Consider the following 142,062-nt stretch of genomic DNA (forward strand, 5'->3'; position numbering starts at 1 on the left):
TTTGGTCGGCACTGCTCATCGCCAGGTGCAAGCCGGGAGTCCTCGCGCCACTTCTCAGCATGGTGCCGCCAGAGCCGGCTCCCCAACGGGCAACACCCGCACGGGCCGAGGGGTCTCCAGGCGGAGCGCCGTCCCCCTGGCCGTGTCTAAAGCCCGGGACCTTCGTTTACACCTTGACGAGCGAAGGGGCCACGAGGATGCCCGAGTTACTCTCGAACGTCAGCGGGAGACCCGGCAGGGGGTTGGGGCAGAGGACCAGGCTTCCTCTCTCCCGACCCGCGGCCACCGGGGATCCCCGGCTCGCCGCTTCTCGCCACCGAGGACCCCCACTCGCGCTGCGGGGTACGGCACCGGTTGCCGTGCCTTCACCACCGAGCTCCACCGGGTTAGGTGGCCTTCCAAGTTCCGCCCCGAGCTGCCGGAGAAGTACGATGGGTCCATCGACCCCGTCGAGTTCCTCCAGATCTACACGACGACCGTCCAAGCGGCCGGAGGCAGCGAAAAGGTGATGGTAAACTATTTTCATGTTGCCTTGAGGGGTTCCGCCCGCTCTTGGCTTATGAACTTACCCCTAGGGTCTATCGGCTCCTGGGATGACCTGTGCCACCAGTTCGTGGCCAACTTTCAGGGCACGTTTACGCGTCCCGGTTTGGAGTGCGACCTCCACGCCGTCCAGCAGCAGGAAGGGGAGACGCTACGGCGATTTATACAGCGTTTCAGCCAGGTTCGCAACACTATTCCGCGAGTGGCCCCCATGCTGTTATTGTTGTTTTCCGGCAGGGCGTCCGTGATGAGCGGATGCTCGAGAAGCTAGGTACGCACGAGATCGAGACCACTGCGGAACTCTTCGCACTGGCCGATAAGTGCGCCAAGACTGCGGAGGCCAGGGCGTGGCATGCTCCTCGCCCCGCTCCCGACCAGCCAAGTTCTTCCCGCTCTGATAAGCGGGAAAAGAAAAAGAGAAGGAAGCGCGAGGCCGCTCCCGTCGAGCCAGCCCAAGTCCCCGCTCACAGGGTGCCGCAAGAGCCCGATCACCGGCAAGAGCGTCGGCCGGGTGTCGATCGGTGCCCCGTCAGGGCCCCTGCTCGGGCTCCTCCTCGGGCCTCTGTGCCCGCGAGGGCCCCGGCACCGGCTAGGGTGCCAGCTCCAGCAAGAGCCCCGGCCCCTGGCCGAGCTCCTGTTCCAGCAAGGGCCCCCGCTCCCGCGGGGCCTGAGCCAGGAAAATGGTGTCCCATACACCTGACCAGATGGCACGACCTCACGGAGTGTCGTACGGTCAAAGGACTCGTGGAGCAGCGCCAGAGGGAGCGTGACGAGTCCCGCGGAGGAGGCGATACCGAGGTCGTCCCCAACAACGCCGAGCTCGGCTTCCAGGAGCCCGAGCATGCGGTCGCCTTCATCGACGGGGGCGCTTACACACCCTGCTCGCGCCGTGGCATCAAGGTCATGCGGCGCGAAGTGTGCTCGGCAACCCCGAGCGAGGAGGCCACAAGACCCCTGAGGTGGTCGGATGCTCCGATCACGTTCAGCATGGCTGATCACCCCGCTAGTACTGCAGCCGTGGGACGGCTACCTCTGGTAGTGTCTCCCACTATCTGCAATGTTAAGGTCGGCAGAGTGCTGATCGACGGTGGTGCCGGCCTCAACCTCCTTTCCAAAGAGGCTTTTGAGAAGCTACAAGTATCTTTCCGACGCCTAAAGCCGTCACTCCCCTTCTGTGGAGTAACTCCCGGGCACTCCCTGCCCCTCGGGCAGGTTGAGTTGCCTGTCACGTTCGGGAGCCGGGACAACTTTCGCACGGAGTGCGTCCTCTTCGATGTTGCGGAGCTCCCTCTCCCCTACAACGCCATCCTCGGGCGTCCGGCGCTTGCCAAGTTTATGATAGCCGTGCATTATGCATACCTTACGGTTAAGATGCCCGGCCCCGCAGGCTCTATCTCCGTGATCGCCGACTCCGGCGGCGCCGTCTCCTGCGCTGAACAATCATACATGGCTCTGGTCTCAACGTAGGCCGAGGTTGATGGCTCTACAGGGGGCCCGGGACCCTCTTCATCCAGACCCCGACTCACCGCCGACACCTCTGTTCCAACGAAGGAGGTCGAGGTGGGCGAAGACGCTACCCAGGTTGTCCGTATCGGCAGCGACCTGGGCAGCAAATAGGAAAGCGCGCTCATCGCCTTACTCCGGGCTAACGTAGACGTGTTTGCCTGGCAACCGTCCGACATGCCCGGGATCCCTAGGGAGGTGATCGAGCATCATTTGGCCGTGTGTCCGGACGCCCGCCCAGTGAAGCAGAAGGTCCGGCGGCAGGCGCCAGAGCGCCAGGAGTTTATCCGCGAGCAAGTCCGCAAGCTCCTCGACGCCGGATTCATCCGAGAAGTCCTCCACCCCGACTGGATAGCAAACCCAGTCATCGTCCCGAAGGCCAACGGCAAGCTTCGCATGTGCGTGGACTACACCGACCTTAACAAGGCTTGTCCTAAAGATCCTTTCCCCTTACCTCGCATTGATCAAATTATAGATTCAACTGCGGGATGTGATCTTTTATGCTTCCTAGATGCAAACTCTGGGTATCACCAGATTCGCATGGCCGTGGGGGACGAGGAAAAAACTGCTTTTACTACCCCGGTGGGGACTTATTGCTATATGTCAATGCCTTTCGGCCTGCGCAACGCTGGATCCTCTTTCCAGCGCGCTATTCGTATCACTCTTAACTCGCAAGTTGGCCGCAACGTCGAGGCTTACATCGACGATCTCGTGGTCAAAACCCGAGACCGCGCCACCCTGCTCGAGGACCTTGCCGAGACTTTCAACAGTCTCCGCTCTACCCGCCTCAAGCTCAACCCGGAGAAATGTGTCTTCGGGGTGCCGGCGGGCAAGCTCCTTGGTTTCTTGGTCTCTGGCCGAGGGATCGAGGTCAATCCAGAGAAGATCCGGGCCATCGAGCAGATGTGACCCCCGGTTCGACTCAAGGAAGTCCAGCGCCTCGCCGGCTGCATGGCAGCTCTCGGGCGCTTCATCTCCAAGCTCGGGGAGCGAGGGCTCCCCCTCTTCAAGCTTCTGAAGAAATCCGGTCATTTTGACTGGACGCCGGAGGCCGAGCAGGCCTTCCGCGATTTAAAGAAGTACCTCACTTCGCCACCCGTGTTGGTGGCTCCCTCTCAAGGTGAGCCCCTACTGCTCTACGTTTCGGCCACTCCTCAGGTTGTGAGCGTAGTACTGGTGGTGGAGCGCGACGAGTGTTCGGGGCCGGGTGCTGGGTCCCAGCTCCCAGAGGCCCCCGACCACTCACTTGTCCTCATGGCTCCCCCTGGGCAAGGGGTCGAACCCGAGCACACTGCTCTTCCCAGCCAAGGAATCGAGCCCGAGTACCCGGCCAGCCCCGACCATACCGCCGACCCTGGGGGCTGTGGCAGCCCCCCGGGTGGGGCCACCATCCGGGCTCGCCGGGTACAGCGACCGGTGTACTTCGTCAGCGAGGTCCTCCGGGAGGCCAAGACAAGGTATCCCCAGGCGCAGGAGCTACTCTATGCCGTGCTCGTCGCCTCCCGGAAGCTGCGCCACTACTTCCAGGCGCACAAGATTTCGGTGGTTACCACTTATCCACTGGGACCCATTCTCCGGAACCGGGAGGGCACCGGGCGCGTTGTCAAATGGGCGGTCGAGCTGGCGGAGTTCGACTTACACTTCGTCTGTCGCCAGGCAATCAAAAGCCAGGCACTCTCCGACTTCTTGGCAGAGTGGACGCACGTCCCCTGCGTCATCCCAGAAGAGATCTCTACCTATCCCGGGCGCGACGCGCCCGGGTACTGGGTTATGCACTTCGATGGCTCCCTCTCGCTGAAAGGCGCAGGGGCCAGAGTGGTTCTCACCTCCCCAACGGGTGAAGAGCTCCGGTACGTCGTACAGTTGCAGTTCCGCGCATCCAACAACATGGCGGAGTATGAAGGTCTCATCGCCGGCCTTCGGGCTGCGGTGGGGCTCGGGATTCGTCGCCTCCTGGTCAAAGGGGACTCCCAACTGGTCATCAACCAGGTATCCAAGGAGTACCAGTGCACGGATCCTCAAATGGCGGCGTACGTAGCTGCAGTCAGGAAGCTCGAGAGACACTTCGACGGCCTCGAATTGCGGTATATCCCTCGCCGCGACAATGCTCCGGCCGACGAGCTCTCTCGCCTGGCCTCCTCACATGCGCGCGTCCCTGCCAGAGTCTTTGAAGAAAGGCTCGCACGGCCTTCCGTCCTGCCTGCCGAACAGGATGAAGGGGAAACCTCGAACTCAATTCAGGGGACCCCGGCGGTGTCCTCAGTGGGAAGCCCCGTCAGGGTGCCGCCGTCCGGCGAGTGCGCTGTGCTCGCCGAATGTTCTCAAGATGCCTCGTGGATGTCTGACATCCGAGGGTACTTGAAAGAAAAGTTCCTACCCGAGGATGAGGCGTCTGCCGAAAGGGTTGCTCGGCAGTCCAAACGCTATACCATAGTAGATGGGGATCTCTACCGATGTAGCGCAGGAGGTGTCCTCCTGAAATGCATCTCTCGGGCAGAAGGCGGCGATCTTCTCGCTGAGGTCCACGAGGGCGAGTGCGGTGGCCATTCATCGTTCCGCACGCTGGTCGGGAAAGCCTTCCGGCAAGGTTTCTACTGGCCTACAGCCCTCCAGGATGCTTCCGAGCTGGTTCGACGCTGCAGGGCGTGCCAGTTCCATGCAAAGCAGATTCACCAGCCAGCTCAGGCTCTCCATACCATTCCCCTGTCATGGCCCTTCGCGGTCTGGGGTTTGGACATTCTGGGTCCATTCCCCCGAGCAGTCGGGGGCTATGCATACCTATATGTCGCTATCGACAAATTCACCAAGTGGCCGGAGGCGGTCCCAGTCGTCAAGGTAACCAAAAACACGGCGCTCCAGTTTATCCGTGGCATCACCAGCCGCTTCGGCGTCCCGAACCGGATCATCACCGACAACGGCACCCAGTTCACGAGTGCCTTGTTCGGGGACTATTGCGAAGATCTCGGCATCAAGCTTTGCTTCGCTTCCGTCGCTCATCCTCGGAGTAACGGGCAGGTCGAGCGCGCCAATGCGGAGATTCTGAAGGGCCTCAAAACCCGGACCTATAACGTGCTCGCTAAGCATGGGAAGGGATGGGTAGACGAGCTACCAGCCGTGCTGTGGGCCAATCGGACTACGCCAAGCCGCGCCACCGGGGAGGCTCCTTTCTTCCTAGTCTACGGCGCCGAAGCAGTCCTCCCCTCCGAGCTCACTCTGGGCTCCCCTCGAGTGCATGCATACTCCGAGGGTGAGCAGGAGCATCAAAGGCGCGACGACGTGGACTACCTGGAAGAGTGCCGACGGCGTGCTGCTGTCCGGGCGGCTCGCTACCAGCAGAGTCTGCGGCGTTATCATCTGCGCCATGTCCGGGCCCGGTCTCTCGAGGTGGGGGACCTAGTTCTCCGACGCATCCAGTCGCGCGAAGGAATGAATAAGTTGTCCCCTGTGTGGGAAGGTCCCTTCACCGTGATCGCGGTCCCCCGGGCAGGTTCTTTCAGGTTGGCGACAGAGGAAGGACAGCCACTCCCGAATCCGTGGAACATCGAGCATCTCCGACGCTTCTACCCGTAGATGGTCGTGCTCGCGGCTCAGGTCAGCAAGGCCAGGGGCTTCTCCCCGCCCGGGCAGTCTGAAGGCTTCGCCCCGTGGGGTAAGTCGCTGTCGCCCAACCTTGTAAATATTGCACATTAAGTATTTCGATAAACAATCGCTATGTCAAAATACTTTTTCTGGATTTCGTATGTTTAATCTGTCTGGTGAGGAGCTCGGTTGTGCGAGAAAAAGTTCGCTCTCTCTTTTTCCCCGCTGACAAAAGAATCCCGATCGGTATGCATGCGAGCAGTCGCCGCTGACTTACGTCCGCCATGGTAGGCTGTGGTGTTCGGTGTCGTGACAGGCTCCCGGGCACTACCGAGTTTCGGGGTGCTCCGGGTAATCCCATCGCTCGAGCTGCTCGAGTAGTCCGGAGCTCGGGCCCCCGGAGCGGGCTGTCGGTGCTCGGTCTGGTCTATCATACCCGGGCGCCACCAAACCATAGGACCTCTGGGTTATGCCTCTGCCCGCTCTTGTCCGCCGGTTTGGGTATTCGAGAGGTCTCGGGTCGAAAACGAGAGCAGTCTATAGCAAGTACCGCACTGGCAGAGCGCACCAGATAAAGAAATCCTATTTTTTCTCTTAAGTCACAGGCTGGCGATCGCGAGCAGCTCGGCCGCGAGGGCTTCAATGCCCCGGTCTCTGGTCGGCTCCAAGGGTCCTTGGGTGGTCGAGATCACCCGACCCTAGGAGCCTCGTATGCCTCTGGGCACTCGGGCGCTCCGTTGAAAGAATCGAGTCCCCGGGCACCCGAGCTCGGAAGCACATCCCTCCTGGATCGATGAGCCGGAAGGCCGACAGCTGTCCGGTGAGTGGTTATATTCAGACAAGTCTGCTTTAAGTAAATTTATGTCCTCGAGTCACTCTCGGGGGCTCTCGCGGTTTAATCTGTTCGGCGAGGTGGCCTCCTCGCACGCAAAACCCTGCCACGTGACTACTTTTTCCCAGAACGACAGAACGGTTTGCAGAAAAGAGTAGCGTGCTTGCGATAACGTCTGACCGAAGCCCTTCGTGGTGGTCGTGGTGTTCGGTCCGCTTTTAAGGACCCCGAGCACTACCGAGTCCTCGGGTGCCCTGGGTAATCCTATCGCTCGAGCTACTCGGGTAGTCCGGAGCTCAGGTCTCGGGGGCGGGCTGTCAGTGCTCGGCCTGGCCCGTTTTAAGCCCGGGCACCACCGGACCGCGAGGACTCTTGGTCACATTCTCGCCCGCACGCGTCTCCCTTCTACTAACTGAGTGGTCGCAAAGTGAAAAAGTGTTCATCAGGCACGGCGTGTTCCGAGCGGGATCGATCCATCTCCCGGGCAAGGAAGTCTGTGTCTTTGTTCTTAACTTAGGCGATGCGGATTCGCGAGAGCTTGAAGGCCGACTGTGCCAGCAACAGCGATCAAGACAACTTCATCCTCGGGGACGGGAAGGTCGGGAACGGCCCGACTGAGTACTCCCCGGGACTTCGAAGTAAAACATCGGAAGAAGCATCGAACACACAAAGGAACTGGAGTTGCGAGCCCAGGGAAAAACAGTCATTTAATATTCACAGGATATTTCCAAGGCATTTTCTAAGGGTTCACTCCTACATCTATAACAAAAGAAAAGAGGCTACAAAAGATCTAGTCGGCGGCAGAGGCGTCGGCTGAATCCTCTGAGTCATCCCCGGGGGCTGGCGGTGGCGGCACCTCTCGCCTGAAGTCGGCCGCCACCTCAGCGGCGGTACTCCGGACCGCTGCCCGGGCGGCCTCCCCCTCAGCCTCGACCACTCCCTCCCGCGCCGGCTCCAGTGGGAAGTTCGGGTCCCTGCTTCGGTAGCAGGCCAGGACGTGCTCGGCCACGGCACGTTCCAAGCCACGTCCCTCCCGGGCAGCGAGTTCCTGGACTGCCCAAGGCAGGGTCTCGAGGCGCTCGCAGACCTGCTGCAACCCCAACACTTGTCGTGCGGGGCCGTCGCCCTTCTTGTCGTCGACAAGCCGTCCGAGACCACCCTTCTCCACGGCCCGTCGCATCCGCCGGAGTATGTCCTCCAGCATATGCTCGAGGTTGACCCGCGAGACAAAGGAGGTCTCGAGCTTCTCCTTGGCGGCCCGCAGCTGTGCCTCGAGTCCCTGGTCCCCGGCCGGACCGGAAGAACCGCCAGCCGCGGTGGTGGCGGCAGTCTGCTTCGTCTTGGCCACCATCTCGGACAAGGCGCGTTCGCGCTCGGCCAGTTCCGCCTCGTGCTTCGCATTCTCCTCCGCCCTGGTAGCCGCGGCGGCCGCCGCAGCAGCAGCTTCGCCCTCTCGGCGACTCAGTTCGCCTTCTCGGCGACTCAGCTCATTCTCCCGCCGGGCCAACACATCCTCCTGCTGGGCCACCGAATCCTCCCGGGCACCGAGATCCGACGCCGATAGCTCATTATCCACTTCCCGGATGGAGACGTCCTCTTCCCAGCGCTTGAATTCTTCTCTGATCTTCCGGAGATCGTCTTCCCAGCGCTGGAGGTCGGCGCGCATCTTCTCGGCCGCGCCCTCCCGGCGGGCCAGCTCGGCTTGCCGCTCCTCCGCAGCCTGCTCCCAGGCTGCGACTGCCGCCTCCCTCTCCTGCACCTGCCCCATCCTGACGAGGGCCTCGGCAGCTTGCTGCCTCGACGCCTCGGCCAAGCGGGCGGCGTCTTCTCGTTCCCGCGCGGCTTCTGCCCGCGCGGTCTTCAGAGTTTCTCGTTCCCGCGCGGCTTCCGCGCGGATGTCTTCAAGGAGTTTCTGCTCCCGCGCGGCTGCCGCACGGGCCTCCTCCTGGGCGCCCGCCAGCTGCGCCTTCTCCAGTGCCAGGCGGGTGCGCTCGGCCTCGAGCTCCCCCTCCTTGGCGTTCACCACTGCGCCCAGCCGCCCAACCGCTACTTGGACGCCTTCAATGGCGGCCAGGAAAGGATCGGCGGGCTGACCGGGCACCGGTGGGGCCCAGGCTTCTCCGCAGAGTGCCTCCAGGGGGACCGAGCTCTCCGCAGGGCCTTGCACCGCCATCCGCCCCGGGCTCTGCCTGCCCGGGGTAGGCTCCGCCGGAGCCAAGGTCTCGGACGGCGGCCGCATTCCCGCATCGGCCGCCCTGTCCACCGGCCCCGGCAGAACATCCACCTCCACCGTTATCCGCCCCGGGCTCTCCGCGCCCGGGGTAGGTTCCGCCGGCGCCCTTCTCTTGGCCGCCGCCTCCGCCTCTCTTCCAGGGGCCGCCACGTCAATTGGCGCCTCCGCCGTTCCTATGCCGGCCTTCGTCGGCGCAGCGGGCGGGCTCGGCTCTGGCCCCGGCGCCTGTTCTCTCTCCGTCGCAGCAGCGCCTGCGGCCGGCCTACGGGAGACAAGTGAAAATTGTCAAAACTTAGTTCGGGCCGAAAATGCCCATGGAAAAGCCAGAAAGAAGACTCACCGATACCGCAATTTGGCCGCTGGGAGCCTGATGTCCGGGTCCGGCGCCGTCGGTCCGGACTCCTCCCACCGCCTCTTCCGCTGGGGGCTCGGCTGAGCCACTACGCGGACCACGGGCGCCGTCGTGCGGGCCTCGGGTGCCGCCGCACGGGTCTCGGTCTCCGCCGTGCAGGTCGCGGGCGCCGATGCAGGCCCCATCCGCACCAGGCGCGGCTCCAGCACCGGAAATGCCGCCGCTGCCGTCGGCGACGGCGGAGAATCCGGCACTAGGATCAAGGCCCGGGGACGCTTTCCCCGATCTCCCGGCGCCAACTCCTCAACAACTTCAGTGGCGCCCTCCTCTCTAGCACGGCGACTGCCGCCTGCGGCGACCCCTTCGCCAGCCTGCGCCGAACTGCCAGCAACCTCATCGCCAAGTAGTTCCTCCAGCCCGGGGAGTTCGGAGGCCTCAGGACTCCGGCTTCTTGGCCGGTCCATGGGCCCCTGGGCATCGAACTCCGGTAGCCCCGCCATAATGGCCACCCGGCTGGGGTTGGCGCAGAGCGCCATCTCCGGCCACGGGAGCTCCGTTCGGCTCATGTCCTCCGTTCCGGTGATCACTCGGGTCATCCCCCGCAGCTCCGCCTGCCCCAGATCCCAGCTCGCGCCAATCTGGGTCCTGGTGATGTCCTCCGGCCCGGTGTAGAACCAGCTTGGCCGGGCCCGCTCTCGCAAGGGCGCCAACCGACGGCGCAGAAAGTCCACAACCACCATGACTGAGGTCAGCCCGCCCTCGCGCAGTTCCAGAATGCGCTCCAGCACCGGCTTCAGTCTCGCATCTTCTGGTGGCGGCGCCTCCCACGTCGATCGCCGAGGTTCCGCCGCCTTCTCTGGCAATTCGAGGCGCTCGTGGGGGTCGATGTCGACGAAGAACCAGTCCCGTCGCCATTCCTCCCACTTGCTGCGCATCACCTGGGGAATGTAATGGTCCCCCAGGCCTTCCCGGAGCCGAAGGTTGCAGCACCCCGCGACGTCCGCCGTGGAGTGCCCCCTCTTCTTCCCCACCGGCCGAAGGACGAAGAAGTGGCGAAGCAGCGTCGCCGACGGCATCACCCCCACGAACATTTCGCAGAGATGCGCGAAGACCGCCAATGCCACGACGGAATTGGGGCTTAGGTGCACCATTTGAATGCCGTACGTCTCCAGCACTTGCAGAAAGAAGGCGGAGAATGGCGGCACTAGCCCCGCTGCCACGAAGGATGTGAAGAGGACGGTCCGCCCAGGGACGGTCGTCGCCGGCGTCAGAGTCGCCGGCCTCACCGCCACAGCACCCTCCTGACCCTCCGGCACCAGCAGCTTCCTAATCTTGTCCGCCGCCTCCTCGTTCCTCAGACGAGACTCCGGCAAAATGCTGTCCGAAGTCTTGTCCCGGCGACCTCCTCCAACCCTCGTCATCTCGACAGGATGGAAGGTGTTTTTTGGTGGTGAAGAAAGAGAGAAGGAAGAATGCTCCGGTTGCCTGAGAATCCCCTAAAGGCTTCGGAGCACGAAGAAGGCAAGAGCACAAGTGCAAGAGAGCGTAAAAAGGGGAACGGACCGATCCGTTCCCCCTTTTATATCTCAAAATTCGAAAATTGCCGCCCGAACGGTTCGCTCGGTGAAGCGTCGCCTCGATCGGCGCAACTGCCAGGCGAATCTCCCGCCGATCGCGCGATGTCAGCGGCTGCCAGGCGTATTTTTCTCGATCTGCGCGGCGACCGCGCGTACCGCCCGTATGGTCATCATACCCTTCGGAAGTTGTGTGGACACGCGTCCACTCATTTTCCCGTTGGAGCGTACTTGAGGTTTAAGTCCGCAAGGGCCACCTCTCGAAAGCTTGCCACATGGCGTCCGCGCCGGCCTCGGCCTCGGTCGCGACGAATGGCCCATTCGCAGTCTCCGTCCCATCGGCTACCAACGGGCCCGGGGGCTACTGTCGGTGTATTCAGAACCAGGGGTTCCTAAGTCCCGAGACCAGGCCGGCCATCCACCACATGTCACCACCCTGCAAGGTAAGAAGAAGCTAAGTCCCGGGAGAAGGTGCTCGGGGCCGCCGCCTCTGGTTCCCGAGCACCCTAGTTCCCCGATGATCCGCAGAGCCCAAATACCAAGAAGGAAGTGCTCGGGAGAGAGTACTCGGGGCTGCACGTGGCAGCCCCCGAGGACTCGGTGCCCTGAAGGTCCCACCGAAGTGCTCGGGAGAGAGTACTCGGGGCTGCACGTGGCAGCCCCCGAGGACTCGGTGCCCCGAAGGTCCCATCGAAGTGCTCGGGAGAGAGTGCTCGGGGCTGCACGTGGCAGCCCCCGAGGACTCGGTGCCCCGAAGGTCCCACCGAAGTGCTCGGGAGAGAGTACTCGGGGCTGCACGTGGCAGCCCCCGAGGACTCGGTGCCCCGAAGGTCCCACCGAAGTGCTCGGGAGAGAGTGCTCGGGGCTGCACGTGGCAGCCCCCGAGGACTCGGTGCCCCGAAGGTCCCACCGAAGTGCTCGGGAGAGAGTGCTCGGGGCTGCACGTGGCAGCCCCCGAGGACTCGGTTCCCCGAAGGTCTCACTCAAGTGCTCGGGGGAGAGTGCTCGGGGCTGCACGTGGCAGCCCCCGAGGACTCGGTTCCCCGAAGGTTCGCGCAAGATCATTCGACGACCCAAAGAGTCCCGTCGTCAGGGTGTCATCCAGTCAAAGGCCCAATGCCGCATTTAATAGGCACGCGCGGCCTGACATCCTGACATTCTCAGCTGCCCACGCCCCAGTGTCAGATCCTGCCATGCACTGGCAGGGGGGGGCATGGGTCCATTAAATGCACGGGTCCCGTCCCGTTTCATCCGGGTGCCTCGGGATAACGTTGCCAGAATCGAAGCGCTCCGCCTGCCATCCTGCCCTGGCAGAAGAACAAGACAGGGTGGGCGCACCGGGCACCTCTGAGGCTGCCCGGTGGGCCCCCTTTATGGCGCCCGAGGGCTTCCACAGTGGCGGGTGGTCGGATGCGCGCCGCATTTCTCCACCACCCCTGTCACTTCGTCAAGACGAAATGATTACGCCTTTCTCCGTGGCACCTTGGCATTCGCATCCCCTCTTTCCCATCCAGGATATGTTGAGGTCGGCGCGCCTATAAAAGGAAAGGATGGAGAACACTAAAGAAAGAGAGGACCCCCCGACGAACAAGACCGAAGGAACCGAAGGTGTGTGAAGAAGAGGACGCAGACGCTCGAACCAGCTGAAGCCAAGCTAGAACACGAGAGCCTCAAGCTCTTTGTAAACGGCTCTCCCCTTAGAACCAGATGCATCCTTGAAGAATTCCCTTCAAGGATAAATATAGCGCTCACACAGGAGTAGGGTGTTACGCCTCCGTGCGGCCCGAACCTGTCTAAACCCCGGTGCACCCATTTTTCTCGCATTAAGGCGATCATCCCCCACCAGCCATCGCATTTGTTTTCCGTTCCCGCTTATTTCCCAAACAAGCTTTTCCAGGATCATCCCCCCGGCCGAATCTCTAAAAAGGGGTCTCTCGGGATCCCTGCGACAGGAGTTCACCCTCCGACACATACATTGATTAAAGTACGATATTATGATATAATACATAGTTCATTACAATAAGGGCCCATAGGCATAATTAAACAAAGCCTTACAGCACAACAGAAACAACGCAAAAGCGACCCAAGTCCTACAGGCAACTTGAGTGCAGACAAAACCAAAATTTTCTATTCTTCATCTTCACCTTTGACGAAGTCGGCCTCTGGATCATCTAAACTCACATATAGCAAGAGTGAGTACATAAGGTACTCAGCAAGTTGTACCTCAAAGGGAGACAATAGATGCATAAAGGTAGATCAAGGATAAGATTGTAGAGTCTTTAGTTTTTGTAGAAAGCTAATTTTTGGTGCAAGGTTCAATTTGCAAAGACTATCTTAAAATATTTTTTGACACATAAGTTGAGTTTATGGAGTTGTTGGCCCTGGGGGAGATATTTCCATCCCGCCAGTTCCCACACTTCTTTTGCCGATGGACACACATTCCAGGATAATCTAGGCACATAGTCAACATTTTTTGAAAACACGGGCACACTGCCTACTCACACACCAAGGAGATACATAGGCCGAAAAACTAATCATTGTGACCGAACCATAGCATGTCCTTGACCGAGGATATGGCTATCTGGATAGGTTTAACACTCTGCAGAGGTTGTACAATTTACCCACAAGATATGCGCAGACTCCAACCTTAGCAACTGGTGGAACTGTCATAACGAAACACAACGTCCTCACAACATAGCCACAATATCCACTTATGGGGCACTAAGACAACAGGGGCCTTAGAATATTCACGGAAAGGACCACTTAGCAATCTCAAGGCTTTGACATAGCCTTAACAACATCACCAGCCGGACCTTGGGTTATGTACTGCCGAAGTTTTCTCCTGGCCTCCGTTGCCACAGCTGGCCTCCGAGTGGGTACCGAACTAAGTTGAGGGGATTGGGTCAAGTCCTACCATTCAGGTCATGCCATTGTACGGTTTAATACTAGGTAGGATGTCACAGCGAACCGATCCTTATACGACCAAGGCAAGTGTCTTCTAACAAGAACACCATAAAGGCGAACCTTGCTTTAAAGTAATTCCCACCTTTGTGGGATACCTTACTCACCCTCATCAAAAATACACTAGAGTTTCCATGAACATATCTTATACACACACCATGCACACAACACTTCACACTATTTGAAAAGGCATGATTAACATATGTAATTATCCTGGTTCTTTCATTTGAGCAAATCAATCGTAAGCATGCTAGTAAACAAACATTCATCCAGACAATCATTATAGTTGATGTCAGATACCTTCTAGGGTTTCAACGGAATAAAAGTGACAATATCAAGGTATGGTATAAACAAGCTAGGTCATAACTACATTAGCATATTTTTAAAATTACAGTTATTAGCTTAAGCATGCATATCCCTATAATTTCAAACAATGGCTCTACGGGTTGTGTTTGAAAACATAGGATCGACATGATCAACGGAGTAGGACTTGTCTTCGTTGAAGTCCTCGTCTGCTCCTTCTTCAAACTCGGGATCCTCTGGGTCTTCCTCGAACGCGCCTTCCTATAACAAACACAACAAATGGCAAAAGCACACGCAGAAACAATCAATCAAAAGATTATATTAAAAATTAATTAAATTACAAAAATTATGAAATTGAGATGAATATCGGTGGAAGAACCGTCGAAAATAGAGTTAGAAAGGAGGAGAAACAGGCTTCAGAAGTTTTGTCAGCAGAGAAAATTAGAAAAATAAAAAGGAATTTTAAGAGAATATTTTTAGGCTTGGCTTTGATGAAACGGCTTAGCTCATAGCTCGGCTTAGGACGGCTCGGCTTGGCTAAAAGGGTGGCTCAGTGGCTCAGTGTCGGAGGATTAACTCCAGTCGTAGGGATCCCGAGAGACCCCTTTTTAGAGATTCGGCCGGGGGGTGATCCTGAATATGTTCGTCGTAGAAATAAATGGAAATGAATGCAACTGCCGGTGGTGGTGGAATGACCTAGCGCAAGAAGAAGTAAATGCACCGGAATTTAGACAGGTTCGGGCCGCACGGGGGCGTAACACCCTACTCCTGTATGGATACTATAAATGCCCTGAGGAAGTCCCTCAAGGATGTTGCTGGTTACAAGAATGTTGGTCTATCTCAAAGCCTGGGGCTCTAAGTTCTTCGGTCTGTCTTGTGCTGCTCACTTCTCAGATCTCAGATGTTCTCTGATCTCCGTTTTCTGGGTGTTCTTTGATCTCAGATCTCTCTCCCAGGATGCATTTAGCTCTCTCTGCTTCTGTGCCGCCGGCTGCTTTAAATACCCGCCGGCAGCAACGTGCCCTGAACGGGAGGGGGGCACGAGTTCCGAGATGCCATAAATGAAAAGGGTGTCATCATTTCCTCTGGGTGACGTGACCGGGGGTGGAAAATGCGTCGCACGCCCGGTCGCCCGTCACAATAAATGTCTTGGCAACGAGCGCCGTGGAGTGGGCCCACCGGGCAGCCGCAGAGCGGCCCGGCGTGCCCGCCCTGTCTTGTTCCCCTGCCACAGCAGCGCAGCAGACGGAACGCCTCGGCCCTCACGACGTTATCCTGAGACGGGCCGGATGGCACGGGACGGGACCTGTGCAATTAATAACCCCACGCCTCTCTGCCAGAACGTGGCAGGAACTGACGCTGAGCGCGGCAGGAGCAGTTGGAGGGGACAGGCCACGCATGCTCTTTAAATGCGGTCTCGGGCCTTTGACCGGCTGACACCTCATCGGTGGGCCCCTCGGGGGCCTTTCTGGGTCGTCGGGGTACCGAGTGCTCGGGGGCACTGTTCGTCTCCCCGAGCACTCTCTCCCGAGAATGCCCTTTCTTGTCCTCGGGGAACCGAGTGCTCGGGGGCACTATTCACCTCCTCGAGCACTCTCTCCCGGGCACTCTTGTACAGATCCTCAGGAAACCGAGTGCTCAGGGGCTGCTGCACGCAACCCCGAGCACTCTCTCCCGGAACTTCCTTCGGTGGGTCCTCGGGATACTTGGGTGCCCAAGGGCCACCGCTAGCGGCCCCGGGCACGTTTCTCCCGGTACTTAGCTCTCCTGGTCGTCGGGGGACTAGGGTGCTCGGGGGTCGCCGTACACCTCCCCGAGCACTCTCTTCCAGGGACTCAATCTCTTTCACCCCTGGGGAGAGACTTCGCGGAATGGTGCCACGTGGCGGATTATTGGCTTGGCCTCGGGATTCGGGGACCCCCGGTTCCTGAAACACCGACACTCAGCTCAAGAGATAAGAAGTGGGAGGCTCTGTCCCGATCGGGCGGAGAGAGAGAGAGAGAGAGAGAGAGAGAGAGAGAGAGAGAGAGAGAGAGAGAGAGAGAGAGAGAGAGAGAGATGCGATGGGGGTGACGGGGGATGACGACACGCCGGCGATGGAGGGTGGTGGCGGGCTCCAGCCAGCGGCAATTCAGGGCAACGGCGGCCGGATTTGGACTGGGCTGTTGCGGATCTGGCTAGTGACGGCCGGCAACAGCGAGGAAGTGACGGCCGACAACGGTGAAGAAGCGGGCTAAGGTATGGCTCTCGGGTGGCTTCGGGTGAGAAAGGTGAGAGAGAGAGGGGAAGTGTAGGGGAACGAGCTGGCTATGCTAGCCTAAAATAAAAAAAAATTATACCATATTCACCCAGGAAATCATGCTAGTAGGAGATCATAGATTGTTACCGCTCGACGCGCAGTGCAGTGAAAGAAGAGTTGGAGTAGATCGATTCAACGTTGTGCGCGTCAAACTCCTCGAGCAGCTTCTCGATCAGATTCACGACCAGCCCCGCGCAGGTGGTCACGCTCCTCGACCAACTCCGAGCAGGTGGTCATGCTCCTTGACCAACTCCGAGAAGGTAGTCATGCTCCTCGACCAACTCTGAGTAGGTGGTCTTGGTCCTCGACCAACTCCGAGCAGATGGTCGTGCACCTCGACCAACTCCGAGCAGGTGGTCGTGCTCCTCGACCACGTCACGTTCAACTCGCCGAGAAGATTAGCGTCACAATAGCAGCAGCGCCTCTACGGTATCCACAAGTACTGGGCAGAAACACTGTGCGCCGATGTGCTAGCACCGCACGCGTGGCTAGAATTTTGAGAGATCGTGTGGAAGGCTGCGGCTAGGGTTTCAAAGTAGCTCAACCTGTGCACGCCCTACCCACGCCTCTCCTTATATAGAGCTCACCAATGGGCTCCCACGTTGGAAGCCCTTTAGGACTCCAACTTTTCACGGATCACAATCCAATCAAAACCCATATACGAATCTAATTCGCATATTTTGTTCCAACCTATTAAGTGTGTGACCCGTTAGGTTCATGTACAAACTGCTACGACTCAGAAACCCTTTCCAAACCGAAATCAATAACGGTCCCTAGCAAGACATGTTGACTCCCGAGTATACATAAAATGTCATATCGGCTGAACCTTGATATACACATGCACTGATCCATTCGCCTCACGATACCAATCAAGCTCAAAGCGATATACGTGCCACCCTTGTGATAGCTCGACCATTCACTCGAGCAAGTAGTGGATTCATCATGATTAACTCTTTAATCATATTAGTATGGCCATGCACTTTCTCAATCCAACTACCTCGAGGGGCCCAGAGATATCTCTCTCGTTATCAAGGAGGGGCAAATTCCATCTTGATCGCTCATACCCGAAAACTACCTTTATGACCACCCAGTTACGGAATAGCGTTTGGTAGCCTCAAATATGCCACTATACATTCTAGGAATCAATGACGATCTCAGCTCTAAGGATCCTGCAGGTATACTATTTGAGGTAACAACTGATGGCACATCATAAATAACAATCCCAGCAGTATCTCAAGGTGGGTCTATGCAACATCATGTTCTCTAACATAAATATCCATATTATTGACCTGGTATCTTTATACATATGATCCATGAAACGTGATTATCTATCAATACATGTGCTAGTTTTATGTATCATCACAATGATATGCAACCAGGGATCGACTAAGAATAGCATCCTGATATAAACAAAAAGTTCCATGAACACGTCATATACTTGCCAATCAATATAAACGATAGTCATTCTTGGAATAACACATTATTCGGTAGTACATGAACATAGACATGTGATACAATCATCTCTATGATTGCCTCTAGGGCATATCACCGGGCTCCTGGTCCTCCTCCTCCTCCTCGGGGCTGACGACAGTGGCAGTTAACCGGAGGTCTAGTGCTCGGAGCCGGCTTGGGGACGAGGAAGCTGGAGGCGCAGCTTGAGGAGTTTGGGCCATGACTGAGAAAAAATGGCATGGATAGGCAGTCGATATATAGTTAAATGGTCATAAGTGACGAGTGAAAAATGTCACTCGTCACTTATAATAATTATAGGTAACAGGTGAACAATATCACGCGTCACCTATGACTAATCAGTGACCGGTGAAGGAAGTCATAGGTGACGGGTGAAGAGTATTAGCCATCACCTATCACTTGTAATAAGTGACGGGTGAAAATTATTACCCATCACATATCATTTTGACATGTCTAATATTATAAATTTGACATTAGTACTACAAATTTAAATAATTTGATACCTAAAATTCAAATTTGACATTAATATTACAAATTTAACATAAATATTACAACTTTGATACTATTATTATAAATTTAATATATACAAATTTAAATCTTATACTCAAATTCAAATTCATCATTTTCGTGCTTTCTTGGTATGGATCCCTTCGTTATGGTCGGAGCGTATGTATGGAGTTTTCTTGTTCGATGAAAGGTGTGACACCATTGTAGTAGCAAAAGGTGGGATTTCATCGAATTGATTGAACTCCTCCTGATCAACAACATTTGCAACTCCGACGATGCTTCTTTTCCTAGCGAGAACCACATGGAGTTTCTTCTTTGTTGTGTCAGTCACATAAAAAACTTGATGAACATCTTTAGCGAGTACGAAGGGTTCAGACTTTTATCTGACATGTTTGAGATCAACGCTAGTGAATTCATACTTGTCAATAGTGACGCCCTTTGCCCCCCAACGGCACCGAAACAGGGCTACCTTGAATCCCAAGTAGTTCAGCCCCCAAATTTTTTCTCTTTGACCAAAGTATATGCCACTATGCATGTCGTTGTCATAAGCATCTATACAGATACCACTGTTCTGGTATACGCTCTTCTCATCTTAGGCAACTGAGTAAAATGTGTATCCATTTATATCGTACCCTTGATATGTCATAATTGTGTATATAGGGCCCCGATGATAGTTTTTTATCAGAGCACTTGAAAGAGTACTCAATTGCCCGATCCAATCTCGGAACCAAGTGGTGAACCTTTGCATATATTGCCTCGCAATCCAAGCTTCGGTCTGCCATGAATTCTCTTCAAGTAGCATCTGCCTGTGCTCATCGCCATATAGGCACACTTCACTCATTTGTTGTAACATGAGGAAATGAGCTTGGTCATATGCCCTGGGTTCATGAGTTATTGCCATCTTCCCCAGAACCCTACACCTGCGACCTCCCCTCATGGTGAGACTTAGGCACTCTAATTGGGTTATTTAGGTCAATGCAATCAACAGACTACTCCAATGTCTCCCCCGTCGCATAACCCTGCATGATGCATCCCTCAGAAAAGGCTCAATTCCTTTTCTATGAATTGAGAACGTCCATATATCTCTCATATGGAAACATATGATGCAGGAATACAAGGCCAAGGTAGTGTATCTCCTTCACAAGGTGAGCAGTGAAATGTACCATGATATCAAAAAATGATGGTGGAAAATAGACCTCAAGATTACATAGTGTCTCAAAGTGTCTTTTTTCTAGCTCCTCCAATGACTCTGGATCGAGCACCTTTTGTTCAATTGCATTGAAGAAAAAACACATTCTCAGGATAGCCTCGCAAACTTTAATTGGGAGGATGTTCCTAATAGCAACCGTAAGCAGTGAGATCATCATCATATGGCAATCATGAGACTTTATCATAGCGAAATTCATTTTCAACTCTTTCACCGAAACAAGTCTTGTGATGTTAGACGAGTAACTGGAGGAAACTTTTACACTGTGCAAGAACTTACATAATTCTTTTTTCTCCTTCTTAGAGAGAGTGATAGCTGTTGGGGGTAGGTGTTTTCCTTTGTTCGTATCATGTGCATGGAGCTCTGGCCTTAAGTCCATTTCTTCAAGGTTAGCTCGTGCGTTCTCATGATCCTTTTCTTTTCCCTTCATTTGAAGCAATGTACCAATCAAACTCTTGCAAATATTCTTCTTTACATGCATATTATCGATAGAGTGGCGAACATCTAATTTTTCCCAATACTCTAGCTCGAATAGTATTGATTTATTGTTCCACCTTCATTTTTGTTCATCATCCTTGGAGGATTGTTTTTGCTTGTCAAGGACAACATTGATATTCTTAACCTGATTATGGACATCTTCCCCGTTGAAATGTCTTAGAGGTAACGCTTTCTCCTTTGTGCCATCGAACTGTTTGTCCATGTTTCGGTACGGGTGCTTCCTAGGAAGGAAACCTCGATGCCGCATGTACACTATTTTCTTTGATTTGTTCAACCTCAAACTGCATATGTCATCTAAGCAATGAGGGCAAGCTTCACCTTTTCAGTTGCTCTGGCCTGACAAGTTATGAAGTGCTGGCAGATCATTGATGATGATGAATAACATGGCATGCAAGGTAAAGTACTCTTGCTTGTACTGATCTCAAACCTCGACGCCTTCCGACCAGAGTTTCTTAAGATCATCGACTAAAGGTTTGATGTACACATCGATATCATTGCCAGGTTGTTTTGGTCCTGATATTAAGATCGACAACATAATGTATTTTCACTTGTTACAAAGCTAGGGTGAAAGGTAGATCAATAATACAACATGTCAGGTGCTGTGTGAGGTACTCATGTTACCGAATGTATTCATGCCATCTGTGCTCATAATAAACCTAATATTTCTCAATTCTTTAGCAAACCAACCAAATGTGGAATCAATGGTTCGTCACTGAGCAGAATCCGTGGGGTGCCCTATCATTACGTCATTCTTACGACCCTCGTATGCCAACACACCAATGGAGCCTCCTTTCTGTTGGCAAACAATCGCTTCAGACGAGGAATTACAAGAAAATACCACACCACCTTCCTAGGCGAGCCTTTACTTTTCTTGCCTTCATCCCCATTACCACCATCATTTCTACGCTTATATCGATAGGTTTCACACACGGGGCATTGATCCAGCTATGTATAATCTCCACGAAAGGAGATACAATCTTGCTTACATGCATGCATTTTTTTCTATTTCCAGTCCTAAAAGACAAATTATATTCTTCGTGTCGTAGATGCCCTTGGGCACCAAGTTCCCCTCTGGTAGCATGTCCATTAGCAGATCCAACAATGCTTCGAATCTCTTATCAGTCTAACCATGGGTTTCCTTTAGCTGTAGAAGCATTAGGTCCCCAAATAGCCGCGTGTACTTCTGCTTATAGTTAGGATAAAGGGGCGCCTTGGAATCTCACATACATTCCTGAAATTTAGCAAACTCACCACTATTCTACCCAACGTATCACTTGACATCCTGTACCATCTAGTCTACATTCGCCACAAAATTCACGAGATCATTATCATTGAAACCTAATATGCCATCGTCCCTAAGATCATAATTCATATCACCAGGTGTAAGTTCTTGATCCACACTGTTGGCATGGAGGCCCCGATCCATCTCTTCTTCGTTAAGGTCTTCCTCGCCAAGTTTGTTCCAACATATATAATTCTTTTTAAATCCAAGTATGACCAAGTGTGCATGGATATTGTCAGATTTAGAAATTTTTTTTTATCATTCCTGCAATCACAATATGGAAAATATATTATCGTTTTACCATGATCTTTCAAATCCACCAAAGTAGCACTCATGAAATACTGCATCCTGCTCAGGTACTCCGGACAAGTCCAGATCTCAAGGTACATCCAACTTCTGCTCGCCATCTACAATGTAAAAATATTCATTCTTCATTAACAATTACCTTAATTGTGTGATTAAACATGCGATTAAAAATTACATACAATTACACTAGTTCTGTGGCATCTCACGGTAGATTGGGCAAACCTAGTATCAAATCTAACATATAACTTGCACTAAGATTTTGGATAAAGATGCAAAATGATTGATTACAACTCAAAGCACAAAAAATCTACCAAATAGGGGTTAGAGGAGGAGGAAAGGGGGAGACGCAAATCTTCAAAGACTTAGCAACAATTCAAATTCAAATCAACAAGATATTAGAGTCTCTCTAGCGGAATCAAAGAAAATCGCTAGATCTACTATGTGCGTAGTAATGCTGAGTCATGTAATTGTTGGAAGCGAACAGTAGCTGGCCAACTCTTATAACATAGCTAAGTCATAAGTGTCGGATAAGAAGATTACCCATCACTTATTATATTTATAAATGATGGGTCGTAATATGACCCGTCAATTATGACTGGCATAAGGAGATCCGTCACCTATGTCAAGTCATAAGTGATGGATCGTAACATGACCTATCATTTATGACTGCTACATGGAGACCCGTCACTTGACTGATGCAGATAAACTCGTCACCAATGTGATAAGTGACAGCTAATATTATGACCCGTCACTGAAGACCTGTTATCAGTGATGGGTCAATATCTGGTCCCGACCCGAGGCTACATAAGTGACAGGTTGTATAATGATCCGTTACTAAATTGTGTCTCATTTGTCTATTATTCATGTGGTGATGATAGCATTAAAATTTACAACAATAATCGCAAGTGTACATATATTTCTTCATTGGCTCACGATAAAGGTCACAAACATGCTGTATCATCCTTTCCATATTTGATGTCAACTTTGGATTTTTCCGCTTTGAAGGAGGATTGCATTGGACAACAATTGTGTCAGTATATGGAACCCACAAGTAAAAAAATAAGGATGTTAAAATTTTATAGCCAATAAAGACAGATATATAAAGATTGACTCCAGAAAACATTGAGGTTGTTTTCTTGACTTCATCTGCATTGGAAACGAATATATGTTTGACAATTTGGTGTCTTTGTACACATTGAAGAGTGACTTATGCAACGACTCACCAGTTAAAATAATTTAGGATCTTTCTCCCTCGATAACTCTATTGTCCAATTGGCAGGGGCAACCAATTCATGCTAATAACTTGCTCTTCAAGTGGGGGCAATCTTGCACCAGTGCTATGAGCACCAACCTGCATTCAATCATGAGTACTTTTTTTTTCTTTTTTAGTCCCTTTAATTGACATAGATACAAATACTGTACTAGGATGTTCTTATATTGATTGAGTTGGAGGGAGCGAGAGACTACCATGGAATCCCTCCATAATCTGTTAGTCACCCCAGTGTCCTACGCCATCAAAGCGAGCTTTCAGCAAGAATTTCACCATTGGGAGCTAGTGCCTTTCGAAGCACTTTCGCATGTAGAAAAGAAAGACAGATGAGCCAACTTGATATTTTTTGGCATTAACATCTCAAAGAAGAAATTCTGGATTGTTCTTATTTTATACCTCTAGCATTAATGTGAACCAAAAAAGTTTGGGTAGAGCCGGATCTAAGTGTTGGCTAGGTAAGTAGATAGGCGGTTAGGGGGGAGAGGGGCGGCTGGGCCTGCCCTTTCAATCAATCTCCGACCGCTCAGTTCCGCTAATTCATTGGTGTTAATAAAAATCCTGTTTGGTATTCATTCGCGGGTTTGTTTCCATGTGAATATCTCCGTTAGGCATGATGACTGTGTCATGTTTTCTTTTGCTGTAAAGCATCTAACTTGCTTCTTTTGCTTCCCCACCTGGTCTCTATTCTAGGTTCACCGTCTTTCTGATTGAGCGAGGTCCTTTTTTGGCTTAAAATTCCTTTGAGAATCCATGTTGAATCACCACTTAGCGGGGTTATTAAGACTTGGGTATTTATGTCGCCTAAAATAAATATTTCCTTTCATACAAGTTACAAACTAAATGAATCAAAAGAATACTTTCAGGGCTCTCCAGTATTTGGATGAAAAGAATTGCATTGTTTGCACATAATCCGATCGGAAGCATACAAGCCAGTCTAGGCATAGCAGAAACAAAAGTAGTGCGTAGTTATTATGCCCACATGTAGTCTACGGTTAAGTCATGATGATGGCTAGTATGTAACTACCATAACAGGATACCCTAGGATTTCCTATTATTCTCGGAGCATATCTCTATCTCCGGGAAGGGGATCCCTGGATGAATGAAAACCGTCTACAGTTACTCAGGATATCTCGTAAACCTAGAAGTTTATCTCCAAGAACAGGAAGGAAGACTCCAGAGGATGTACGATGCTACCCATATATATACGGAGCCTAGGGACACTACGGAGGACAAGTCATTATAAGCAAGACACAAGCCATCACACACCAGCAGAATCTCTACATCCATCAAGCCTTTCACAGCTAGATCTTCTTCGACTACATGCAAGGAAGCCACCCGACTAGGTTAGATCTATCCAGGCTAACCATGCACCCCCTTGCAATAGCCCCAGATATCAATACAAGACAAATAGGATGTAAGACTATTATCCAAAAGGAGGCCTAAACCTATATAAAAAAAACCCTATGTGTGCTCTTTGATTCGTCTCCTCGAAATATCCCATACTTCTTCAACAAACTCATAAGATTGGTGGTTCACCAATCGGCAACAGCTGGTGTCATCCGTGAGGATCATGACAATAGGCATTGAAGATTCTACACATGACATGCCATCAACTTCGTCCAAGCCTGCGTTGAGCATCGGTTTCTCGGACGAGGAGTTCTACAACAACTTTACCCCTTCCCCGATGAACCAGTGATCGATCGGGTAAACTTTGATGAAGAACTATCTGGCACGAATTTAGCGATGAGGTAAGTCGCCTCATGGATCAATGAGCTAAGGACTTTGACATCGAGATTGAACCACTTGGCTACCAGCTTCCGACAAAATGGATTGTCGAGATACCTACCTAGAGAAATTCAATTAAAAAATCCATGATGAATATGGACTCCTCCTCTAGTGGAGGTTACCCCTGAGAAGTCTTCACCGCTGGAAACGGGGGTATGATCTGGTCAACAATGGTGATGTCCTGCAAGCACAAAGATCCCTCCTGCTTTGAGTTCGGGCGACGACCAGCTTCTGTTGGCCACACCTGACCAAAACCTTAACGGAGCGTAGGGTTTATTGTCTCCTAATCATCAGTAGGGGGCTTCGAGCTATAGATCTACAATGGTGTAGAGGCTCCTACTTCTACAAGAGGCTCTCATGCATCCCCTACGATAGATCTAACCCCTGTCGGTAAGGGTTGGATGAACTCGGTGACTGACATGACAAAGGAGGTTCTCATTCAGGCCAAGAACTCCCATCCGGCCATCACCAGGAACATCATTAATCAGGGGAAGTCTCACACCACCCCTTCTCGAGATGGATCAGACTCAGAGAGACGTAATCCCTGGAACAAGATGAACTAGGAAGGCAACCAAGCAACTAACTGCCGTAGGACCTCACCGGTCAAAGGTCATCCGATGAACGACTTGCGCGAGTTCATCAATGAGTGAAGAGGCTTAAGACCCCCGAGGAGGTATCAACCACCTCTCGATGATCCGATCGGAGGATGTCCTAGCACCACTCTAGCCAGGGCTGATCTCCGACCCCCATGGATAAGACACCTGAGGTCACCCGGACCAAGCATGGTGCCATCAATGGGTGCCAGACATTCTCTCCAAATTTACGAAACATGAACTGGCCAGCAAGGTTCTGCCTAGGTCAATCGAGAAGTATAATGGGAGTACAAATCCTATTGTGTTCCTCTAGATCTATATCACAACCATCCAATCGACTGGTGGGGGAAAGAAGGTAATGGCAAATTACCTCCTGACAACCCTTGAAGTGGGAGTCAGAACCTAGTGGCCCAACCTATCACTAGGGATAATCTACTCGTGGGAACAACTTTACATGTGTTCAGAGCAAACTTCCACGGTACGTACGCCCATCCTGGCATGAAAAACGATCTCTACCATTGCGAGCAGACAGAGAAAGAAACCCTACGCGAATTATTGCGCCGGTTCAGCAACACCCGGAACACTATCCCCAAGATCAGTTACTACGACATCATCCAAGTGTTCACTCAGGGGGTCAGGAGCCGACAGTGTGTTGAAGACGTTGCTAGGAAGGAGCCCGAAACGATCAAAGAACTCATGAAGATCATCGATATGTCTGCTAAAGCTGAAAAAGCGTTCCTCTTCGTCAAGGAGAAGGCCCAAGGCATCACGCGCCCTAACCCGACTCGACAACGACATGGCTACGGGCAAGTGCAAGAAGAACACTCGTCCCAATAATGGCAAGAAAACCAAAGCTGACAAAGTTTTTGAAGATTTTCCCAACACCCGTCTCGATAAGCGCTCTGGTTCATCATTGGGAAAGAGCTTTACAATAGGTTCCGGTGAAGGCGATGGTAAGTCTTGGTGCGATCTCCACCCAACTGACAACTATAGCCTCAACGAGTCCCACCTCTAGAAGAAGATGGTCAAAGAAGCGATCGAGAAAGTGGCCAAGGGAAAGAAGACCAAGTCACGACCCAAAGTAGGAACTCGAGCTCTAGCATCAGTGATGATGACTCAAAACTGATGTCTTTCTAGCCAGATGAGAGGACCGTCAACCACATGTTTAGTGGTTACACGTCCTATGAGTCCAAGCGGCAATACAAGACGGTGACCCAAGAAGTCATAGCTACCTCCATCAAGGGTTGCTAGGCCATAAAATGGTTAAACATCGAGATTTCCTTTGGCCAAGATGATTGCCCAGAGAACTTCGTATGACCAAGCCGCTTTCCGATAGTGGTCAAGACTACGACTAACAACAACAAGGTCTCCTTAGTGCTCATCGATGGAGGGAGCTCCCTGAACATCCTCTTCGCGGGTGCACTCGAAGCGATACAGATCTCCTAATCTACCATCAAGCCAGTCATGCAAGCATTCTACGGTATAGTACCTAGATCTTCAGTCACTCCCATTGGCCATATATCACTCCCTATTTCCTTCAAGAAGCATGAAAACTTCCAGATAGAAAATATTCTATTTGATGTGGTCGACTTCGAAGTGGCGTACAATGCTATCTTAGAACGACCAACTTTGGCCAAGTTCATAGCCACCGTGCATTACGTCTAGCGGTGTGTGAAGATCTCGAGACCCAAAGGGGTCATCACCATCTGGAGTTTCCCTAAGGCAGGTCTTCATTGCGAGAAGCAGAGTCTCGATATGATGTCTCAGCATCAACCCGATAAGAAACCCAAGAGCTCAAGGATCAAGGTAGATGAGAAGCCTTAGTCGTGACCGCAACCACAATGCCTCGAGATGCAAACCTAGAAACCCGGGGGACTTGATTCCACGACTAGCTCGAAACCCATGTAACAACGCATACGCTACCCCTGAAGTAATGGGGTCCCTCCTTATCGTCTTAATCTAGTTTGTGTCATTAATGTTTAAGATATTAGATCTACAATAGCTCATGGGTTGTCAATTAACTCTATAAGTCCCAAGTGTAAGTACTAAGAGTATCTTCATCATAATAAAGATCATATTGCCTAGGAAGTCACTCGAACACTTTTTCCGCCTTACTTGTCTTCTTGCACATCCCATATGTCCGACAACAGGACAAGTCACCTCTCGGGTCCTTCACCCCATGCATGCACCCAGGGCAGTGAAAACCTTTTCTCAACCCAAAGGCAATATGAGCTCTTTTCTCTTTATTAAGTTTTTTCTATTCAGACTGCCTACCTAGAAAAACCTTTCCGGGTAGACAGTCAGGGTCTTAACAGGTACTTAGTACTGAAAACTGAAAATGACATATTATGTACGCTCTAAAAGACGATTCTAATGAGAAGGGAAGGATCATTACATTGCGACTTTGGGGTTGCGAAAAGGCTCATTGTCACATTCCACAAGTGACTAGAGGCTATGACGCCTTCCACTCAAGCGGACCCAAGGCTGGTCATAATAAACACCCGACTAGTGACTAACGCGTCCTGAACTAATCAAAGGAAGAAGCAAGTAAGGAAATCATGATATGCTATCAGATCCATCCAGCACTGAGTACTCCCATCAAATGTAAAAGCGTTCAAATGAAAAATTCCTACAAGTCTAACAAGCTACCAAGTTCATTATTACATACTGCAGGGTAAAAATTTTATAGTGTGGACCCAACTCCAAAGTCTATCGCGTCCACAAAAGCCTTGGCCGTTCCAAGCACCTCCTCCACCTTACATGTCGAATCCTCTTTCGTATCCACCCCAAAGCCATCCTGGAGAACGCCAGTGTTGATGTTTGGATAGTGGGCATTAAAGATGGCCAAGACGAGGGCAACTGCTTCCTCCGCACCCCACTTAGCTTGGCTCGAGATGTGCTTAGCCACCTTCCCTTGGAATCCCCCATAAGCCTCAGCAAGGTTGGTCACGCGGGTAGTCAATTTGGTTGCATCACCATCTCCCGTAGGCTCCACCTAGATCCCATCTCCAGCAAGCACCTCCTGGAAGACGTTGAGGGCTAGGACAAGCTGTTGCTAGGCGGTGGTCATTCAGGCTCCATCCTGGGCCATGGCTTGCTGGGTCTTAGAGAGCTCTGTAGAGCATCATGTTTAGAGCAACAAGGTGAAGTGGTGGCATATCAGAGTTGTTAGAAGCTTACCTTTCGTCCATCCTTCTAGTTTTGCGCACGCCTTTTCCTTCTCGGTGACCTCCTAGGAGAACTGGTGGCGTAGCTTGGTGGCCTCCTTCCAGAGTTCAACTACTCAGACAATAGCCTTATTTGTGTTGTTGCGGAGCTTGCCCAAACAAGACATGAACAACTACAAAACATCATATTAGTACCAGTATTTTCATTGACTAAGCGACTAACTTGCATGCAAATGCTTACCCCAAAGAAGGAGTTGAAGATTGAGTCTGGATGGTGAATCATCATTCCTTGAACAATCTCCCTCCATGTCATATTCGAAGGCAGCTCATACATCCCTTTCATGAGTACTGGGGATGTTGTGATCTTTGGTGCGGCGACCACCACCTCTTGATTATCAGCGACTGATGCCGGGTTTCGCTGGACTTGCTCCCGTCTCCCATGGAGGAGGTGGCGTCCGAAACCTTAGGAGGTTGAGCTTTGAGGGATAGAAGCGGTGCTCGGAGCAACCTGCGAGAAATAGAATCTAAATCTTATACTCCTATCAACATAGGAAAGATGTCCATAGTGATGAGTACATGCTTGGGTCATTTCCTGGCCAACAAGGGTTTCAACAGGATCATTATAGAGGTTGAACTCTTGGCCGCCTTATCGGGGTCGCCTCCCCTGTCCCTGCCTTAGGCACGGCAAGGGTTGCGATGCTCGATAAGCCCGTGATGATGATCACCTTCCCACGATCCTAGGCTGATGCATAAATGCACTTAGAGTTAAATGCCATGGCTATGAAGGCTTGGGATAAATGCTTAACTTACATGAGTCAGAACTGGTACTCTGAGTGCTCAGCTTGCGATCAGATCGTTGTGGTCGTAGTCGAGATCAGATCTTCGGCTGTCAGAGCAGGCGATGGATCCATGGGAGGGGGTTTAGGCCTGGGCCCTCAGGGGATGCAGGTGAAATAGGCGTCGACGGAGTGGAGTCATCAATTGGTGAGTTGATGTCTGTGAAGAGGTCGTCCTTGTCTAGCGCCCCGCCATTGATGTAGGATGATGCCTGCAACATGGCACCACCACCATAGCTTCCACTCAGGCCTCTGGTCCCCGTGATCTAGACCTCGTCAGGGTCCACGTCCCGAACGCCCACGTTCTCAGCTTTCGGGTCAGGCTGCCCTCACCAAGGGAGCTTCACGACTCACGGAAACCACCATTATGGTTTACGACTACTCAGAAATAAGATAAAATTTTGAAAACGATAATGTTCATGAGGCTTATTGATAAGATCCTCTCTTGAGCATCGACCTCCATCCCTATGATGGGGATTGAGTCAAACAGGAGCTTGGTACTCTCATCCACCACCTTCGGCAGAAGCTCTATGAAAAACAACAAACAAAGATGACTCGAAAGAAACAAGTACACAACTTCCCTCAATGGCTACTCAGGATCCATAAGTGCCTGTCTCACGTTCTCAGGCTGGATCCATCTCGGCCATGATCAGCCAAGCATCAGAGATCCTCAACTTCAGAGGGCTCAGGCGGTGATTGATGAACTCCATGGTGACATCGTACTTCGTCAACCCCTTCTTCTTCAGATGCTGGATCTAGTTTATGAGAGTCTAGCAGATGGTGGTCTCCTTCGACTCCTCCATCCATGCAACCCTCTGCAACAGACTTAGGTCCCGATAAGGAAGTCCCAGTGAGCCGAATTGGCAGTAGAACCACTTCTTGTGCCACCCAGGCTAGGAACTCTTGGTGGAAAAATCGATATACTCCGCCGTCTTTCCCTTCCGGAGGTAAAATCCTTTCAAGAGGTGGAAATACCTGAAGAGGTCGAGGGACGGGCACATGCCCAAGAAGGCCTCACACAAATGTGCAAAAATGCTAAACATAACAATGGAGTTGGGGTTGAGGTGGATGAGTTCAAGACCATAGAAAGCGAGCACCTTAAGGAAAAATATGGAAGGGGGAAGCGAAAACCGCGACGGAAGAAATCGAGGAAAACTACTATCCAGGCAGTGTCTGGACTTGGGATCATCTGCTCTGCCACCGGTGCGCAAGCAATTAAGGCTAGAGAAGGGATTAACTCATTGTGCTCTGCCTTGACCAAGGCCTCCTCCTAAATATTGGACTCCTATTAGGCCGGGATCGCGCTCGCTGCCACGCAAGCAGTGGAGCCCTCCACCTTCTCGATCTTCTTTTGGCACATGGCAATGGAGTAATTGCAGGTGGAGGGTTTTGGGGTTTTTTGGAGGCAAACGAAAGCGAGCGAGGAACGAAGAGATGACTGGAGGTAGAGATCACGGAAGGGTAAACGTTGAGTGGGCTCCCCATCAGCTTTTATAAGGGGTGACATCTCTCAAAAACTGCTCTTCAACTAATGCCATGGCTTGACTCAAGGCCATAATCTCCTGCTTTACCATCACATTACATTTAATACTCGACACATGAGGGAGCAGTTGCAGCAATAACCCAGTGAACCTAGCACACTGTGCCATCATGCGCATATGTTTTCCCAATGTAAACATGATCTCCTCTCAGATAAAAGATTCTTAGCACTACCTAAAATCTCCGCTGCAACGGTCCAACATTCGAACCCGGCCAGCAATAGGTCATATCCTCCCTGTCCTTTTGCAAGGGTAGGATGATATTTTTTGGGCAAATCAGAAATCCTGCTTGGATAGAATATCCTCTCAAGGACTCGCTTGAGAACTCGGATGCATTCGGAACCCGAATAGATGATTTGAGGGCCCCAAGAACCCGGTTGGACGCATCATCCTAACCGTGGACCCGAGTCATACTTGATGACGTGGTCGGTCAAAATGCTTATCTTTGCTGACTAAGTGTTTGATCCGTCGAACCCTAGTATGTAACTACCATATCTATATACCCTAGGATTTCTTATTATTCTCGGGGCATATCTCTATCTCCAGGAAGGGGATCCCTAGATGAATAGAAATCGCCTGTAGTTACCCAAAATATCTCATAAACAAAGAAGTTTATCTCCAAAAATAGGAAGAAAGACTCCAGAGGACATACAATACACCCCTATATACAGAGCCTGGGGACCTTGCGGATGACAAGTCATTAGAATCCAAGACACAATCCATCACATGTCTGCGGAAGCTCTACATCCACCAAGCCTTTCGTAGCTAGATCTTCTTTGACTACATGCAAGGAAGCCGCTTGACTAGGTTAGATCTATCTAGGCTAGTCACACACGCCCTTGTAATAGTCCTAGAGATCAATACAAGACAAATAGGATGTAGGGTTATTATCCTACGGGAGGTTTGAACCTATATAAAAACTCCTATGTGTGCTATTTGATTCGTCTACTCAAAGCATCCCCTACTTCTTCAACAAATTTGTAAGATCGACAGTTCACCAATTTTCAACAAGTCACCCACTTAAAAATTCACCATAGAATAGGCCACCTCTAGTCAACAAAAAAATGTGCCACAAAAATTCTAGTCACCCAAAAATGTGAAACAATCGAGCCACCACCTCTACTCACTTAGCAGCTAAATAGCACAAGTTACGTTACTCATTGCATCTAAATTCAAAGCAAATTCAAGACACAAGGCCACACAAATCTTCATGGATTCCTGAACCATGTTCCTCAAGAAAGACCACTGCTGGATGTTGCGCTCCTGCTCTAGGGTGGCAGGTTCAATCATAAATTTATCTCGGCTTAAGATCACTCAAATCTCTCCATCCGACCCAATGAGGTTATTGATATGATAAGGACCTGCAAATGTGGCCAGGAGAGCTTGATCTGGTTGCCGCTCTGGATCATTCTCTGGCAGGGCTAACCTTCTCATTGCATCAATCAAGAAATCGAAGAACACCCGTCGTGATTGCATCATGTGCCACATAACCTTTGAAAACCGGAATACCATTGGTGGGGGGCAGCGGTGGATCTAGCAGGGGGCAAGAGGGGCGGTCACCCCCTACCCCAGTGCGTACATTGGGTACTTCCCCTAGTTCCCAACCCACATGTATGACTTTGCATGGAAAATGGTAATGGTTATATTTGGTCTATTTGTCTCATGTGAGCACTTATAAACGAGTCCCCTTTGGTTTAATTCTCGGCTCTACCACTGGGTGGGGGATTGGCCATTCTTTGGGTCACCTCTCCTCGTACATGCTGAAATCTCAAAGCCTCACCGAGATTGACTATGGTATGTGCATTAGCCTTTTGCAGCAGCTCACCAGGCTCCTAACCATCATAATAGGCAAATGTATCAACACTACTATAGAAAATATCATCACTGCCAGTTCAAAAATGGCATCATTACTGGTTTTGGAACCGGTAGTGAGTTAATGACAGTGATAATCGATAGTATCACTGTTAGTTTTAGAACCAGCAGTAATAGAGTTATCACTGCCGGTTTGTGTCATAAACCGAAAATGATAATTGGTCCTAAATCCGATGTTTTTGGGATCGATTTTTTTTTCCACTTGACGAACAAACCCCCGCTGCTTATCGTGATTTTTCTGACTCCATGGTGACCTCCCCCCTCCCCCCGCGCGGCTTCTGTGAGAGTCAAAAAAACATGAATATAGCAAATTACGCGTCCAAGCAATTTGTGGGAGTCGAACTTGCAACCTCACCCCTCACACAAAGCTTCCTTACCATCTCACCTCGTAGTCTTACATGATGGCTATAGGGTAATTTATTCTTTTGACTTTTCCTGCTCAAATCTTTGGATTGCTATTTAGGCATCTATATGGCTTTAAATGAAAAAATTATCGATTACAAAGTTATACATCTCGTCGAGACCAGCTTCTGGCTTCTAGTAATAATGACAGCTTTTTTCTCAGAAACCATTCTCAGAAGCGGACTGTTTGGTTTAGCTTTTTACTTCTGAGTAGCAAAAGCCAGCAACAGCTGAACCAAATAGGGCCTAACTCTCACACTTCTTTCTTACTCTGCTCTCACACTCTTCTCAACCTAGCACCCCCTACCTTGCTCTCATCTACTATGCTCTCTTAGCATAGCATGGCAAGGGGTGATACCCTCCTTATATGTGCATTCAAAATCATTGAATGAGTGACACTTGGTAAGACCCTAGTCATGTCATGCTACAAATATAAATTCTAATTTTACCATAGAAAAAATAGTTCTAGTAGCTTCCTAACTAATATCTTGGATCATGCATATGTGAGAGAACTCTATTCAATACTATATATTGCGCAAGAACAATTGCATGACTACATGCGATTTGAGCTTTTTATATAAGTCATACCAAGCTAATATGAGCTTAAAAATGTGATTTGAGTTTTAAATGCACATGGCTTCTTGTTACTTAAAATAACATCTACTCATCAACTAATAATGTGAGGTGCTATTTATCTATTCATTTAATTTGTTGAAATCTTGCCCAAAAGGCAATCAATATATTGCATATTTACTATTGGTTCCTCTACCTAGTGATTCCAGTAGAGCCAAAAAATTTAGTACAACTATAACTATGTATTTCTATACTCCAATTCTGTATTTCTATGCTCCAACACTGAAGTAAAACTAGGCATGCTAGTCAACATTATTTAGCACCTCCAATGTAAGAAAAAGAAAAAAAAATGTTTAGCTGGAGACTCATATGAATTAATTGCACCAGCAAATACACCCCTCTCCACTCTGACTGTGAGATGCCTCTGCAGCTCCTTCAAAAAGAAAAAGGAAACAAAAAAACACCTCTTTGTTTCTAGCTTCTTGGATGCAATAAAAAGAAAAGAAAAGAATGCTTGGCCAGCGGCGCACATGCCATGGATTGCGCCGACATCACCTCCGTCTCCAACCTCTCCGATTTTTGGGTGCCTCAGCAACTCCTTCAAAATCAAAGAGAAACAAAAAAAAATCACTTCTTGGTTTCTTGCTTTTTGATGTAAGAAAAGGAAGAAGTTCGCAAGCAGGCGACGCCAACATACAGAAATTTGTGAGCTATACTAATCCTTGCTAGGGCATTTGTAGCGGAATTCCTCTTTCAATTCCCACAACCCCCACACCCATGTGATGCGGAGAGAAGAGAAAGGGCATGCACCCGAACTCCTCGCAATGTTAGGTTCTTGTGTGTGTGATTGGATGAGTTGTGGGTGTTTGGAGCATAGGGGTACATGTTACAAGGGTAACTCCCCCCAAAGGGAGCATACACGTGTGTGTTTTATGGCATACATGTTCTACATGGGTGGTGTTTCATTTAATCCATTATTATACAGCTGTGGATGAGGGTTGTGTAGCCGGCATACTTGTGGAGGTTTGCGTCGAATGAGATAGGGGCGGGGCATGAATGAACACTACTAGCTAGCTTCTCCACCGCCTGCATCCTCTAAGAAGCCGCCACAAATGGAAGATACATTGCAAAGACAGCTACTGTCCAAACAAGGAAGAGATGAGGGTGAGAAAACAAGAACGGTGGGAAGCCTCTCCCTCATTGAGGAAGCACATCTAGAGGTGATATTGTGAAATCCATATTTCCTATAAGTTCTCGGCCTTGAAAAAGGCCATTGTGGCATCTACATGCCGAGGTGGGGCAAGAGGAGGGAGGAGCAGGGCTGTGCTATTAGTGCTTTAGGATGATGTCGTGTTACCATTCTTTCCACCAACCATGTATTTTTGAATGCTACTCATTAATCATCTCTGTCCAATCTGCCAATTTGCGCTGCCATCCGAGGAGGAGAAATGCTTGCTAGATGAGCAAGTAGCGATTACCCAGAATGAACCTGAAGAAAGCATAACAAAGAAGATGTTGATTGATTTTCTTGTTCAACCCTCCCTATGACTTTTTAGATAATGGGATAAAATTCCAGCCTCTGCACCGGATGGTGGACACATGCCCGTTGAGTAGCAGGGGCAAAGTGGGCAGCCGCACAGCCCCCCCTCCCAATAATTGGGGCCCTTAAATTCTAATGTATTTACTTAAGTATATACTTAATTGTAGAGAAAAGAAAAGCCCAACAACCAATTGTTCCGATCATATTCCGCTTCCGCCTGTGGCCTGGCCGGTTCGTCTGATCGTCTCCCAGATCGAGCACCTGTCGTCGCACCTGCCGAATCAATCAGCGATCACTTGTCGAGTGCGGAGGGCCCTGACGCGCCGCACCCTGCCGCTGGGCACCGCACCCTGCCGCCGTGACACCGACGTGAGTACGCGAGTACGCCATCGTGAGTACACGAGTACGCGAGCTTACGTACGCATCAATGCATGTTATCATGGTCTGCATCAATGCATGTTTAAAAAAATTCGATCTTGGCTGTGACGTGAGCTTACGTACACATGCAATGACGATCGTGCAGTGCAGGTGGTGTCCATCACCGTTGAGAACGGCAGCGACCACCTCAGTGCTCCGGCGGACGAACTAGTGCTAGGCGGCACGTTCCACGCAGGTTCGATCTTCTTTGTATGTGGAGTTAAAGTTCATCCAGGATCTTATTAAGGAATCTATGAGCCCTCTTCATATTCTGAAGTATTTGAAACGGCTAGGCTGTTTTCCTAATGCTGTTATTGCATACAGAATTTTGTTAACATTCCCGTGACTGTTGCATCTGCGGAAAGGAACTTTTCTAAACTCAAGTTGTTGAAGTCCTACTCACGTTCTACTATAACACAAGAAAGATTTAATGGATTGATGACAATAGCACTTGAAAATGATATCTTGGAGAAGATTAAGTATGAAGATATAATTGAAGATTTCATTTTAAGAAATACTAAAAGGATAATGCTTTTCAATAGAAAATAAAGTCAGTTTATTGCTTGAGTACTGCCTTTACTCTTTCAGCATTAATATTTGATATATTCCTAAGTATTGTAAGAAATAATATGTGTTGAAGTTATATAATTAAGTGAAAGTATGTTTTAGTTATATGAATTTTCCAATTTTAGGGCTCTATTTTACATTTCGCACCGAGGCCTTAAATTCCTAAGACGGTCCTGGGTGGACACAGCTACATGGTAAAATAAAATAACCCTCCCATGACTATGCTAGTCTACGTGTACTTTGTTGTGGAGAAACGCATATGTATGTTTTCTGTTTTGCATGATTGCTGGATTGCGGAAATATCAACTTGACTTCCACGGTACCAAGTCTCGTGTAAGTTACGTAGGCTTTACTGAGTTGCAAGCACGGTGGCGGGCATGAGCTACGAAACCCAACCAGTGGCAGAGGACGTGGAAACTCTGTAAGGCGAATGCGAGCTAGGAAACCTGGAGAAACTAAAAATTGGATTTTTGACTGTAGCAAATGGACAAGCACAGTAGCTTCAAAATCGGGAACGGGTAGAAACAACACAGAACTTGCGGTTAACTATCGAGTCAGCCAGGTCAACGACAACGCCACTGCAAATTGCTCCGATCCTCTTTGTCATGACGAGATCAGTGGGACGTAGCAAATAAATCAGCAGGGACTGCTGCTCTCTGGAATCTAGACGAGACACGACCTCGACGCGCTCAATAATTCCTCTCTCTGGAAATTACTTCTGAACAGAGGAAAGAAAATTGCTAGCCCTATGCTCTGGCCTCTGGGAAGAACAGAAAAGGATGCATTGCGGCGAAAGATCAAAGATTAGATCGAGATGGTGAGACATGGGAGATAATATAAGTTGGGCAAGTACAAGAAACAACACAGCACTTGCAGTGAGATGCGCAAGAACTTGTAAACGATGGGGTCAATGAGCTCAGCTCCTCCACATCGGGTCGGGACGAAATCAGTAGGGACGCCGAGACTCTTGCCGCGCCCTTGCTGGGAATCTACGCGCGACGCGATCTCGACGCCCTCAAGAATTTTCCACACGGTGTCTCGTTCGGCTATAAATCACCACCACTTGTTAGTGAAGTGCTCAACACAAAGCAGATCGTCCACAATCCCCAAGCTCCAGACGCGGAGAGACAATGGTGGTTGACGTTGGCCTTGACCCCGAGCGGCGAACTCCGGCGCCGGCCGCTCCACGCAGCACCGACACTGCGGCCACGGAGGCCGACTTCCTCTGGAAGCTGCGCAAGTACGTGCTGCTGCTGGCCACGCTCGCGGCCAGCGTCACCTACACGGCGGGGCTGTCCCCGCCGGGCGGGTTCAGACCGGACAACGACAAAGACGGCGTGCACCTCGCCGGCGACCCGGCGCTCCAGGTCACCTACGCCCGCCGCTATCAAGTCTTCTTTTACTGCAACGCCACCGCCTTCGTCGCCTCCATCGTCATCGTCAACCTCCTCCTCGTGCACTCGCTCAGCCGCCGCCGCTGGTGGCTCCGCGCGCTCCAGGCCGCGATGATACTCGACCAGTTCGGCCTTATGGGAGCCTACGCCGCCGGCAGCTGCAGGGAGGTGGCCATGTCCGCGTACGTCCTCGCTCTTGTCGCCCTGGTCTCCTCCTATGTCTGCGCCCATGTCCTGCTCTTCGCGTTGATGCGCGACGCTGGCGAGAACGTGGTGCCGGAGGCGCCGGAAAGTGTGGAACGGGCGCGCAAGTACCTGCTTATTTTTGTGACTCTGGCGGCGACGGTGACGTACCAAGCCGGCCTGAGCACGCCTGGCGGGTTCTTGTCGGACAACCAGGACGACGACCACCTCGCCGGCGACTCCATGCTCCGCGGCCACCATCCGGACCGCTTCATGGTATTCTTCTACTTCAACACCACGGCGTTCGTGGCGTCTCTGGTCGTTATCATGCTGCTGATGAGCAGGACCGTGACGCGGCACGGGTTCCGGTCGTGCGCGCTCTGGGTGTGCACGGGCGCGGCTCTGATCGGGCTCACCGGTGCTTTCGCCGTCGGGAGCAGCAGAAGCGTCAAGACTTCCATCTATGTCATTGCGTTGGTGGCGGCTGTTCTGTTCTACATCGGCCTTCAGATTCTGGTGTTCTTGTGCAAGCCTGTGGAGAATTGGCTCCACAATGTGCAAGAAACGCTGCAAAAATGTCTGAAATCGGGCCAATTGGAGTTGCAAAATCATCGGATTCGTGCAGTATCTGACCAGCAAGTTAATGCTGACGCCGATCAGCTTCTCAAGAAGTCTCGCATGTACCTGCTTCTGCTCGGGATTCTTGCTTCGGGTGTCACATACCAAGCAGGACTGAACCCGCCGGGTGGCTTCTGGCAGAACAATGCTGCTGATGGTCTGCATCACTACCTCGCCGGTGACCCGGTCCTTCACATCACCTATCCCCGGCGATATCTGGTGTTCTTCTACTGCAATGCCACAGCTTTCATCGCGTCGCTGGTCATCCTGATCCTCCTCCTAAGCAACATATTAAGCACCCAAGGAATCAAGTATTGTGCATTGCAGGTTGCCATGATCCTGGACCTTTTTGGATTGGTTGGCGCTTATGGTGCTGGAAGTTGCAGACAAGTGTCGAAATCTGTGTACATCTCGGTGCTTGTTGTTCCAGTGTTCCTTTACGTCGGCATCCATGTTCTGGTATTCATGCTAGAAGTCTCCCCAACTTGCGCGACATGGAGAAAAATGGTGACGGAGAAGCTGGAGCAGTGTGTTCCCAAATGGCTCAAGAAGTTGTTTGAGCTGCCGACTGAGGAGGAAGATGAGGACATGAAATGGAAACTGGAGAAGAGCCGCAAGCTTCTGCTGCTCCTTGCAATTCTTGCAGCAAGCCTCACCTACCAAGCAGGCATGAGCCCCCCGGGCGGCTTCTGGCAAGAGAACACGTCAGGCCATGTCGGCGACCCGGTGCTCAACGACAACTACCAACGTCGCTACCTGGCTTTCTTCTACTGCAATGCAACTGCATTTGTTGCATCTCTGGCCATCATCATGCTGCTGGTGAACAGAAAGCTTTCGGCGAGAGGGATACAGTCCCACGCGCTGCGGGTGTGCGTGATCCTTGACCTGATCGGGCTCATGGGCGCGTTCGCTGCTGGGAGCTCCAGGAAGGTATCAACTTCCATATATGTCTTTGTCCTGATCTTTGCAGTTCTAATCTGCATCGCGTTCCAAGTCGTCCTGGTCTTGTCGGAATCGGTTCAGGGTCTCCTGCGGAGACTTCTATCCAAGATCGGCATACTGGTGGAGGAAGCAGATGGCATGTCTTCGCGCAGGGCCAGCGCCGGAGTGGAGCGTGATCTCTGGGACCAAAAGTTGCCCAAATACTTGCTGCTGCTCGCTGCACTTGCAGCGGCTGTCACGTACCAAGCCGCCATGAACCCGCCCGGTGGCCTCTGGGATGATGGGCAAACTGGCCACATCTCCGGCGACCCGGTCCTCCGGAGCAGCTATTCACGCCGGTACAAGGTCTTCTTCTACTGCAATGCGACTTCCTTCATGGCGTCTCTGGTGATAATGGTCTTACTCCTGATCAAGCGAGTAAGCAGCACACAACCAGCGCTGCTGGCACTGCATGCCGCCATGATACTGGACTTGTTTGGCCTCATGGGCGCATATGCCGCCGGGAGCTGCAGGAGAGTGAGGACGTCTGCGTACATCTTGGCACTGGTCGTTGGGGTTTCTGCATACATTGTTGTTCTTGTCGTTGTGTCCATAGGGATCGCGAAATGGATGAAAAGAGTCATGGATGAGATGGGAGAACGACTGACCCAGTGCTTCTCCCTTGAAGATATGTGAGACACTGGCGCCATGAGCGTTGAAGGGATGTGATGGTAGTAGTTCTTGTGCATGTTTTTTTTATTTTGTTCCGAACGTTTGATAGGATTCCAAATCTAGCTTATGGTCTTTGTGAAGCACTATTGTAATTTGATTAATTGATACTTATTAATCGAGATTCCGCAACGAGATGAATATGTTCTATGATGTGCTTCTTTTCTGCTCGTAGATAATTGTCATCTGAAAATGCTCAATGTCCGTGAAAGAAACCGTCTTCCACAAATAAAGTGTGACGAGAGCAAGTCACAACAGTGTCTCAGGCTTGAAGGAGAGGCGGAGAAGGAAGTAACACTAAGGTTATATGAGTAATCTTTTTTCTGCCTTTAGCTTGATGACCAAGAGTCTGTATTTATACAGATATTCAGAGTGTAAATATACAAACGTGCCCATAGAAGACAGACAGAGACATATCTTATACTGTATAACCAGAGAGTAGGCTAGCCCAGTAAATTATCCCTACGGCTGGTAAGGTGGTTGTTCTAGCGACAGGTCGTTCATTTCGGCGCCGCATTGCACCAACATGTCAGACGACCACCACTTGCGCCATTGTGTCAGGCAGCCACCACTTGCACCATCGTATCAGGCAGCCACCACCTGCACTAGCATTAAATGCTGATCACCTCGCTGCACGTGGGGGGCGGCCTGCGAGCCCCCTTCTGGTTGATCTTTCTGAAGGATTGAAGACTCTGAGAGTTCGGAGGCATGAGCTCCAGGATTGCCCCGGAGCCTCGGGCCCTGGAGGAGGCCGGAGCCTGGTGATCTTCGGGCCTAGATCGCCGGGGCCAAGGGACGTCAGGGGTCTTTAATGACGATTCCCCCCAACACTCAAGTTTTTTTTTCATGTTGTGCATGGGTGAAGGGAAATTTTGTTGTCAGAAAATGCTCACTAGCAGCGGCAGCAATTCCAGCTTAAAGAATGTTGCCGTGATTTACTTACTTGTGAATGTTTCCCTACATATATTAGCTCATGCATTGTCACGAAGTAGGATATGCCGCACAAGGGATAGCACAAAGTAAATGCAAATACATGCTAATGCTGAATCGGCTAGCACAAGTAGGTTATGCACGACTCAGAGAGAGTACGGTTTGTTTAAAAGTGGACGTCGCCACTTACAAAATCAGTACAAAGAAATTGCAGAGACCCTGTCTGCCTAATCTCCTAGCAGCTTACCAGCAGAAGTCAGACTGAAGAGGCAGTGACGTCCAGACCATCTTATTCGCAAGTGCAACGCCAAAGCACCATAGGCAGCAGTTTTTTTGGATCATTGCAGGGCACCTTCCAGCTTCAAACATGTTCATCTGCCGCTCTCCACCATCTTCCTGGTAGTCCAGCATTACTTCTGAGCAGTAGGACTCGGCCTGAAATGCATGAGCCATTTCTGAGTTTCCATAGCAGAAATAAATATATTGATCATCATTAGTCAGCCACCATGCATCTAGCTACTGGTTGAATACCAAAAGAATGACAGACCAACTTACCTTGGGGGATGATCCTTAGCCAAAACGCATGTCCACCGGAGGGAAAGGACTGTCGACACGCTCAAGAACCCGTCTCGCATTATCACTTGATTCAGAGTTATTGGGATCAGTTAGGATGTTGAGCCGTCGAATGTTTGCTGCATGTTCTAGTACAGTTGTAGCAAGAACTATCTCTGTCGCCCCTCCCTTGTAGGACTTCGCTTAGCACCTCAAAGTGTATGATCAAACAGTGAATATCCTTCAGTTTTGCAGGAAAATCTTCGACTATTATTTCGAACTGCTCTTCTGATGTTGCTTCATCTCCTCTCTAAGTCAATGGTCAGGAAAAACTTTGATCACAGCATTAATATTTATACTTCATCCAAATTACACTACCACGCGGATAAGGACACTGAAACATTTAAATACTCACCCCAAATGTCGTGCACTCGCGCTCACCTGTTCAGTTTGCAGTGCACGACATGAAGACCGGCCACCGGGCGAACAGCAGTCCAGCAGAGGCGCGGATCAGAGCGGCAGGCAGGAGCAGGCCTGGGCAGGAGGCAGACAGGCGGTTGTTCAGTACTTCAGTTGTTCTTGTTCTGTTGTTCACTTGTTCAGTTCTTGTATGATTGTATCTTGTTAACTTGTTCAGAGCAGAGCAGAGCGGCCTCAAGGTATGATTTGATTGTTCACTTGTTCAGTTTGCAGGCTATTGGCTTCTGAATATTTGTGTCATTGTGTGCATCTGAGTATCTCATAAATTCTGAATCGTGTTTGCAGGCCCCTGTGTGATTGTGTGATTGTGTTGTGTGTGTCCTTGACTCCTTAGCACTGGCATACAACAAAGACCACTAGACCGGACTGTAATTGTGACAGACAGAACTAAGGTATAAAATTTCATATGCATAGTTTTTCATATCATCATATATTCATTAGTTTTGTGTACAGATATCATGAAGATTGAAAAATATTAGGCTATTATCGTGATTGAAGAATATTGAGCTAAATTAGTGATATACTCTTTTCTTGGCGCCAAAACGATGTAATCTTGAAAAATTTGTATCTTCGCTGCATTGCAGAGATAGTCAGACTTCCCCTTATAGATTTCCAAAATAACATGTTCCTTATCTTTCTAGAATGCTAATGTGATCCAAAATTGGATTTGCAGATCAACAATGGTTCCACCCTGTCCCCTTAAATTATGTTGCTGGATCCACCCTGCCTTATGGTTAAGAGAAGAAATATCTAGACTTCCGTATTTTAGATTAATGTTCTCCTCATGCTTCACAACGGGAATGCCTCTTTCACTGCCCGCTTCAAAATGAGGAGGCCTCTTCCGCCTCCCTAGCAATAACATTTCATCGTTGTAATATTTTCTTTTGCGATTACCCTTTGCACATCCATCCGCAAATACATCTCCTATCAAACGCCAACAAACAAACTACTGAAAATACTCATATGTATGTATAAAATCGTGGGCACGAGATTTAAAAATTGGTGGGTGTAATCATAATCTCACGCTTACATCAGCATACCGAAACATGGTTCTAGGATTGTAGTGTCTGTATATGGTAATGGCCTGTATCCCCTGAAAATACATAAAACATAAGTAAATATACTAAACACATACACAAAGTGCTCCACGAATCATGGCTAGCTCTAAGGCCACTTCCAATGATAGTTTCTTAGATATTAATTAGGTGTCTACATAAGCAAAAGAATGATATGATAACTAATTTAAAGATGAAAGAGAATGAACTTATTTTTTATGTAAGAAGCTAACTATTTAAATAATCATAGATAGTTGTAAGAAAGTAAATTGCTTTAAGAGACTTAAAAAAACTAGTAATATATATATATATATATATATATAGGAAAACTAGTATGTACTCCTGGGTGTATGTACTCTCACCTCTCATATACCACTTTTACACATGAGTTATACTTCTTTATCACTTTAAATATACTTCATTAGTAATTATAAGATACTACAATACAAATCCCACGAAAATTTTTATGAAATTTCATGATTTTTATCTTAATTTGCGTATATACTTCTTTTATGTATAAAAAAGAGTATATAGCAAAAATGAAAGGCTAACATTGAAATTTTTTTCATACAACTCATATTGGAGTATCTTAGAATTAGTATTAGAGTATACTAAAAATGATAAAAGAGTATAAAGTGTTTGTTTAGATGGTATATTGCATGTGGGAGTACATACTCCTAGGAGTATAGAATAGGTGTCCTATATATATATATATATATATATATATATATATATATATATATATATATATATATATATATATATATATATATATATATATATATATATATATATATTGAAAACTTATTTCTTAGCATGCACCTTATTAATTACATAAGAAATAAAGCATTTTGAGAGTGACCTAATTAACCCTTTGCTAATTAATTTAACCTCCTGCTCTGGATGTGTGTGCAAAGCCGGTACATGCACCTTAATCGGAATCGGAATCCGAACAGCCAGGGATTTCGACTTGGAGTCGGGTTGGCTTCGTGCCCCAGCCTGCCTATGCCTATAAATATTGTTGTTCAATTTATGGGATTTTTTCTTTATTTTTTATTTTGAGGAAATAAAGAAATTAGAGGAAAAAAAAAGAGAAAGAGAAAGGGGTCAACCCCTCTCCTGTCGGTGGCGGCGGCGGCGGCGGCGCACCAGCTTGCCCGCCCTAGCCGGGCGCGTTCGCACGCCGCACGGTGTCGGGCGGCGGCTCCTCCTCCTCCTTCTGGTTTAAAGGGACACCGGTCCCTTCCCTCTCCTCATCACACAACCGACACACTCCCCTCTCTCTCTCTCTGGTTCCCCGTGGCGGCTGTTGGCGCGGGACTCCTTTGGCTCGTGCCCGCGCGCGCGATTTGGGGCCGTAATCCTAGCTATGACGGTGGATCGGTGGGCGGCTCCGGCGAGCTCTGCGGTGGCGCGTTCGTCGTGCTCGACTCCGGCACGTCCTCAATGCCACCGACCTTGTCCCGCTCCTCTGTGTCGGGTGCTTTCGGTCTTGTGATCGACGACACTCTGGTGGGGTTGGCCGATGAGCTCCAACTTGCGTGCTCCGGCCGGTTCTATTGCGTTGGTGTCCTGCTGATGTTGTAGTCTGCCTCAGCCTAGTTCTTGGCTTGTGAGGACGTCCTAGTAGCTACTATCTTTTTAACTAACAAAACACATTTCTTAATATCATAATTAGTATAATATTTTACATCTCATAAAAGAGAAAAGAATCCGTACTAGTTTTTAAAGATGAGAGATAAAGAGTTAATATTTATAAGTTATATTAGCACTTCTCTTCTTTACGAGGTTTGAGAGATTATGAATGATAGGATCTGCATAAATTTTTAAAAATATATTTTCTTAGTTAAAAAATAGTAGCTATCTATAACAATTAGAGATGTCCTGATGTGTGGAATTTGATATCTTCGTACCACTCCTTTAATTTCATTAAAAAAGCAGCAATGAAGTGACAGTTTAATTTAATCGATCCCTCAAGGTCTATACAGAGGTAGCATGAATCCTATCCTACAAGATCTTCTCAGTTGTCTCCTAACATGGAAAAATAATTGTATTGATTATAACTAAGAATAAATACATAATTAAAATAATGAATAATTAAAAAAATTACGAGAATTAAACCAGGGTTTTAGCAATATAATAAAAAGAAGGGCATTTTCACACTAGTGCCAATGTGCCATGTAGCTAGCGGTTCATGTTATCGAGATTTGATCTATAAAGATAAATACAAAATTAAATACTACTATAGTACATATAAATGCTCAATGCTTGACCGTACTAGGATGAAAACGGATGGCATAAGGACAGATAATGTCTTTATTATATTTGTTTTCATTTTTTTTTTATCGGATTCGGTACGAATACGGATTACTTCGATATGAATACGAATATAGATAGTCTTGAATACAAATACGGAGCAAATATGAATCGAAACAACTACAATCACGGATATTTCTTGGAGCAAGAAAACCCCTTAAATTGTTCATCAGACTTAGATAAAGGTGCCCAAATATTTAAAATTACAAGTTCGGCAATACTTAGATATATGAAAGTACAAATTCAACATATCATCACCGTAAAATTCACCAAGGTAAGAAAAAGAAGAAAGTCACACATAATTAATTGAGGCACAATAAATAAATATAAGGCATACTACCAGGCTAGATCTTATATCATCAAGGGCTTCTTTGGAAAGCAAAAAATTCACATGAATGATATAATAATTTCACAGGAAAAAATGCAAGATTCAAGAAAAAAATTCCGCAATCCAAAAGAGGCCTAAATTCCTCTAACAAATCCAACATAACCGATTACAGGCAAACCAAAAAACACACGCTTGATGCTCTTGAGTGGTGCCTGCCGGGAGCTCCTGAAACTTGGAAACGTTCCATACTTACTAGTTCTCAAAAGGGCAACTAGTTCATCACTTGTAATAATTGCAAGTTGGTATTTGCTGAAAATATGTTACTGCTAAACCTATGCAACCTATGTCAGTTAGTTTTGTTCTCTAGCAAATAATGTATGTGTCGACGGTCGGTAAACTAACGATCTTACGAATATGTGATGAATATAGAGAATAGTTCCTTGTGCCAAATCAAGTGTCGAAAGATAGAGATTTATACAGGTTTAGGTTTATCGAAGGAATAACTATATATATCATGTGTTCTTGTATTGATCTTGAGACAGATTATAAAAGGGTCGTTGCTAGTCTAGATGGGATTTACAACTAGTGCTCCTTGCGTATTATTTGTTGATGTAGATCTTGATGTCTCTCTCTAGATCGTGGTTGTGATTGTGATTCTCCTTCCACAGGTTCCCTGGCTCCTTATATAGGTAGGTTGCCATGTGGCATCTGAACTCTTTTTCGAATAGAATTTTGTCATTGTTAAACTTAGGAATAGACTTTTTATTTAAGAGATATTCTGATACCTACTGGTAGTTCACATACGTCTAGAGACTCCTCTTCCATATATAACCGTATACTCTAAGTATCTAGGAGGTCCACTGGGATTTGTATGTGTATGAGATAATCATATACATTATATTAGATTTATCATATATATTATTCATCGTCAGTATGTCAAATGCAGAAAAGTATTGGGAATGTTCCATACAAGAGGTTATTTTTAGCTATTATTGTAGAGAGTCCTCATCATTTAGTCCAAGAAGCTGTGTAGAGACTAGTCCAGGAAGCTGCGTAAAGATTAGTTCAGGAAGCTGGGGGAGATCTAGGGTGCGGCGGGTAGGTGGGGATCTGATCTACTGCAGCTCGCCGGTGGGAGGAGGGGCACCACACAGTGGAGAGACCTGGGGGTTGTGGGGAACTAGAATGGTAGCCGATAAGGAGGATCCGACCTGTAGACTGGATGGAGAACATGATGGATGGATGAGGTTTCAGTTTCAGGTTAGGCAGATCGATCACGGACGAGATGGATGGTCGATGGAATTTGGATGGGTTGGGCTAAAGTTTGGATATCCGAATTCAAATTTGGTCTAGTATTCGAATCAGATGCAAAACATTATTCGGATCCAAATTTTTAATTCGATCTGACGATTTCTGAGAAATTATCTGATCTATTGTCTAAGAAATTATCCAAACCGATCGAGGTTATCAGAATTAAAAAAAAAGTCTAAAATATCCGAATATTAGCCGATCTGTTTTCACCCCTAGGTGGCACACCCTGATAATCCTTGTTCTCCAGGCATCATTTGAGACAAGGCAATTCTCCTTCGTCGTTTGTGAATCCTTGACTGATTTCTATATTAAGGGATTTCTCTTGGACCAGCGCCTCAAGTGTGATGGTTGCACCGTTACTCCTATACAAGAGTTCTTTGCTGACCTAATATTCTCTTTGTTACCAAGTCTTGATCCCAGCTCGGTTATCTTTGTAGTTGCTGCCTTGACCTATGTGTCGAATCCTCGGATTTGTGGCCAATCAAACCAGGGAATGGAGGGAGATAGACAAAAGGGTTGTATATATATGAACTAAGTTAAGACTATGCCCCGATCTACACTATAGTTACGCTACATGATGCATAAGCACCCCTGACCCCAAAGGATCTACTCACACATCACGAAGATAATAAAACAAGACATATTTTCAAGGAAGAACATCATGATATTGATATAAGATAAAGTATACACTATGTTTAATATAGACTTGATGCCTTCCTTGATTGTGATGGCGAAGTACATAGAGGGATAATCTCAATAAGGACCTAGTACAAGGGTTTTAATGGTGGGAAATGGTGGTGGCGGCGAAGGACCCTAGGAATGGTGGTGGAAATGGTGGCGGCGTGTTTCTGGATGACCTCCCTCTCTCTCCTTTTAGATGTAGATCGATGCCTTCTTTATAACCCCCACAAGTTAGGGTTTTGTGCCGTCTTTAGAAGATATTTGTCACCGGGCCCTTCAAGAAAGTTATTCCATTTGACGCGCCGATCCTGTTGGAGGTTGGTACGGTCACTGGTTTCTCTGGTTATTATGGTGTTAGTTTCATGGTGTCTCTGGTAACTATGGTCTTAGTCCTCATTAAGCGAGTAAGCAGAGCTCAACCGACCATCTTGGGGCTGCTTGTCACCATGGTATAGACTTGTTTGGGCACATGGGTGCATACGCTGACTGGTATACATCTTGTTTAAGAACTTTTGAAAGCCTTTCAAATTCAGCTTATGATCTTTTCTGTACCAATGTAATTAAATTATTTTGGGAATAAGTCTTACATATCATGATTGGAAATCAATACAGATGCATGGATAAATATATAAATCAAGCATTATGAAGAGGAAGAACTAGCACAATTTAACTCACTGGAACATGAATAAATAAAAAATGAAGCAATTGTTTACATAAACAATAATCTGTTTTCTACATCCTTCTCATGACATGATTACAGTTACACTACCTCTAATAACAGAAGAAAATATTTGGAAAATGTACAAAATCTACAAGAGAAAATTGTCGCACTATCGACGCGTTTCCATCTACAACAGAAAGAATAAAGGATGTTATCTACAAAGCAGTACTGGAGGCTGGGTGAAGAACATCCACCAAAATATTGTTAATCTCTTCAGTTAAATGAGTCTCCCTTTTGTCAATTCAGTAGTTACTGTGTATCATCAGTGAAAGCCTTATAAATGAAGTCTCTGAATCGCTTGCAGTATTGCTTTGGGTCAACAGCGGATATGGAGTTGGGATCATATTGCATGGATTTGTAAGCGTGCTCGAGCTTCTTACTAATATCATAGTCTTGTAGGATGTCAATGATTCCAAAGAACAGGATGACATCCTGAAATTCGCCTGTAGGCTCACCAATGAGCAAAGATTCACTATCAGGATTCCTCACTACGTTCTCCACCCTTGAGGGCATGCAAATCCCTAGTTTTGATGGTGCTTTTCTGCACAAATCACAAGTAATATGTTAATCCTCAGAGGTCAATGTTAGGTTTAATGTAATACAGAAGTTGCTGTATGATGTACACTCGTGTGGTATATTAGCTACTTCTTATCTCTTCACTTTATAATATATTAAAGAATATATTATGGATGTTCAAATGAAAAAGCTCATCATATTTGTTTACGTTTTGAAGCATGTGTAATTGTTTTTCATTGATACCAGCCCAATACAACCATGCCTTTAGTTGCTTCAGATAATACTAAAGGAGGGATAAAAATATGTTTATTAGCAAATTGGGATGGATGGAATGCATTTTGAATCTACCTAGTTTGTTCAGAATCTTCAGCGATAGTATGAGGTGTTTCATTGTCAGCACTGCTGCTGTCTGTAACCAACAAAGAGATTTTCAGTCTCAATCCCTCAATATATCTACAGTATTATTGTAACTGCAAGTATGTGAAAACTAGGCATGGATCGTGGAACATATCTTTGCATCTGTCCTTGAAGTGAACACCAACCAAGAGACTATAATCCATTATCCTCTCCTGCTCCAGTAATTCGCAATCTTTGTCCACTTGCCTGGAAAGAGATACAAATTATGAGAACAAGGGATGCTTGGGTTTCTTTAAATGCAGCTGTGATTTTGAAGCATGTTTAAGGACTTCGCATTTAACAGATTCGAACACCCAAACATTTGTTTAGTGAGATTGTGCACAGATGCAACTATTGTTAAAATGTACTAAATGGAGGAAGGGAAACATCCTGTACAATTTGGCAGATGGGATGTGTACCTGCAGAATTCTTGAAACCAAGATTCTTCTAGCCGGAAAATGAAATTAAGATCGAGATCCTTCAATGTGGTATGCTCGTTGATTTTATCAATGGGTTTATCCGTCATGCGACCATGTGAAGATCCTTTCAAATCGAAGCGCCGATGGATTGCATAGTTGGAGCAGAAAAGATTCCCCATTATAACAAAGCGAACCTGTGTTTCATGGTTACAAATGTTGAGAAACTCTCACGCAGCAATTTACTTCTGAGAATCTGATCAGTTGCTCATTGCAGCTAACCTTTTTCTGAATAGCTCCTGTAAGTTTAACACAGTGCAGACCAAAAAATTTAGTTACTAGAGTATTTTCAAAAGCACGGACATGTTTATAATAGGCTGGAAGCATCCTAAGAAGTACCTGTTCACATAAAAACACAAATTCAATCATATAATTTGTAAGTTAAGCTAAGGTGAGAAGGGAAGAATTGTACTTTAACTTCTGACTTCTTCATTGTTTTGATCATATACTTGTCATCATTGGTGAGGTAAAAGAAACTTCCACTTTTACCAGGCGATGAAAGTTCCCTGAGTGCGTCATCCCCGCAGATGGAGATCATGTAATCTGCAGGGTCAACATCGAAGAGCTTGCGCAAAGTCCTGGAGGCAAGTACAGAACAACAAATTAGCTTCATATTGGAGACAGGAAGTAGTAAATGATAGAAACATCAAATTTGTTACTGCCACAGGAAAGAACAAAGAAATCAGCATCAGCTGTTAACTGAAAAACCGATCAGACGAGATTGCAAGACGTTGCTCTTGCCGGATTTTCTTCAGAGAAAACGCAGAGCTCACTCTATCTCACAAACACGATGAACTAGATAGGATTTTGTGCTGCGATCAAGCGGCAGCTTTTCGGTTCTTTTCTCTTCCTTTTATTATGCAAAGTTTAGCTAACTAACTCCTACCTTCACGCCATGCCGAGGAGCTCAACCGGGCATGCCGTGTGCAGGATTGGGCAAGGCGCACACACATGAGGTCGTGGGCTCTCACCAACTAACAGAAGCACCAAAAAGAAAACTAAGTGTGCACTGGGTTACTAACAATCACCCCCTAATCCCTGTGCACATCACGAACTCCGATCAGGGCCCGTTGTTCTGTGAATTTCAGGCGCCCGAGCGGCTTAGTAAGAATGTCTGCGAACTGTTCCTCAGTGCCGACGAAATCGATGTCGATCTTCCCTTGCTCCACGCACTCCCTAATGAAATGGAATCGTGTATCAATATGTTTACTTCGATCGTGGAAGACTGGGTTTTTGCTGAGGGCAATCGCTGGTTTGCTGTCCATCTTTAGAGTGAAGGCGCGCCGATCTTCGCCCGTCAGTTCAGCTAGGAGCTAAGCCAACCAAACACCCTGGCAGGCAGCTGAAGTTGCTGCCATATACTCTGCTTCGCACGAAGAGAGTGCAACAACCTTTTGCTTCTGCGAAAACCAGCTCACCAGTGACCTTCCAAGGAAGAACAAGGTCCCACTTGTACTCCAACGAATGTCCATGTCTCCGGCGTGGTCGCTGTCACTGTAGCTTGTGAGTTTATTGCCAGACGCCTTTGGATACTAGCAACCAACACCGATGCTGCCGGATACGTAGCGTAGGATCCGCTTCACCGCCATCAAGTGCTCAGATGTTGGTTTTTCCATAAATCTGCTGACATATCCAACCGAAAAAGCAAGGTCCGAGCGAGTGTTCACCAAATACCTCAGACTTCCGACGATGCTCCGGTATTTGGTGGCATCCACGGCCGGCGCAGTGCTCTCCTGGCTGAGTTTGCACCGCTCCTCCATGGGTGTGTGGCACGGATTACAGTCCTCCATGCCCGCCTTCTTCAGAATTTGCCGAGCATAGTTCGCCTGAGACAAGGTGATGCCTTCGGCACCTTGCTGCACTTCGATGCCGAGGTAGAAGTGCAACAGACCGAGGTCGCTCATTTTGAATAGCCTCTTCATCTCGGTCTTGAATTTGTCGATCTCCTGTGGGTCATTGCCGGTGATGACCAAATCGTCGACGTAAACGCCCACCAGAAGACGATTGGCCCCGATGCCGCGCGCGTACACGGCGTGTTCGGAAACGCTGCGCTGAAACCCAATCGAGGTAAGAGTCTGGTCCAGCTTTGCATTCCACGCACGGGGTGCTTGCCGGAGCCCGTAAAGGGCCTTATCCAGCCGCAACACCTTGTCCTCGTGTCCCTCGACGATGAAACCCGGTGGTTGCGCGACGTAGACCTCCTCTTCCAGCTCGCCGTTGAGGAAAGCCGATTTGACGTCCATGTGATGAACCGGCCAACTCTCATGGGCGGCGAGGGCAAGCATCAGCCGCACGGAGTCCAGGCGTGCGACAGGGGCGAAAACTTCATCGAAATTGATCCCGGGCTGCTGGACATACCCCTTTTCCACCAGGCGTGCCTTGTGCCGAATTACTGCACCTTGGCCATCCTTCTTCACCTTATATACCCACTTGAGGCCAATTGATCGATGTCCTTGCGGAAGATAGACCAGTCGCCAAGTCTTGTTGTCCTCGATCGCGCTCATTTCCTCCATCATGGCTCGACGCCACTCTGGGTGCCTTTCGGCTTCGGCGAAGGTTGTCGGCTCATCGGCGAGTTGAAGCATCAGCGCCTCGCCAAGATTGCGCTCGGCGTAGCCCGGTCCCTGGGATGCCCCGAGGACATCATCGACCAGCTTGAACTTGGGCAGCCGGGGGCCGTCGTCGTCGTCGTCCAGGTGCTCCTTTGCGTCGGGAGGCGGCGACACTGATGGAGCTGGGGTACCTGCTGGCTGATTGCCGACCGAGGGCGCCGGATTGTCTGGTGTAGGGACCGGACTGTCCGATGCACTTTGCTCATAGCTGCGCACCCCTGGAGCTGATACACTCGTGCGCTCGACGATGAACTCAGTCGGTGTCGCCGTCAGGCCGGAGCGCTTCTCACTCCAGTCCCAAGCCTTGTCCTCCTCGAATACAACATCGCGTGTGATGTGGACACGGCCGGTCGCCGGATCAAGCACGCGGTATGCCTTCACACCCGATTGGTACCTGATAAGAACACAGGGGAAGCTTCTGTCTTCTAGCTTTGCCAAGTGTGGCTTTGTGATCTTCACATGCGCCACAGAACCGAACGTTCTCAAGTAATGCATCGCCGGCTTGCGGCCGTACCAAGCCTCAAAGGGTGTCATGCCATTGACACTTTTCGTCGGTGACCGATTCAACAGAAAGACTGCCGTTGTCACAACCTCTCCCCAGAACGTCGCCGGAACGCTGCGCGCCTTGAGAAGACTCCGCGCCATGGCTAGTACCATTTGGTTTCTGCGCTCTACCACGCCATTCTGCTGCGGCGAATAAGGCGCCGAGAGATGTCGCTGCACTCCACGGCCTGCGCAATACTCAGCGAATTCAACAGAGGTAAACTCACCCCCATTATCCGTGCGAAGAACACGCAGTTTGCGCCCGGTCTCGGTCTCCACCGAAGCCTGAAAGTTCTTGATCGCCGCCGGTGCCTCGCTCTTAGCCCCGAGAAGGATCAACCACATATAGCGGCTGAAATCATCCACGAGCAAAAGGAAGTGCCGGTTCCCACCGTGCGTTGCCAGGGTTATCGGCCCACACAAGTCGCCGTGGACTAGGTCGAGCGGATCAGTGGCACGGTAGTGGGCTGCCGCCGGGAACGCAGATCTTCTCTGCTTGGTGGTTATGCAGCAATCGCACAACTGATCAACATGATCAATATGGGGTAAACCACGTACCATGTCACTGTCGGACAGCCGCTTGAGGGAGTCGAAGCTCAGGTGCCCAAATCGCGCGTGCCAAGTCCACGCGATCTCCTGGCGGCGCGCGGACAAGCATACTGGCTTGGCGAGGTTGAGGCGCAGCAGGTATAGCCGGCTTGCAGAACGGCGTACCCGCGCCACCAGGGTATGCTTTTTGTCCCAAATTCGGAGAAGCCCCTCCTTGATCCGCACCTCGCAGTCGTTGTCGTCCAATTGCCCGATGCTGATTATGTTCGTTGTGAGACGCGGGATGTAATAGACGCCAAAAAACACGCGGTGCTCACCGTTTTTGCACTCAAACAGCACCGTTCCGCGTCCCTCGATGTTCACCAGAGAGCCATCACCGAATTTTACTGTGCCGCCCACCCCCTGATCAAGATCAGAGAAGGCGGCCAGTGAGCCGGTCATGTGGTTCGTGGCCCCTGTATCAAGGTACCAACTGGTGTCGTCACGCGCTTCATCGCAATCCAGCTGCGCGAGCACCTTGCCCTCCTCCAGATGCACCAGCGTTCGGTGGCTGTTTGCGTAGTCTTGGAATGGCGCCTCCTGCTGCTCGTCCTGGTGTAGCTCACAGGCGCACACCATGAGTAGAGAGGCTTCCTCCTCCACAGCCTGCGCGACGTGCGCCTGCTCACGTTTCTTCTTGCGGCAATCACGCTCCCAGTGCCCGAGCTTCTTGCAGTAACGGCACTCATCCTTGGTCGTGACACGGTTCAGATCGCGCCCAACGTCGTCACTCTTGGTGCGTGAGCCGCCTTGGCCGCGGCGACGTCGCCCCCGGCCGTTCTTGGCGTTGCCTGTTGTGTGTTCGCCGGTCTGCAACTTTAGTCGCCCGACCAGTGACTCCAGCTCAGAGAGGAGCAGCTTGCTATCGCCGCTTCCACCCCCCCGAGGGCGCGCCATCTTCAGTCGCCTGACGTTCCTCCACCACCTTGAGCCGCCCGGTCAATTCCTCGACAGTTAGCGTTTCAAGGTCGATCATTGTCTCGATCGAGAGCGCAATCTGTGAGAATTTTTCCGGCAGAACTCGAAGAAACTTGCGGACCACCATTTCGTCGCTGTGCTCGTCACCGAGGGCGGTCAGCTTATTTGCCACCCCCATAATGCGTATGGCGAACTCGGTGACCGTCTCACCATCACGGAACTTGATGCCGTCGAACTCCTGCCGCAGCTGCTGCGCCTTTGCCTTGCGCACGCGATCGCTGCCAGCGTACATCGACTTGACGGAGTCCCACGCCGCGCGAGCCGAGTCCTTGAGCGCCAGCGTCCCCATCAATTCGTGGGGTACCGCCTTGAGAATGGCCTCCAATGCCATTCTATCTTCCTGCCGATCAACAGCGCCAAACTCCACGGCAGCCCACAGTCCCCTCGCCTCCATCATCACCTGCATGAGCAAGGACCAGTCGCTATAGTTGGTGCGCGTTAGCATCGGCCAGGATGCACCGCCAACCTCGCGCACCGTCTTCTGGACCACGACTTCGCGACCCAGAGTTCGGCCGCGGCGCGGGATGAGCGGTGACGGCGAGCGCTGGGGAGGCCGGCGTCGAGGAGGCGTCCTCGAGTGATTGTTGACCGGAGCAGACATCTTCGTAGCTCGTAGCTAGCTCTGATGCCAAATGTTAACTGAGAAACCGATCAGACGAGATTGCAAGACGTTGCTCTTGCCGGATTTTCTTCAGAGAAAACGCAGAGCTCACTCTATCTCACAAACGCGATGAACTAGATAGGATTTTGTGCTGCGATCAAGCGGCAGCTTTTCGGTTCTTTTCTCTTCCTTTTATTATGCAAAGTTTAGCTAACTAACTCCTACCTTCACGCCATGCCGAGGAGCTCAACCGGGCATGCCGTGAATCATGCAAAGACTGAGCACGAACCGAGCTATTCTCGGAGGTGTGCAGGACTGGGCAAGGCGCACACACATGAGGTCGTGGGCTCTCGCCAACTAACAGAAGCACCGAAAAGAAAACTAAGTGTGCACTGGGTTACTAACATCAGCAAGGTTACTAGGCCATAAATCATACAGTAATAACTTTGCTATGCTGACCTGAAAACCAGAGGGCAGTAGTCCTTCCACCGAAAATCACATGATTGGTGAGGAGGAGTATGCTTTGATCCTTCAGGAGGAAATCTTGTCCACACCTTCTCTTTTGGATCAAATGCTGATGCTTTAAGATCCAGCGAATTTGGTGCCGACTGCCTTCCAACGGCATGTCTGTGTCCCAAGATAAGATGAATGGCAACTTCAGATGAATCAGCTTCAGAAGAGCAATGCATCAGAAAATACAGATCAAATGGCAAAGAACAGTGGCATACTAGTGACCCTGATCGAATAGCAACACACCTGATGCCAAGCTGCAAGTTGAGCATGAGCTCGTAGTTCTTGTGCCCCTTCGATATCGTCTCCCCCTGCTTCTTCACTGGCCTCGGCAGCGCGCGCGTGCACGACGGCGTCCGCAACCATGACCCGTCCGTCCGAGCCTCCTCGCCCTCCTCACCCTCGGCCAGGCTAACCACCGGCGGCCGCCACACCGGCTTCTTCGTCACGGCCTCCACACCGGGCCACGTCAGAATCTTCTGCGATGGCATTAGCGACACTGTCTTCCCTTCGCACACCTCAAGCTCCTCGAGCAGCGCCGTGATCGCTTCACGGGGCTCACGAGGCGCGGGCACCGCAGGGCCACCGGACGGCGGGTAGTACACGCCCTTGGCGTGCATCGTGCCGGCCTCCTGGCACCACGTGCCAATGTACATGCCTCCGTCGGCCCACCGGAACGTGCCCTGGCCCTTGGGCTTGGCGTCCTCCCACGCGCCGTCGTACCGGTCGCCGTCCGCCCATATCACCGTCCCGCACCCGTGCATTTCGCCGGCCTTCCAGGTGCCAATGTACTCGTGGCCATGGCGCCAGATGTAGCGGCCGTGTCCGTCCTGCAGGCCGTCGCGCCAGTGGCCGTCGTACACGTCCCCGTTGGCGTACGCCTGCGTGCCGCGGCCGTGCCGGAGGTTGTTGGCCCACAGCCCCGCGAAGGTATCCCCGAACTCGCCAATGTAGGTGCCGTGGCCGTGCATGTACCCGCCGGCGAGGTCGCCCTCGTAGGTGGCGCCCGACGTCCACGAGAACTTGCCGCGGCCAGACGCCCGGCCGCGGCACCAGGAGCCCTCGTACATGCTGCCGTCGGTCCAGAGGAACTTGCCCGCGCCGTGCGGAAGGTCCCCGCGCAGGTCGCCCTGGTAGAAGTCCCCGCTGGGCAGCAGCTGCTCGGCGTGGCTGGGCTCTCCGAGCGCGGCCTTGTCGTCGTCGCCGGCGTCCGTGTCATTGTCCTCGGTGGTGCTGTCACTGTCTTCACGGTCGTCGTCGTCGTCGTCGTTGTACCGGTAGATGGTGTTGGACGTCGATGAGCTGACAGAGAGGAGGCTGGGTGTGGTGGCGTCGCTGGCGGCGGCGACGCCGTCGACGGGCACCGCGGTGGGCACCACGGAGCCGCCGCGGCGGATGGTGTGGAGCTTGCGGATGCTCGCCTCCCACAGCCGGCTGGCCGGGGCAGGGAGCTGGTTCATCCTTCTCCCCGACGTTGTCACGTTGGCGTAGTCACTTCGAAGAATGTGACAAGAGAGGCCAACACGATCGAGCCGCTGGGGCGAGTCTGTGCATGGTGGTGGAGCGGCGAAGACCAAGGCGGGGTCGTGTCTGCTCCTTGTTTTTGCCTTGGATTGCGAGGTCTGGGTGACGAAGGACGTGAGTCGGAGGCTGGGAGGAGTTGTCGCCGAGGAGGGCTCCGGGGCGCAACATTTGGAGGGAGCGCCTAGGCCGTTGAGGCGTTCTACTACTCTATCTGTTTAGCAGAGCTTTTAACTTTAAATTTTTTTAAACCTATATATTCTAATAGATGCATTGAGAATGTTCAGATAAACTATTTTATTTTTATTTTAGTTAAAAATAGAGACTTAAACCATTTAATTTTAATCTACAAACGTAAAATTTGATAAAGTTATAGATACACTGATGATGTTTAGATGAATCATTTTATTCTAAAATAAAAAGTTAAGTCACCTAATCCTAATCTATAAATGTAAGAAGCTCTACTAAACACTGTTCATCTCCTAAAGAATAGGAGGGAGACTGCCAGAGCTAATGGCCACTGGCCCGTGCCGGAGGAAGACGAGCAGAGAGACACGGGCGGGTTTAAAAGGCACGCGCTTTTGTTGGGAGCGTGCACCGCACTGCAACAGTTTTTTTCTTGTGAAATGCGTCTCATATTCCCCTGCGCCAATGAAAAGAGGACAAATGGGCTGCTGTTCTCTTGTGAACATTTTCAATTCTCTCAATGGCTAAGGCATCATGTGCTTGTTTTCTAGAGACCGGCAGCCCGTTTGGCCTGAGTTTTGGAGTTAGCCACCTAGCCCTGTGCTAGACGCAGGTCAAACAGTCACTTTGTCTCTGTGTGGAGATCGCCGGAACAAGAAGCTTAGACTAGGTAGGTCCAATTGCTACCAGGACCCTGCTACACCTACAATCTGACAAGCAATATCACCTTACTGACCCAAAAACAGACCTCTGACCGGCGCCACAATGTTCACGTACACTGAAATATCACCAGTAAACGATTTGATCATCTTACAAGTTCCAGACCTGACTGATCCTCGTTGCATATATATGCAAAAAATCCGACATATTGTTTGCACATGGTGGAACCATGTGATCTAGCAAGAAGACGATGCATGGTGTAGCGCGTGCAATAGCATAAATAATTGAATCTCACCTTACACATCACTTGGAACCTATGTTTTTTGCTTTCCTTTTGTATTCTGAATTTTCCGAGGAGGTATTCTGAAATTTTGAACCCCAAAAGAACTTGCCTTTGCAATAAAAGGCCCAGTACATCAGAAACAATCTACTAATAGCATATTAACTGGCTGTAGCAAACATTGAGATATGTATGCCTAACCCTAGTTTTGCCAGCTTCAACCTTTCATTACAGAGTTCGACATGTGCCCTCAACTAGAGCGTTTCCCCAGTTCTGTAACAGTTGGAAAAACAAAACATACTTCTCGTGATCCACAGATAGGAGGACTAAATCATCCTTACAATTTTTAGAATGGCATAAATTCCATGGACTTCGTCAAGATAACTAATAATCAGCTAGGTTGAGACATGGTTGCATCTGCTGGTGACTAGGTGAGTGTCGTAGGTCTTTAGAAGCAGTTAGTGAAGTGATACAAGAAGTGAGGTCAGGACAATCGCATTACTGTGGCTAATTAAATCCCATGCGGACAACTGATGTTTTGGTTCAGGTTTCTCATTTCAAGTCTAGCTCCGCCCAGTAGAATTGGAAGTGCTTCCATGGTGGATAACCGGATACCCTTTCTTAGTGATGAATCCTTAGTCATCATACCTTCTTACGTAACTGTGTCCCAGTGACACTCCTTCAAATGATCAAGAATTTAAGGGAAAGATTAAACTTGATGGAGATATAGGAAGAGATTGTGTCTAATAATCTAGAGAACAGTAAATTTTACAAACTTACAACTATTTGTACCTTTGTAACGTAAAACTATAACTTCTGAGATCCATTTCACAAAACTACAACTATATGTGTCCTTTGTAACACGAAACTAAAACTTTTTAGTCTGATTCCATCCGTCAAACACATATTTTCTGTATAATGGGAAAACGAGTAATGTGCAGCTGACGGGTGGGATCAGATAAAAAGTTGTAGTTTTGCGTTACAAAAGACACAATTAGTTGTAGTTTTATGGAATAGATCTCAGAAGTTATAGTTTTGCGTTACAAAGATACAAATAGCTGTAGATTTGTGAAATTTACTCTCTAGAAAAAGATGACACTCTCCATGAGTGAGAATCTTCCAAAAGTATGAGCTACTGAAGATGGTGAGTCAAAGACATGTTCGGGACTTGAGAGTCTGCAATAACTAATGGGCCTGATCTGCTGGAAAGGAACAGTTAAGGCCTACGACAAGCATGGTTAAGCAATAGTCGAGAGGTCCTTCAAGCACATTGATGATGGTAAAGGTATCTAATTTGGATGAGAAAGTCACAATTTAGGGGGCAGAGAAGACACTGCATCAAGTGAAAACTAGAAATTAGGTGTTTAGCGACTTGGAATTCATGAACTGAACAGACATTTTGAGTTATAAGGTTCTCATTGCACTACTTTGATAATTAGCTGCAGTTGTAGAACCATAAATTGCCCAGCGCAGATCATCAACCTTAATTGTCTGGTATCATCAACATCATAGATACATACAGTTTACCAAGTAGAAATGAAAACTCCCTGGGTTTCATTAATATCCTAATGTGGAAATTTCAACAACAGAAAGATTGAAACTCTCTGGTTTAAAGTGAACACATGATTAAAGCGAATTACAGAAGAATCCTCTATTTTGGAACGTCTAAAACAGGTATGCTTGTGGCAATATTTTGAGCCAATAGAATCAACATCATCTCAAATGTAGTTATCTTAATACTTGTATCCTTATACTAAACAACCATGCATTGTTAAACTAAATACACAGCCCAGCTACATGCCTGAGAAAAATCAAACCTTCACCGTTGGTGATGGTGATAACCTCCGAGGTGAGAAACTCCACCCAGCACCATGAGCAAACGTGAATCCATGGAAACTTCAGTGACATCAATTCAGCATTCCTCTGCATATCCTCTTCTCTTTTGAGTTCCTTCTTCTTCCTCATCTTCACTCTTGGCTTCACCGTCCGGTGCTGCAAATGCTCGGCCTGGAATGCTACCATCGCCTCCTCAATCTCCGCGCCCTGACCCTCCGGCTCCAGCAGCCGCAGCGCCCTCGCGACGGCCTCCATAGTGCTCATGCACCCCTTGTGCGGGCCTCACCACGAGCTCCGACTCGAACATGATGTCCCCGTCCACGCCGCTGTCGACGGAAAGGGAGACGGGCGTCGCGAATGACGACGGGAACGGGAGGCTGGCCGCGCGCATCTCCTTGGCCTGCTTCCATGTACCGTCGAGGAGGGGGGTGGGGCTGGCGCGCGCAGAGGGAGGCGTGGATCGGCACCAGGAAGACAGACCGGAGGCGCCGGGTGAGGGGTAGAGCAGGAGGACGGGGTTCGAGGAGGGAGGTGGCAGGAGCGGGGTGGAGGAGGGGAGGAGGTGGAGGTTGGAGAGGGAGCGCGCGAGGAGAGGGACGGTGGACAGGAGGTTGCGGCGGAGGCAGTGGCGGGCTCAAGATTTTACATACTTGTCATGCTGTATCAGCGCCGTAGCCACCGTCAAGCCCCGTCTTGCTTGTGTCCGTGCTGCCGCTGCCGCTATAGTATAAATGAGAGGTTGCAGTAAATTAAATAATAGATACGAGATAAGATCGTATAGTAAAAATGATATTACGTAATTTTACAATAACCTAACCTTAGAGCATCTCCAAGAGACACCTAAAATTGATTCTCTATATCTCCATTTAGGGAAGCATCCTAAAAATATTTAGTCCCTAAATCTTTTCTCCTCCAGCAGATACCCTATTTGCGATTCTTTATTTTTTAAAATTTATCCATGTAGATAACTACCAACAGACTGGACATACACGCATCGTCTCTCTCCTGACCCTGCAATCCATCGCCGCCCCTCCCGGCTCCTTTTTTCCTGCCGCCTAGCGCTTCCCTTCCCGTCTACGTTCCAGCGCCGTGATCTCCACTAGGCGTACAGGCGCGATCCCGAGCGACAGCAGCACCGTGATCTCCACTAGGCGTACAGGCGCACCGCGACAGCACAAGGAAAAATCGCCGCATGTGATCCTTCGGTGCGACAGTACCGTGAGATTTACCAGACTCGGGCTAGGAGATCCCGCGCGACGTCACGTGATCCAGAGCTACGCCAAGCCATTCAGCGAGAGGAAGGATCAGAAGACTTCAATTATGATCAAGTAGGAGAAAAGGTGGAACCTTCCCATGAAAATACGTCTGAACTTCACGAGTTCATTGAAACTCAAAAAAAATTAGGGATAAGGAAATTCATTCACAACTTCAAGCTGACCTAGTGGAGCACCTGTGGCATTGTCATGGAGACCAATATTAACAATAATTTTTTGGGACAATACGTAGCACAGGGATTGGTTCTTCATACTGCTTTAAGATTTGTCCAACTTTAGTTTTACCGTTTTTGTATTACTGTGGTAGTGGTAACACATTCATTCAAAATTTTGCATGTGCTAAGAGTTCTGTCAGTCACCTTCCTATGTGAACATCTATGAAAATGCAGGTGTGCAAATCAGTGATACATTTGGACAGGACAAATGCAAAAAGTATGAACCAGTATCATAATCAGTCTTAATAATCTGTCAAAAAGAATTAAAAAATACCAAAATCAGTCTTAATATCTGTCATATGATCTTGCACCTGTATAGGTACCATTTATCCAAACTATCAGTACATCCATATGATCTATCAATAAGAATAAGAAAGTTTTAAATTACGCTAACACGATAATTTGCTCCATACATCAAAACCATTCATTCAAAATAAATTCAGACGCAAGTAGTTGCTTTAAAAGTATCAAGATAACATTGCACACAAGTAGCTGCATCAGCTATCACCTTAAGACGCAGTGAAACATGGATCAACACATAAGTACCATCAGCAGCAACAGGACCGAAATCATCTCCCTCAGCTTCCAAGTCGCCCCTCTTTGTGTTGCAGTAGCTATCAACCCGAGCTGTTCATTCGTCGAGTCACTATCTCATCCTGCAAGCTCCGGTAGTATTGCTGTTGCAGAATAGACATGCCACTAATGTCTATTAACATAATTCTCTCTTCTTCCAACATTTTCTTGAATGCAAACTCTTTGCTCCTTAACTCTAGATTTTCTTTTTCAATTGTAACCCTCTCTTGTTCCAGTGCATATGCTTGTTTGTATCTGTCATCTTTCTTGAGCTCCTTCTCTGCATCGGTCTCTTTCTTCTTAGCCCACAAATTATCTAATGCCTCTATGTACATAAGATCTCCACCTTTACGTAATTTTTCTTTCTCTCTCTTCTTTCCTATTGGTCTCTTCGTTATTGAATACTCTGGAGTGGCAGCCTCACTCTCATCAGGGCAAATAGGAGTAGACGTAGCCGGTGTTGAAGTGTCAGTTGTCTTCTGTTTTTTGTGAGGCGGCTTTTGTGTCTGCCTATCAATCCACTTTGACTGTGTTCTTAAGAGGTTCCAGCAATGTATGAATTGAAATGACTTATTGGTCTTATCTTCTGACTTGAACAAAGTGCATGCTTGCACTAGCTATATAATTCAACAAAAAAAAAGTCAGTACGTTTAGCACCAATTCATATTGTTGTATAGACAATAAAATTATATAAAAAACTTGTAAATAACCTTGTCTTGGTAAGACACTCCGCTTTGCTTCCTACCCTCAATCCGGCTTAGACATCCGGCAAACTTGTTCACATTTTCTTGAATAGCAGACCAACGGTGCAAGAGGGACTTTTGGGAGCGATCTGAGGTGAAGTCCTTGTTGGAGTGGAAATAATCATAAATTCTCTTCCAGTATGTAGAACGAGATTGATCGGTGCCTTGGACTGCATCCATACTGACATTGAGTCATGACGAAACCAAAATTTCATCTTCCTTCTCACTGAAATTCTTTGTTCTTTTTTGGCTTGGTCTAACGGTGGGTGCAACTTCCATAACTGGTGTAACTTGCTCCTCAGGTGGGCTACTCAATCCATCCCAAACCAATTCATCGCTCTCCTCATTCATCAAGGTACAATAATATCCACTGCCGTCCATAGTCCCTATTAAAGAAGAGACTACTATAATTTTTTCTGGCACAAATGACTACTATACTATGGCATTAGTGACACAATAAGCCATTCAAGAAGAGACTAACAATAAAATAATATTGATAATCCAAAGATGTTGGCAGTTTAGGATAATGCTGTAAACAAAATAAAGTGATACAAAGATCTGGACACGCGCCTAAAATGCATACCACATTTCTGTCACCATAAAGTTTGGCTTCAGGTGTACATTTTTCACAGCAAACAAGAATCCAAATCCTCAAGTCCGCAGGAACAATAAATTTGCTATCACCAAAAGACATCAATGCCACTAGTCATCTCCAACTATTGTTGCAACACAAACCAATGTAAAGCCAAAGAAGTAGCAATCCCAGATGACAGGAGACTGTCAACAATGCAAGAGATCAATTCTAGACTGCCGCACATTCATTTTCCCTCCTTTCCCCACCTCTTGCACATCCACCTGGACAAGAATTGCCACCCGGTAAACAAAAAAGATGCCGAGCTATCCATATGCAACCCACTAGTTCCAATTGGCATGCACAAATGCAAGAACTCCACCCAGCAATCACTGATTCGCCACAACAATTGCATCCGTGCCAATCACCAGTACATAACAATGCAAACACAACAAAGAAATGCAATCCTATTACGATTGAATTGGTTCCTATCACGGAGCATCCATCTAACTGGAAAATGCCCAACAAATTTTACTCCACATATTATGATCTCCTAACGGCACCACCAAAAAGAGCAGCACAGATATGAAAATGAGGTGGATAGTACAAATTTCAGAGCAAAAGCAATATCAATATTGGACTTCATACCCTGGGAGGTCGTCGACCTTGCGGCAGGAAGGAGGAGGAGGGGGCACGGGGCGTCGACGGCGCGCGACGGGAGGGGGGGCGTCGACGGCGCGCGGCGGGAGGGGGGGGCGTCGACGGCGCGCGGCGGGAGGGGTGGCGTCGACGGCGCACGGCGGGAGGGGGGGCGTCGACGGCACGCGGTGGGAGGGGGGCGTCGACGGCACGCGGCGTGAGGGGGGGGCGTCGCAGTCTCGGGTGTCGACGGCGCGCGGTGGCAGGGCAGGAGTCACCGTTTGGGTGCTGGGTTCGCGTGGGAATGAGAGCGGGAACGCGGCGCGGGGGAGGGATAGGGAACGACGATGGTTCCGTAGATTTGGAGACGACGGGGGTGCGTTTAGGGAGTCTGCAAAATTAGAGATTCATTTTGGGGAACTGTTGGAGGGTGATTTTTAATGCAAAATCTCTAAATTTAATTATAGGGAACCAAATAGGATATCTCTTGAAGATGCTCTTAGCTGCAACTCAAATATCCGTTCAAATCACATATCAGCATGGCTCCAAAACTGAGGGACTTCTTTAGAATGGAGGTGAGATACTTGTCGTATGCCATAAGGTCATCTAAATCCTTTGCCGCATCTATTTCATCAAAGAAACGGGCCCATGAAACCTCTAGGACCTCAAACATAATGTAGTACTGAAAATTGGTCACAAAGTGATTCATTTCATTCAACAAAACTTGGTATTTGTGGATAATTGAAACAAACTGAGCTCGGATGCTTGTTCCTTCCTTGTAAAATGGCGAAGAAACAATGCAATTAGGCTTCATTGTCTTCCACACTCTAGTCAGAGAGTGATAGCACGCTTGAGCTTACACAAGAAATTGAAAACCTTCAGATACATCTTCATCACTGAAGCCATGAACACAGCTGGGCATGCCCATGGATGACCCATAAACTCTTGAAACATCGGATCCCCATGCTGGGCATGCCCATAGATCGCACCAGCCATAGTGCCTCCTCTCAATCCCCGTCATCCATCCACCAAAACAGCCATCAAGCGCATCCTCACGGTAAGCTCAACAAGCCACACAGAAAGACGTCGCAGCGAGAGCTAATTACTTGAAACGCCTGAATTAGATACATGTGTTGGGATTGGATTCAACGAGTATGAGTCGAGAATAGCGATGATGCCGATTCAGCGGCTGCCGCTCGCGAGCATAAAGCCCACCACCTCCACCCGCAACAGCCTCGCTGGCTCGCGGTGCAGGCGGGCGAGGAGAGTTCACGGTAAAAGCCAACAAGAGAAAAATCATAGAGTCAGTCTCCATGGGTGGGACGTTTTCACGCGGGCAGCTGGGCCACATCTCGCCGGTAGATGGCTTGTTAGCTTGTTTTCAGCGGCACAGTACTTGAGATTGATACATACAGATATACTAGTATATATACTAATTTTTAAAAAAAAATATTTGGGTGTACATCTGTACACCCATGCCCCAACGTGTGCCTGCACCTGGGCAGAGGGTGTGGGGGTGGTGGAGGATGATGACGGTGGTGGAGGTGGGGAGAGGGTGGGAGGTAGGTGTGGGCAGAGGCAGACGTGGGCGGGGTGGCCGCAGTCGGCGTAGCAGATGGAGCAGCCAGGAGGGTCGACGGCGTCGGAGAGGAGGGAATCGAAGACGGACTCGAATCCTGCATTAATTATGGATTAATAGGAGGAATACTGTTTACCTAGCTAAATGAGTCTCGTGCTACAGCACTAATCATATCTAATATAGAAACATGTCTCCGGTTCACTGTGTATACTAATCACTATAGTGAAGTACTGTAGCATTTAATCCCGAGCCATCCGCTATGAAATCAACGTCTCATATCAGAGCTAATGTAGAGGACTGTTCATCCTCTGCAATGCAGAGGATCCTTTTCCGTCGAAGATCATATTGTCCCACTGATTGAAGTTGCGGGATGCTTTCTTTTGTAAGTAATAACCCACAGCCTGGTCCCGTCGGGCTCGATCCAATGCTTAAAGTCACGTTCCAAACGCATGAATTTTGCAAATGTTTATAAAAACACGCCTCCTAAATTAGTATGTCTACAATGAAGAACATCGACGGGGTTAGAGGAGGAGGTTGGTTTGGGGGCTCCTTCATCATCGGACTTAGAAGAGGTCCTGCGGAGTGAGGGCGGCCCGGTGAATGAAGTAGGCTGTGAGGGATCAGTGACATACTAAGAGGTGGTGAATTAGGATACTTAGAACTATTTCAGCTTAAAAAATAACACAAGATAAATCCATATCAATTTCTATCTAAATGTAATTTAGGTTTATTTAGTGTATCTACTCTACCGATCAAAGCGCTTGCAACCTATCTAAGAAGGTAAATTGCAAGTAAGTAAATACAGAAACGTAAATAAGGTAGAGAGAGAAAACTCAACACAATGATTTTTTTCCTATGGTATCGATGGCATGAATATCACGCTAGTCCACGTTAGAGCTCTACAAAGGATATGCTCCTAGTCGGTATCTGGTCACGACTCTTGAGCCACTAAATCACAAAGACAAGGTCTCCACCTGGATGAGCCACCAAACCATCAAGGTAAGGTCTCACCACTAGCCTCTATTCCGATTCCTTGCCGCCATGATCATTTCGGAGCTTCAACCACCAAGACAAGTGTCTCTGCGTCCCCGTACATGCTTCTCGTCATTGCTCCACACTAAGTCAGAGGGTTAACAAGTTTGCTGGTGAGTCATTAAGACTCTAAGGTGCCAGCGTACCAAGAGGTACAAGTTTAGATCACTCCTTGATCTACTCTCTAGGCAGCAATTACCTAGTAACACACTCTCTAAGCCTATAAGTATTAATCACTCTTTAATCTTGTATTTAATTACCTTTGATGATCACTTTAATCACTTTGGTGGCTTGGATGTCTTCTCAAGTGTTATGAACTTCTCTAGACTCCATCAACCTCAAATGACTGAGTGGAGAGGTATTTATAGCCCCAACCTCGCGCACTAGCCGTTAACCCAACGGCTTAGAAAAGTTGTTAACACTGGATACTCCGGTGAGAACAATAGTACTAACACCGGATCATTCGGTGAGTATACTCTTATAAACTAACCATTGTAACCCCACTCAAGCCACTGTGAACACCGGACACTCCGGTGTATACTGCAACATCATCACTAGATATTCTGGTGAGTATACCTTATCCATCCGAGCCAATATCTTATCTGTGTAAATTGCTCTAGTGCCTTCTCCGGTGCTTAACAATTCATCACTGGATTATCCGGTGTGCAATCCTTAGCCATCCGAGCCAAATGCAACCCTCTCTGGAAAATATGCTCCGGTATACACATGACTTCATCACCGGACCATTCGATGGCTTGAGCTTTGTCTACCTCTTTATATTGTCATTGTCCGGTGTATTTATCTACTGTACTCTTGTTTCATCACCGGACTATCTGATGCCTTCAAAATCTTCTACCCAGAACCAAATGCTCCGATGTGTATTGCTTGTTGAACACTGGATCGTCCGGTCAGTTGATCTTCAACTTCAACTCTTGAAACTTCCTCTGTTGGAATTACTCCGATGCTTTTGCCCATTTGAAACCGGACCATCCGGTGAGGCAAAACTGTTTCTGTTTGTATGCACTGTTCATTGTCCAGTATGTGCAACACATTCAACACCAGACCATCCGGTGAGAACAAAACTCCTAGGACTTCTCTAATACAACCAAACTTTATCCCTGCTTTGGTCGCTTCTTCATGTATTGCATCCATGAGATCTACTAATATATATTCTTGACAAACATGTTAGTTTCATTGACTATGTTGTCATTAATCACCAATATCACAAACATGGCGTAATAGAGCCATTTTCCCTACATTGAGCGCAGGGGTGGAGCGACGAGGCGGTGGGGGCATCGTTGGCCGCGAGCGGCGGAGGACGGCCGGTGGGCCTGTGCTAGAGCAGGAGAGGCAAGGACACTAGGTTAGTGTGGCGGCGATGGATCCAGCAGTGGAAACGCCACCGGAGATAGGTTGAGGAGGGCAGGAGGCGGGGGAGGACAAGCTGCACGTTGTGAGGAAGAAGAAGCACTGAGGAAGAATAAAGAAGCAAAAGAGTCGAATCAAGATCGGATGGTCCACACACGTTGCCTGAAGAGAATGATGTTTTTAGGCATCTGATAAATAGTATCGCTCTTCTATATCTATACTCCTATAAAATACATGAGTTGTGGTGATTCGATCAATCTTCACCATCTACTCGAGTTGATCAAACGGTCACCGTGCAAAGTTGGATTCCATTTTTTCTTCCAAAAATACATTTAATATCCTATTATTTGCCTTCCATACCTAAACATTCAATATTTACCTTCCTTATATTCAAAAATACATTCAATCTCCTATTATTTGCCTTACATACCTATACATCCAATATTTGCCTTACATACATTCACTGTTGGTTTTCTCCAGAGGGTACGTCATCTCTCGCACTTCGTCTACAGCGCTAGCTTTCTGGAGAGGGTGAACCGCCACCTGCTTGTCGCCTCCACCGCCGTCTACCATGGAGTTCATCTCCGTCACGCTATCTTTACACCAAGTTACTATGTGATAATTATATTCATCCCCTCACAAATCAGTCACCATCTTGATCATTCTCACAATGTTGCTACGAACAGTTAACTCTGAACAATACGATCCCCTCCCTCCCTTCTATCTAGATACTCGACATTCTCCTCCCTCTAAAAAAGAAGCTTCTACATGACTCAATAAAAGATGATAGCCGCCAATTTTTCATAGATGTGCTAAAAATTGGCATTTGATTTTATGCATAGGTTCTTTTAAGAGTACATATATATAAGTTATCTATAGGCTTCACACTGAAGTACTCCAACATATCAAAATACATGTGGAAGCAAGAAAAGTTTTTGTGTACAACCCCAAACTTTCAAGTGAAAGTTGTGTCAAATTGGGTTGAAAGTTGGAATAAGTTATTCAAATAGGAGGTGAAAATTAAGGATTTTAGCTAAGGCCTAAGCCTTTTTGGAAGGGGATTGTCCTAAAAAAATTAGAATTTGGTTTAGTACATTTGAACTAAATCCTAAGATTAGGTTTTGATCCTCCTTTCCAAATAACCCCTAAAAGTTATTCTCAATCCAGTTGAAAGTTGAAACTATATGGTTGAATTAATTTTAATTAATTATTTAAAGACTTTTGCTAAAATTTATCTCAAATAAATGGCAATCGTCTTTTAATGTAAAGATAATTGGTCATTAATTGTGTGTATTGAACCAGAGGTCACGAGATTTTATACAGATTCAAGCCTTTCTTAGGATAATAACCATACGTCTTGTTTACCTAAGAATATTGACGAGTTCTCTTATGCTCTAAATCCTAAATCTATTTGTCGGATGAATCTAATTGTGGCTTGAATCTATTGTGGATCTCAATGAGTTGTTTCTGTTTCTATCCGACTAGGCTTATTTCATATTATTTGTCCACCTTCTGGCTTCCAACCTTGCTTCCCTTTCTATCCTCCCTTGGACGTATCTCTTCCCTCCTTATATAGTCAAGTCAAGGAGACGTATCTTACTCAGAGTCTCTGAGTGTAACATTTTCAGATTGTATTACTTTCAAATATCTTGATGATTTCTTACTAATTTGGGAATGATTTTTGTGTAAAATATGATGAACTATCTGTAATATCAGGACATGCCTTATGATGGCTATGAAACCTACTATATTAAATGACAGACACATGTATAATGGCGATCTATCTTCTGGATATACTGTATTTCTAGCCAATTTGTAATTAGTAATTATTAAATCCTCATCAAGGACAATAAGCTCTTTTTTTATAAAGTCTATATATTTTGTGGTGGACAATCATAGGTGTTGTAGGTGGGATGGCATCAAGTTCAACATTGGCAACTAGGCAAATAGGCAATCAGTAGCCGGATGCGGGGAAGCGTGCAAATGTAAAGAGGCTGATGATGAGTGTTTTTTATACCATCGCAAAGGGGAGCGTGAGAGCATAGAATGTCACACCCTTTATTGGCACCCCCTCAGTAAAAACTCATTCAAGTGCCCTTTCGGTATGCCCATCAAACACCACCTATTCGAGAAGGGCACATTACCACCCCAAATACCTTTCTCCAATGGTTCAAGCTTATACCCTCCTCTATCTCTACCACCCCTCTCACACCCATGAACATCCATTTGTAGAAGACAAATCAGGTGAATGCATGATCAATCTACCCCCGGGGATGTCATCCCATTCCGAGCTGCTATCCCGAGGGTATAACCGTGGCTATCATGTAAAAGTAGCGTATTCGTTGTAAAGTAGCTTTATGGCTACCACTAATCTCATATAAATATGGGGGCATATTCCGCAATATGATTTTGGCAACACTTTTCGGTATCACAGTCCAAAACTACACTTCTCGAATGCTTCCGATTTCCCCTTTTGAGTCCCTTGGGTCATCCTCTTAGGACGTATACCCGAGACTAACTGAAATATGTTTATGATGACAATTTGCTCTTCTACAGTAAAAATGAGTGTGACTCGTTGCTTTCGTTATTTTAATATGTGGCAGTACCAAAATGTTCTAATAGGAAAATTATATATACTCAAACGTTTGTGTGTCACTATTGTATCTAGCATGACATATGATTTAACAAAAGAATGGGATTAACCTGGTTTTCGAAAGGATGGCATGAGCTCTGCCGATTTTATATTAGAAGAAGAGAATTGGCTTAGTTTATGAAGGAAACCGGGTCCAAAAACCAAACAACTGTATGGCTAAAATCCCCTAACAATAAGACAACGAAGACAACAAAATGGCTAGCCCACCATACAACCACAACCCAAGAAAAGCCCACCGCAGGTCATCATTTCCAAGCTCGCCTTCATCGCAGCAGCTCTGACTTCCCATGGTGGACCTCGACCGCTGCCTCACCGGCGTCATGCTGTCACCCACATCCACCATTGACGCAACTAGGAAAGGCCATGCCTCGTGTCATCGTTGCCGAGCTCCGTCGGACCCCATCAATGTAGTAGCTCAGACTCCACTCAGCACACCCCTTCCAAGCGCGTCAGCCGACCATCCGAGCACAAAGCGAGAGAAATGCCCAAACAACGGACCCGAGTCGTCGGCTACCCAAACACGCGGAAGGATCTCCAAGAAAACACCTCCAAGGAGGATGCGACATCAAAGATGCCGCCATCGCCCATCTAGAAACCCGGACCTGGGTTTTCACCCAGAAAATCCTCTGGGTATGGAGGAAGCACCATGACTATGCCTCAAAGGAGGAAAGTAGCGCCAAAGGCATCGTCGTCGTTAGCACCGGCAGGAAGCCGGGTTAGGCTTTCGCCCGGAGCCCCAAAACCCCACCCACTGCACGAACGAGCCTAGCTATTGTTGCCACACGCGTGTTGCCTGCTAGGCCACCACCAGCCACAGAGCTCCTCACGCGCCAAAATTGAGGGAAGAAGACATATCAGCAAAGGGGAGGAGCCATTGGCCAAATTGCAGCCACAACAACAACACTGGGACAACAACGGGGTAAACGACAACCAAGCAGAAGCACGATGGTGAACACTAGCAGAAATTGGCGGCAAGCAGCAACAACCGTCACCAACAGCACGAGCAGCAGGACAGCATCAGCGACCACAAAACTTGGCATCGGTAGCAGCAACTACAGGGACTCAACATCGGCCTTAAGAGCATCAGGTCACAACCACAGTAGCCATCGGCCTAGCAACACACCCCACCAAGAGCAACAACAGTTAGGAGCGACATGGCAGGAGGCATTAGGCAACGACAGCAATAGCACGCACGACAATAGCAGCTGCACGACGGAGAGGACCTCGGCCCATTGCCGGTCTCACCATTGCCACCATGCACAAATGTCACTGTAGCCATACCGCCGCATGACGTGGAGCCTAGATCAAGTAACGCCGTGCCACTGGACTACGTGCGTTAGCGCCGCCCCTGGCCGATGCCTACAAGCCCTGTCGGAGGCCGCAACCACCCATTGCCGATGCCCGCCGGCCCCGCCGAATGCCACCGCCGGCGGCCAATACGCGTGGGCCCCACCAGGCTCCGACGCCCCTTGTCGGCGTGCTGATCATGCGTGGGAACCTCGGTCACGCCACGCCGCCCCCGACACCACACCGATGGAGGCGCCTTCGCTGATCCAGATCTAGGGAGAGGAGGGAAGGGAAAGAAGAGATAGGGAGGAAGGAGAAGGAAGTGGCAGGGAGGGAGGCCGCCGCCACCACCATGATGGCGATGGCAGCCAGCTAGGGCTGGCGACGGGGTGTTGCTGGTGGGCAGCAGAGTCTCCCTAGTGCTGCCTCTGCGAGACGACATGAGGGCCAGACCTGAGAAAAACATCGGATTAACCTGATTAACCAGGTATCTTCTTGGAACCGTCCTTTCGTTGGAACATGACTTCCTTTTATCATGCATCCTTCCTAGATGCGACATCATGAAACCCAAGGGCCAGCCGGCCGCTTATCCTATCATCGATATTGACAAACCATATGCATTTGTACATGTCACGTAGTAGTTGATAACTTCACTTACAAGCAGAGTAAGTACAAACTAAATAACATTATCCTCCATGATTGAATACAACAATGTTTGCTTAGGAATGCACGACCCTATCATATTGGAATTCCGGCACACTTTTGGATGGTAATGAACTGATGTCAAACTTATATATAAGTTCATATGCGTTTGCTAGCACAAGCCACAATAAGATAGCATGCAATTTCTGAAACAGCAGCTACTGAGTGCACCAACAAAGGAGCTACAGAAGTGATGGCCCATGAAAAAGATGAAGAGCACAACAATGGCCGGCAGGGTCGCCGTAGCCACTTCCTCGTGGTGGTCTACGGCATCCAAGGTCACCTCAACCCGGCACGTACTCTGGCCCGTCGCCTCGCTCATATTGGTGGCTGCACCGTCACTCTCGCGGTCCCAATCTCTGGCCACCGCCGCATGTTTCCCTCCGACGAGAACACCGAGGAGGCCAATGATGGCGCCATCTCCTACATCCCCTTCTCCGACGGCAAAGATGATGGAAGCTGGCCCAAGGACTCAGACGACAGGATGCAACGCCGTGAAGCAAATTTCAAGAGCCTCTCGGCTGTAGTCAAGAGCCTCGCAGATAGTGGCCGGCCGGTCACCTGCATGGCGTGCACCCTTAGCATGCCAGTAGTTGGTGAAGTAGCTCGTGAGCACAGGCTTCCGCTCGCCGTCTATTGGATCCAACCAGCAACTTCTCTTGCAACCTACTATCACTACTTTCATGGGCATGACAAGCTCATCGTCCAACATGCAACCGACCCGACATATGAGGTAACCCTTCCAGGCTTACACCCTCTTAGAATCTGTGACATGCCAACCTTTTTCACTCAAAAGACGCACAACGAGCTGTCTGAGATGATCCTCCAAGCGTTACATGAGTTGTTTGAGCAAATGGACCAAGAGAAGCTTATGGTTCTGGTGAATACATTTGATGCATTGGAAGATGTAGCACTAAAAGCAATCCAGCCATACATGGATGTCTTCGCCGTAGGGCCTGCCGTTCCCTCTCTTGATGCACCACAACAACACAAAAACACAACTGAAGCACAAATAATCCATCTCTTTAAGCAAGATGATAAGAACTACATTGAGTGGCTCAATGCACAACCCGAGAATTCGGTGGTATACTTGTCATTTGGGAGCTTAATAACATATACCAAGCAACAAGTGGAAGAGATCTTGCATGGCTTACAAGCCTGTGGGCAGCCATACTTGTGGTCAGTGCGCAAAGAGGGGCGTTCAGAGGAGGCTGATTTCTGTTTGGGGGAGGTAAATGGGAGCAAGGGGATGGTGGTCGAGTGGTGTGACCAGCTGCAGGTCCTGTCGCATCGATCGGTAGGGTGCTTCGTCACACACTGTGGGTGGAACTCAACATTGGAGGCTATAGTGTCAGGTGTACCAATGGTAGCTGTGCCAAGTTGGTCAGACCAGCCCATGAATGCATATCTGATAGAACAGCAATGGTGTGTGGGTATCAGGGCGGAACGTGATGCAGAGGGGGTCCTAAGAAGAAAGGAACTTGTAGGTTGTGTGGAGTTGTTGATGGGAGACAGTGAAAAGTCGGTGCAGATAAGGGCAAATGTGAATAATCTGAAGGAGATTGCACAGGAGGCAGTAGCTACAGATGGGCCACTGGAAAGAAGCGTTCATAGCTTCGTTAAGAGGGTGCAAGATCTAGGCAACAGCTAGTCATCAAGGAAACAAATGTCAACGTCTCCGACTTGATACAATAAGAAATAGCATAGTCTTGGCAACGAAAATTGCTCAAGGGAATCATGAGTTGTTCTGTTTTCAGCAAATGGACTGCTTGATATGACCTGATGTGCTTCTGCACTTTTGTAAAAGCAATTTTTGGTTTCAGTTTGATAAAAATGTTGTTATGGCTTGTATACTTTTCTTTTTTTAGAAAGATCTGGAGAGTGTCCAGCTTATGTATTAATAAGGAGATAAGCAGTTAGTTGCGCCAGAGGCAAAAGAAGAGCCGGTCAGAAGGAGATCTGAACCCGGCTGGAGTAGCGAAAAACTGAGAAACAAAAACAAAACAGGCAGAAGAAGGCAAAGCTATTACACACTAAAAGTTGGAACAACTAAAGATTGTAGATCCTTTGCCCCTGCCGTGCTCCAAGCACACACTTCATCTTGTATCTCAGAGATAAGCCGAGACATCGTTTTCTCATGATAATTGAACACCCTATCTTTCGGTTCTCTTCAAATACTCTAAATAACTACGATGTCTAAAGAGCGTGAGAAACCAAGTTGAAATGTGTCTTTGTTCACTTGTGATGAGTAATTGACATTGATTGATTTGGTTTGATGATCTTCGGTTTTGCATGAGCTTTGACGTGATTTGAATTGATTTGGGATTTTATTTGAGCATATTGATTATAGACTAACTGAAACTGAAGTTGGAGATATGTGTTTGCTTGTCTCATGGTGTGCATATGATGGATGCAGCTTGACGGTAGACGGCGGGATGATCGGGGTCAAACGGAGTGTTTAGTGCCGGACGATCAAAGAGGTCGGACGGAGTCAAAGGTAATTCTAGCTGAACACGTGAAGGCCAAGCAAAGTGTGGAAGATAGATATAGACGACGTGTTGACAAAGTCGAGCGGATGGGATGTCGGTGCTAGCGACAAGGCGGCTCGAGGGATCGGGAATGGGTGAGATTTGCCGTTGGTCAGGATCGTATAATGGAGTAGACGCGTCGACATCGAAACGCTTGTTTAAGATGTAAGCAAGGTGTCGAGTCACGCTTTGAGAAGCGTGTAGGCAGTTTCGCGGTTTGGCCTCAAAACCGTGGGATGACTGGATGAGTACGTGGCAGCATCACGAAGCTTGCGTCGAGATGAAGCTATAAAGGCATCGCAGCCGTTCGATGAATTGAGAAAAAAATAGACCAAAATGCCCTCGATGGTAGGTATGAATGTACTACAAGAGTCTGATATTTTAGAAAAAAGCTAGAAAACTTACAGGTCAAGTTTTCTAAGCCTATAAATAGAGAGGTAAGGCTATGAAAGAGTTTGAACTAGCCACTTAAGCCTTCTTGTGCCACCTATTTGAGAGCTTAGAGTTAGGATTTTAGAGAAGAGAAGAATAAGTGATTAGCCTATATAATAGGTGAGTGTTTTGAGAGATAAATTTTTTTAATCCGTCTAAAATAGGACTGATCTCTTTGAATAATGAAGTTTATATTTTTATATATATTTGAATTCCCCTTCTTCTAGTTTTTCTTTATTGGTTCTCTTGCAAGTTTGTAAGTTTTTCGGTTTCTGGATTTTATTTTCGTTTTAATTTTAGGCTAAAATTCCAGCACCTTGTGATGTCATTCTCTTTCTGGTTAGAGGCATAAAATTCACACACACACTTATATGATGTGATCTTGAATTCTCTTGCCTTTAGATAATTAATTTGAAGAGTTTCGTTGCTCGATGTTCATCTTTTCTTATTTCTTTATAAGTTGTGATCTTTCGAGTGCTAAGACATATAGATTGATCTTAAATGAAACATATGATTCATATACCATCCGTGGAGTCGTGGTGCCTCGATTTTTTTCCTGTTAAAATTTCTCTCTATTTTTGTTTCCGCTTGAGTTTGAGGTGCGTTGGGTGATCTCAATAGGAGAAGGTTATCGATTTAGCAAGCAATTTGTTGAGACGCTTATTCACCCACTCTAGTCGTTAATCTCGTTCCTATAGAACGCATGCCTTTAGTTATTAGAGACGCTATGGAGGCAGCTAGATTGCGGTACCAAACTGCCACATTGTCAGAAGCCGGCTAAGAGGCCGATGCGAGATTGCAACAATGGATCCAATTACTAATTGCAGTCTAAATTTCACAGGTCATGGGACAAGTCAAGAAAAGTGATGGGCTATTTCTAAATTTATGTGGCATAGAGTGCAGAAATATGTATTCAGTCATTGTCAGTCCAAATCCGATTTTGAAAAAACAACTAAAGAAAAAACTTACATCTTGATATAGCCCATACGTGCCATACCGTCGATGGAAAAGGAGAGAACAAGCCGCCTTCAAATTGCTTGTATACTTTTCTACGTACCACATAAGCTACTACGTATCAATCGGTCCAAAGTTTGCACACTACTGCAGGATTGTTTTGCATGACCACTTTATATATGCTAATCAACGAGTATGATCTTATCTACTTATAAATATTCGCCGAGAGACGGAGAGAGACAACCCCTATGATGTTAGCACTGACGTATACTCATCTAGAAAGAAAATCCTTATAGCTAGGATGGCTGATACAACAGCTAACCATCTTTTATTTGTGAATATATATAACCGAAAAAAGGACAATATGCCTCCATCGTGTGACTGTATCTATCCGTCATTCAGTGACCGTGTCAGACTTGCACATACAAACATAGATGATAAAATAAGTGTAGAATCAACAACGATCTTTACCCAATAATTTCAGCTGTTTATTTTGCCAGAGATCGTTATGAAATGCTAGCATCCGATAATTCAGCTACAACCGGCACTCAATTTGCAGTTAGTTTTGACTGCTATGCTACAACCGGCACTCAATTTGCTATCTCCACATTTTTTTCGAAAGGATGGTAGAAGATCTACCGATTTTATTAGACTAAAAGTAAAAGAGTTTTTTAAAAAAAGAACGCAGCACCACCTAGAACCGACAGCTCTGGCTCAGGGCAAAGACCAAATTACAACCATTTAAGCAAGACTTAAAAAAGATAAGAACAACTAAAGCTGTAACCAAGCTAGAAAAAACTCATCTAAATCGACCTTAATCTCCACATCGATCGACATTAACAGATTGTGCATAATTCAACTAGCATTATACTTCTTTTGATGCTGCCATTGCCTTGGCGAAACATTGGAGGCTCTTCTCTGTTGGTCCACCTGGAGCTACCACCTTGCGCAGTGTCTCTTTCATAGCATTGGCTTTCTCCCTTATTTCCACTGCCGTCTCACAATCTCCCATCACTGATTCGACACTCTTTGCCAAGTCCTCCCCGGCTACAACTCCCTCGCCATTGCGGTTCACCCTGGTGCCAGCCCCCCATTCCTCCTCCACCAGGAATGCGTTCGTTGGCTGGTCCGACCAGTTTGGTGCAGCGACCATGGGCACTCCAAATGCCAATGCTTCTAGTGTCGAGTTCCACCCGCAGTGCGTGACGAAGCACCCCACCGAAGGGTGCGACAATACCTCTAGCTGGTCGCACCATTCCACCACCATTCCCTGGTGATGGTTCATGGTATCATCCAAGAAGTTCTCAGCCTCTTCTTCGAGCCCATTCTTGCGCACCACCCATAAGTAGGGCCGTCCGCACTCCTGCATTCCCTGCAATATCTCCTCCATCTGCTGCCTGCTGTACGTCAGGATGCTCCCAAAAGATATGTACACCACTGATCTCTCCGGCTGTGCACCGAGCCACTCCGTGTAGCCCTTGTTGCCCAGCTGAAACAGATGGGTTCGTGCTTCGGGTGGCCCAGCCATGGTGCCGATGGCAAACACCTCCTGCAAGTATGGCTGCATTGCCCTGAGAGCGGTGGCCTCCAACCCATCGAACGTGCTCACAAGAACCTTCGTTTGCTCCCTGTCCATGTACTGGAACAGTTCACGGAACGCTTCAACGATCATCTCGGACAGCTCGCTGCCGGTCGTGTCGACGACGAAGGACGGCAAGCTTCGGACGCGGAGCGGGCGTAGCCCCGGCAAGCTCACCTCGGAGTCCGGGTCAGAGGCGTGCGATGCGATGAGCTCGCTGTAGCCGTGGAAATAGTGGTAGTACGCGGCAAGCACGGTGGCTGGCTGGGTCCAGTACACGGCCAGTGGGATGCCGTGTTCCCGTGCAACGCCGAGCACCGAGGGCATGGCCATGGTGGAGACGATGCACGTGACGGGCCGCCCCTGGGCAGCGAGGCGGGAGACGATGGCCGAGAGGCTCTGAAACATTGTGCTGAGGCCGTGTGCCCTGTCCGCGGCGTCCGTGGGCTTGATGCCATCGTCAAAGCCATCGGAGAAGGGCACGTAGGAGATGGCCTCGTCGGAGGTCTCCCTGTCTGCGGAGGCAGCCGAGGGGAACATGCGGCGGTGAGCAGCGACAGGAACGGAGAGAGTGGCGAGGATTGAGCTGTCGATGCGAGCGAGGCGGCGGGCGAGGTGTTGTGCTGGGTTGACGTGGCTCTGGATGCCGTAGGCCACCACCAAGAAGTGCTGGCGGTGACAGCGGGCAACGTTGTGGTCTTGGTGGCTTGCGTCGGCCATGAAGGTAGGACTGGAGAAGATCACAAGGAGATGATTCCAGCAAAGATTGAGTGAGCTTGGCTTGCCTAATGTCAAGGCCTTGTGTATATATACACAGTGGAGTTAGTCAAAGTGCTATTATATATATATATATATATATATAGTAACTCTTGAACTATAAATCTATCTATATCTATAACAACATATGATATTCAAAACCACCACAATTAATTATAAAATCAGAAAAATCTGAAAAAAATACTACAAAATTCTCTCATTAATTGAGAGAAAAAAGAGAAGATAGATCTGCATATATAGCTTATTTTTGTAGGGTCTAAGTTAGAACGGTGGAGATTACTATGATATAGATTAAAAAAATCTAAACAGTACAACTGCATTATATCTAGATATCCATACAAAATCTTACCAGATCACGAGACCACAGTATGTGATTAACCTTTCACGTGAAAGATGGGGCCAAACAGCTCTGAAGATATATACTATTTTTTTTTAGCGAAAACACATTAGGTTACAAGCAAATTAATTTGCCAAATAATACTGCTTCTTTCATAATAATTAGGTGTCGTTTTACATTTACAAGGTCTGCAACTATAACAATATTTGACGAATGGACGACGAGTTCAATGCAATCTTCTACTATGACCTCGTTGATTTTGGCACGCTGATCAAATGGTATTTCTCACGCAAACTGTATCACGAGCTTGGATAGGTTTGACAAAATCTCGAAGGCTTCTCTCGGCAGGCCCGGCTGCGTCTGCTACCTCCTGTGCTATCCCTTTCAAAGTCTTCACTATTTCCCTTGTCGCAATTGCTTTTGCATCTTCACCCATGACCAACTCGACGCACCTTGCCAATTCCGCTCCAGTTAGGGTGCGTTTGTTTAGAGTGTGAGGTTTGATGGGATATAGTCATTCATATTTTTTTTATGAGATGATCTAATTTTTTGTTTGGTTAGGATGAGTCAGTTTTCTGTTTAGTTGGTGGGATTGGAGTGAATAGCATGAGCCAATTTTCTGTTTAGTTGGTGGGATTAGAATAGATAGGATGATCCATTCATATTTATATGCATTTCTTAAGTATTTGGATGAATTTGTGTATGTTTGAATTTGTTTGAATTTAAATTGAATTAAAATGAGAATATGACATGAAACGAGAAAAATAGATATAAATAGAGTTTATAAGTGAACTTACTTTTTCACCAAATAACCTATGGTTCAAAACATTTTTATAAATTAGTACATCATATGAGAAGAATATTAGTGATTTTTTCTATATTTTTGGGAATTTATTTGAGGCATTAAAAAATTGGTAGAAGTTATAAAAATAGATTTCTTTGGAGAATTTTAATTAAATATTAGCTCAGGTTTTTTTTGATAAAACTAATTAAAACAGTTTGATAGTGAGCTCTAGTTTGCTCATAAAAAGTGATCACCCTCGCCTTTGTGGGGTTTGCCTTTGTGGCACATTGCTTTCGGAAATGGACGATGAGGACACGTCCGAGGCTGAGGAGAAAGTTAGTGAGTCAAGCATGACATTGAAGCTCCCGGGTGTGGCCTCGTTGCCGCTTCTGATTGAAGCTACACGTCATGCCGCACTCCTAGCTCACCTCTTGTCACATACATAATTCTGGGGCCTGTGTGGCCGATGATGACCCGAGATGCATAAACAGTAAAAAAAAAAAACTCATGCTAGATTGTTATCCCGTTCTTCGCTGCCTTTTTGATTTCTAACGCTTATTTTGTTTGGTATTTGTTGCATGTGACTACAGCCTTGCAGACTTGGAGACGACCTCAGTATGACGACCGCCAGTGTAGCTTAATCGAAGGCAGCCTGAGGACGGGCGTAATTAACCGGAGAGCTTCACGAAGCCCCGGGAACTAAAACAAAGCAATTGCTGGATCATATTACATAGTCAGATAGCATGTGCATTTGTGGAGTAACACTCTGTAATCGTAAATGTACTTTATGAATTCGACATGAATTAATAAAACTAACAGTTTCATTACTCTTATCTATCGTATACTTGGTATACTGGCATGCCCACAATACATACATTAAAAGTTATGCAAATACAAATTCGAAAAAAGGTGTTTCGAATCCACGAACCAGTCGTTTTACATTTACATGGTCTACAACTATAACAATATTTGACGAATGAACGAGGAGTTCAATTCAATCTTCTACTATGACCTCGTTGATTTTGGCACGCTGATCAAATGGTATTTCTCACGCAAACTGTATCACGTGCTTGGATAGATTTGACAAAATCTCGGAGGCTTCTCTCAGCAGGCCCGGCTGCGTCTGCTACCTCCTGTGCTATCCCTTTCAAAGCCTCCACTCTTTCCCTTATCGCAATTGCTTTTGCATCTTCACCCATGACCAACTCGACGCACCTTGCCAATTCCGCTCCAGTTAAAACCCCAGCACTGTTACGCTCCCCTTTCGTGCCAATCGCCCACTCTTCCTCCACCAAGTATGCATTCGTCGGCTGGTCGAACATGTTGGGCACACCAACCATTGGAACGCCCGACACCACGGCCTCCATTGTTGAGTTCCACCCACAGTGCGTGACGAAGCACCCCACAGCTGGGTGCGATAGGACCTCCAGCTGGTTGCACCACTCCACCACCATCGCCTGGTCTTGGACAGTCTCCAGGCAGCCGCCTACGTCCTCCTCGAGTCCATCCTTGCGCACGACCAACAAGTATGGCCGCCCACACTGCCGCAATCCTCGAACCATCTCTTCCATCTGCTGCTTCGTGTACTTGGATATGCTCCCAGATGAGACGTACACCACCGACCTCTCCGGCTGAGCTCCGAGCCACTACTCCATGTACCTGTTTCTGTCGACGTCGTCGTGCTTAAACAGATGGATCCGTGCGTCCGTCGAGGACCCAACCATTGGACCGACGGCAAACACGTCCATGTGAATCTTCATCTCCGCGAGCACGGTCGCCTCCAATTCATCGAATGTGTTCACGAGAACCTTAGGCTGCCATTGGTCAATGTACTCGAACAGCTCTTGGAACACCTCCTTGATGGCCTTGGCCATCTCGCTGCATGTCGTGTCGACCAGGAAGGACGGGAAGTCTCGTATCCGAAGAGGACGGCTTAACCCAGGCAAGCTCGCCTCGTATGCGGAGTCAGCGGCATGGGAGGCTATGAGCTCACCGTAGCCATGGAAGTAGTGGTAGTTGGCCGCAAGAGCAGTAGCCGGCTGGATCCAGTACACGGCGAGAGGGATGCCGTGCTCTCGCGCAACGTCGAGCACCGCCGGGAGCACCATCGTGCACATAATGCATGTCACCGGCTGCCTGCTGTCGGCGAGGCGGGTGACAACCTCTGAGAGTCTCTCGGAGATCGCACGGCGCCTGCGCGCCCTGTCCTCGGCGTCCCTGGGCATGGAGCCGTCATCGAGGCCATCCGAGTGGGGAACGTAAGAGATGACGCCGTCGGTGGTCTCCTCGGCGTCGTCCAGTGAGGGGAACATGCGGCGGTGGGTGGCGACCGGCACGGAGAGCGTGGCGAGGATGGAGCCGCCGACGCTGAGCCGCGCGAGACGGTGAGCAAGGACGTGCCCTGGGTTGACGTGGCTTTGGACGCCGTAGGCCACCACCAGGAAATGGTGGCCGTGGCGGCTGTTGTGCTCGTGCCATTCCTCGTCGGCCATGAAGAGATGGGACTACGGGAGTGATTGAGGATATTACAACGAAGAGTTCTGTGGTGGATCGGAGTGCGTGTGAATGATATCGCAAGGTGGTGAACACTAATTAAGGAGATGAGCCAACTGATTTTTTCTACCATTATTAAGAAGTAGCTTCGTTTATTTATCATATTGATATATAATTATTGACTCAGATGATTTCATGTTTCATAGATGTTCATGATGTCATAATCAAAAGGCTAATCTTTTGAGCAGCAAATCATTAATTTATAAAGCTTTTTATATACCAGCTCCATATTCGTTTAATTGGCACCACTTTTACTGTATCAATTTTAACTTTGTGTTTTTTATGAAAAGTCTATAGATATTTAAAACTTTTTATCATTAGATTCGTCATAAAATATACTTTATTCGTTAGTATTGTACACTTTTAAGTATTTATAAATTTTTCATAGAAAAAATATAAGGTTAAAATTACTACAATAAAAAACTAGTGATAAGTAAAAAAAAAAATAGAGGTAGTACGTGCAACGGATGAACTGGCAACTCAATTCAACTAGAAATGCATATTTTAAAGTCCGACATATATCATGTGACTGATTGCTGGTGAAGCCATGCTCCTCTGTTAGATTGATCTTATCTGCTCTAGGATTCAGCATCTGAACTTCTTGCTGAGAGCCACTACGTACCTGTGACGTTAGCACTGGCCTCTCTCTACTCGTCTTCCAATCAGTATCAGTAGCAGCAAGCAGGGTCTACTACCAATGCCAATAGTTTGGATGCCGACCTGGTTATCCATATAATCCCACATGGCGAGGTTTACGACCTTTCGTGTTCGACCTTCAGGCAGGAAAAACGAAGAAAGGACAATACGTCCAATCGTTTGCATCTGCCATTGGCTGAGGCACTGAGCCCTTCAAACTTAAATGTGGAAACCCATACGAGTGTTGGATCAACTGCGAATTCTTAAGACTGAATCCACAATGCCAAGTGCATGTACAGACTACACAAACAACAAAGTATAATCTGTGATATATAAATAAAAAGAAACATTTTATCTGTAGGAAGAGGAACCAATGAGTCTTCAACCGTACTACAACCTTAGCGGGTGATTTGAGCGGGCTATTCTGGAAGAGGGGCACTGCTGGATTCAGTCCGGCAATAGGCGGCTGCCCGTGCTCCTCCAGCCTCCTTAGCCCTGTTATGGTGGCCATTAGCCTCTTTTGTTGTTGTTATCGTCTTCCTAGCTAGTTATAGGTCGTCTTTGCCTAAGCGTATAATCCCTGCATGATGTAATCAGCCGGTCTTTGCATAAGCGTATAATCCCTGCATTATGTAATCAGCCGCTTTAGCTTGCCTAGGCGCGATGGTGTGGTCGCTTATAACTCTTTTCTCTTAATGAAATAACGTGTTAAGGCGTGTTCTCGAAAAAATAAAAAGAAACATACATGGCCTGATGAACTTCTTGCTTGCAATTAGCGATCCTCAGCTGCGAGATTTCTCATATGGCACATGAGAAGATTAAATGAAGAAACCAATAAAATAGGATGGATCATGTCATCAGGGTGCCATCTTAAAGAAACTGGGAAGGCAAAAGACTATCAGTGACGCGTAGCTCAGTATAATATTGGTAACTTTTATCATCTTATAGCACAGGTGCTTGAAACGTACACATAATTCACAAAAGTACATCACTAATAAAGCAAATCTTAAAAAAACATAACGAATCACTACAGAAAATAGGGCCAAAATTTCAAACTACATGAAAAACATGCTAGGTAACAATGGCATGCATTCGTTAGCTGATAGTTCTGGGATACATATATACTGAATTCACCAGTGTTCCTATCAAATGACATCAAATTTGGGGCAGTACAATACACAAGTGTATTAATGCAGTTGTGCAGCGCTTCTCCAATCCTACTTTGAATAAGTATTCGTAGAATCGACCATCAAAAAGCCACAAATTAGTTAAACAGTTCCCTACGTGTATGGCTGTATCTTGCACTAGGGTCTTGTTGACCGTTGTACCTGCACATCTTTGTCAAAGAACTTACTGCTTTAAAATTTTCCTTTTGAAAATTGTTAATTTTCTCGATACATATGAATGCAAGCCAACATACGTTGCCTAGCTACCTTCTTTAACAAGTAATATGCCAGAATCCGGACCCCTACTGGGCCTACTCTTTCCCTTTTCCATGGAGGAATAACTTGAGCTACCAGCCTGCTAATTCCACTATTCCCATGCATCTAGCTTGGACTTGGGTTACTGGTGGGCTCCATCTGCACCCTCGTAATCAGGCCCACAACTCATTGGCGCGAACGATGCCATGGCTACCCACATGGCCCTCCCACAGGCCTTCTCGCCATCTCCCCATTCCCGCCAAATCTTAGCGCCATCTCCGACTCGGTAACCCGTCCTCTATATGTCTTGCTCCTGATCCTTGTCTCCTCAACTAAACCCCCAAGCCATACCATTCCGACATCACAATCATCCCCGAGATGGATGCCATCACGCCATCGAAGAAGGCCAAGACCATGGCGACAATGGCCATGCTGCAGATGTTGAGGAATGTCACTTTGGCCGACAGGGGTAGATCCAAAAATATATATTATTAGTGTCACTCCTATTAGAACATGATGTCATTACTTATTTATAAGTATACTTACTAATTATGCTTAGAGTTTTACCTAATGTTAATAGAAAGTCATTGGTGTCACTTGACACCAATGATTACATGCTGGATCCGCTCCTACTGGCTGACCAGATTCTACCACCAGAGAAGCCCGCACAAACGGTGGTGGTGGCTGCGGCGTTGGCCATGGAACAGATCTGGACATCAGAGAAGTCAGAGCAGCAGCCGAGGCCTCGTAGCCGGAGCATGGCATTCTCCATCAAGGGGGTATGTCGGGCAGCTCTCGGGCTACAGAGGCGAGGAAGGAGGATGAGCTCGAGTTCGTGGAGCGGGAGCTCGGTGTTGGCGTCGGGCCCGATAGGAGTCCAGTTAAGTGCAAAGCTAGCCGAAGTCAAAGCTGCCGAAAAGGTAAAGATCTGTAATTTGGACGCAATTCTGGATCTAGTCACGTCCTATTTACGCCCAAAAATCGTCACTTGTTTCGTAGTCTCTGACCGTTCTTACGAGAACCCCTCGTAGATTCTTTTCTGCAGCAGTGCTAATTTTTGTGCCCCCAAACTGATATTTTTTTAGTTCCAGTGGAAGAAAAGGACCTTTTATGATAGTTTGAGAATTCGTTGCGAATTCATTGATGTGCACAGTATGATTAATGGGGATCGAATGATGTTGCCATATTTTAAGAATTGTATTGGAGTAATTGATGAAACTCACATATTAACGACACCACATGTATGAGATTATGTAAGATACATTGGTAGAATAGGAACTCCAACCCAAAATATGATGTTGGTGATTGATTTTGACATGTGTTTCACATATATGTATCTATTGGTCGGTCAGGATCCATTCGTCAAGTGATGGTGAGTTGAAACAAGTGAGCCGGAAAGAAAGTAGTTGCCCCGATGCGCTGGGTGAATAGAATATTATTTGGTGTGTTGTTGAGTCACATGGCCGTTCGACAATTCATCCAGCAACGAGCAAATACAACAACCTGTATTAATCACACATTTGATCGTTGTATCAAAAATCTGCTATGTATATGCATACCTGAACTTATCCATAGACCACTGGTGTACTAGCCTACTACATACAAAGCAGAACAGCCATAGACATGGATAACTCCTCTTCAGCGAGTTTCACAAATTTGCTCAGCTCCTCAAACTTTAGTTCGGACCCACGATATGCAAGCACTGGAACAAGACTATCCCTTTTATTAACAAGTATAATGGAATCTACAATGATATCAAGAGCACATATGCCAATGGTCAATCTGAAGATCAACTTCTTCAACTCATGGAGAAAGTTCCTGCAAAGTACAAGCCAGTTATGAAAAAGAAAAGACCCTTTGGATTGGAACATTGGTGGAGACAGGTGAAGAACCAACCCAAATGGGGTAGAGCTTACCCACAATTGAACAAATGCACAAGAGAGCTAGGCTGAATGCATTAGGTGCCTACACTTCTTCAACTCAAAAAACTGATGGTGCAAATGTTGAACCTCATCGACCGCCAGGGCAGAAGTTAGCCAAAGCTGAAAGGAAGAGCAAAGGGAAAGCTCAATCGCAATGTTCAGAATGAAGTAGCTTTACAGAAGAAAATTTGCAGGTATTCAATGAACTTCAATTACGGAAGTCGATTGCTGCTGAAAAAATGGCCGAAGCTGCAAAAGCTCAAGCTGAAGCAGACAAAGGTAAGGCTGCAGCTGAGCAGGAAGCAAAGGTAGAAAAAGTAGGAAAATACATGCAATTACTGGACAAAGACACTTCAGATTATGATGATATTGCCAAGGCACGACATCAACAATACTGGATTACTTAGCTAGCGACATTTTTAGTTGAATCAATCTTATCATAGTTGAAATGTACTAGCTAAAATGTACTAGTCTTCTTTTAAATTTATGCTTTCAATTTACTTCATATTTATCTAGTGTTGAAAAACCAAGTTGAAATATGTCTTGGTTTTCTTGTGATGAGTGATTGACATTTTCATTTATTTGATTTGATGATCTTCAGTTTTGCATGAGCTTTGATGTGATTTAAATTAATTTGAGATTTCATTTGAGCATATTGATTATAGACTAATTGGAATTAGAGTTGGAGATATGTGTTTGCTTGTCTCATGGTGTGCAGTTGATGAATGCAACTTGGCGGTCGACGGCGGGATGATCGGGGCCAAGCGGAGTGCTTGGTGCCAGACGATCAAGGAGGTCGGACAGAGTCAAGGGTGATCCTAGCTAAACACATGGAGGTCAAGCAAAGCATTGAAGGCGGATAGAGACAGCGTGTTGACAAAGTCAAGCGAAGGGGATGCCGGTGCAAGTGACAAGGTGGCTCGAGGGATTGGGAGAGGGAGAGACTTACTGGCGGTCAGGATCGTATGACGGAGTACACGCGTCGATATCGAAGCGCTTGCTTAAGGTGTAAGCAAGGTGGTGAGTCACGCTTTGAGAAGCGTGCAGGCGGTTTCGCGGTTTGGTCTTAAAACCGTGTGAGGACTGGAGGAGTATGTGGCACCATCGCGAAGCTTGCGTTAAGTCGAAGCTAAGTCGTGAAGGCGCCGCAGCCATCCGATGAATGGAGAAGAAAATAGACCAAAATACCCTCGGTGGTAGGTAGGAGTGCACTACAAGAAAATAATATTTTAGGGAAAAACTAGGAAACTTAAGGGCTAAGTTTTCTAGGCCTATAAATAGAGGAGTAGGGCTAAAGAGAGCTTTGAACCAGCCACTTGAGCTCCCTTGTGCCACTCATTTGAGAGCCTTATAGCTAGGTTTTTAAAGGAGAGAAGGATGAGTGCTTAGCCTATGTAATAGGTGAGAGTTTTGAGAGATAAATTTTTGTAATTCGCCTAAAATGGGGCTGATCTCTTTGAGTAATTTAGTTTATGTTTCTGCATATGTTTGAATTCTCCTCCTTCTAGTTTCCCTCTATTGGTTCTCTTTCAAGTTTGCAAGTTTTTCGATTTTCGGTTTTGATTTTCGTTTTGGTTTTTGGGATGAAATTTCAGCACCTTGTGAGATCATTCTTCTTGTTGCTAGAGGCATAAAAACTCACATACGAGTGTATGCTCATGGGTCTTGAGTACCCTTGCCTCTAGATCATCAACTTGGAGAGGTTTCTTGCTCGATGATCTTTTTCTTTGAGCTGCAATATTTCACCTTTGCAGGGTTGTTTTTCTTGATACTAGTGGCTTAAACACTCACATACTCATGTATTTGAGCGAGTCTTGAGCCCCCTTACCACTAGACTATCATCTTGGAGGATAACCTTATCCGGTGTTCATCTTATCTAGTTTCTTTGGAAGTTACGAGTTTTTGTACACAAAGACACATGGAATGGTCTTGAATGGAACCTATAGTTCATATTCCATCTGTGGAGTCATGTTGCTATGGAAGTAGTCTTCTTGCTTTGTCTCTCTAATTCTTTTGCTTCCGCTTGAGCGTTTTGAGGTACGTTGGGTGAGAAATAGGAAAAGATCATCTATTTCGAAAGAAATTTGTTGAGATGACCATTCACCCCCTCTAATCGTCATTCTCGTTCCTATAAATATGTACTGCTCTACTCTATCCATCCACAGTATATTCTACATACTAGTGCTCATAGCTCCAGAAATCAAAATTACTTGCACAACAATGATGAGAGAATTAGTACTAACCTGGAGTCCACTGGGTTCGTCCCCACGATAGTGCCCTCAGTCTGCTCCGTCCCTATCTCCTCCCGGCTTGACCGCACATCGCTGTCGACTGCCAGGACATCACTATGGTGCTGCACTGCTGCCTCCCGTGGCCTCGTCCCTGGCGCCGCTGTCAGTCGGCCAACTCACCGATTCTACCGGATCCGTGAGGGAGAAGTGCTACGAAGCCAGAATCTAGTGGAGGGGCTTTGATCATGTGGGAGATGGAGAGATTTGGGAGTTTTTTTTTTCTACAGCTGGTGACGGGAAGAAACCGTGCGAGAGGGGGATTGTTTTGCGCGCGAAGGAAAGCGGAGAAGAAAGCGGTGGTTGAGACGATCTGCCGTATTTTATTCTTGAGTGGCTTTATGCTGTTTGGTTAGGGCTAAATAGAGCTGGGACTTTGGGCTGTGTTTTTTGGCCGGTCTAAGTATGGCACGACTCGGTTAAGTCCAAGCACGATCCGGCACGAGTATAGATGGGCCGGACCTTGATATGAGGCATGACGGGCGGCCCGGTCCAGCATAAAATATGGGATGTGCTTGAGCTGGCCCGGCACAAAAATAGCCCGATGCACAATGATGATTATATATGTGTAGACTTGGTGATAGTATGTGTGCAAACATGGTGGTCCAACCTTTGTCACCTCAATGTTCAAGCCCACATGTGTGTGGACATGGTCGAACCCTTATCAAAACAGTGACATTGAAAGAACCAGTTGATAAATTCGTGATGGTTTACAGTACAACAGTATTTATATTAGTCAAAGATACAATACTCCACTCCACTATCCTCGAGCCCAGTGGTTATACCATCCAACAGCTGGCAAATAGACACGGGCTCAACAGCGACCAAGAAATCTTATGTGTTCAAAACGGTATCGGGTCCGTGCCAACCCGGCCCGATGAGGCCCGTCGTGCCTTTGGGCCGGGCCTAGGCCTAGCTGGAGGTGACTCGGGCCAGCCCGACCCAGCATGAACAACACCTCAGGCCGTCCTAGCACAGCCCGAATGGCCCGAGGCCCAAAGGGGGCAGGCCAGGCTGGCCCGACCTGGCAAGTCCTAGCTCTAGGGCTAAAGGAGCTAAGTTAAATTTTGCCTGTATTCTGAAAATATGATTTTTATTTAGTTTAAATTAAAATTTAGTTATGTTTCGAAAAAAATTTATTCAACTAAAATTTTTCTATAATGTTTCTGGACAAATTTTGGACGGTCAAATTATCCACCAAAATTATTGATCGGTCAAATTTTGACTTAACCTCAAACTAAACGCTATTTTGACGATCAAAATTTGATATTGTTCTGACTTAACCTCTGATCAAAATTTGGCTTAACTTGTTAGGATAAAAACCAACAGTCTTATATTTTATTTTTGGCATCGATGCTGACAGAGAAGGAAAACCATTTAAAGCATCATCAGGACGTGTTCTGAAGCCTCATCTACACTTTAGTTGCTCTAATGCCTGGTTTGTTTTAACTGAGACCATGTATTGTGATTCACAATTTGTAATATGAAATAAATAGGATCTTATTATTTGCTAGATTATGATTTATAATCTATAAGCTAAAATAAATACTAGATACTCTAGATCACAACTTTAGATTATAATAATAATTTAGCAACCTAGATCCTATCAGATTATACAATACAATCTAAAATCTAAGCTATTGCTGAAACAAACCCATCCTAACTTTGCTCGCCAAGGTCAGAATGGACTTATCAACTCGTGACGTCAGCGCTTACGTGTCTCGTCAAAGAAGGCAATTGCTCTGACGTGTGCGTGCCAGCTCTCGGAGCTATCTGGATTTCGGAGGAACTGGCTCGAGGTTTCGTGGCCTGGCCTGCGGTTGAATCTGAACCGTTCATTTGTAGATGGACGGGGCAGATAGAGAAAACGGCAGCCGCCCCAACAATTCGAGAGCATCCTAAAAAAAAATCGAGAGCGAGTTCCTTGTACGCTACAACTCCAGACCAAAGTCTCGGCGTGGGAGCTAGGGTTTCCAAATCTGTGCGAGGGAGGAGGAGGAGTGCAGGGAGGGGGAAGATGATTGAGGTGGTGCTCAACGACCGGCTGGGGAAGAAGGTCCGGGTGAAGTGCAACGAGGACGACACCATCGGCGACCTCAAGAAGCTGGTGGCGGCGCAGACGGGGACCAGGCCCGAGAAGATCCGCATCCAGAAGTGGTACAACATCTACAAGGACCACATCACCCTCGGGGACTACGAGATCCACGACGGCATGGGCCTCGAGCTCTACTACAACTAGGTGCTCTGCCTCTGCTTGCCCCCCTGATTCCGCTTTGATTCTGACTGTTCACCTTCGTTCCTGCTCGCCGGACCTAGTTCTCGGTTGGGTACGCTAGAACCTGGGTTGGTCACCGCGAATATCTAATAGTGAGGGTTTGATTTCGGGCGTGGATGCGTACTAATTTCAGTTCCCTTCTTCTAATTAGTCTCTGCGCTTGGATACATTGTAGTCCATGGCCTACTGGTTAGGAGGTTTCATTTGGGGACAGGGATGTAGTGATTCTTCTGCTTGTCGTTTTCTGGGTTTGGCATATGGTGAATAGCTGAACTCTGATCGATTATTGGTGAGTTAATTAGGAGGGTTATTTTTGGGTAGCAGTTGTACATTCTTCAGCTGCTATGTACATGATATTATAATTTGCTTTATTGCATAGTCTGAATTTCAAATTGCGTACAGTCATGGAAATTTTTAGTGATTGAGAGCAGGTAACTTGTTGTGTCAAACATGTTAGTGGATGCTGCAGCTTTTTGGGGGCGTGTTCTCATATCCATTTGGAGGGGTTTGATTTGGGCCACAGTAATGTAGTAATTTGTCTAGTCAACATTTTCGGAGTTTGTCTTATGTTGAATAGCTAATCCCTGATCGATTTTTAGTGCACTGGAGGGTTATATTTGGGTGCCTTTTGTACATTCTTTGGTTGCTAACATGATATTTTGCGTTGTTGTATAGTCTGAATTTCATATTGCGTATTTGATGGCAATGTCTAGTGATTGAGAGCAGATAACTTGTGTCGAATTCGGCATCAGATTATAGTATTCTGCAGCTGTTGGAGGGCATATTTTCATGAAGAAATATCAGGTGCACAATACCATATTGGTGAACATAGGCACAAACTCAATCACATCCCTCGGATCTAATCTGAGCGGACCATGTTGGAGGTGGAGTTTCCCTATTCCACTTGGGCGGGCTTAGGCCCAATCTGACTTGGTCAATACATAACTGGGACGGGGAACTCCCATCTCCAACTTGGGCCACTGTGATTAGATACAATGGATGAGATTAAGTTTGTGCATATGTTCACCAATATGATCTTGTGCACTTGATACTCCTTCCATTTTCGTATCCAATTTGAGTCTCTATGCCCAGTTAAATTCTTGATCTGTGAACTATGCAGAGCTGAGTCTCAATCAAATAGGGGTTGAGAACTATGTCCACTGCTTGGCTGTCATTGAATTATTGCATCCCTGACTTTGAGTTATTTTGCTGGTGGCTACAAGATATTTCGAGATTGTATTATGATTATTTTTCTTAAGTATTGCTATGCCCATTTTGGTTGCACGTCTTGTGTGTGTGTGTGTGTGTGTGTGTGTGTGTGTGTGTGTGTGTGTGTCTTAACTTGTCCTCTAGTTATGCTTGTTACATTTTTGTTGGGGTTTAGCTTGGTGGTGTTTTTGCTGATACTTAGAAAGGGCCATATGGTGCATTCTTTTCACTGGGATTGTATTCAATAGCTGGTTCTTGATGTACCCAAAACTCTCAAACATCTTGAAAATTCAATTGATTGATTGGTGCATGCTACTTTTTTAGACCTTGACACTGCTTATTTGTGGGGACATAATGTCAATGTGACCCAATTCATATCATGGTTATATTGACCGCATAATGCTGTAGTAATTGCTGAGGATATATATACTTGATTGTTTAGTTTGTTGAAGCTTTTACCTTTACAATTTGGTCTACAATCTCTACCCAGTTTTTCTGAATGTTTTGCTAGGACCATCCATTGTGTAAAATTTGCAGGTTATGAATATTAATTTGAGACGTTTGAGTGAACCTTTGTTTGGGGGTTCTGGTTTGTTGGCTACTTGGAATATTATCCGCTTCAATTGTTTTGCTATGAGAAACCTTCTGCTGTTTGGTGGTCTGATAGCCTAAATGCTAGATTTGTAAAGCAAGCAGACTAGTTAACCCAAAACATGTCATGAACTGATAATTTAGAGCATGTCACGGTTTGAGTAATACCAATTAATATAAAATCATGTCTACTAAGCTTCCAGGGGAAAAAATCCTGTCATTTTAAATTGTAAAAGATGGCTCATTCGTATTGCATAAGATGTAAGTGAAAACTTGAAAGACAATAGCGAAAGAATCTGCTTACATGATTCTATTCTGACCTGATAATCTGGATTAGTTTGCACCTGTTCTTTAGTTATGTTTTGTGATCGCTCACTTGCTACATCATTAGGTTATCACCTATTGAGTTGTAGGTAAGGAATTATCAATTGCCATTTTGGCAAATTTTGTGAGTTGGAGCTTGGATCTAATTGAAATGCGGATTAAGTAATTGGATAGAGTGATACGGGCCTTACAACATCGTCTACTATCTTTTGTTTCTTCAATTCTGGTGGTACGGCTCAACCCTATGTTGTGTGCCTCCTTTTGGTATGTACCAGACTAGCATATCACTTGTCCCAGTAGCTTATTCCTATTTGAACATGGTGGTAATAATGTTCTGGTCTTTCTAACAGAAATCTGGCTGGCTTTGCTTGATTGTCAGGCTGTCAGCTTTTGATCACATTTCACTGTAGTAAACTTTTTGGCTGAGCAGCACATCATATAATGTGCTGGAGCTCGGGATTTAAAACTTGATCACTGGTTGCTGTTTTTTGTTAACAAATTGTTTTGCTGTGGACATCCGCGGATCTGAACGCTTTAGGCTACTGGCCATCTTGTTGATGCTTGAATTCCAGAATGCTGCTGTGAACTTTCGGTGCACATTTGTCAGCGCAAACTACTTACACATCTTGTAGATTTCCCTGATATTAGCATGCAGTCATGTAATTGTGCTCCTTTTGTTAGAATAGTTCACTTTTACACGGCTGTTTATGACTTGCTGCGACATATTCTTTTCACCTCCACTAATTAACTATCGTTAAATTGTAATGCAGGTTGATCTGAATTCTCTAGTCATGGGTGCGATCTCATTGGTGCTATTCCAGTCGCAGTGCCGCAACCTCATATATAATCAACTCCATCAAGCTATGTAGCACTACATTGCTGTGCCGAACTACCAATGACTATCGACCGCTTGCATAGTCATATGACCAAACTTGGTGTGCTGCTATTCGTAGACTATAAATATATACATGGTGCTTAACTTTGGTTGTGATAATCCCAATCCTATGTCATGCAAATCATGTTAAGTCCTTTAGGCCCTGTTTGGATTGGAGGAATTCCAAAGGAAAGCGATCCTGTGGAAAGTTTCCGAAGGAGTCCTTTCGGACGGAGGAAAGACAACTTCCAATCCTGAGGAACTGCTGGCTTCCCTGTACGAAACGCAGAAAACGAAACATCCACTGAAAACTCTTGGAATTTTTCCTGCGAACTGAGAGCGCGTGGGGAGGTGCTAACCACTATATTAATATTAATCTCGTCGTCGCGCCGCAACAGGTTGCCTGCGCCGCCGCTCGCATCGCTCGAAACCATGGTCCCCTCCCAAGCATCCATACCAAGCTCTGCCGCCATGAAACTTGCGCTCTCCAACGGCGTGATGCAGCACCAGCTCTATTTGTGAAAGCCGGTGCCAGTCAGTGGAAACGCCAGATCGATCGGGATGAGGAGCAAAGCCGTGGAGACGATTGGAAAGGGGATGAGCCTGGTTGTGTCGATGAGAACGAACAGGGAGCTGGACCGGAGGGGTTGGATAGGACGTAGCAAATTAACTTTAAGAAATCTTAGATCTAAAGTTATGAGTAAATTAAGGGTATTTAATTGAGCTATCGATTTTTATTTTGAATTAAAAATAAAAATTTAAACCATTTTATTTTATCATATAAACTACAAATCTAAGTAGCTAGAGTTATGCTAAATAGTCCTTAAGAAAAAAGCCCCTGTGTTTTTTTATTTTTTCATCAACTTAGTTAAAATAAAATAGGCATACATGTCAGTTACATATGAACAAGAAAATTGAGCCTCATTAACCTAAGCAAACAAACTAAGTGTTATTACAATTCCTGTGTTCTAAACGTCCATTCTTACAGAATTTATGTGTTTTTCATTCCTCCGTTTTGCCAATCTCTCTGCTTTACCAATTCACGCATGCCCCATTATGCTTTGTACTTATTCCTCCGTCCTAAACACGTTCTTATTCTGCTCCTGCTTTGTACTTCATTCGGTGCACATTTGTCAGCGGAAACATCTTACGCACCTAGGATCTCAGCGTAAGGGTCTGTTCGTTTAGGCTCTTGTTTTTGATTTTTTTTGAAAAACTATGTTTTTTAGTTTTTCTGAAATATTGTTTTTGGATTTTAGCTGTTAGTTTTTACAATAAATTTTTAACTTCTCAGCACACCACTTCTTAAAAAAAACTACTCTCAACTAGCTTTTCAGTTTCTAATTTATTTTCTTGAAGCAGGCTCTGTCTTCTTTAAAAAACACTTTTCAACAATCCCGTTTGTTTAAGCTTCTAGCTTCTGACAAAAAAAAAAGCTAAAAATAGAAGTCCAAACAAATATGCCCGAACAGAATTTCGATTTTTTGCTAACTGTTGCTATTGGAATTTGAAAGGCGCATATCAAAGTGGCTAATGAGAGTAGAAAGAAACGGAGTTGGAACAGTGCATCTTCAGCTCCGGGAACAGCAGGAAAGGTCCAGTTTGTTCCTCAAGCATTCGCTGTAATCTGGATCTGTCTTATATGATGATCTTGTAGGTTAAGGTTGCAAATGATCTAGTCTCCAGCAAATAATGCACGGCCCAAAGTTGCATATCGGGGACATGAATACAAGCCAAATCTCGTCAGATTTACCCTGAAACTGGCGATCGGGAACAGGGCAACTTGGCATGATCACACAGAATGAAATTCAGACGGAGGCTATCAACCCTGCTGCGGTCAGCCCATCCATCCCCGCTCGGGAATGGGATATCCTGACTTGGATCCAAATCCTTCGATTTCACCGGAGTGAAGTCAGAGATGAACAATATTTTTGAGAGAAGCTACAGGGATTTGAATTTATTTAATGTAGCGTACGGTAAAATAGGTAATATTACTGTACATAAAATATTGTATTGTTACTGTACCAATACTGTACTATCAAATATGATCCGCCTACCTCACATTCAACGGCCCACAGCAATTTAAAGTCATCAGACTTCACCAGATCCCTGGCTTCACCCCCGCTCGCGGGAAAGTAGAGCGCACACGGCATCTCCTCGCAAATCTCAAAACCCACGGCCACAAGCACATCCATTTCTTTATTTTTATTCCAGCCGTTTGACAAATAGAGACGGAGATAAGATAAGAAAATAAGGTGAGAAATCTAAACCCTTCATTCTTTCTCTTTTATATCTCAACTCTTCATTTTTTCTAGACTCATAATCCAATCTCTCTCCCTATTTTCTATTGTCCAAACGAGTAGGAAGAGGGTAAAAAAAAGAGAGAAGAAGCCCAAATCACACCACACCCAACCCTCCCTCCCCCGAATTCCGGAACCTCCTCCTGCTCCACCTTGAACCCCTAATCCCCTCCCATCCCGATGGCCGACGACGCCGCGCCGTTCGCGTCCCCTATCTCGCCGCTCCCGCCCGCAATGCAGCCTCCCTCCGATCCCTCTCCGCCCGCCGATACCCCAGCCTCCTCCGACGCCACCCTCGCCGCAGCCGCCGCCCAAACCCCAAGCCTCCCCGACACCCCCGCCTCCGCAGATCCCGACACCCCCTTCTCCGACGCCATGCCCGCCGACGCCTCTGACGCTGACGTTTCCGCCCTCGCACCACCCGATGCCCCCGGCGACGGCGAAGACGACGGGATCAACGCCTCGGGCGCCAGGAAGCACATGACGCTCGCGCCGCCGGCTCCGCCCAGCAAAAAGTCCAAGAAGAAAGGCGGAAACAGCGTCTGGACCAGGCCCGCCTCCCGCAAGGGCAAGAAGAAGGCTAGGCAGCCGGGTGGCCTCGCCCCCGGCGGCGGCGCTACCGGCGCCCACCCCAGGCCCAGCGTCGGCGGCGAGGAGGAGTTCCTCCTCGTCCCCGCGCCCCGCCTCGCTGCCGAGCGCTCCGACGACGCGGCCGGCCTGCCCGTGCTCCTCTCCCGCGTCTTCAAGTCCGAAAAAATCGAGCTTTCGGAAGACCGCCTCACCGCCGGCAGCACCAAGGGCTACCGCATGGTGCGCGCCACCCGCGGGGTCGCGGCGGGCGCCTGGTACTTCGAGGTCAAGGTCATGCACCTCGGCCCCACTGGCCACACCCGCCTTGGCTGGGCGACCAACAGGGCTGACCTCCAGACACCAGTAGGGTATGACGCCTATGGTTTTGGGTACCGGGACATCGATGGTGCCAAGGTGCACAAGGCTTGGAGGGACAAGTACGCAGATGAAGGGTACGGCGAAGGGGATGTACTCGGGTTCTACATTTCTCTGCCTGATGGGGAGCGGTATGAGCCCAAGCAACCGGACCTGATTCAGTACAAGGGAATGCCTTTTCACGTGCAAGTTCCTAAGGAGGAGCAGAAGACGCTGGATCCTGTTCCCGGTGAGTCCTTTTAATTGCTGTGTGTAATGATAGATTGCAGTGCCAACTTAACAACACATGCCATTGTTACAAAAGAAATGGATATGAACTAGCTATTTTACAAATTGGATGCTGTAGCTTTATAAAATAGCTAAGGTACATTGTATCTCATGATGTCGGCTCTGCATCCGCCACTGATGATATGGTTTCAGGATAACAAATTCAAGAAAAAATGCCTTATCAGTTATGCAACAAATAATTAGGACTGAGGAAAGTTTATAAATCATATGCAGAAATTGTGTATGTATGCTGAGATATGCAATTAAAAATGTTCTGTTAATCAAGCTCTCGTCAGTCCTTTGTACATCCTTGTATTGCTCGTGCTTCACGAGTGTGTTGGTAGATACCCTCGTTCTTCTTTGGTTTCGGGGTGTCATGGTGTTTCCCCCATTCACCACTTACGCAAATTCCTCATCCCTCTTTAGACACTATAGAGGGTGCTTAAATGTGTCTGAAGTCACTATATCTCCATGGCACACACTAGATAGTAGTTCCTGGTATTCATCTTGTAATTATTTCCAAAACCTAAACCAAAGTGTCCTGCATAAATAAATCCAACCAGTCATTTATTTTCATCTGAATTATGGAGGCAATTAGTGCAGAGACACATAGGTGTTTTGTGCAGAGGCACGTTATAAGTCAAAACATAAAAAGGAAAGCAAGCAGCAGCATATGTTGTCAAGTGATGCTGTCCTGAAAGCAGCATTGAAAGTTTATACAATTTTCTTATATAGATGCTATAGTTAGAATAACTTAATTAATTTTCCACTAAATCGAAGACAAGAGACAGCTCTATTATGTAGCTAAATAGAGCCCCATTGTTTTCTCTTCAGTACCATGTACTCCTCTGTTTAGAGAAGGGCATGAGTATATATTTTTCGTTGAGAGTAGAGTGAAGAAATGTATATTTTTCAGGATTGTGTACTCTTAACTCTTAGCATCAAGGTACATAGCTGCCAAGATTCTCAAATCAAGAAAAAGGAACTGACCAAAAGAAAGCCCCTCCAACATTCTACTTCTGGAAAGAAATGCAAACTTTGTTAACTTAAATAAACTTCATATACTACAAAGAAAGGATGTCAATGAGCTACTGTGAAACCGGTAGAACGTAAGGAATAAAATACATAATATCTATTGTATTGCCTGAAATGATCCTGTTGCAATCTTGCTACACGCCCTTTCTTCTTCTGTTCTGCACTCCCCAAGTTGTCATCACCCTTCCCACAACACCAAAGCTGCTTGGGGCTTTCTTTTGTCTAGCCTGTTGTTATGTGCAATAATAGCAGTAGTGATATTCCTGGTTCTGGAATGCTAATTGAAAAGGTTATGATATTGTGGTATTAACTTTTCATCTGGGATGTTTCATGTACTTTCATTGTAGAACCTTTGTATCTTGTAGTTGCTTCCATGCATAAGAAGGTGCATCTTCAATATTTATTTTCTTGTTAGTATGTTGTAGTAGCTTCCATACATGAATAAGGTGCATCGTTAATATTTACTTTTGTATAGTGAAGTCAGAAATCCCAACGGTTATGATTGAGAGGTTTTAGTTACCCATTAGTGCTAAAACGTTCCGATGTTGGGTGTTCAATATGAATACTGTAAGTCTGTAACTGATGTACCTCTTTATTTTCTGTCAGATTACACTATGTCCTGCATGCATGAATAAAAAAATGTATTTTCTTATTGTTTTTGTATACAGGAATCATGCATCCCAACAATGGTTCTTTTACACTTATGGATTCGTAGTTTCTATGATCCATTGTTTTATTTGTTCAGACAATTTAAATATTTCATGGTTCTTGCATATGCAGAGAGTGTGATTTGTTACTTCAAGAATGGGGTATGCCAAGGCATTGCCTTCAAGGACATTCCTGGAGGGAGGTACTACCCAGCTGCATCAATGTATACGCTACCTAACGAGCCAAACTGTGTAGTCAAATTCAACTTTGGGCCAGATTTCGTGTTTTTTCCACAAGATTTTGGTGGCCTTCCAGTCCCTCAACCAATGAGCGAGGTGCCCCATCAGGCCTACGAACTGAAGAACGAGCAGCCTGCTGAAAATGGTGTTGCTGAAAAAACTAGTTAGTGTAATTAGCGTGCTGTTTTAGCTATGTCAAATACACTCTAACAGCAAACAGACCGATTGCTAATGATCATGGTGAAGATGACTGCTGGAGTTATTATATCTGGCTAGATTGTATGCTTATGTTGTTACCAAATGGGTTCCATCTTCCCCGTCCTTGGCGGGGTGATGAAGTTATTGCAGTCCTGCTGATTGTAGATGGTTTTGACTTCTAAAGGCAACTAGACGGTGTCATGTGGCATGCTGGGAGGAGAGTGATGGGAGGTGGTGTTCTGGTGGAGTGAGGTTTATGCTGGGAGTTTTTCACCTGTTCAAGAAGGATGTGGATAGTCTGAAAAGTATCTGCGTGTAAATTTGCTTCTTTTGTTCACTAACGATTGAGTAATTCAAATGGCCATTGCCAATATCTCTCTTTAACTGTGAAATCTAGTTGGTTTCCTTTTGAATTGCATACAATGTGATTAACAGAATTACGTAGATGTTCCTTCAATTTATTATTATGCCATCTACTTATAAGGTTGAATGAGCACTTCGATTAATGGAGTGTTATCATTTGTTTGTTACGAAGGTCTACACCAAGTAACAGAAACTGGTCATGCAGTAACTAAAACTGAAGCCCCAAAAAAAATGAAAGGAAATGGAGAAATGTAGCTTTCATACAGGAGCAGAGCACGTATTACATCGAGTATTCTTATTCCAATTCTGATCAAACAAAGTTCCATCTAGTAGTTTACTTGCAGAACACAGTAATGTTTCCTTTAGACTAAGAGAATCGCCTAAAATAATGTAATATCTCGTATTGTAGCTAGTTGTCTTGTGGAGGTCTTCTCAAAGTCTGGCCTACATTTTCATATGGCACCAAAAATTAGCTTTACCTTCCGCTCAAATGTCAAACAAAATAAAGAATGTTACAACCCCAAAAGCAAAGAGAAGGCAAGAAAACTAACATGCTGAAAATGTTTTAGAAGTGAAGACTTTGCAGAATCTTTTGTTGGCAAAAAACTAAATGATGAAATAGACAGATAAATCTGTCTTAGTACAATGCTAGTTCCATTCGTGTGAAGTTAACTGAAGACCCTAACAGGTGAAATATAAAGCGAACTGGATAGGAACGGGCTTACCCCAGTCGCCCCCTAGGATTGGCAAGGAAGTTTGTTCAATTTCCCTCCTAATCCAAGGGAATAATTCCTAATATCCCTCTATCCAAGCATGCCCTAATGAAATATAAATGATTAGAGTACATAATATAAGTGATTGCAGTACATAAGTGTTAATTACATTTAGAAAGAGGTCCATCACACGAGACATGGCTCCTGTAATGGAAGACTATCTATCCCGGTACAACAATGCCCATACAAATAAAAGAAAACATAAAATTGGAACCGCAGCTGCCTCTTCTGGCGTCTTCATGTTTTAGAAAACAAATACAATAGCCATCTTGATCATACAGGTAGCAAGTTAAAGTGTTCTCTTTGCTATGGGTGGAAGACATGGGAACCCTGTTCTACATAATTTATGGTTAAGTGGTGAATATTTGGACAGCTAGATGCCTCTATATACAACAGTGCGACAACCTCAACTTGAGTGCCATTTAACTTTTAGGTAGCTAAAATCCATAACGTTTTCCACTCTGCTCAACGCCGCTTATCGATGCTCCAACACCGACTTCATGCTAGGCTCATTCCTTTTACGTGCCATTTTCTGGGAGATGTTCTTCCATTTCAATTCAAACTCACAGGCTGCAAAAGGATAGTTTTATAAATAAGACATCTTGCTTATTGGTTCAAAGTACTCAAATAATGAAATGGACATTTCCTTTTTTATGCAGAATTGCAGATGCTGGTAAGTACAACAAGCTGTATATTACATTCAGAAACATTTATGGATTCAAGGATTCCAACTTCTTGGTGATATTAACATTTTTCTTTGTGAAAAGAGGGGAACAAAATTTAAACACGAGGTGTCAAAGGATAAATTACCTACAATCATTAAGCAAATTACCATTACACTAAGTAAAATAAGAGAACTAGAGAAGATAGGTGAACTATTGTCATGTTGCTTCTCTGTTTGGTATGGTAAGATAAACATAGCTACATAGTGTACTGAAAGTCTCAACTAACAGAAAGATATTAGTACCAAGTACCAACATAGTTCCAACTTCCAATATAATGTAGCTTAGTAACTCTTATTCCAAGCTAAATAGCTATAGAGTAAAGTTGTATACACAAACTAGATCATGGTGTGCGATTGTTCGATTATAGTAGCATCTCACCCAAACTCTGAAGTTATAGCCTGAAAAGTGATAGTACTCATTGCTAACCTTCGCTTCTGTTGACGAAGTGATAGTACTCATTGCTAACCTTCGCTTCTGTTGACGAAGCTATAAGGTAGACGCATTCTTCTTCGCGGCCTCCGCCAAAGGACCCCAGACGCTACAGATAGATTCTCGCTAAACCCGCACACGCGTACGTACCCCTAACTAATAGGGACAATCCCCGGTGAGGCTCGTGGGTCCATACCAAAGATGAACCCACCACCTGTCGTCCCTACCATACTAGGAGCGGGCCAACCGAGCTACCACCGGGTCCTCATTGCAATTACCACGTTGAGCAGTTGCACGAGGATGGAAAACGTGTTTACGAATGAACTGAGCATGCTTCGCACGTGCTGGGTTATGCTGCACGTGTAAAATGGCTAGCTAGCAAGGCAACTCCCTGAAGCTGCTCCGGCCATCAGAAAAGGAAAAGAGGATTGAAGAATTAGGCGGTAGGGAGAGCAAATTAAAGGCTTTCCAAGTATGGAAATGGAATGCAAGCTCACTCCATCGAGGATAATTAGGCGCTAATTGCCTCGTGCTGGCGTTTTCAGTGACAAGCAACAAGCCAACAATACATATTGGAAATGCCCAATTCTGATCGGGTTTGCAGAAGATGACAGACGAACGGTGATTCTCAGCCTCTCCCTCGTCTGGGACAACATTGGCTCAAGAAACTGAGCTCGATCCATCTCAAGCGTGTGGCTGCTTTTTTTCGAGCTTTCGGTGGTGCTGTACTCTGATATAATTTTTCTTTTGCAGCATTCAGTCTGTGCACAGTAGTTGTACTCCGTGATTCAACTGAACTCCTCAGTGTTACTTAGACATTGATACTAGTATTAGAATCCGACTCGGATTCGAGTGTCTGATTCGGTAAAGAAAAATTGAACACGTGAAATACAATTTGAAATTCAACTCGGATTTGGGATGTTCGATTCGGTAAAAAAAAATTGAACACTGTGTTATGTAACACTGGAACTCTTGCTAGGGAGACTGTTTCTTCAAACTCTTAGCCCGACTGGTATTTCTGAGCGAGACACGATGGTAAAATATCATGGAGTGGGGCATGTGGCCGTCAAACCATATTTTGATCTTTGACGAAAGTTAACCCATAAATTAAAGTGCAGCATGATTTTATTTCGAGATTAAGTTATCATTAACGGTTAATTAACAATTGTGCCTATGATTGGAGGGCTAAACGCATAATGGTTAGGTCCAAATCAAATTAGCGCTATATAAAGAGAGGGTCGCCCTGCTATCACCTAATCTCGTCATTAAGTGGTAAGCTAAAACCTTAACTATACCTCTGTCTCCAAAACCAATCTGGAGGCGCTTTGACTGATCTGAAGGCCATCCACATTGCCTGGGCTTCCAGGACAGTCATCAAGCATCTACACCGACTAGGAGAGAATGGCGTCACCAAATTCAGGTTCTAACCCTTAATGACAGCTTGATCCCTTAATTAAGTCATGCTACACTTTGGATTATGGGTTGACTTTAGTTAAAGATCGCATTATAGTCTAATATGGTCTCGACAAGCAGGCACGGTTAATAGGTGAGAAGCTGCGAACTTAGGTAGCCCCCGAGGTAAAGCAAAGTAGGAACTGGGAATGGGAAAAAAAAAGTAGTTAGATCTTGGTGATTTGGTATTTTTTTTCCACAGTTTCGGTGATCATTTTTGCTCACCCTGTTGGTTTTTCTCCAGGCTTTCAGGCTTCCTTTTAGCTTCTTCCTTCCACTCATGCACAAAAGAAGCTGGGGAGGCTGTCTCATCATATGATCTTCACTTTATATAAGCGTTCATATGATGTTTTTAGTGAAATAAGTGAACTTTAATATATATCACGTTCTGATTTTCTGCATCTTAGAAAAGGATCTGAGTCTAGTTTAGTTAGTTGAGGATGTAGATGTACACATAAACCATTTAAATTGGAGTTTTCTTGATGTGAATTTGGTGCTTATTTTTTTAAAAAAATTGCTATGTGTAATGTCTTACTCTGCTAAGGAAATACTGGCAATATTGTGACACATAATAATACAGTACTACAGCATGTCAACAAGCTGATGGTAGTCCACTACTGCAAAGATAAAGGACACTCCTGTTCTTATTCTTGCATTTGTCAGTACGTTCGTGTAACACCCTACTTTACAACTAAGCCTATTTATAAGAAAATAGAAAATTTTGGCAGCATATCCTCTATAAAGAGGTATAACTGACCAAAAGAAAGATCACAGGCAGATAAAAACAGATATGACCAGCACATATATAGAAACCGTCAGGACACTACCAGCGTCTACCACAACATAAACAAAAAACAAACGACAGACCACCACAAGCACATTTTCTAACCACCGGTTGAGTTATCAACATCGTGTTGAGGTAGCATGTGTGCAACTACCCAGATCCAACCCTAAAATGCACGTCAGCAGCTAAACATACCTGTAAAAGATTTAACAGGGGGTGAGACGAGCTCAACAAGTAACAGCTATGAATATAAACACATCTCACTTAGTTTAAAAGCATTTGGGAATAAAATATTCTTCTCACATCAACAAGAAAAACACATGGTTTTAAGGAGATCATCATTTCAGAATATTTGTCGAGAAAGTAACGACAAACTTCAACCCAGTCTCCCACAAAAAATATGGCATTCAACTCCCAAAATTCTAAATTCTCCAAATATCATAAAAAAATATATGAATGCCATGATGCAACTCCATTTGAGAGCTGGACGATACCAACATCTCATGCAACTCCATGTACTGGTACGAATCACGCGCGATGGCAGTGATCGGCCTTTTATCACCATATGAAGTGCATAAATGCATATGCATGCATGTGAATTAACGTCAATTTCTTATTCCTTTTTGAATGGCTCATGATAAAAAAACCACAACTGATTCATGAAGACAAAGGTACAATCCAAATCAATAAGAAAAGCATTGATTTAAATAATCGAATGCAACGTCATCCATGATTTAAATGGATTAGAAAAGAAAACCATTTACTTCAATTTTATTTGCAAAAGAAGTAAGACATGAATATAAACATAGCACGGAACCACACCCCCACGTTACTACCCAAAAGCGACGAAGGAAAAATCGATCACGGACGCCCAGAAGAGGTACCACCTGTACAGGTATATTATTAGCACTACAACACATTTAAAACACATAAAATATGAAGCATCAACCCTACGTCTGAAAACGTCGCATATACGCCTATATTTCGGACAACCGAACAGAAACTGTATCACATAAAATGATACACTATTTCTAATTCAGAGTCGAACCAAAATTCTCATTAATTAGACTTCGCTTCGATGAATTGAATACTTCGACTCGGATGTCGCATCTTCGAATCAATAACGATTATCAAAACGAATCAAACTATTGATCACATGAAATGATACGACACGAATTGCTTGATTTGATTTAATCCAACCACAAACGTCCAGAAATTACCGAGAATTCGCCTTCGAAAGATTGACGACGAATCCGACGAAATTCCGAAATTTCCAACTTTTCCTTTTTCTTCTCTTTTTTTTTTTCCAGAAATTCAGTATTACAGTTCGCACACAAAAAATATCTATATTCTCTTAACTAATTCGAAAACTCTGATTAGTAGTACAAGTTGAAACGTCTATTCGTACAAAACAGACAAAGAGGTTAGTGCAACCGATTAATTAAGAGCGTACGGCCGAGTAGAGTAATTTAATTAGTTTAGCCAACGAAGTGAATAAGGTTGTGTTTGGTTGGATTTTTCCTGCCTTCTTCTTATCAGAAGTTAGAAATCTAACCAAACGGAAGATTGTTGAGTTATTTTTTGAAAAACTGATTTTTGAGAGAATGAATTAAAAGCTAAGGAGCAATCTGAGATAAGCTTTTCTGATTTTTAGTGTGCTGAGAAGCTAAAAATTTATTACAAAAACCAATAATAAAAAATCATCAGCCAGAAACCAAAACAATAAACCAGTTTTTCAGTTCAAAAACCAAAAACATCAGCCTAACCAAACATACACTAAGTCAGAACAAACATATTTGCTGAAAAATGGTTTCTAAAGAAGACAGAAGTCTGTTTCTAATAAATGAACTAGAAATTGAGAAGCTAGCTGAGAATAGTTTTTTTTAAGAAGTTATGTGCTGAGAAGCCAAAAATTTATTATAAAAACCAATAATCTACTTAAAAACATCTTTAAAAAATAAAAAACACAACTTAAAAAAAAAACAAAAATAAAAGCTCGAACAAACAAGCCTAAGACAAATTATGCCATGTGCTAGCTTGGCCAAGCCTTGCCATTGCATCTGGATCTGGTTGTTTGATCAGTGAACCTCGAGCGCCTATCGATTGAATAACCTAAAATTATTCGTTAATTAATAACCCCCATAGTGTGTGTGGACGCTATAGTTTAATGCATGACATGCGTGCAGACTCTGTGTAAACAATGGCGCCTACTACCTCGGCATTGAGGTGAGTCAGGTGAAGGTGGTATCGCGCTCTGCCAAAACACTTATGCTAGCAAGCTCCTAGAGAGGAGCAGCATGGAGGGTGCAACCCATGTCATGTGTCGTTGGAGGAGTGGTTGAAACTCTCCAAGGCAAGCATGGCACCACCAGTTGACGCGACGTACTACCGGAGCATTGTAGGTGGTCTGCGCTATCTGATGCACACACGATCGAACATCACGTTCGCTGTGGGGTATGTCAACCAATACATGGAGGATCTGCGCGAAGATCACTACACAATGGTCAAGCATCTCCTCCGTTACGTGGCTGGTACTCGTGGGTACGGCGTTGTCTATAAGAAGGAAGAAGGGGCCGCACTCGCGATGACAGGGTACAACGACAGTGACATGGTTATCGACCTTGATGGCTGCAAGAGCACGACCGGTGTTCTCTTCCTCCTCAGCCACAATCCCATCTCCCGATAATCGTAGAAGCAGAGAGTGGTCGCACTCTCCACATGCAAAGCAGAGTACATAGCTGCAGCTACAACGACTTACCAGGGAGTTTGGCTCCCTCGATTGCTGCGCGAGTTCACCAATAAAGAGCTCCAAGCACCGACATTGATTGTGGACAACAAGTCTGCCATCTCACTCATCAAGAACCCAGTCCTCCACGACAGGAGAAAGCACATTGACACCTAATATCACTTCATACGTGATTGTGTCACTGGAGGATAGATCGACCTTGAGTTCACTAAATCCGAATGGCAGCTCGCGGACATCCTCACCAAACCACTCGGTCGCGTTCGGTTTTAAGAGCTTCGTGCAAGGATTGGTATGGTCGAGATCAAGAAGACACAATAAGATTAGGGGGAGAATGTTAGAATATAATAACTTGTTGGTGCCAATGTTTTATCTTTTCTTTTGTGTTTTGAGTCAAATGCACGTTACCTTGCTTGCGTCAGGGTCGTGCGAGTAGGTATAGGACTGAAATGTGGGACATGACTTGCGTCATGTCTTGGTGACTTTCGTGCCCCACGTTAGCTGCGACGTGTGATGCAACGTAAGTTGCAGGGCATGGATCGCATGTAAGAGTAGGTCTGTAAGAGTTTATAAATAAGAAGAGGAAGAAAACCGAAAAGTTACGGTGGTTGTGCGGCACAAAAATCTTTCTCTCTCGTATCTGAGTACTTCCTTTGTTCCTCCGACTAGTTTATCAGAGTGATCGTGTGAGTAGTCGCGCATCCACGTGAGTGGTAGTTAGTTCAGCTTGAGTGGTCGAGAACCATTCCTGGAGTGGTCATTCTGTGGTGGCGTGATCGTGAGGAGTGGTCGTGGGTCTCTTTCGGTGTGGTCTTGAGCACACGGAAAAGATCCGAGAGGACGACAGCTTTCACCGCGCCCCAGTTTTTAGCCCATCAGCGCTCGAGTGTGCTGCCTGCAGAGTAAGTATATTTGCTTCCTTTGTTTTCTTGGCTGTGCCTTTTCTAAAGAAGGGGTTTTCATGTACATAGCTGGTTTCTCTCGATCTTCCGTGGAAATAGGGACGTCGAGGTGAACCTGATCATCACATACGCATGCCTGCCATGAGCAGGATATATATGTTCTGCTGGAGAAGATCAAGGTAATATGCCTTTTTTCCTTTCTTCTAGGATTTCTTGGTATTATCCATTGATTTGATCTGCCAAAGACAACTGGCATAAGTATGTTTATTTGGTTTGTTCAAATGGGTAACTATTCCTTCTAGGATAATTTTTTCGAGTGTTCTTCCTGATTATCGGATGAACAGATCAAAGCTACTGCGTGCAGTGAAAGGCATATTTTCAACACTAAACTTTGCTATTAGCATTTCAATATGTCCGTTTTGTACCACAGACCTACAAAACTTAGCGCAGTGCTCCACATCTTATATGCGTAGGCTTTATGTTTTATTCCTTTTCATTCTTACGTCTATATTGTATCCTTATCCAAACAATTTTTCTCTCCTTAATTTCACACAAGGTTCACGCACTGTTTGTGCATGATTTTGTCTTCCTTTATTGGACGTGCTGAGATTGTGAGGTAATTATGCCCCTGTAGAAGCAAAGATTTCAATTGTCTAAACGAAATTGGGATAGGCCTGACTTGATCCATTTAGCATTGACATTTTCTTTTGGAATTTATACTTTTGTGCACCGGTAATTCCTTTCTGGTTCCTATCTTTAGTCATGGTTACCGCAGTCCTAACTCCATGTTTACATGTGCTGGGAAATCGCAGCCTGATTGGCAGCTTATTAAGTTATTGAATATTGTGGCATATCAAGGTGCATAACTTGTCCACCAAGGAGGACGGAATTCTCTTCGCGACTGCCTATATTGCAGATTATTAAGCAATTTTTGCAGCAGAAGACCCTTTGGCAGCCTCCAAGCTGAAATGTCTCTTCTCTTCACTTAGTTGACTAAGTTGTTTCTGTTATTTGTCTTATACAGTACACAATATTGTTCTATGTACTTAGTTACTAATACACCTGGTATCAACTATGCTTTCTACCTTAGAAACTAACTTAATAATCTGCAATATAGGCAGATGCAGACCCAAATATCAGGGCTGATGGAGCAACGCCATTACATATTTCTGCAGATAGTGGAAATATAGAAGTAATCGAATGCTTACTTAAAGCTGGAGGTGACCCAAATACCTGTGATGATGTAAGCTGTATATTTCATGTTAAACTGTTCATTAGACAAGTAGTGTTATACTGAAATGTCAATATTGAGGTTCACGCTATGCATTGACCGGTTTTAAAGATCCATAAGATGCCGTCAATCTTTGGCTCTTACCATGTCAGCTAACATCACATATAACTTGCTGGTCCAGTCGTGCCATAATTTCTTCTATGCTCATATTACAAAGTGTATTAACATTGCAACTTTGGATTGCATTTGTTTAACTGGGTTGAGCAACGGCCTTTCTCTGGCTTTTGTAACTGAACCTCGTGCGCTGAAAGTTAATCTTTTTTGGGGTATCCATGCAGCTCTGTGTTGTACATTGACATATTGTTACATAGTACATGACTCACTATTACTTTGTCCTACAGCCAAGTGAAGCAAACATTTGATTTCCATTTCATTTCATTTCCTTCCTCAGGATGGACTAAAGCCAATATAGGTTGCTGCTTTGAGAAATAACCGTGAAGTTGTGGAACTTCTTTTACCATTAACATCCCCAATTCCAAGTGTTTCAAATTGGAACGTCGATGGAATTATAGAATACACATTGTCTAAAGAGGTTGAGGAAAAGGTGCCACTTAAATCGCCTTTTTTTTTCTAACTATTTTGTGTCCTCATAGGTTCCTTAAACCTCTTACATTACAAATTCACTTCCTCTCCTGACCATTGAATAAATTTTGCAGGCCCAAGTAAACGAAGTTACATCTCTAAAGTCAGCCAGAGCACAACCTGCTGAGGTATGTCATGCTCATATATATTTTTGGTGATAGTCAAGACTTCTATCATCTTAAATAATAATACTCAAGTCATATATGTTTAAATAATGATAGCCTTGATCTAATTGTTGATGTTAACAATTGAATTTTAACAGGCTACGGAGGTTGATGGAAATGCATTTCAGGCTACAGAGTTGGATCCAAATGATGCCGGAGTGCTTTCAAACAGAAGCCTTTGCAGATTCTTTTGACATGGTACAATCATCACTTTGGTTGCTCCAGATTATCAACCTGATAATCTCTTCTGTAGACAAGCGTTTGCTCCAAAGTTTCTTAGACATGGTACCACTTATTTTTTTGGTATTCTCATACATATTCCACCGACAGTATAGCAACAACAACGTCGTGCCGCTTTTCAGTTCAGACACTATAGTAGCAGCAACGAGTAGTCAACGGGGGTTATATAGCGCGCCAATTGGCGCGCCATATTTCGAACGCACTCTGCAGTTCCCATCTAAATAAACAGGAAAAAGATCATGAGATCGGTGAGCTTGCGGTGAAATGAGAGAAAGATGTGGCTTTGTGAAAATAGTTGACTTAGTGCATTCACCTGCAGGTTGGCAGGCTGCAATGCTTTTGTTGTCTGGTTCTAATCAATAACCATGCAGCAAGGCTAACAAGTTTCACCTTCTTGCCACGCTTACAACATTTAGTCTCTGCTGCAAATTGTTATCTCCCCTAACGAAGCTAGCCACATTGTCATGTTGCTGAGCTGTGGTTTAGTTTAGTGCTGAGCTGTGCCATACGTGCATGCTATAACACTTCTTTAATGGATATGGATATTGCCTCAACAATTATTATATTTACCTTAGCCCTTTTGAGATGGCCTATCTATGAACTGGAACAAGATGAGCCCATAACACAAGGAGGCACATCCCTGCATACTGGATCGTATGAGGAAAGGTCAGTCAGATGTGCCTTGCTAGCTGCAATTGTTGTCTATGTGATCCCCTGAATTTTGCTTATAACCTTTCCACTCCAAAGTAGTCTGGTACATCTTTATTCTTCTTGTCCTCACCTGATATACCGTGCCGATAAATGCACAAGAGAAGCATGTTTTGGTTGTTGGGAACTTGGGTCATTTAGGTGATTTGGATTTTAACGCTTGCCTATTGTTGTGATGATAGTATTAGATATGCTTAGATGAGCCATAATTGAAAGTCAGCCGTATGTTGATTCTGTGATTATTTCAAAAATAGAATTTGAGCACTATGTGACCGTCCAGCATTGTATTACATTGCCTGTGATGTTGCATTGAGTTAATCGTAATGAAGAATTTGCTTCTGTGTGCTTTTTCGCTAGTAGTACTTATGACTTGGAACCTGTAAGATTTCACACTGCCATTTGTCTTCAAAACTATGTTGTCCTAATTTTCTGTTCGCTCTCTGTTTTTGCATAGCACTCTGTAATAGATTAAGTTTTGACACACTCTTGTATGCAGGTATATGGAAGCATGCTAAATGTGATGGACATGAGGACTACGGCATGCTTATCAGTGAAAAGGCTCGGAAATATGCCATAATCAAGGAGCTTGACCAGCCAGTTACTTTGAAGGATGGGACAACAGTCCTGCAGTTTGAAGTGAGGCTTCAGAATGGTCTTGAATGTGAAGGTGCCTATCACATCCGTCCTCATGATGCTGGATGGGATGCCAAGGAGTTTGATAATAAGACTCCTTAGACAATCTCCAACCATATTCCTTTCATTTCGTTCCTTTCCCGATTTCTTTCCCTGTTTCTATTCTTTTTATTTTCTCTCATCTACAACAGCTTTTTTTCAAGAGGAATCGCGAAGGAAAAAGAGAGGAAATCTTATTCTGAAGAAAATGATCTTGAGAATCCTACTGTGAAGGGAAACCGTTGGAACGCTGAAGGGAACGAAAATCCCTTCACGACGGGATTTTCGTCTCCGAAGAAAAACCGTTAGGCGTAGCCTTACACTATTATGTTTGGTCCTCACAAGTGCGGGTCAACCAACAAGCTGCATTTCATCATTAAGCACAAGAACCCCAAGACTGGCAAGTATGTTGAACATCACCTCAAATCTCTGCCATCTGTCCTGAATGACAAGCTCTCTCATGTCTACACGGCTGTCTTGAAGCCGGATAACGAGGTGAGAATTTTGATTGATGGAGAGGAAAATAAGAAAGTAAACTTCCTGTCTGCAGATGATTTTGAGCCGGCGCTTATCCCACCCAAGACCATTCCTGACCCTGATGACAAGAAGCCAGATGACTCACTGGGATGGGAGAGCTAAAATCCCTGATCCAGATGCAGTGAAGCCTGGTTACTGGGATGAGGATGCCCCAATGGAAATTGAGGATGAGGAGGCCACCAAGCCTGAAGGATGGTTGGATGATGAGCCTGAGGAAATTGATGATCCAGAGGCCACCAGGCCTGAAGACTGGGATGATGAGGATGGAGAATGGGAGCCTCAAATTTGTTCATCACTCTTTTCATGTTCCAGCTATTGCAGCCAAAATCCAAATTAATACACGGCTTATTACTTCTTGAGGTTTAAATTGAATCATTTCTTTTGTGATACATGTGATGCAGCTAGTACTGACTGATCAATCTGGACTATTGCTAGCAGAGCTATATGAACTGGTTTCCAGAGATGTATGAACTGATTCAAAAACCTCAGTCAATGGAAGAAGGAAGACATCTTGATGAGCCATTGTGAATTCAGTTGGATCAGATTTAGAACTTTGTGCAGAAATGTAAGAAGGAAGGAGATAAGACCCCCCTAGTGAGGTTCTCTGCGAGGTGAAGCAATGATATGAATCGTTGCTTGCTAACCATCGGTGATATTACTGATCACCGATGGTTAGCAAACAACGGTCAATATAGCTCGGTGGCAACGCCACACATCTTTTCTAGTGCTGCCTAACCATTGCCTGCATTTTAGCTAGATAGTCTAATAATAAGGGTTAATTCATATCATTTGCCATAGCAGAAAAAACCTGGTCAAACACCTTAGGCTTTGAGGCCCAGCTCCAGAGAAGCCTAGTTTCTTTAGAGGCTAACATAAACTAAGGGAGAAAGCAGCCCAGTAAATATTATATTAATAACATAACCCCACCAATGAGAAAGATGTACTCAGACATCACAAGTCTGCAGAAACATAAGCAGCTAGTAGTGGCATAGAACAGTTAAAACTGGGGACGCATATCCCGGTATCATCATTACTTAGTTTATGTTAGCCTTCAGAAGCAACGGCTACAATACCGACTCCTACTTAGCCCACCATTGCTCGTAATGATCCAGAAACGAAATGAGCGACCAGGCGACAGTGACTTCAATTTTACAGATGCCAACTTGAAGCATACCATAGCTTCTACCAGCTTTCCTTGGCTCGAAACACACCTCATCCATAACGCTGTTACCATCTTGCCATGCTTTGACAGAAAGCTTCAGCTTTCCATAAACGTCAACAGAAACAACACGACGAGAAAGCTCAATCTGCCCATCACCTGAAACAGGCACGTTCTTATCTCCAGAATCAAGTAGGACGACTTTCTCGTCACCGAAACTTGCACCACCATGTTGTCTCCAGGTACGACGATCACGACCGATGGTAAAGGCAGCAAATTGACCGAGAAAACCATCTGCCCATGACCCATTCACAACTTGAACAAATATTGTGGCCTCCACAGACCAAACAATTTGCCCAAGTGTAAACTCCAGCGTGCTAAGCTTGCTGGTGTAAGCTCTAGAAAACAGGAGTGAATCCATCGTGCCAAAGCATATCAACTCTGCAGCTTGAAAGTTTAAGATTTTATCCTCAGATTCAACAGCGCCCTTCACTTTTAGCATAACTTCAATGGTCACAGGATCCATGACCAAGACGGCACGGGTTGGACCTGTCAGTAGTAAATATGGATCCTGCATGCAACACCAAACTGAAGCGAAACAAGAGGTAGACAATGAGCAGCAAAGTGCATAACATAAATGATGTAGGGTGCACAACACAAAAGATGGGAACAAAATAATAGCTTAATGCGGTAGTGACAAAAAGAATAGGATATTTGCTTTGCGCAAGCCATCAAAAGTCATTAAAGTCTGTCCCATTTAGAGTACTTTTATGCCACTGCCATGCAAACAAACCTGAAACAATTACAGGAAAGGATTCGGAAGAAAATGCCAGAAACCATTATGCACAACAATGTATGTGACACTAGCCTAAAACAGATTGGGGGACAAAATGGGCTCGAGGGGCACGCAACCATTCTAGAGTTCCTAAGGGCACGGTTGGAGTCTAGTAAAAGAATTGTACGTGGTCTTCCCTAGGTCTCCACCTGTACCTGACAACTTACAACTGCTCTCTTATCACAATACCTCCTCTGATCCCAAATATAAGTCTATTAAGACATCGACACAGTCTCCAATATAGCACTTTGAGTAAATAATATCTATACAAATATACTATTTCAAATAGAATGGGTTATATACATTATAAAAGTAATTTCCATGGCAAACCTAGTAACATTAACCTTATGTTGTCAATCCATATGATTTTCAGCTATTAATGGTCAAAGTTAAAAAGATTTGACTTAGGATAAACCTAAATGGGCTTATATTTGGGATCAGAGGTAGTATTACGGATGTAAGAACCTCAGTCAATGTCTCGAATGAGTAATTAGTCAAAGTCCAACACGTGTGCGCCAGTTTGTATTAGTAACTAGCAGAGTCTGACCTGTGTTGTGCTACAAGATGGTTATTTCCATGTGCACATGTCCCTACAATCAAACACATAGATATATGGCGAACTTTTACGGTATGCCTGTCTTTAAGTTGTTCTTCTCGCTTTGTTACACATAGGTTGACCTGTCTACATGATTACAGTGCAAACAAAAGGCACAGCAGCTCCACACCCACATGAGCCATAGTGATTTCCAGAAAGCAGTGAAATCAGGTACAGCAGGCTCTGTTCTATAAGCTCATAAAAGGTTGTCATCGACGGAATTAAATGGATTAACCAAGATGCTAGGGGAGTAACAACGAGCCGGCCATTAACTCTATGCATGCATGGTAGTGACACTTAACAAGGGCATTCGGTTGCACGGGGAAGTTGGTAGAAGATTATAAGCTGTGTTAGGTAGCAAAGCAAGAAACAACCAAAACAATGAATGACAAGTAAGAAACACTATGAACCTCTTCAGTGAGGGCTTGGCAGTTATCCCTTGTGCGGCTGAAGATGATGTTGCGCCTTGGTTCAATGGAGTCGCGTATAGCAATCACACCGAATACATCGAGCGGAAACTGTAAGCCCCCCCTTATTCCTGTAATCTTAGCTGAAAAGACCTGTAGACTATCGCAAAGGTCGAGCTCATGCTGCGGCGCAGGATTATCGGTGAGAAGCATGGAAGGAATGTGCGCTGCACATAGTTGCAGGAGATTTCAGATGAGTCATCAAGTCCAATAGCAGCAGCAGTAATAATAATAGCAAGAACATGACAAGAATTAACATATGTGCTGGCATCGCATCCCAGCTATAGTTGCTTACCGGTCCTACCACATCTATGTATCTACTAGGAGGATTTAACAAACATCAGAGTACAGTAGCAATAGTATCATCTAGAGCTGATGGAGAGAACAATCCTTAATTCGCTATATAGCAGTATTAGGAAGTAGCAATCGATCCAGATGCAAAACATTACTACTTTTTTTTTGAGAGACAACATTACTACTTAATTACAGAGAATTAACCGAATCAAAGCAAACCCTAGTTACGGTTTAGATGCAGACAAATACTAATCGAGAACTCACTGGTCTCCTCGAATGAACCGAAGACGGCGGACCATAGCTCGATCCAGTGATTGCGAAACTTCTCAGCCTGCAGGGCTTCATCGTCCGATTGCGAATCCATCTCTTCATCCCCCTCCTTCTCCAACTGCGCCTTCGCCGCTTCCACAAACGTATTCTTCCACTTGGCCTTCGCTTCCTCATTGGTCCTCGACATCTCCAAACGCTTCCCCTTGTCCGCGTCAAGACGTTTCTGGATCGCCGCCGACGCTCTGGTTCTGGGAAGGAAACCGTAGATCTGGTTCTCCGTGGCCAAACCATGACGAGCCAACGAGGACGAGTACGCTCCGTGCGTAACAAGGCCCAATCCGCTTGAGAAGTGGCCCAACCCAGGTGATGCGCACTTGTTCCGTGCGTAACACGGCCTCTCGGCCCAATCCGCCTGGGAAACGGCCCAACTCACTTTTGGTTCCCGTCTTCATCCCTCTTTAGACCCCTTTAGAACAAAGGAAAAACGTAGGAGTTTTATAGGATTCGAATCCTACAAGAAAAATTCCTATGAGCCCTTTGAAACAAAGGATTGAACCTCTAGAAATCCTATGAAATTCCTATGGAATAGCTTGTTCCATAGGAATTTTGAAAGATTTCTAACATGAGGTCCAACCTCTTGAAAAACTTACTTTGTGTCTTTCTCTCTCTTCTGATTCCTGTGTTTGTCCTACACTCCATCCAAACGGTCATTCCTGTAGTTTCTCTGTGTTTTCTATTCCTTAGGATTTGAAATGCTAGTCAACTCCAATCCTATATTTTTTCTATTCCTATGTTTTAAGAATCCTGTATTAAAAAAACCCTTAGCAGGCGCAGCAACATCTTATTCAGTTACAGCAAGCTGGGCTCCACATATTCTTCATCCAGCACATTGGACGGCGAAGTTCGCATGAGGCTGAAAAGATGAAAGGGTTTTAGATCGGAAACTACCTCATTCGATTATGCAGGATTAGAAAAGTTTTTGATCTACATTACTTGTATAAAGCACCATGGGCAACTCTGATCTTGCTCTTCGTTGCATCGATAGGGGATGAAATATGCAAATGAATATCTCTTATAACTCTGCATAAAAAAGGCTCAAATAGTCAGCACATAAGCGCACCGAAGAATTAGAAATAAAAAGGCTAGTTATCCCCTCTGACCATGTGACCGGTGGGCCATACCAGCCTTTTTTCCCATCTAACACCAACCTTTGGCGACTAAGATCATTCCGACCATATTCTCTTCATTTCATTCCCTTCTCAATTCCTCTTTCCGTTTTTATTCCTTTTATTTTCTCTCATCTCCAACAGCTTTCATTCGAAGAGATTCGTGAAAAGAAAGGAGAGAGAATCCCGTCCCGAAGAGAATGACTTTAGAAATTCTTTCGTAACAAGAACCGTGAAGTGAAACCGTTATAACATTGAAGAAAACGAAAATCTCTTCACGAAAGGATTCTGTATCCTGACGGAAATCGGTTAAACATGGTCTAACATGTATGAACATATAGAGGCCATTTGATGGTGTTTTCTGGTTCTTTTGGTTGGGTACATACGGGGAGGGAGGGATGGACTTGGTCCTAGCCAAAATCTCCCGTAAGCATTCGTCCACAGGATGAGTGGGATATTTGCCTCTTCCATCATCCAAACCATATTCCGCTGCCTGTCTCATGATCTTTATAAGGTGAGCTCAGTATCCACAACCTCAAATAGAGCAAACTGCATTGTAAAATACAAATATATTGGTATGATATAACCGTCTGCGTATTGGCGTGAGGATGTTGTTAGCAAAAAGAACAGGGATGCTCTGGTAGTGTGAAAATCTTAGAAAAAAAACTGATTATGACATAACTTACTTTTCTAATATTAGCCTCAAGAAAGGATGGTGAACCAGAGTGAAGTAGTGACATACTCCCACTGTGCCTTTGCTTCAGAGATTCCATGTGTATCTGCAAAGAAGCATAGCGAGATGATTCCTCATGCTACTGTTTGCATCATACAAAAGGTGAAGTATGAAATCTGACCAGTATGGCACCACTAATATGCAAGTCACACAGTTCTAGCAGCAGAAAATACTTAGTAATACTTAGACGGGACTTACTTCCGCATTAGTTTCATTATGTGAAAAAAGCAATCAAGGCTAAACTAAAACTACAAAAAACTGAAGAGATGACTTTAAAATCTGAAGATATGCAATAAACAGTATAAGACACTGAGGTATTAACTTCAGCACACGTTGACAATATTATGAGAATTTCTGTATCAAGACTTCTGCAGTGCATGTATATCTCAACATTCATGGATATACACCCATGCTTGTGACATGCAATATACAATACAACTAGCAAAATGGTATACCAAGAAACAGACGTATCCGTTACCTATATCCTTGAGCTGATCTAATGCAGCCAGATGGTAGGTCTCTAACAACTCAATCTTTTTCCTGGCAGTAGGTATTCAATAACAGAAACAAACAATAAGGTGTCATGCTCAAAAGATGCAGAATATTATTAATATTAAGCTGCAAATGTGCAAATTAAAAGATGCAGAATATTAACATTAGACTGCAAATGTGCAGCAATGACAGCTAGATACGCATTACCTATTGGTGCATTTCTCCAACGATTTGGCCAAGTGGGTCCCTAAGAAAATTTGGACACAGCAGAAAAGTTAGACAAACTTGCAATACAAAAGTGACAGTTGCAAATTTTCCTATAATTTATTGAGCAGTGTAGCATCAAGGCCATCCCACAGCTATCACATAATTAATTGCATAGTAGGGGAACATGTATCAGTAAAATTACCTGGAGCATTGCCGAGGTACTAGGAGAAGTCACATTGCATGTAGTCGTGATCAATATGGATCCGCATCCAGAGGTGCTATAGTAACCGGCATTTTGCTCTCCCTCGTCCGCCAGATCACGAATGGGCGGTCGGAATTTCAGCGATAGAGTACTGCTTGCATTTTACTGTTCATGACCCTCAAGGGCCGGTTTCCACAAGTTTTTGTTGTTTCGTAATCTATGGCACATGGTTTTTCGAGTCCCGAGTACCCAGCCACGCCCGAACCCTCTCGCCCTCCAAGGCCCATTTTCAGCTGTTTTGGCCATTTCATGACCTATAGCAGATGGTTTTTTAGTCCAGAGGCCCAGGTTTCGGGCACACGGTTTTTTGAGCCCCAAGGCCCTAGCCATGGTTGGACCCTGTCACCCTCCAGGGCCCGTTTTGGTTGTTTTGTGACCTATAGCAAACGGTTTTTTGACTAATGTGGCCCTGGTTACGCCTGGAACCTCTCACCCTCCAGGGCTCGTTTTCACCCATTTTGGCCGTTTGGTGACCTATAGCACACGGTTTTTGGAGTCCCGCGGCCCCAACCTCGTCCATAGCCTCTCGCCCTCCAGTGCTCATTTTCACCCATTTTGATCGTTCCGTGACCTATAGCGCGCGGATTTCTGAGTACCGAGGCCCTAGCCACGCCTGGACCCTCTCTTCCTCCAAGGCCCGTTTTCACCTAATTTGGTTGTTACGTGACCCATAGCACACGGTTTTGAGTCCTTAAGCGCTGGTTTCACCCAGAATCCCTCGCCCTCCATTGCCCATTTTGGTTGTTCCGTGACCTATAGCACACGATTTTCTTAGTCATGAGGCCCCAGTTATGCCCGAAACCTCTCGCCCTCCTGGGCCCGTTTTCACCCGTTTTGGCTGTTCGGTGACCTATAGCACATGGTTTTTAGAGTCCCAAGGCCCGGACTCACCTGTACCCTCTATCCCTCTAGGGCCCGTTTTTACCCGTTTTGGCCCTTCCATGACATACAGCACACGTTTTTTTTGGAGTCCTGGGGCTCCAGCCACAACCGGACCCTCTCGCCCTCCGGGGCCTGTTTTCACCCGTTCTGGCCGTTCTATGACCTATAGCACACAGTTTTTCGAGACCAGAGGCCTCGGCCATGCCCGGTCCCTCTCGCACTCTCGGGCCTGTTTTCACTTGTTTGGTCGTTCCATGACCTATAGCACATGGTTTCCTGAGTTCCGAGGCCCTTGTTACACCCGGAACCTCTCGCCCTCTAGCGCGTGTTTCACCCATTTTTGGCCGTTCCTGACCTATAGCACAAATTTTTTTGGAGTCCTGGGGCCCCGACAACGCTCAGGCCCTCTCGCCCTCAAGGGCCTATTTTCATCCATTTTTGTCGTTCCGTAACCCATAGCACACAGTTTTTTGAGTCCAAAGGCACAACCACGCCCGGACCCTCTCGCCCTTCGGGGCCCTTTTTCACCTGTTTTGGCCGTTTCGTGACCTATAGCAAATGGTATCCTGAGTCCAAAGGCCCAGGTTACGCCCAGAACCTCTCGCCCTCCAGGGCCCGTTTTCACCCGTTTTAGTCGTCTGGTGACCTATAGCACGTGGTTTTTGGAGTCTCGAGGCCCCGGCCTCGCCCGTACCCTCTCGCCCTCCAGGGCCCATTTTCACCTGTTTTGGCTATTAAGTGACCTATAGCACACAGTTTTGAGTCTGAGACCCCGGTTACACCCAGAATCCCTCACCATCTAGGGCCCGTTTTGGCCGTTCCGTGACCTATAGCAGATGGTTTCCTGAGTCCAGAGGCCTAGGTTACGCCCAGAATCTCTCGCCCTCCAGGGCCCGTTTTCACCTGTTTTGGCCGTCTGGTGACCTAGCACGCGGTTTTGGGAGTCCCGAGGCCCCGGCCTCGCCCGTACCCACTCGCTCTCCAGGGCCCATTTTCACCTGTTTTGGCTGTTACGTGACCTATAGCACACGGTTTTGAGTCTGAGACCCCGGTTATACCCAGAATCCCTCACCCTTTAGGGCCCGTTTTGGCCATTCCGTGACCTATAGCACACGGTTTTCTGAGTCATGAGGCCATAGTTACGCCATGAACCTCTCGCCCTCCAGGGCCCATTTTCACCTGTTTTGGCCATTCGGTGACCTATAGCACACGGTTTTTGGAGTCCCGAGGCCCTAGCCTTGCCCGTACCCTCTGGCCCTCTAGGGCCCATTTTTACCCATTTTGGTCGTTGCATGACATACAACACATGTTTTTTAGAGTCCCGGGACTCCGACCACAACCGGGCCCTCTCGCCCTCTAGGGCCTATTTTCACCCATTTTGGTCATTCTATGACGTATAGCACACAGTTTTTTGAGTCCACAGGCCTCGGCCACGCCTGGACCCTCTCTCACTCACGGGCCCATTTTCACCCGTTTTGACCATTCCGTTACCTATAGCACATGGTTTCCTAAGTTCCAAGGCTCCTATTATACCCAGAACCTCTCGCCCTCTAGCACCCATTTTCACCCATTTTTGGTCGTTCTGTGAGCTATAGCACAATTTTTTTTAGTCATAGGGCCCCGATGATGCTCGAGCCCACTCGCCCTCAAGGACCTATTTTCATTCGTTTTGCCGTTCCGTAACCTATAGCACACGGTTTTTTGAGTCCCAAGTTCCCATCCACGCCCGGACCCTCTCGCCCTCTAGGGCCCGTTTTCACACATTTTGGTCGTTTCGTGACCTATAGCAGATGGTTTCTGAGTCCTGAGGCTCATCTTACCCCCAGAACCTCTCGCCCTCCAGGGCCTGTTTTCACCCATTTTGGCTGTCTGGTGACATATAGCACACGGTTTTGAAGTCCTGAGGCCCCGGCCTCGTCAGTACCCTCTCGCCCTCCAGGGCCCATTTTCACCCATTTTGGCATTTTAAGTGACCTATAGCATACGGTTTTGAGCCTAAGGCCCTGGTTACACCTGGAATCCCTCGCCCTCCAGGGCCCGTTTTGGCTATTCCGTGACCTATAGCACACGATTTTCTAAGTCGTGAGGCCACGGTTACGCCCGGAACCTCTCGCCCTCTGGGGCCCATTTTCACCTATTTTTGCCATTTGGTGACCTATAGCACACGATTTTTGGAGTCCCGAGGCCTCGGCCGCGCCCGTACCCTCTGGCCTTCCAGGCCCATTTTTATCTGTTTTGGCCATTGCATGACATACAACACACGTTTTTTTAGAGTCTCGGGACTCCGACCACAACGGGGCCCTCTCGCCCTCTAGCGCATGTTTTCACCCATTTTGGTCGTTCTATGACGTATAGCACACAATTTTTCGAGTCCACAAGCCTCGGCCACTCCCAGACCGTCTCGCACTCCCGGGCCCATTTTCACCCGTTTTGACCATTCTGTTACCTATAGCACATGGTTTCCTAAGTTCCGAGGCTCCTGTTATACCCAGAACCTCTTGCCCTCTAGCGCCCATTTTCACCCATTTTTGGTCGTTCCGTGAGCTATAGCACAAATTTTTTTAAGTCCCGGGGCCCCAACTACGCTCAAGCCCTCCTGCCCTCAAGGGCATGTTTTCATCTGTTTTTGTTGTTCAGTAACCTATGGCACACAATTTTTCAAGTCCCGAGTACCCAGCCACACCCGAACCCTCTAGCCCTCCAGGGCCCATTTTACCCATTTCATGACCTAGAGTAGATGCTTTTCTAAGTCCTAAGGCTCAGGTTACGCCCCGAACCTCTCGCCCTCTAGGGCCTATTTTCACCCGTTTCGGCCGTTCGGTGACCTATAACACACAATTTTTGGAGTCACGAGGCCCCCGCCTTGCCCGTACCGTCTTCACCCTCTAGGACCCGTTTTCACCCGTTTTGGCTGTTTCGTGACCGATAGCACACGGTTTTTGAGTCCCGAGGCTCCGGCCTTGCCCGTACCGTCTCACCCTCTAGGGCCTGTTTTCACCCGTTTTGGCTGTTTCATGACCGATAGCACACGGTTTTTGGAGTCCCAAGGCCCCGGCCTCGTTCGGAACCTCTCGCCCTCTAGGGCCCATTTTCATCATTTTGGCCCTTCCATGACCTATAGCATGCGGTTTTCTGAGTCCCGAGGCCCGAGCCACGCGCGAACCCTCTATTCCTCCAGGGCTCATTTTCACCCGTTTTGGCCGTTATGTGACCTGTAGCACATGATTTTTGGAGTGCTGAGGACCCGGCCTGACCCATACCCCCTCGCACTCCATGGTCCGTTTTCACCCGTTTTGGTCGTTTCGTGACCTGTAGCACGGTTTTCTTAGTTCTGAGGCCACTGTTACATCCGGAACCTCTCACCTTCCATGGCCCATTTTCACCGGTTTGGCTGTTCCGTGACCGATTGCACAAATTTTTTTGGAGTCCTAGGTCCCCGACAATGATTGGGCCCTCTCACCCTCCAGGGTCCGCTTTCACCCGTTTTGGACATTATGTGATCTTTAGCACACTGTTTGGAGTCCCGAGCCCCAACCACGCGTGGAGCCTCTCGCCCTCCAAAGCCTATTTTCACCCATTTTAGCCGTTCCATGACATATAGCACATGTTTTTTTGAGTCCCAGGGCCCCGGCCACGACTGGGCCCTCTCGCCCCCCGGGGCCTATTTTCACACATTTTGGCCGTTTTATTACCTGTAGGACACGGTTTTTGGAGTGTCAAGGCCCCTGTTACGCCTGGAACCTCTCACTTTCCAGGGCTCGTTTTCACCCATTTTGGCGGTTCAATGACCTATATCACAAATTTTTTTGGAGTCCTAGGGTCACGACAACGCCCAAGCCCTCTCGCTTCTAGGGCCCATTTTCAATTGTTTTGGCAGTTCCGTGACCTATATAGCACACGCTTTTTGGAATCCTAGGGCCGCGGCCATGTTGGACCCTCTCGCCCTCAAGGGCCCATTTTCAACCGTTTCGATCATTCCATGACATACATCACATGTTTTTTCAGAGTCTCAGGGACCTGACGATGCCCGGGCCCTCTCACCCACCAGGGCCCATTTTCACCCGTTTTGTCCATTCTGTGACCAATAGCACACGGTTTTAGAGTCCCAAGACCCTTGTTACACCCAGAACCTCTCGCCCTCTAGCGCCCGTTCTCACCCATTTTTATTCATTCTGTGACCTATAACAAACGATTTTGGAGTCCCAAGGGCTCAGCCTTGCGTGTACCCTCTCACCCTATAGGGCCCATTTTCGCTTATTTTGGTAGTTTCGTGGCCTATAGCACACGGTTATTTGAGTCCTGAGGCCCTTGCGACGCTCGGAACCTCTCACCTTCCACGGCCCATTTCCACCCGTTTTGGCCATTTTATGACATATAGTTCAATTTTTTTTTGTCCCAAGGCCCCTGTTACACCCAGAACCTCTCACCCTCTAGTGTCTGTTTTCACCCATTTTTGGTCGTTCCGTGACCTATAGTACAAATTTTATTAGAGTCCCAGGGCCTGACGACGCTCGGGCCCTCTCGCCCTTAAGGGCCTATTTTCATCCATTTTTGCCATTTCCTAACCTATAGCACACTATTTTTGAGTCCCGGGGCCCTAGGCGCGCCCAGACCATCTCGCCCTCCAAGGCCCGTTTTCACCCATTTTGGCCATTTCGTGACCTATTACAGATGGTTTTCTAAGTCCTGAGGCCCAAATTACGCCCAGAACCTCTCGCCCTTCAGGGCCCATTTTCACCCTATTTGGCTGTTCGGTGACCTATCACATAGTTTTCTAAGTCTAGAGGCCTCGGTTATGCCCAGAACATCTCACCCTCTAGGGTCCATTTTCACCCGTTTTGGTCGTGCTGTGACCTATAGCACACGATTTTTGGATTCCCAAGCCCCGGCCACGCCTGGACCCTCCTGTCCTCCAAAGCCTGTTTTCGTCGTTCCATGTCATATAGCACATGTTTTTTTGAGTCCCTGGGGCCCATCATCTACTATACCCTCTCGCCCTCCAGGGCCCATTTTCACGTGTTTTGGTTGTTTTGTGACCTATAGCACAAGGTTTTATGAGGCTTGAGGCCCCTGTTACGCCTAGAACCTCTCACTTTTCTAGGCCCGTTTTCACCCATTTTGGCGGTTTAGTGACCTATAGCATAGATTTTTTTGGAGTCCTGGGGCCCTGACGACGCCCGACCCCTCTCGCCTTCCAGGCCGCATTTTTAACTGTTTTGCCGCTCTGTAATCTATAGCACACAGTTTTTGGAATCCAAAGGCTGCAGCCACGCTAGACCCTCTCGCCCTATAGGGCCCATTTTCAACCATTTTGGCCATTCCATGACATACAACACAAGTTTTTGGGGAGTCTCAGGGCCTTGATGATGTTCGGGCCCTCTTGCCCTCCAGGGCCTATTCTCACCTGTTTTGGCCGTTCCGTGACCTATAGCACACGGTTTTTAGAGTCCTTAGGCCCCTGTTATGCCCGGAACCTCTCAGCATCCACAGCCTGTTTTCACACATTTTTATCGTTCTGTGACCTATAGTTCAATTGTTTTTGGAGTCCCGATGCCCTGGTTACGCCCAAAACCTCTCGCCCTCCAGGTCCCATTTTCACCTTTTTTTGCTATCCCGTGACCTATAGCACACGGTTTTCTGAGCCCCGAGGACACTATCATGCCTGGAACCTCTCACCTTCCATGGCCCGTTTTCACCCGATTTTGCCGTTCTGTGACCTATAGCACAATTTTTTTTGGTGTCTTGGTGCCCCGATGATGACCAGGCCCTCTCACCCTCTAGGGCTTGTTTTCACCCGTTTCGGCTATTTTGTGACCTATAGCACATAGTTTTTGGAGTCCCAAGCCCCAGCCATGCATGTTGCCTCTCACCCTCCAGAGCCCGTTTTCACTCGTTGTTGCCATTCCATGACATATAGCACATGTTTTTTGAGTCCCGGGGCCTCGGCCACGATAGTGCCCTCTCACCCTACGGGGCCTGTTTTCACCCGTTTTGGCCGTTCTATGACCTATAGGACACAATTTTTTGAGTGTCGAGTCCCTGTTACGCCCGGAACTTCTCACCTTCCAGGGCCTGTTTTCACCCGTTTTTGCCGTTTCGTAACCTATAGCACAAGGTTTTTCAAGTCCCGAGGCCCCAGCCACGCCCGGACCCTCTCGCCCTATAGGGCCCATTTTCACCCGTTTTGGCCGTTTCGTGACCTATAGTAGATGGTTTTCTGAGTCTTAAGGCTCAAGTTACGCCCTGAACCTCTCGCCCTCCATGGCCCATTTTCAGCCGTTTTGGCTGTTCGGTGACCTATGCGCATGGTTTTTGTAGTCCTGAAGCCCCGACCTCACCCATACCTTCTCGCCCTCCAGGGCCTATTTTCACCTGTTTTGGCTGTTCAGTGACCTATATAGCACACAGTTTCCCGAGTCCTGAGGCCCTAGTTACACCCGGAATCCCTCGCCCTCCAGGGTCCATTTTTGCCGTTCTATGACCTACATGACACGATTTTTGGAGTGTCGAGTCCCTGTTATGCCTGGAACCTCTCACCTTCTAGGGCCCGTTTTCACCCGTTTTGGCAGTTTCGTGATCGATAGCACAAATTTTTTTGGAGTCCCGGGGCACCGACGACACCGAAGCCCTCTCACCCTCTAGGGCCTATTTTTAGTTGTTTTGGCCGTTCCGTGACCGATAGCACAGGGTTTTACGAGTCCCGAGGCTGCAACCAAGCCCAGAACCTCTCGTCCTCTAGGGCCCATTTTCAATCGTTTTGGCCATTCCATGACATACAACACACGTTTTTTTGGAGTCTCGAGGCCGCGATGACGCCCAGGCCCTCTCGTCCTCTAGGGATCATTTTCACCTGTTTTGGCCGTTCCGTGACCTAGCACATGGTTTTTGGAGACTCGTAGCCCCGGCCACGCCCGGACTCTCTCACCTTCTAGGGCCCGTGATCACCTGTTTTGGCCGTTCTGTGACCTATAGCACACGGTGTTCTGAGTCTCGAGGTGCCTATTACGCCTGGAACCTCTCGCCCTCCACGGCCCGTTTTCGCCCGTTTTGACCGTTCCGTGACCTATGGCACAAATTTTATTGGAGTCCCAGGACCGTAGTTACGCCCAGGCCCTTTCACCCTCCAGGGCCCATTTTCACCCGTTTTGGCCGTTCTGTGACCTATATAGCACACGGTTTTTTGAGTCTCAAGGCCCCTGTTATGCCCGAAACCTTAAACCTTCCAACGCCCATTTTCTCCTGTTTCGGCCGTTCCGTGACCTATATCACAATTTTTTTTGTAGTCTCGGGGCCCTGGTTACGACCGGAACCTCTCACCCTCTAGGACTCATTTTCACATGTTTTAGCCGTTCTATGACCTATAGCACGGTTTTTGGAGTCTCGAGACCCCGGTGTCGCCCATACCCTCTCGCCCTCTAGGGACCATTTTCACCCGTTTTAGCTGTTCTATGACCTATAGCACACAGTTTTGGGAGTCCCAAGTTCCCAGCCTCGCTCGGACCCTCTCGCCCTCCGGGCTCCGTTTTCACCCATTTTGGTCGTTCAGTGACCTATATCACACAGTTTTATGAGTCCCGAGGCCCTTGTTACGGCCGTAACATCTCACCATCCAGGGCCCGTTTTCATCCGTTTTGGCCGTTCTGTGACCTATAGCACAAATTTTTTTGGATTCCTACGCCCGAGCCCTCTCACCCACCAGGGCCTGTTTTCACCCATTTTGGTCGTTCTATGACCTATAGCACACAGTGTTTTGAGTCTTGAGGCAGGGCCAATCCCGAACCCTCTCGCCCTCCAGGGCCCGTTTTCACCTATTCTGGCCGTTCCATGACCTATAGGACAAGGTTTTCTGAGTCTCGAGGCCCCTGGTACACCTATAACCTCTCGACCTTCAGGGCCCGTTTTCACCAGTTTTGTTCGTTCTGTGACCTATAGCACAAATATGTTTTGGAGACCTGGGGCCACGACGATGCCTAGGCCCAGTCGCCCTCCAGGGCCTATTTTCAACTGTTTTGGCCATTCCATAATCTATATCACACGGTTTTTGGAGTCTCGAGGCCACATGCATGATCAGGCTGTCTCTCTATCCGGGGCTCGATTTCACCTGTTTTGGCCATTCCATGACATATGGCACAAGGTTTAAGGAGTCCCTAGGTGCCTGTTATGCCCAGAACCTCTCACTCTCCAGGGCCCGTTTTCACCCATTTTGGCTGTTCGGTGACGTATAGCACACTGTTTTCTGAGTCCCGAGGCCCCTGTTACGCCCGGAACCTCTCACCCTCCAGTGCCCGTTTTCACCCGTTTTGGCCACTCCGTGAACTATAGCACAAGTTTTTTTGAGTCCCAGGCCCCGTTACGCCCTGGTCCTCTTGCCCTCCAGGGCCCGATTTCACATGTTTTGGCCATTCTGTGACCTTCATCAAATGATTCTTGGAGTCCCGAGGCCCCAGCCTCACCCATACCCTCTTGCCCTCCAGGGCCCGTTTTCACTCATTTTTGCTATTCTGTGACCTATAGCACACGGTTTCTATGTCCTAGGGCCCCTGTTACGCCCAGAACCTCTCAGCTTCCACGGCCCGATTTCACCCATTTTGGCCGTTCTGTGACCTATAGTTCAATTTTTTTGGAGTCTCGAGGCCCCGGTTACACCCATAACCTCTCGCCCTCTAGGGCCCGTTTTCACGTGTTTTGCCGTTCTGGCTTTCTGACTCCCGAGGTCCCTATCACGCCCGGAACCTCTTAAACTCTAGAGCCTGTTTTCACCTGTTTTGGTTGTTCTGTGACCTATAGCACACGACTTTTGTAGTCCTGAGGCTCCGAAAACGCCTGGACCCTCTCGCCTCCAGGTCTCATTTTCACCTGTTTTGGTCGTTCCGTGACCTATAGGACATGGTTTTATGAGTACCGAGGCCCCTGTTATGCCTAGAACATCTCACCCTCCAGGGCCTATTGTCACCTGTTTTGGCGTTCCATGACATATAGCACAATTTTTTTTATGAGACCTAGGGCCACGATGACGCCTGGGCCATGTGGCCCTTTAGGGCCCATTTTCAACCATTTTGGTCGTTTCGTGATCTATATCAAACGGTTTATGGAGTCTCGACGCCACATGCACGACCTGGCGTTGGCCACGCCTGGACCTTGTCGCTCTCCAGGGCCTATTTTCACTAGTTTTTACAATTCTGTGACCTACAGCACATGGTTTTCTGAGTTCTATGGACGCGGTTACAGCCAGAACCTCTGGAAGCAAATTATATAGGACCCTGTCCTACAAAAGACTCCTGCCATTCTATGACGTGTCTCCCCTGTGATGACACATGTTCACTCCCTCTCTCTCCTCTTCAGCCCAGTCATTGGATCAAGGGATGGATGGCATGGATGGGGTCTCACGAGGGTCTTTCTGGACAGGGTCATGTAGAATTTGCTTCCAGAACCACTTGCCCTCCATGGACCATTTTCACTGGTTTTAGCTGTTTTGTGACCTATAGCACACGGTTTTTGGAGTCCCGAGATCTTAGCCTCGCCCAGACCCTCTTGCCCTCCAGGCCCCATTTTGGTCGTTCTGTGACCTATATAGCACACGGCTTTATGAGTCCCGAGGCCCCTGTTACGCCCGGAACCTCTCACCTTCCTAGGCCCGTTTTCACCCGTTTTGGCCGTATCATGACCTATATAATATAGCACACAGTTTTTGGAGTCCCGAGACCCTGACCACGCTCGAACCCTCTCACCCTCTAGGGCCCGTTTTCACCTGTTTTGACTGTTCCAGGACATAGGGCACACCTTTTGTTGGTGTCCTGGGGCTCCGGCCACGACAAGGCCCTCTCGCCCTCCTTGGCCTATTTTCATCAGTTTTAGCCGTTATGTGACCTATAGCACACGGTTTTTGAAGTCCTAAGGCCTTGGCCACGCTCGGATCCTCTCGCCCTCCCGGGCCCGATTTCACCCGTTTGGTTGTTCCGTGACCTATAGCACAATTTTTTTTTTGTGTCTCGGAGCCCCCGACAACGACCGGGCCCTCTTGTCCTCCAGTCCCGTTTTCACCCGTTCTAGCCGTTCGGTGACCTATAGCACACAGTTTTTGGAGTCCCGAGGCCCCAGCCGTGCCCGTACCCTCTCGCCCTCCACGGCCTGTTTGTACCCATTTTAGGCTGCTTTGTGTCCTATAGCACACAATTTTTTGAGTCCCGGGGCTCCGGCCAAGACTGGGCCCTCTCGCTTTTCGGGGCCTATTTTCACCTGTCTTGGCCATTGTGTGACCTATATCACACATTTTTTGGAGTCCCATATTCATGGCTACACCCGGACCCTCACTCCTTCTAGGGTCTGTTTTCACTCGCCTTGGCCATTTCCTGACCTATAGCATGCGATTTTGGGCATCCCAAGGCCCCAGCCATGCTCGGGCCGTCTCTTCTACCGGGTCCCCTTTTTACCTACATTTGTCGTTCCATGACCTATAGCACACGTTTTTTGGAGTCACGGGGCCTTGGCCACACCAGGGTCGTCTCTCCCTTCACGATCCATTTTCTCCTGTCTTAGCTATTTCATGACCTACTGCACACGTTTTTTGAGTCTCTAGGCCTCGGCCACACCCAGACCCTCTCGCCTTTTGGGGCCCATTTTCACCAATCTTGGTCGTTTCATGACCTATAGCGCACATTTTTGGACTTCCCAGGGATCCAACCACGCTCGGCCGTCTCTCCCCTCATGCCTATTTTCACCCTTCTTGGCCGTTTTGTGACCCATAGGACACTTTTTTTGGAGTTTCGGGGCCCTAGCCATGCTCGGACCTTTTCGGTATCCATGGCCCATTTTCACCCACCTTGCTAGTTCCATGACCTATAGCACATGTTTTTTGGAGTCCTGGGCCCCAATTACGCCCGGACCATCTTAGCATTCGGGGTCCATTTTCAACCGTCTTGGCTGTTTTGTGACCTATAGCACACGTTTTTGTACTTTTGAAGCCCTACCCATGCTTAGGACGTCTCTCCCACTCACGTTGTTTTAAACCATCTTAGTCGTTTCATGACCTATAGCATAAGTTTTTTGGAGTCCTAAGCCCCTAGACACGCCCGGAACCTCTTGGCATCTGAGGCCCAATTTCACCCGACCTTATCGTTGTGTGACATATAGCACACGGTGTTGGGCTTCACTGGGCCCCTTCCACGCCTGTCGTCTCTCTCTCCGGGGGCCATTTTCACCTATCTTGGCTGTTCCGTGACCTATAGCGCATGTTTCTGGAGTCCCGAGGCCTCGGCCATGCCCGAACCCTCTCGCCCTCTGGGGCCCATTTTCAACTGCCTTGGTCGTTTCATGACTTGTAACACATGTTTTTGGGCTTCCTAGGGACCTGGCCACTCTCAGACCATCTCTCCTCTAGGGCCCGTTTTAACCCTTGTTGGTCGTTTCGAGACCTATAGCACATATTTTTTGAGTCCAAGAGTACCGGCCTCACTTGGACCATGTCGCCCTCTGGGTCCTGTTTTCACCCATCTTGGTCATTTCTTGACATGTAGAACATGTTTTTGGGTTTCCCGAGGCTCCGGCCATGCGTGGACCATCTCGGCATCTTGGGCCCATTTTCACCCGTCTTGGTTATCATGTGACCTACACGCACACATTTTTGGCTTCCTAAGGCCCGGGCGACTACCGAACTGTCACCCCCTCCAAGGCTCATTTTCAATCAACCTTGCCATTCCGTGACCTATCGCACATGATTTTGGAAGTCCCAAGGCCTCGGCCATGGCCGGGCCCTCTCGCTCTTCAGGGCCCTTTTTCACCTTTCTTGGTCGTTTCGTGGCCTATAGCACATGTTTTTGGGTTTCCCGATGCTCCGACAACGCCTGAGGCGTCTCTCCCTCTAGGGCCTATTTTCACCCATCTTGGTCATTCTGTGACCTACAGCAAACGTTTTGGGCTTCTCGAAGTCACGACAATGCCTGGACCCTCACGCCTTTCGAGGCTGATTGTTACTAGCCTTTTTCATTCTGCGACCTATAGCACACATTTTTTGGAGTCCTAGGGACCTGGCGATGCTCGAAACCTCTTGCCTTCCAGGGTCCGTTTTCACCCATCTTTGTCGTTCCATTACATAGGCACATGTGTTTTGGAGTCCAGGGCCCTTTTCACCTACAGTGGTTGTTCCGCGACCTATAGGACATGTTTTTTAGAGTCCCAAGGACCCAACGATGCCAGGACCCCCTCTCTTTCCGAGGACCATTTACAACAATCTTGGCCATTCCATAACCTATAGCAGACATTTTTTGGAGTCCTAGGGCCCGAGCCACGGTTGGATCGTCTCGGTTTCCTGAGCCTGTTTTCACCTGTCTTGGTCATTATGTGACATATAGCTCACATTTTTGGGCTTTTCGGGGCCCAGGCCATGCCCAAACTCTCTCGGTATCCTAGGCCCATTTTCACTCATCATGGTTGTTCCATGACCTATAGCACACATTTTTGGGCTTCTAGGGGCCCCAACGACTCACATACCATCTCTCCCTTTGAGGCCCATTTTCACAAGCCTTGGTCATTCCGTGACCTATAGCACTTATTTTTTGGAGTCCCAGGGCCCCGGCCACGCCTGGAGTCTCTCACCCTTTCTGGTTCATTTTCACCCGTCTTGGCCGTTTCGTGACATATAGCACAAGTTTTTAGGCTTGTCGGGCCCCAGCTACACTCAGACCATCTCGGCATCCTGAGCCCATTTTCACCTGTCTTGGCCGTTTCGTGACCTATAGCACACGTTTTTGGGCTTCTCGGGGCCTCGGTGATGCCTGGACCTTCTCTCTCTCCTAGGCCCATTTTCACCAGCCTTGGTCATTCTGTGACCTATAACACACATATTTTGAGTCCCTTAGCCCCGGCCATGTCCGGACCATCTCGCCCTCTAAGGCTCGTTTTCACCAGCCTTGGCCATTCCGTGACCTATATACGCACACATATTTGGGCTTCACATGGCCCCAACCACGCCCGAACCTGCTTTCCCTCCAATGCATGTTTACACCCATCTTGGTTATTCCGTGAGCCATAGCACATGTTTTTTGGAGTCCTGAGGGGCCCATCACGCTCAGACCCTCTCACCCTCTAGGGTCCGCTTTCACCCGTCTTGGACGTTTTGTGACCTATAGGACACGTGTTGGGGTTTCTCAAGGCCCCGGCCACACCCGGACCGTCGCGGCATCTTGGGCATGTTTTCACCCATCTTGGTCGCACCATGACCTATAGCACACATTTTTTGGAGTTACAGGGCTCCAGCCATGCCCAGATCCTCTTACCCTCTGGGGCCCGTTTCACCTACCTTGATCGTTTCATGACCTATAACACACATTTTGGGGCTTCCTGGGGCCCCAGCCACGTGCGGACCATCTCTCCCTCCAAGGCCTATTTTCACCCGTCTTGGCCGTTTCATGACCTAGCACATGTTTTTTGGTGTCCCAGGGTTCTGGTCATGCCTAGATCTCTCAGCATCCAGGGCCTATTTTCACCCGTTTTAGTCGTTTTGTGACCTATAGCACACGATTTTTAGCTTCCCAAGGCCCCAGCCACACCTGGACCGTCTCGGTATCCTAGGCCTGTTTTCTCTCATCTTAGCCGTTTTGTGACCTATAGCACACATTTTTAGACTTCTCAGGGCCCTGACGACGCCCATACCATCTCCCCCTCTTTGGCCCGTTTTCACCAGTCTTGGTCGTTTCGTGACCTAACGTCTCTCTCCTTGATAACATCCACTGTCACTATAGTAAGGCACACTGCTAAAGATAAGTCTAGTAGAAGAAATAGGCAAGAATTAGATTTTAGTATCAGAGATAGAAAAGTAAGTGAAAAACTCACTCTAGTAGTAATAGTCAACTCCTTGAGTCAAGATCCTTCTAGTTTGTTAATTTCTTTAGTAAGGAAGTCAAGGAATAAGATCAATCAAAAGCAGCGAGATAGATCACAGATATTGGAGTTGATGAGTATGAGTCAAAAGTAAGTAAGCTTACAGGCGGGCCATACCATATTTACGATTACTAGTTAAGTCCTTTCGCATTTCGCTTGGTTCAGTCTGATAACATATTAGAAAATTTAAATTTGCAACTTATTATGGACCTAGCATTCTAGAGTTAAAGCTATTTTGACGGACAAGTAAAATAGAAAGCAAAAACAGCACAAGGCTTATCTTCTAAAAAAATAGATTTTGATCCGCAAATAAATAAAAAGTTATCGTCAAGCATTTCTTTGAATGAAAAGATAAAGCAAAGAAGAAACAGACACTAGTACTTGCTACAGATGAGTGCATTTTTCAAATGCCCAACTAACAATTGTATTACCTATAGCACCACTCAATCTAATCCATCACATGAGATAATTTATATGGTACATACTAAGTACTAGTTGGCCTTTAAATTGAAACAAACACTTGTCACTGTAGATTATTGGGCCTGAATATCCTTGTTTATTGGAAAATAATACAATGTCATTACCTCTGGTGCCGTAGTATATAAGCACGAAGCCAGAAATAATGGTGTCGTAACCAAGAAGGTGTCGTAGCATGGCACCAGAGGCCATGGTGCCATTCTATTGACCTACGATGCCATGGGATCTGGCGTCGTGCTTATCCACGTCAACAAGGGACATCCCGAACAGATCCTACGTGGCAGTGCACGGCACCAGAGGCCGTGGGACAGTGCTATGGACCAACGGCGCTAGGGTTGGTGGCGCCATGAAAAGGGTCCATTTCTGCCTAGAAGAACCATTTGTAAAAATAGTTTTTAAAAAGGGTTGAAAAGTAAAAATTCCAACTTTTATATACGTAAGGAGTTCTCCTATTTTTAGGATAGAAGAAAAGAGAAGGAATAAAGAAAAGAGTTCCACCCTATATCTTGTGTCCTTATATTCTTAATTGAATATGTGCCTGTGCTTAGACCATCTCCAACCATATTCTCTTCATTTCGTTCTCTTTCCGATTCTCTTCCTCGTTTTCATTCCCTTTATTTTCTCTCATCTCCAACAGTTTCCCTTCGAGGGGAATCGCGAAGGGGAAGGAGAGAGAATCCCGTCCTGAAGGGAATGACCCTGGGAATCCTATCGTGATGAGAACCGTGAAGGGAAATCGTTGGAACGCTGAACGGAACGAAAATTCCTTCACGACGGGAATATGACCCCTGAAAGGAATCCCTTGGGGACAGACAAAGAGGGAGAGGTCATGACTGCCGGTAAAGTTTACAGCATTGTCTACCTTAGTCAGCCGCCCATCTAATAGTTAAATACGTTTATAAAAAGAAAAAAGGACAGTTAAACACACAGTGAGAGCATTAAAAGAGTATTAAAATTCTGAGACGTCTACCAAATGTTGTATGCATCCGGACAATGCAATGACAGTATTACTGATGAGGTCCTCTGAGAAGTGCAGTTCATCTCATCGTAGATACATATATTATTGGAGACTGGATGGAGGTGGGTAGGATAGATGCCTAGATGGGTCGTCACTGGCCGGAGGCAGAGGGAGAAGAGTATGATGGTGAGTAGAGGCTGATGGAGGAGACGCCAAGGTAGGCGGCAAGCATCTCCTCGTCGCAGAGATGTTGATCTAGGTCGTCGATGCCGGTGGCCAGCGCCTCCTGCATTGCCGGCCACCACTCCGGCATGGTTGTGCCATCATTGAAGGCAGATGGAATTGGACGATCATTCACCGGCGGCGACTCTGAGTCATGCATTCCTGACGCTTGAACGACATGATCTGCCTCCGCCTCCGCCTCCGCTTCCGCTTCCGCTTCCGTGTAATCAGCACCGTTGCGCGCGAAGCGGCCCTTCACCCTGGGCCGACTGTCTGCAAGCGTCTTCCTGCAAGCATACTGCACGTACGTATTAGAGAGCAAGGTAGCTAGCAGCTCTCAAAGAAACATGGATGCGCGCATGAATTGAATTGATAGCTTTGCCACGTACGGTGATCTTCTTTTGGAAGTTGCGGTGGTTGCGTTTGCTCCGGTACTTGTCGATGCGCTCCCGCCGCTCCTCCGCGCTGTACCTTACCGGCTGTACTGCCCTGAAGCTTTGCTCCTCCTCCGGCCTGAGGAGGTCTCCCGAGCTCAACACACGGCGGAACGATGCCGGGGACGAGAGCGGGACCTGCTGCTGAGACTGCGACGGAGAGTAGCTCGACGGAGGAAGGAACGCTGCCCCGTTGGCAAGCAAGGCATCCGGTCGAGAGGCAACAGCGTTGACATCGCCGTCGACGCCGTACCATGAAAAAGGATTGCCCCGGTGATACATTTCTCTTTCTATTTCTTTCTGGCGCTAGCTGAGTAATTTGGGAAGGAGTCGAGTGCCTCCTGATGTTTTATAGATCGACTTGCCACTACATAGAAAACGTGTGACGTCCACGGTTAGCTAACAAAACGGAAGCTGTTGCGCATAAACGTATTGTATCGGCGCAGCAGCTTTAGTGAAGTTTTGGTGTGCACTATAACTATACAATGCAAGCAGCATTTCTCCATGTTCTGGAGGAATTGGCTGAATGCAGCAGCCACCAAAAAAGCACAATGCATGTGTTCTGGCAGGAGGAAAAGGAAAAAAAAATTAATAAAAAAAGCTGCAAGTCACAACTGCATGCATAGCATAACAAGGAGACATGAGTAAGTTGGGGATATCTCCGACCTTTTCCACTGATATCCTTAAACGATATGCCCTGTACAACAGGAGAAATGCACCTTTTTTTCATCACCCCTACAGACATGTATGCCCAACTTGCAATTCACTACAGACCCTACCACCACTTGGTCCCTGAAGCATTCTGGGGCCTTTAACATACATGTCAAATATTTGCCTGATTAATGCTAACTAAGGTTTCAACATTCCTGATCATTTCTTAGTCACAACAATGGGATATATGCATGGCCAAGGTAAGCAACTACTGCAATTCATTTATATCCAAAATTGGAAACCCAAAGATGTGCAGGAATGATGATCAGGATTAAACACAAGTCGAGAATCAAAGACCGTCATTGACAAGACTTTGTCCCTCCAAAGTCCACCGCACTAGCTCCTATGATTAGCTTCAGAAGTGACTTCTCCCAAGATTTTGGTGGGGAAGAATGATATGCAGCCTACAAGATTTGAGCCCCACAAGAATCTGTGTTGTTTCCAGCATCAATTGGACACAAGTTTGCTGCTATAGACCCAGGATGCTGTTTTCAGTTGGCAATTGGTTGGTAAGATCACTCAAGTGCCGTTAGCCAATCACAGCACTCCCTTCCACCATTATGGTACAGCTCCTGATGAATCCCTACAGTTGCCCACTCAAGAACGTTGACATAACCCAATGACACAAGGTCGCCAACCATCAAGTGGGCTTAGCCAACCGACAAGATAAGAGTCAAAGGGCACCAGGCCATATAGATAGATCCATTAGCCTTTGACATGCAGCAATTGCTTCAATTGTTACGACTTCCTTTTAGATGCAACCAGCATAAATTTCAAGAAGAGTAGCATCGCAACCACATGACCTAAACCATTGATACTTCAGTGCATGGAGAGAAAAATTAAGAGGATGCATGATAGAGAGGTGGGGTAGAAGGAACGGGCCTTTCACTGAGGCAGTGCATGTTCGTCAAGCAACACATCAATGAATCACTCATGTAAGATAACGAAAACAAGTGGGACTAATAGGATAGCGTGCAATTCTCCTAGATTTTGCTTTTCTTCTACTAGGTCAACTATAAACATAGACACACCACTATAGCATCAGTGGCGATGCAATGATTGTTTAGTTGATGTGTACCAAGAATGTATAGAAATTAGCAATGGACTAGACACATATGTAAATATACAAATTATTAGGATTTAAGAACCAAAAGTTCATGCCAGCCTAAATTAACTCCAATAGAACGCTTATGGTAAATTGTAAATCAGTATTCATATGTACTGTGAAGTTAGGAACAGTCAATCAATCATTTCAAATGTCATAAGCTTTAGCTGAATGAGACCACATAGATCAAAGCTGATAAGACTTCTCATTCTGGTGGCATGCATGATATGGAGGAAATATTTCGGTTCTGCCCCCACATCTTCCTCTAGTTGCACCAGTGGAGTAAGGCCTTTTATCTGGTCATGGTCCCTAGAACCTTTTCAAATCAAATTCATTAGAACCAAGGCCAGTTTGCAGTTGCTGTGTTTCGCAGAGTAATCTTTACTGATTCTAATATAGGATTTTGCTTTACACCTCCATAAAAGGTGTTGTTAACTAGCTAAGCTACTGTATCCAAAATTAGAGCTAAATAAGTGCTTTTGAAAAGCCTCCACAATGCCAAAACAGCCTCACTACACTTCACCCGTGCTTCTGTTTCCTTTCAACACAGTTTATTCTTTTGAGAAACTGTAATGTAGTCTATGCTATCATGAAAACTACATCAATAAAATACAAGATAGAAAGGAGAGAAAATGAGATATATGCACATCTGACATCTTTCCAAAAGGAATTTCAGAAGAAAGTAAAGGATTCGTCTTAGAGTTGATTTATTATACTTTGGGCAACATGGGAGCACACAACTTATTTAATGTCATCTACTCCAACTTACGATTTTGCAGGAGCCTGGTAGCAATATGACACTATCTTTTGTCCCAATGTAGCAAAATCCAATATGTCCTAAACGTACAATAGCATAGTATATTAAACATACGAGGATGTGATAAATGTGGTATTAGTGCCATTGCTTCATCTGATTCCAAGGCAATTGCTAAAAAGCCTATGAGCATGAATATTTTAAGAGCATGACAGTAATACTTTTACTGTTCCAGTAGCCTTGTCAAGAGGATAGCAAGACGCCAAGACGAGTGGAAATAACTTGAGGCTACTTCAGAAAGCCAACAGGGCCTCGGATTCTATATATTGGCATAGTGGTCATAGATGGTGATCTAACTGCAGGTAGATTTCAATTAAAAGATGCTGCTCCAATTGCGGCACTATGTGCAAAATTTCAGGTACGACTATTTTCCATGTGTACAGGGGATGGTAAACAAGTTTGTGTTTTCAAATTGAAATTTCTCATTCTTCCCTATTGTAGGTAACAGTACATTCCTATCAGAGTGAAATCTATCCTTACATAGGCTTGACGAGGTCTCTTACTTTGTATACTTTCTTTTTGAAATGCACAAATTTAAGGAAACCCAAGAAAGGACGATAAGCTGGATGATGTGACCTTAATTTACGTCTCCGCTTTTCAGCAAAATTAACAAGACATTAGACTTGTTTGGAAAATAGAAATATAATATCAACTTTTTTGCCTTCTTAAAATCAATGTTTTAAATATTAAAAAGAATATCCGTTTTTACCTGAACGAAAATCTATTTGCAGCACTGTTCTTGTCTAATCTAGTGATATTTGAAGAAAGTACATACTGAGTACATATATTGAGCTCGATACAATCCATTGAAAAAAATCCTAAACCATATCCTATTGCCCCTTCCCTTCTAAACGGAAGATAATGCAATACCCATTTATCATCGCACAAAATTGGTATTAGTACAAGCATAAAAAGAATTGCATATCACAAAAAGGCAGTATTCACTGTAACTAGCTCACTAGAACTCAGAATAGGAGAGAAGGATACAACATATGTAGGAATCACAAATTAAAAAATTAAACAATTAGCAGTTCATATCTTACCTGATTTAATTGTGGATATCTCAACCTTACCACTTGGATAAGAACAATTCACTAATTGCTCATGTGGTTTAGGAATATTTTTCTCCAAAGAAGCATAGGTTTCTTCAGAGTTTTGTTCTTTCAGCTCATCACCTTTACAAATTGTGTCAGCAGATCTTTTATCATAAATATAACCAGTTGAGCTGGTCCCTTGACCATGGCACATAGGCTCCACTGAAATATTTTTTCTTGTTTTTATTTCAGTGGATTCTACTTCACCCACCGCAGCCTATTCTATGTTTTCATCCATGATTTGCTCTATTGCTTCCTCGTCATCTATCTCACCTGGGGGACACTCTACTGGTTTCAAAGTACCACTGTAAGCCTCAGTATCAACTGGAATATCATTAGACTGGTCCACATCCTTGTCGCCAAAGCAAACATTAGAACCAGAAGGAATTTCATGATCCAGTGGGGTCTTCTCCCTCTCATAGGTGGTGCAATCTGTGTGATATTTTGTATAAGCCTTAGCACTACATAGGATTTCACTAGACAGGACCCTTATCCTCAAGACTAGTACCAGAAAGCTCCATACCCTGGGGAAGAACAGAACATGCTATTTTAATACTATTGTCAGCCACAATGAGGTTCAATCTGCATGATTCTGTTGCATCTACTTCCATTGCATCCTGAGCAAACCCAACATGCTTGTCAATGCTTTTCAGGTCAACAGAATGGCCAGAACCAGCCTGCACGAAATGATCCATAACATCTTCATTGTTTCGAGGCTTATCCAAAACAACATTCTGATGACCAAAAGATGTTGGCAAGATAGACAAGCCACAATCCATTAGAACTTCACCTCTGCCAATTTGAACAGTCTCTTCTTGAGTTCAGGATGGGATTTCGTCTTCATCAGTAAACTGCTCTGGCAGTTTAGCAACGCAGCCGGATCAGGATTGTGAGGTTTTTCATTAGACACTTCTATCACACCACATATGGGTGAACTAGGTAGTTCATCTTTGTTGGAAGAAGGTTCCAGCTGATTTGTTGCTGTGAATTGCGGATCACCTGTGCATGATACAGAATCCCAACCAATCCAATCATCAAGCTTGAATTTTGTTGAATTCAACTGTTCATCTGATAACAGTCTATCGATTCTAATTGTTTCTTTGTAGAAATATTTCTTCCTCAGCCTTTGAAATCAATGACCTGACAATGAACAAATGATTGCATCACAATCGACGCTAAATTCCTACCTTCTTAAATAAAAGTCAGCGAAGTAAATTGGCAGAACGGCAAATTGCAATCAGAGAGCTGAAACTAAATAACAAAGTGCTGCTATTTTCGAAAACCAGAAGATGCTCCCTTGCATATGGGTTACTGCAATATGATCCATACATACTCTAGCAGAAACTAGCAGAACCAGTAAGTGATGCGTGGCACAAGCTATCATAATTCCAGAAATAAGACGCTTGACAAATTTAGAACTGACCTGCAGTTTGTGGAGGGAGAGAGTGATGCGCGTGTACTGGCGGAAGGGCTCGGAGATAGGGGAGGCAAGGTGACGGCGATGGAGGGCAGCGGAGGAGGGGAGCAGGATAGAAGAGAAGGGCGGGAAGGGTTTGGTGCGGCAGCGGTCTGGGTCGGCGAGGAGACCGCTGTGGGGGTGGTCGAGAGCGACGGCGCCGCCGGATGAGAAGGGGAGGCTGAGGTCGTAGAAGAGCAGCGCCGCCATCCTTGTCCCCTAAACCCTCCCTCCTCGTTGCAAGTACAGTGGGGAGGGATGAAGAAGTGAACTAAGCCCAGACCAGACCAGCCCAGCCCAGCCCACTGCTGAGGCCCGCCGGATGCGATTGGAATTAATAATGTTAGCCCGTTGGGCTTTGTTTCCATTTGGAGCAATAGTTGTGATTCAGCTGGTTCAACAAGCCCATACATCATCTTAAAAAAAACATACAAAAAGGGCCTCATTCAACTATCGCGAAAATTCGTTTTTACTCTCTGAAGTACGATATCAGATATGTTCCTCCTCCAACTACCACAACTAGACGGATTGACCAGCCTACGTCGCGTTCAATTTTTTTTTTCACAGTAAATTATTTCAACCGATTTATCAATATAACTATTATACCTTTCGCTATTTTTTGAATTTTTTTAAAAATTATACATATAAATATACGAATATGTATATGCATACATACACGTATATATACACATATACATATATGTATACATATACGTATCCGTATCCATATATACACATATATATACATACGTAGGACCCATATGAACAGTACTACAGTGCCTTGGACCTCTAGAATCACTCCAATTCTTGAAGCTTTAATATATAGTATTGATACCCGACAAAATTCCTCTCCGACTTGTTTCCACCGCAATTTTGCTCCATGGTGGCATTGACGTGACAATCATTTTTACACATGGGCTGTTTCTCGGTGACATAGAAACATCCAAGAAAATTTGACGACAATCAACCTATAGAACATGGTGCTCCCACATGTCATACACTATGCCTTTCTTCTTCCTCCACTACTACATAACCCCTCATCATTATCGATTCAAAAATTATTTTACTACTATTTTTTTAACCAGCAATGATCAGTGATAATAAGTATCACTCCTAGCTCTGTCAGAAACATTTCAGCATGGGGATCTGTCTAGCCGTTCCCCCATGCTGAAGAGTTCCTGATAGAGTTAGCAGTTTTGCACAATATAGTTTGTGATGTAGTGATCTTCTTCTTGGTCTCTAGCACCTAGGGCAAATTTGTGGCAGAAACTCTTCAGCATAGGGATCAATGTGACATATGGTGCAGAATTCCTAGTAGAGTGATTTTGCACCATATGGCACATTGACCCTCAAGCTGCAAAGCTCCTGGTACATCAATGTGTCCTCTCCCCCAATAGCGCCCTGTTGCCCCGTTGCCTCTCCGTCGCCCATGGCCCACCTGTCAAACCTTGATTTGGGCTCCCCTATGTCTCTTGTATCAGTCCTTAGAATAATAGTTGATACACA

General features: G+C 46.8%; 9 protein-coding genes, 3 long non-coding RNA genes and 4 pseudogenes across 12 annotated transcripts; 6 read left to right on the top strand and 10 right to left on the bottom strand.

Moving 5' to 3' along the window:
• Positions 1-37,098: 37,098 nt before the first annotated feature.
• LOC133905442 (uncharacterized) lies at positions 37,099-40,004 on the top strand. Its single transcript, XM_062347217.1, has one exon. It carries the CDS (start codon positions 37,140-37,142, stop codon positions 39,819-39,821), a length of 2,682 nt encoding a protein of 893 aa, XP_062203201.1. The 5' UTR covers positions 37,099-37,139; the 3' UTR covers positions 39,822-40,004.
• Positions 40,005-40,864: 860 nt separating this feature from the next.
• LOC133905354 (uncharacterized) lies at positions 40,865-41,717 on the bottom strand. Its single transcript, XR_009907604.1, has 2 exons — positions 41,340-41,717; positions 40,865-41,219 (listed from the first exon to the last, which is right to left on the bottom strand). It is a non-coding gene; the product is annotated as an uncharacterized LOC133905354 (long non-coding RNA).
• A 6,667-nt stretch (positions 41,718-48,384) lies between these two features.
• On the bottom strand, positions 48,385-57,132 carry LOC133905104 (phosphatidylinositol 4-phosphate 5-kinase 6-like). Its single transcript, XM_062346813.1, has 8 exons — positions 55,695-57,132; positions 55,398-55,565; positions 50,029-50,194; positions 49,839-49,955; positions 49,560-49,753; positions 49,252-49,347; positions 49,093-49,149; positions 48,385-48,769 (listed from the first exon to the last, which is right to left on the bottom strand). The coding sequence occupies exons 1-8, from the start codon at positions 56,906-56,908 to the stop codon at positions 48,478-48,480; spliced, it is 2,304 nt and encodes a 767-aa protein (XP_062202797.1). The 5' UTR covers positions 56,909-57,132; the 3' UTR covers positions 48,385-48,477.
• A 2,739-nt stretch (positions 57,133-59,871) lies between these two features.
• On the bottom strand, positions 59,872-70,921 carry LOC133905377 (tRNA-uridine aminocarboxypropyltransferase A-like; annotated as a pseudogene).
• On the bottom strand, positions 61,883-63,986 carry LOC133905189 (uncharacterized). Its single transcript, XM_062346915.1, has 2 exons — positions 62,704-63,986; positions 61,883-62,610 (listed from the first exon to the last, which is right to left on the bottom strand). Exons 1-2 carry the CDS (start codon positions 62,914-62,916, stop codon positions 62,038-62,040), a joined length of 786 nt encoding a protein of 261 aa, XP_062202899.1. The 5' UTR covers positions 62,917-63,986; the 3' UTR covers positions 61,883-62,037.
• Positions 70,922-72,700: 1,779 nt separating the features above from the next.
• LOC133905440 (cyanidin 3-O-rutinoside 5-O-glucosyltransferase-like) lies at positions 72,701-74,526 on the top strand. The gene has a single exon (XM_062347216.1). The coding sequence runs from the start codon at positions 72,761-72,763 to the stop codon at positions 74,216-74,218; it is 1,458 nt and encodes a 485-aa protein (XP_062203200.1). The 5' UTR covers positions 72,701-72,760; the 3' UTR covers positions 74,219-74,526.
• A 2,722-nt stretch (positions 74,527-77,248) lies between these two features.
• On the bottom strand, positions 77,249-78,821 carry LOC133905285 (crocetin glucosyltransferase, chloroplastic-like). The gene has a single exon (XM_062347043.1). The coding sequence runs from the start codon at positions 78,778-78,780 to the stop codon at positions 77,347-77,349; it is 1,434 nt and encodes a 477-aa protein (XP_062203027.1). The 5' UTR covers positions 78,781-78,821; the 3' UTR covers positions 77,249-77,346.
• Positions 78,822-80,817: 1,996 nt separating this feature from the next.
• On the bottom strand, positions 80,818-82,614 carry LOC133905075 (cyanidin 3-O-rutinoside 5-O-glucosyltransferase-like; annotated as a pseudogene).
• A 3,367-nt stretch (positions 82,615-85,981) lies between these two features.
• On the bottom strand, positions 85,982-88,847 carry LOC133905300 (uncharacterized). The gene is made up of 3 exons (XR_009907599.1): positions 88,734-88,847; positions 86,485-86,610; positions 85,982-86,386 (listed from the first exon to the last, which is right to left on the bottom strand). It is a non-coding gene; the product is annotated as an uncharacterized LOC133905300 (long non-coding RNA).
• A 1,826-nt stretch (positions 88,848-90,673) lies between these two features.
• Positions 90,674-94,171, top strand: LOC133904874 (ubiquitin-like protein 5). Its single transcript, XM_062346502.1, has 2 exons — positions 90,674-91,017; positions 93,948-94,171. The coding sequence occupies exon 1, from the start codon at positions 90,796-90,798 to the stop codon at positions 91,015-91,017; it is 222 nt and encodes a 73-aa protein (XP_062202486.1). The 5' UTR covers positions 90,674-90,795; the 3' UTR covers positions 93,948-94,171.
• Positions 94,172-96,418: 2,247 nt separating this feature from the next.
• Positions 96,419-100,061, top strand: LOC133905282 (protein TRAUCO-like). Its single transcript, XM_062347039.1, has 2 exons — positions 96,419-97,525; positions 99,379-100,061. The coding sequence occupies exons 1-2, from the start codon at positions 96,532-96,534 to the stop codon at positions 99,651-99,653; spliced, it is 1,269 nt and encodes a 422-aa protein (XP_062203023.1). The 5' UTR covers positions 96,419-96,531; the 3' UTR covers positions 99,654-100,061.
• Positions 100,062-107,818: 7,757 nt separating this feature from the next.
• LOC133905120 (uncharacterized) lies at positions 107,819-111,500 on the top strand. Its single transcript, XR_009907552.1, has 7 exons — positions 107,819-107,854; positions 107,924-108,824; positions 108,972-109,097; positions 109,537-109,689; positions 109,802-109,855; positions 109,990-110,797; positions 111,336-111,500. It is a non-coding gene; the product is annotated as an uncharacterized LOC133905120 (long non-coding RNA).
• Positions 111,501-111,537: 37 nt separating this feature from the next.
• LOC133905378 (calnexin homolog 1-like) lies at positions 111,538-112,459 on the top strand (annotated as a pseudogene).
• Positions 112,460-112,811: 352 nt separating this feature from the next.
• On the bottom strand, positions 112,812-115,959 carry LOC133904799 (uncharacterized). Its single transcript, XM_062346353.1, has 3 exons — positions 115,663-115,959; positions 115,048-115,271; positions 112,812-113,778 (listed from the first exon to the last, which is right to left on the bottom strand). Exons 1-3 carry the CDS (start codon positions 115,853-115,855, stop codon positions 113,128-113,130), a joined length of 1,068 nt encoding a protein of 355 aa, XP_062202337.1. The 5' UTR covers positions 115,856-115,959; the 3' UTR covers positions 112,812-113,127.
• An 18,752-nt stretch (positions 115,960-134,711) lies between these two features.
• Positions 134,712-139,147, bottom strand: LOC133905517 (two-component response regulator-like PRR1). The gene is made up of 3 exons (XM_062347326.1): positions 139,050-139,147; positions 135,332-135,743; positions 134,712-135,240 (listed from the first exon to the last, which is right to left on the bottom strand). The coding sequence occupies exons 2-3, from the start codon at positions 135,656-135,658 to the stop codon at positions 134,872-134,874; spliced, it is 696 nt and encodes a 231-aa protein (XP_062203310.1). The 5' UTR covers positions 135,659-135,743; positions 139,050-139,147; the 3' UTR covers positions 134,712-134,871.
• Positions 138,949-140,766, bottom strand: LOC133905380 (uncharacterized; annotated as a pseudogene).
• Between the last annotated feature and the right edge of the window lie 1,296 nt (positions 140,767-142,062).

This window comes from Phragmites australis, chromosome 22, assembly GCF_958298935.1.
Source record: "Phragmites australis chromosome 22, lpPhrAust1.1, whole genome shotgun sequence".
NCBI lineage: Eukaryota > Viridiplantae > Streptophyta > Magnoliopsida > Poales > Poaceae > Phragmites > Phragmites australis.

What these genes read in the sequence shown, in the direction of transcription:
- LOC133905442 (XM_062347217.1), top strand. Translation starts at nt 37,140, where the DNA reads ATGGTGGTTGACGTTGGCCTTGACCCCGAGCGGCGAACTCCGGCGCCG.
- LOC133905104 (XM_062346813.1), bottom strand. Translation starts at nt 56,908, where the DNA reads ATGAACCAGCTCCCTGCCCCGGCCAGCCGGCTGTGGGAGGCGAGCATC. An exon ending in AACTTGCAGCTTGGCATCAG is followed by an intron (nt 55,566 to 55,694) that starts GTGTGTTGCTAT and finishes CTTGGGACACAG; the next exon opens with ACATGCCGTTGGAAGGCAGT. An exon ending in CAGGAGCTATTCAGAAAAAG is followed by an intron (nt 49,754 to 49,838) that starts GTTAGCTGCAAT and finishes CATGAAACACAG; the next exon opens with GTTCGCTTTGTTATAATGGG.
- LOC133905189 (XM_062346915.1), bottom strand. Translation starts at nt 62,916, where the DNA reads ATGGATGCAGTCCAAGGCACCGATCAATCTCGTTCTACATACTGGAAG. An exon ending in GAGTGTCTTACCAAGACAAG is followed by an intron (nt 62,611 to 62,703) that starts GTTATTTACAAG and finishes TGAATTATATAG; the next exon opens with CTAGTGCAAGCATGCACTTT.
- LOC133905440 (XM_062347216.1), top strand. Translation starts at nt 72,761, where the DNA reads ATGGCCCATGAAAAAGATGAAGAGCACAACAATGGCCGGCAGGGTCGC.
- LOC133905285 (XM_062347043.1), bottom strand. Translation starts at nt 78,780, where the DNA reads ATGGCCGACGCAAGCCACCAAGACCACAACGTTGCCCGCTGTCACCGC.
- LOC133904874 (XM_062346502.1), top strand. Translation starts at nt 90,796, where the DNA reads ATGATTGAGGTGGTGCTCAACGACCGGCTGGGGAAGAAGGTCCGGGTG.
- LOC133905282 (XM_062347039.1), top strand. Translation starts at nt 96,532, where the DNA reads ATGGCCGACGACGCCGCGCCGTTCGCGTCCCCTATCTCGCCGCTCCCG. An exon ending in GACGCTGGATCCTGTTCCCG is followed by an intron (nt 97,526 to 99,378) that starts GTGAGTCCTTTT and finishes TTGCATATGCAG; the next exon opens with AGAGTGTGATTTGTTACTTC.
- LOC133904799 (XM_062346353.1), bottom strand. Translation starts at nt 115,855, where the DNA reads ATGTCGAGGACCAATGAGGAAGCGAAGGCCAAGTGGAAGAATACGTTT. An exon ending in CGGTTCATTCGAGGAGACCA is followed by an intron (nt 115,272 to 115,662) that starts GTGAGTTCTCGA and finishes AACTATGTGCAG; the next exon opens with CGCACATTCCTTCCATGCTT. An exon ending in GCCAAGCCCTCACTGAAGAG is followed by an intron (nt 113,779 to 115,047) that starts GTTCATAGTGTT and finishes TGTTGCATGCAG; the next exon opens with GATCCATATTTACTACTGAC.
- LOC133905517 (XM_062347326.1), bottom strand. Translation starts at nt 135,658, where the DNA reads ATGTATCACCGGGGCAATCCTTTTTCATGGTACGGCGTCGACGGCGAT. An exon ending in ACTTCCAAAAGAAGATCACC is followed by an intron (nt 135,241 to 135,331) that starts GTACGTGGCAAA and finishes ACGTACGTGCAG; the next exon opens with TATGCTTGCAGGAAGACGCT.